This window comes from Fistularia commersonii, chromosome 8, assembly GCF_037954325.1.
Source record: "Fistularia commersonii isolate RoL2024-O1a breed Wild chromosome 8, RoL_Fcom_v1.0, whole genome shotgun sequence".
NCBI classification, from domain to species: Eukaryota; Metazoa; Chordata; class Actinopteri; order Syngnathiformes; family Fistulariidae; genus Fistularia; species Fistularia commersonii.
The window spans coordinates 1,064,835-1,209,013 of NC_141291.1; the positions used below are offsets into that span (position 1 = coordinate 1,064,835).

Below are 144,179 nucleotides of genomic sequence, written 5' to 3' on the forward strand. Positions count from 1 at the left end.
CGAGCGGCGTCGGACGAGGCGGCGAGCGCGGGGGGGAACTTCACGTACGCGTTGTTATTTTCCGCACGGAGGAAATCATGAGCTTTCTCGAGCTAGAAACCCCGTTTTCGTAAAGTGAGAATTATACTTTTAATGATTACCGGCGTGACGGCGATGGCGCTACGGTTTGTGCGTGTCGGGCTTTCTTTGATAATAGTCATTTTCTTGATCTTTTGTAATTATAAAACTAACGCGCACCTCTGGTTGCCCACGTCTCAATCCTCCGATCGACTTCTTAGTCCCTCAAAGTTCTGATGGCTTTCCCACGCGTCGGTCTTCTAACGCGCCGCGGATGAAATGACCCCCTAATTTTCTCCGCGGCGTGACGGGATGTTGTTCCACCTCGGCCGCTGCGGATAATTAGTGGCCTTTCATCGAAGTCTGCCGGCGCACAGCTACATATTAGAAAAATGTAGGGAAAAAAAACGGTTTTATTTCTCAGAAAACAGCAATTACAGATCAATACCCGAATCACTTTATTGCCTGAGCTTTGTGAGTCACCTACGGAGAAACTCTACTGCGTCATAGCGCCGAGATTATTCTTTAAAATTTTAACACGAGCTGAATCTCGAGATATTTTCTCAGCTTGCGCTGGCGGTTTCATGCCGGACACAACGGGGAAATGCGATAATTAAAGCGACGCCCCAGTGGGGCAATTCCTCATTACGCAGCCTTTCAGCGCTATCTTGATGAAAATGCGGTTGTGACTCGTGCAGAAACCTTAATTCTCTATTCTGTCAACTGCTCTTGATCGCGTGGGTTAGTGGCAATTCTTAAAAACATACCAAAAGGAAACAAAACAAAAAAAAAAAAACTGAATTAAAAGGAAAATCACCCGCGTTGTGGTTATGAGACTCGAACAATCGCATCACACCGATTCTATCGTCAGTTGAGACGTATTTCCAGGATGAATCATCGCTCTGGTTTTACAATTCGCTCAGAGCTTCGGCCGACAACGAACGCTGAAAAAGCACCTCGATTCGATGCTATGCTATGCTATGCTATCGGAACAAGAGCCTCGACGCTTACCTGCACACGCTGCCGGTTCTTTTCAGCCTTTTCAGACCGACGAGTGTTTGCTTGACCGGCCTGAAGACCTCTGCCGCCTCATCCGTTGTTCGGCAGGAAACACCGAGATCGGGACTTCTTAGGAGCCACGGTGGATTCCAGAGCGGACCTTCAAGTCCATGATTGCTCAGGTGTTGGTGGAGAAAGAGCTGAGGACAGGAGCTCCAGGTGCAGAGGGACTGGATCTGCAGAGGGCCGGCCTCCACCGAGGCAATCATGACATCAACAAACAGCTGTGAGAGTCTGACGGGAGAAGAAAAGAAAAACAACAAAAACCCAAACATGTTCAGTATTTTCATTTTTAAATCACTTCCAAAGGCTGAAAGGCTGTTTATGCCAAAAAATAAAAAATAAAATTAAAAAATAAAAAAAAATCAGTGGAAGTATAACTGTTGTTGGTCTTTATTTATTTGCTTTGAAATTAAATTTATATTTTAATCACCAAAAAATAAATTTAAAAAATCTGTTATATGACTGTGCTTCACATAAGCTCAGATTATTATTATTATTTTTTTTTTTTAAGATTTAACATCAATTCTTCTTCACCAAACACCTGCCTCCATCCAACCCTCTCCTCTAACACCAACTCACTTCCTGTCCTCCTCCATTCATGAACCTCCTCTCTGGTCTTCCTCTGGCAGCATCCTTCTGCCCAGACCTTCACCGTGGCTCCTCCGTCCATTTCCAAACCATCTCAGAACATCTAACTTGCCCCCTTCCTCCACTAGATTCATTTTCTGTCGTATATTTGTAGCCATTAAAATTAAAAACCGGTTGCTGAAGGTGAAGTACCTCCTCCGTCACCACTGTTGTGTCTTTAGCTTTTTACATCTTTCTGAATCGGAATAAAGTTCTACCAACCGTCCTGGTCCTGGTGAATTCTTGTCAAAAACTTGTCTTGGGACTGGACTTTGTTCACTTCAGAAACTTCCCTCAAGTCACTGGAACTGAAGGGGTGAAACATCTTGAAGTGAGTTAGATGCCAAGACAAGAAGATTTTGACAAGAAGTGTCCCTCACAAATTTTGCTCCAGGATGTAACCTTCTCCAGGGGAACCTTCTCGAGCAGAGGTGGACAAACTACGGCCCGCGGGCCACAACCGGCCCGTTGGTCTTTTTAATCCGTCCCGCCAAAGATCTTTACCGAATTCATACTTGATGTGAATGATTGAATGATCGGATCCATGAATGTTGAAGCTCAAACTGGAGATTATTTCATTTTTGGAGCTATTTTTCCTGAGCTGATTGGTTTTGTGATTTAGCCTTTACCGTGGACATCCTGACACACATGAATGAGCTGCAGGTGAAGCTACAAGGGAAAAAAACAGTTTGTCCATGAAATGCAAGCAAACGTCAGAGCCTTCAAAACCATCCTGGTTTTATTTACAAAGCAAATATCAGACAAGTCTGATACGAACTGTTGACAATTGTATCTTGCATTGTATCTTGTGGTGATCCGGCCCGTCAATGCGGCCGTTGAGCCAAAAGTTTGCCCACCCCTTTCCAAGACACAAGCGTCTGAGATGCTCACCTGAAGCTCCAGACTCAAGAACGAACCACTGAAGAGGTGAAGCCGCCACAGCTTTTCATGACAACCATGGACTATCAGATGCTTGGAGTGTTTTTCTCTTCTCCCTGCACCGCTTCATGCGAAGAACCCCGTTAGCCGTTAGCTATCTCCGCACTTATTCTGGTCCAAAGTGACCAGGGTAGCTTTTAAAAGGCGCTTTCTCCACAAGAGGTATCGGGTGATAATTGCGCCTGATGAGTTTCACCAAGCACCTACATCATTTTAAACACGGTGCTCCGAAGCAACCAAAGGAACCGAATAAACCAAAATGGTGCTCAGAGCTGAGCATCCATGGCTCCCCTGCCGTCTGAAAGCACCGAGAAAAGGTTTCTAGGAGCTGCAAATAGTTCCTGTCGTGGACGATGTGAAGGCTAGCATGCGTGTGCACGTGTCGCAAACAGCAACGTGTTGAAGCGACGAAATGGATTTTTAAAAACGAGTGCGGTTGAAGTTGAGTGCGCGTCCCTTAAAGCGAACGACAAAACGCCGTGGCGGCTTGTTTCCAGGTTAAGAGCGTCGCATTAAAATAACGTCATCACGTGTTTCGACCACGTCTGCAAGCAGGACGGAAACAAAGTGTAAATCTGCATCACAGCTGTGGACTTTGATTTATTCGGCGTCCGTTTGTGGAATCAAGAAGACCATCAATCATCCGGGAGAAAATTAATGGTCTTTATGGAGCATCCAGGCGGATATTTGAAATAAGCCGTATTAAAGAAAAATATCAACTGTGATTGATTAACACAACAAATGTCAAAATTGAGAATTCATCAAGGAGATAAAAAGTAACAAGTAAAGCTGAATAAAAAAGGCTGCATATAACTGTAATAATAATCATAATTCATTCATAATCATTCCATAATGCTCGTCGTGTGTTCAGGGTGGCTGGAGCCAATCACGGCTCACATTGGATGGACGGCGGGTTCACCTTCGACCAATCACAGAGCAGCATGTAAAGACATACAACCATTCACTCATTCACACAAACAACAGCAACAATAATAATAATAATAATAATAATAATAATAATAATAATAATAATAATAATAATAATAATAATAATAATAACAATAATAATAATAATAATAATAATAATAATAATAATTGAGAATAATAAAGAGAACAATTTTATTTATCCTGAAGGAAATTGTTGTGCCAGAGTTACAAGTAAAATATAACAATAATAAATAATAGTAGAAAATTGTATAAACAGTAAAAAAAAATTAAAAAATTAAAAAATAAATAAAATTCAATTCAAGTTAAAAAAATATTTATTTTGCATTAAATTATTATTGTTATTATTATTATTAATAATATTAGTATTATCAAAGGTCAAAGTTGATTACATGATGAATGATGATGATTATTATTATACACTTTGACTAGGATAAGTATTTAATTTCAAAAAAACCTACATAATATCAGGTTATAGAACTACTGCAAACATGATTGGTGCCAATTTAACCCCTGAGCTGGCTGACCGTGAGGAACTGCTGGATGAGGTTTTATTCATGCATAAGCATTTACACAATACGATTTTGTTTCAATGACTGAATGGTATTTTAATTCACCCTGCAACTATCCATGTGTGTGTGTGTGTGTTTATATAAAAATAAACCCCCGGTATAAGACAAAGACGCTCCCGTTCACCTGCCGCACTACCTGCTCAACCGGGCACAAAAAGACGGCGTCAGCAACAAGCTGCCGGAGAAAGATAATGCAATAAAGACTCGCAGACAAAGACGAGCCACGGGGAGATGGATTAAACCGGATGGGTTTTAATTGGTGCCCAAGTAGGCGATTGTCCGCTAAGAGATTAACAACACTTATTAAGGAGATAATGTATCAGGGTCGTCAGCTTATTTCAGATGACCAGCGCTTGCCTGTGACCAAAATCAGGGGACGGCGGATATCTGAAGACAAACATTTCGTAGAGCCGCGAGAGGAGCTAAATTGAATCGGGTGTTTTTTTGTTTTTTTTTTTTATCTGGAGTCACCGTCAGAGAGGATCAGAAGGCTGAATTTACCAGCGCCAGGGATTCAGGAGGAAAAGCAGGCCTCCTAAAAACACACAAAAAGAAGAATACGAGGCGATAAAGTATAAATAACTCAGTGTTAGAGAAGAAATAGAATTGCTAACTAGAAGCAGCAACTGGAAACCGCCTCCGTCCCTCCGACCGGCATCTCCTCCTGACGAGTGGAATCCTGGATGAACTCAACACATAATGAAGTGGAGGAGAAAGAAACTCGCCTCGCCCTTTTTAGCCACCAGAAATACGATATCGATCATGTTCGGCCGGCGGCCGGCGGTCAGACGGGGCTCTGCGTTCGCCAAATGGCAGCGGCTGTTTGGCTAAAGACAGAAAATCTTCTTTGAAAAGTTCAGATGTGATCAGGCTTTGGGAGATGTTTTAATTCTCCAGGTTGGCAGAGAGAAGACAGGGTTCGTTGGAAACCCAAACCTCACTGGCAGTTGGATCAGCTTGCGGACAGAAATCAGCGTCTCCGCCACCAGAAGGTGCACCTTTAGCTTCTTAGCTTCTTACCTTAGCTTCTTACCTTTAGCTTAGCAAAGAAGGCTTTGGTACTTTTCTTTCTCTGCTCTCTTGCAGCTTCTGGAACCTTCTCGGGAACTGGAACATTCTTATCGTGCATTCAGACGGCAGAGGAACCAGGGACCGCCGTTTCTTGAACCTTGATGGTTCCATAGGGACACCTGATGCTTGGTGATTGGTGGAACTCATAAGCCACGCCCATTGCCAGATGCTTCTTGCAGACTGTGGTCAGATGGAGGTGGAGGTTCTCAGTCATCCAGGTTAATCTGGTGGATTCTCATAAGTATCTTCTTGCAGTGGCAACGTTTCACCCCAAGCTACTCCACATGGGTGGAGATCAAGAGGAATGAGGTGGAAGCGTTCACCGCTCACCTCAGCAAGATCCAGGGAGGACATCACTGCTGACCAGCTCCCCTTCTTGGACTGTTTGTTCACATCCAACAGGACGAAAGCGTGGACATCAAGATGTGCAGAAAACCAAGACATGGACCAGGATTTACGTTTCGACTCCTTGAGCACAAACTGGAGGTCATCAGAACTCCACATCACCGGGCCAAGAACATGCCATCAACCGCTCGAGGCAGCGAGATCGAGGAGCAGCACAATAGGAAAGTACTGAGATCCAATGGCTTCTCTGATTGGGCCTTCGCCCAATCGGAAACCACCTGACGCAGGAACGTAGAACAGGAGGATGACAAGAACAAACGAAGGAACATGTTCATACCGAAAGTTGCTGGTGTTGCGGAGAAACTGCGATGGGTGTTCAACAAACACCATATACCGGTATGTTTCAAACCCCACGAGACCCTGAGACAAAGATCGCTGCTCCATGAGGACAAAACACCCGGGCAGAAGATGGAGGACGGGGTATTTGCCGTTTCCTGCGCTGAGGATCGGGACGACGTCTACATCGGAGAGACCGAACAACCTCTGCACAGACGGAGAGACACCACTCTGAGGTCCAGCTACGCCTGAAGGTCAAGAGCCGCTCGCTTGAAGACACCGACGTCTGTATTCTGGTCAGAGAAGCCAGATGGTTGGAGAGACGATTCGAAGAAGCCATCTTTGTCAAAACAGGAAAAGGAAGGGTCTCAGAAACAAACGTCTAACGGCGAACTGGATCAATACCGAGACAGACCAGGACCTTCTGGAGCCTCCAAACAACCAGGAAAGATCAACCACCAGATCCAGTCCAGATAACTTGAACCTGAGCCTCAGTGATCATGTGATCCAACAGGTTTCACCGCTTTGTTGAGCTTCAACTTTTCACATTCCAACCCGGGTCATCCGCAAAAGTTGCTCTTTAGCCCCAACGAACGACACCCCATTAGCATAGCAACCTTCTTAGACCTAGCTTCTGACCATCTCCAGAACAAGCCGCCATAACCCAGACCTGCCCAAAACCCTGACGGTGAAATTGGGGAACTCCCCACAGGTGATTGGACCTGAGGAACCCCCGGGGTGAAGGCTGGAACATCTGCAAGTGAAGAAGTCCAGTCACCACGACAAGAAGATTTCGACAAGAACTCCTGGTCAGATGTTTGTTGTTCAGCTCTTCTGTCCTGCTTCGCCTCACAGGGTTTCCAGGGCTCACAGAGGAACATCAACATTTTGGCCAGAAAAGGTCTGTCGTCAGCGAACAGCTAGAAGGTTCTAGAAGGAGATAAAAATGCTCCAACCGTCTGATAGTCCATTGTTATTATTCTAAGGCTTTGGCAGCTTCCACCTCCGTGGCGTCTTCCTCTTCTTCTTCAGTGGTTTGTTGTGGAGCATGTAGGAATGCAAAACTCCAGAGTTCCCAGGAGGCGACTTCCTGGAATCCAACACCAACAGGATACATTTTTCTGTCTGAAAAGCAAATTGTTTTCCTTTTTTTTTTTGATTTTCCCCGTCCATCCATCCATCCATCCATCCATCCATCCATCCATCCGATCATCCACTCATCCATCAGTTTTCTGTCATTTCCCGGCAGCGAAGGAGGTCCAGACCCCCCTCTCTTCGCCCACTTGGTGCAGCTCTTCATCAGGGACCTTCTGAACCGTACTTTGTCTGGACTTGTCGGCGAGGAGAGGCTGCTATTATTTTCTTTTATTCTCCTTTTTTTGTGTAACCCCGTACCGACCGTGCCATTTTTGAACATTTCTCATTTGGTTTTGCGGCTGATTTGCGGGTAATTATTCCGACAAATCATCTGCAAGCGTGCGTTCCTTCTTGAATGCGCCACCAAGCAAACGCAACGGGGGTTTCGCCCGTTCACCCGTTCACCCGTTCACCCGTTCACGCAAGGCGCTAACCAGGTAATGGAACCGCCGACCTCCCGATAAAGCCTCCCCGCCGTTCGACTTATCGAAACAAAATGTGGATTTTAAAGTGTAAAAACATGGAGCGCGTCATTCTTCAGGATGTTCTTTCCTTGACGTCCTCCTGTCACCGATTGTTGTGTTTCTGGGTTTTATGTTTTTTGGACTGGAGCGAATAATTGGAAGGAGCGGGTCCCTGAGTGCTGACACGCAATGATGGCAAACATCAGTGATTTGGACTCCTTGTGTGAGCGCGCTGACATGTTTGGCCAAATGATCTGACAGGAGAGGAAACATCTCGCCGTTCCTGCCTTTCATTAGGGCACCTGTCAGATGATGCTTCGCTACCTGTTATGTATGTCGATGGCTGGCGCCTAATGTTTGGGGTTCCATGTCACCTTTGAAAAATTAAAGCGTTTCTTCCCCGTCTGCTCGCGCGCCATCATTTAATTAGCGGCGCCGCGGCGCGCTAACCCAATTACTCTCCCATGCCTTCATGCAAACCGGTCATCAGCGGCGGCGTAATGTTGTGCGCGGCGTACGGGCGAAATGCATATCTGCACAATGGACGTGCACATTCCTCATCGGAATTGGATGGAGGGCATTTGCTAATTACGACCGGGGAGATGTTTTCTGGCGAGGGAGCGTCCGCGCCCTCCCCCCCCGCTCGGTCCGGCCAAATCCGAACTATTTTGCGTGGCGACGCCTGACCTCCGCGGCGGCGTGGAGGGCTTCGGCCGGGGCGTGTTCGCAGGTTCGGCGTAATTGAAAACACGCCGGGACTCTCCCCCGCGGGGTGACCTTCGCGGGGCCGAGCTAAACGGTTAGCCTGAGTCACTTCGCCGCGCTGCTTTTGAAAAACGGCCAAAAAGAAAAACAGGAAGCTTTTCTCCTTAGCTGCCGTCTCGCTCCGATGACAGATCCGGGCGTTAGGTGGTGTGAATGCTGTGGTGTTTCAAAACAAAAAAAAGAAATGTTACAAGAGCTGTGTGGATAATTTGCAGCGGTCAAGGTGCGCCGCTGTTGCTACAGTGAATTTGCATAGATATTTTCCGCACTTTTGGTTTTTCACAAGGGTGGAAAAAGCCTTCAAGTAGTTTGCTCCTGCCAGCCGCCGAGCCGCCGGTTCACACATTAGCAGGAGCTTTTTGCTTTTTTTTTCTATTTTTTTCAATTGGGGGGGGGTTTAGGGATTGAAGCTCGTGTAAAAGCTAAAATAATAACCAGTTTGGGTTACTTGAATAACATCCTCCTCCGATTCCGCTGACAGTATCCTTCCACTTTTTTTGTTTGTTTAATAAATATGCCTCACAACGAGGAGGTTCCTGGTCGGATCTCCAGGGGTCTTGCTGGTTGGAGCCTCCGTGTTCTTCACATGGGGTTCCTCCAAGAACATGCAGGAGTTCATGATGCATGAATGAGAGGGTTGCATGTGAATAAAGGAGTGAAGGGTTCTTTAGAGACCTTAAATTAACCAGATGTTGGAAAAAGAGGGCGATTGTCTCCAAGTGACTCGTGAACCTGTTTACTGCCTGTTTATATATTGTATAGTTATTTTATTGCCTATCTGTATATTTTATATATATTGTCTATTTTGTGCAGTTTTATATTAGGATTGTCCAGGACTACAGATGGAAATTAGCTTCGAGCTACAATCTGGTACAAACATCTCTGCCTCTGTGCTTGATGGAATTGTACACTGTCCGAATAAACTTCTAAACCAGGGCTGTCAAACTCGTTTCTCATGGCGCCACATTCGGCCTCGGTAGATGTCAAGTGGGCCGGACCATTAAAATAATAGCATACTCAACAATAAATAACCAAAATATCATGTCTTTCCTCTGTTTTGGTGTAAAAAAGTACAAGTACATGAGGAAAATCTTGGAATTTAATGACCAATCCCTTTACAAAACATTTCATGAAACACCTCATATTTCCTTCAACAAAAGTGCAGTTTACTTCTATCATTCACATGTTTGCATTGCAATCATGTGATCATGTGATCCCACTGATCTTGCAAAGGCACAAAACTCTAACAAGTAATTGGTATTGAAAAATAAAGTAATGCACTTTAAGATTAAATGAGACTTATAAAGAAAGGGATTTTTAAAGCATTTACACATGTGCATATAAAATCTATATTGAATCCCTGCCTACACCTGACAAACTAAAAAAGTTTAAAAAGGTTTCCCGTACGTCTCTGTAAATAAACAGGACGTGGTCCATTTTTCTTTGAAAATTCTACACTCTTTAAATACTTTTCTCTGTTTTGATAACGACATTTTGGCTGGTGAATGAGTAGCAGGGAGACGGCGAACAGGGAAGAAACAACATCATAACAAGCAGCAGGTGGTGCATTGATACCGTCTGCTGATTGGTCCGTCTCAGTGATGCGGATTGTCTTCTACTCTGACCAAAACAGTACGCCCCCTAGTGGAAAATCCTCGAATTGCATTTAATTACAAAAAAAAAAAAAAATCCTTGTCTTTTATGCATTTTTTCATTTTCAAATGATCCAGCGGGCCTGGTTGAAACCCCTTGCGGGCCGGTTCGGGCCCGCGGGCCGTACGTTTGACACCCCTGTTCTAAACAAACAAACAAACAAAGACTAGTCGTGCATCCCTGTGACGACTGGCTGACATGTGGATGGTCGTATGTCTCCAGGTGACTCGTGAAAGCCTGTTTAGTGCCTGTTTATATAATGTATAGTTATTTTATTGCCTATCTATATATTTTATATATATTATCTATTTTGTACAGTTTTATATTGGTATTGTCCAGGACTACAGATGGAAATTAGCGATGAGCTACAATCTGGTACAAACATCTCTGCCTCTGTGCTTGATGGAATTGTAAACTCTCATAATAAACTTCTAAACAAACAAACAAAGACTAGTGGTGCATCCCTGTGACGACTGGCTGACATGCGGACGGTCGTATGTCTCCGTGTGACTTGCAGAGGTGGATCTCCACGTCTCCAAGGACAGCTGGGATTAGCTCCTGACAGCAGATCATGAATGAATGAATGAATGAATGAATGAACAAACATGAAAGCGTCTGCTGTGGATTTTCCAGATAATTACCCGCCTTAATCCCACACGGCTCAGGTGGGAAAACCGTCGGACAGGTGCTCGCCTTTGTTCGCCGGCTAATTCACAGATTTGAGACTTCCTTATTCCAGGATTTAATTGCGGCGGAGGGGCGAACACGGCCAGGAAGGACGTGATATGGGGTTTTGCCGTCGCATGAGCGGATGAACGAAAACACCTCCAGGTGGTGTTTAAAATAGGGATTTGCGACGAGGCGCCGCCTCTTCGGGGAATCCTCTAAGAGAAGAGCAGGTGCCGGCACCGCTCTGTTTCTCCAATAACCCAAACTGATTCCGTGAAAGGCTAATAGATGGCATCCCATTTGCATATAAATTATCGGGAAGGTCTCTGGTGATCTATGACTCACTATTTGATTTAGTTGCGACGGAGCAGCGGGGAGGAGCCGGGGATTCAAGAAGGGGGGTCTGAGCGGAAAGATCATCCTGACAGGGAGGCAGGACGCCTCCAGGGACGGATTTATTTCATTAAAACCATGCACTTTTTACCCATTCAGTTCGGAAAGGTTGTGTGAGAGGGAGGAATATATGTTTTTGTTTTGTTTTTTTGAGGGGGGGGGGGTGCATTGTCTCTTTCAATTAAATAGGACAAGACAAACAATACTTGACATCGAATATTAGATCAGAAAGAATATGGTGCACCAATTGCAATACATTTTGTTAGATTTTCTTCATTTCATTGTTCATATTATTGTGATATTAATACTAATACTACAAATAATAACAACAATAATAGTAATAATAATAATTCTTATATAATAGTAAGTATTGTTATTGTTATTGTTATTGTTATTGTTGTTATTGTTATACCAAATGTCAAAATGAATGTTTCATTTTTCATATATATTATATATATTTATATTTTTTAATTTAATATTGGCTCAGTGGTCAATGTTTTTTCCCCACAGCATAAAGATCCATGGTTCAGTGTGGGGTCTTTATGACCCTGAATTGTGAATCATTACATGCAGCCCTGTTAAGGATCAAGGATGAACCCCACCTCCCATCCAATGTCACCCCTGTGTATGGATTATTAATGAATTTTATTTTATTTTATTTTATTTTATTTTATTTTATTTTATTTTATTTTATTTTATTTTATTTTATTTTATTTTATTTTATTTTATGTTATTAGGTTCCTTGAAATTAGCTGTGTTTCAACCAAAAAAAAAAAGCCAGTTCTGGCAGTTCCAGGATTGTAATCTGCATTTGGATGCTTTCCATTACAGATGGGAAAGTAGCACAAAATAACGGTGTGGTACAGTTTTTAGCCGGCGTTGGCTCGGCCCGTGACAGACATGCAGTGTTTGATCGAGCAAACACGATCTGAGCATCGGCCAGCCTGGGGTTGTGGAAAGGGGCTCCACGCCGCGGCCCCGAGTCAATCTAGATAACTGGGCTTTCAGACTCATTTTCATTTCTTTTTTTTTTTTTTTTTTTTTTTTTTTCGGGGGAGATGTTTAAAATTTCATGCAAAAGATGGAAGGAAGCCTCGCAGACTGAGGAGAAGCAGGAAAGGGACCTCCGACCAGCGGACCGGTTGGAAACCTCTCTATTTAATGTCTCCGCGTGATGAACAATGTATATGGAGATGAATATTTCATAGCGGGAGCTTACAAAGTTCATGCGTGATCAAAACGGGATTCAAACCGTTTTTTCCGTGTTGACAGTGTTTCCGGTTTGAGATTTTTTTTTTTTTTTTGTGTGTGATAAAGGTGAAATTATCATTCACTCCCTGTTGTCCTCATAGCTCATCTAGTGGCGGCGTAATAGGAGCTATAATGGAGGTAATCCTGTGAAAATGATGAGGAGCGGCTGCGCGGCCGCCTCTCTGCGCGAGCTTCCGCCCGGCTGCTGTAATCAGCCGCCAGACGCCGGCCTGTCGGCGGCGAATCCAGAGGCGGGAGGAGAAGATATTGAAAACACGGACACAAAATTGTGCTTTGCATTAAAACCCCCTCCGCCTGTAATTGTAGGATTCCTTGTTTCTTGTTAAAACACGGATTCGTTTCTACTGCTTTCCACGATTGGATCACAATTAGCAACCCTGATATCAGCCTCGTTGCAGAAGTGAATGATTGAGGAAAACGTTCATCCGTTCATGATCTAAAGCTGCCGGCAGGGTCACATGGGTGCCCATCCCGGCTGTGATTGGCTGAGAGGCCGAACCTTCCAGAGACGACCAAAAGACAGGAGGCAGAGCTGAAGGTCGCAGAGATGAAGATGCTGAGGTTCTCTTTGGGAGCGACCAGGATGGAGAGGATCAGGAACGAGTCCATCAGAGGGACGACACATGGTAGATGTTCTGGAGAGAAGGTCGGAGATGGTTGGGTGATGGACAGAGGAGGGAGAGTCAATATATTGGTAGATGGATGCTGGTATTGGAGGTCTAGAGGAAGATCAGAGAAGATCGATGGACATAGTGAGAGAGGAGGATCCAGAGAACAGGGTTAGATGGAGAAGATGGATTTACCGTGGAGACCCTTGAAGGGAAAAAGCCCAAAGGAGAAGAAGCAGGAGTCACATAACTGAGTCCAAATGTTTCCTTTGTTTTAGTGTGAAGAAGAACACGTAAAAGAGAAAAATGAACGGTTCCTTTCAAAAATACATGACCAACAACCTGAGATTCATGAAGAAAAGTACAACCCTCTGTCTCAGTTCTTTGTTTCTCAGTTCTCCGTGCATCTCGTTGTATTTTTCACCACGGCGAGTCTCATGGTGGCAGCCAAACTTGCTGCATCCACGCCGAGCTTGCAGGTTTCTGATTAACCTCAACCAACAAACAAGATGTGGTCCATTTTTTGACGACAACATCTTGCTGATGACGGTGTCGGTCCAAAGGAAAAGCGGCTCCATTTTTAACAAGAAGTAAAAAAGCGATTTTCCAGATCCGGAAGCCGCCTTGCTGCCACCTGAGTCGCATGGTGTTGTGCCGTGTTGCTAACGCTGGCTAAAACACTGCAGCCCAAGCAGACAATATGGGAAAAAGTAGTTGATAATTTGATGTATTTTTTCAAATAGTAAATTAATTCCACAGGCCGTACTGGATTCGTACGGCGAGCCGGTGTCGGCCCGCGGGCCGTACGTTTCACGCCCCTGATCTAACGCCCGCTGTCCCTCTGAAGGCCTCATTCCTGATCTACCTGGCTTCCAAGGAGTCTCAGACGTCCTCAGTCCGATGCAGAGGTTCGGCCCATTCGCCCTCTCATTCACAGGACCGGGTGTTTTTTGGGGTCTCCATTGCATCATCCAACCAGGGACCTCCTTGTTGTGATGCAGAGGCGCTAACGGCTACAACACTTAGCGCGTTGACACGGGAGAACATGGAGGCATAGACCTTCTCGCCGTGAGGTGGAAGCTCACCATCTGAGAAGAAAACTGCGTAAAATGTTCTCTACAATATTTGTTCTTGTACCGGTAATCACCTCGTGTCACCGCTTTGCAAAAAAAAAAAAAAAGTAAATTGCTTCTTATTTTTCTCATTCTCTTTTTCAAGGTTAGTAAAACGACGCATTCGGTCGCCACATTAATTGCACTTTAATGCACCACGACTCCAATAAACTCAAGCCACATCTTAATCACAATGAAAACATGAAGTCATCCATCTCCAGTAATGGCAATTACATCCCTAAAAGTGCTGATCGGGTTATTTGGGAAGTGATGGACTGTTACTTGCGGGGCTATAATGGCTTCCCATAGTGTCCCTATTCATTTTGGCGCAGAATTTCAGCATATTATTACATTTTAAGTTGCGCGGTATCGATTTTCTCCCGGCAGCCCCTCATTTATGTTGATTTCAAAATTGAGGATCTTTCAGCCAAAGGATACGTTGAGTGCTGAATGCCGTTCTACCGGGAGTTTGATGGCGATTATAATGCTGACTGGCATTTTTTTAGCCGTAGCCCATTAAACGAGGTTCTGAAACAAAATCAATCATTTCTCTTTGAATCAACCGTGTCTTCCTGACAACATCGATAGCGGAGGGCGCTAACGGAGGCGTTCACGTGTCGCGCGGAACGAGAAACAAAATAAAAACGGAGAGAAAAATGATGTATTAAATAGCTTAAAATAAGTGCAATACATCCACGTTTGTCCTTCTGCCTCACAGGGAAGAGGTCGCCGGACGTGGCGTCCACGAGTTCTCCTGCTTCCTGGAGACTTCAGACACTGGCGAGACGTCAATGAGAGGGTGAATTATTGGATGTCGCTATAAGATGTGTGAATGACGGGTGAATAGGTGTATAAATAGACTGCTCAAAAGAATAAAGGGAACACTTGAACAACACAATGTAACTCCAAGTCAATCCCACTTGTGTGAAATCATAGTGTCCACTCAGGAAGCAACACACATTCATTTGGACTTGTTTTAAGGACATTACATCAAAGTTGGATCAGCCTGGAGTTTGTTTTTACACTTTAATTTGGAGTGTGATTCCTAATCCAGACCTCCATGGGTTGATACAATTGATTTCCATTGATCATTTTTGTGTGATTTTGTTGTCGGCACATTCAACTGTGTAAAGAGCAAAGTATTTCATAAGAATATTTCATTCATTTAGATCTAGGATGTGTTTTTTAAGTGTTCCCTTTATTTTTTTGAGCAGTGTACATGAGGTTTGGATAAGAGAGTGAATAATTGTGTGTTTCTATAAGACGTGTGAATGTTTCTTTGTTCCCATGAGAGGGTGAATGGTTGGACGTCTCTATGTTATGTCTGAATTAAAGTGCGGAAGGTTGTATAAACTCTATATGATATGTGAATGGAATATGTATCTCTATGACATACAATTCATATAACATGCATTTTTTTATTGTATTGCGGGAAAGTCCTCTCTGCGTTGAACCCATCATCAAAACTGCAATATGTCCAAAACTCTGCAGCCCGATTTCTCACCTCCGCTGGCCGCCCATCAAACCACGCATTCACTTCAAGATTCTCCTCACCACCTCCAAAGCCCTCAACAACCTCACGCCTCCCCAAATCTCACCGATCTCCAACATCTCCACTCGTCGGATGCAAACCTCCTCACTCCGATCTTCAAGATCTTCACCCTGGAGGACGGAGCCTTCGCCATCGCCGCCCTCGGCCGCAGGGAATGTTCAAATCTTTGTAGTTAACAGTTAACAGTTAAGACAATTTATATTTCATTGTATTTCTTATTCTTCCTCCTTCCTACTATTATCTATTACTGTTTATGTTTTTACTTGAAACTCTGGCACAACAATTTCCTTCGGGATAAATAAAGTTCTTCTTATCTCATCTCAAACAAAACATCCCAGAGTCCAATTCAGTGTCAACCTTTAAACAAAACCTGAAGACCCACTTCTTCCAAACCACTTGCAACGCCTACAGCCTTTCCCAAAAATGATGTGTCTTCTGTCTTTCACTTGTAAAGCGTCTTTGAGTACCATGAAAAGCGCTACACAAATCCTATGTATTATTATTATTATTATCAATATCATGGGTGAACAATGAACGGTCGGCTACCATCTCACAGTTTGAAGGAGCCGATGGTTCAATTCTTCTCATAATGTTTGGAGATCCGGCCAGTCCAGGCTGGATTTGCGTGACATGTAACGCGAGCGGGAAAATGGTTTTAAATAGAGAATGTACTTCCAGCGTTCCGGTACATCCCGTGTTTTTCACTTTTCCCGTGTTGCGTGAGGCCGCGGAGCTCTTTAAGCCCCGCCCCCTGTTTATTTTTCCCACCGGCGTCCGTCGACGCACGTTAAATTGAAATTAATGTCTTTACTTAAGGGTTTGAACAGAAAAACATCATTTTTGTCAATACACTCTCCACACCATTAATTCATGCAATTCATTTTCTAATGAGTCAATTAGGCCTCGATTGCAAAGGGCTTGGCAAGTTTAATTAAACTATCATGGGTAATTGCTCCGCATCGTTTGAAACTTTCCCCCCACCAAACACACTCAGACCTAATGATACGAACACGGGGCGTCCGATTTTTTTTCTTTTTTTTATTGTTAAATAAACAACATGTTCTTAAAAGTCTGTTCGGGGGGGGAAAAAAAGGAGTAAACAAGTGTCAGCCTTGATTCTGAGTTGAACTTCAGCAGCTGCGCAAATTCAATAACAGAATCTGCCTTCTGTCATCTGGGAAACATTGGCAGGACGGGAGACCCGACGTCTCGGCTCCAGCTGGAGAAGCTCCTTCAGAGCTTTTATTCCCAAGGTTCCCGCTAGATTCCTTCCTGAGTGGAGCCTCCATGTTCTCAGGGTTCCTCAGGGTTCCTCAGGGTTCTCCAGGTTCCTCCCACGGTCCAAACGCATGCAGGAGCTTCACTGGAGAACCTGATGTGTGAATGAGGCGGTGAATGGATGAATGCATTGACGGAGTGAGTGAGTGAATTTATACGCTGTGTTAGATTTTCTTCATTTCATTGTTCATATTATTGTGATATTAATACTAATACTAGAAATAATAACAATAATAATAGTAATAATAATAAATCTTATATAATAATAAGTATTATTGTTATTGTTATTGTTATTGTTATTGTTATTGTTATTGTTATTGTTATTGTTGTTGTTGTTGTTGTTGTTGTTATACCAAATGTCAAAATGAATGTTTCATTTTTTTATTACATTACATTACATTTGGCAGACACTTTTATCCAAAGCGACTTACAATAGAGGACATAAGGACTGCAAATAACACTTGCAAATACAAGATGCACAGGAAATATACAGAACAGTAAGCTGGGGTTAGTGAGTTGTTTTTTTTTTTGTTTTTTTTTTCACAAAGACATACACAAACACACACACACACACTGCATAGCCCAACTTGCTGCCTAACCTGATCTGGGGCATCAGCGCAGTAAAAAGTCCTGAAAAAAGAGAAAATTTTATACCTGTTTCTTGAAGGTTGAGAGAGATGAAGCTAGTCTTGTTGCTTCCGGAAGTTTGTTCCACCACCGAGGTAGTAGAACTGAGAACAGTTTTTCCTGAGATCGCTTCGAGCGAGCAGAAGGTACCGCTAGTAGGTTTGTATTAGAGGAACGCAGCTCTCTGCCGGGAACATAAGGTCTTATCATTTGGTTCAGATATGCTGGACCTGATCTCCAACCTTCAGCCCCACCGCACCCTTGGTAGATATTGAATGAACGAGTGAATGTTCTATCAGGGTCCTCTCGCTGTCCTGTCTCTGTTTGTAACAAGGACGGAAAAAAAAAAAAGGCCTTGGTTCGGCAAACGTTTTCTTTTAAAATGGAAATCGGTGTCGAAGCTGCAAACGGCCGAGCGGCTTCGGCGCGAACCTTCCCCGGGATCCGGCGATCGGGAAAGAATCGCTCCCTTTGTCCGGGCAGAATATGGCGAGGCTGTTAATGACCGAGCGGCGGCCGGACCGGGATGGGAAGCGCTGGTATTCAAAACGCAGCCGCCGCTACCTGGAGTTATTTTCTCTTTTCCAAGGTTGTGTTTTCATTCTGGAGGCCCGGCGTGGGGAGCGGAGCGGGCGGCCGAACACCAGCTGCAATTAGCATCGCTGTCTTCAATCCCGCGCGGCTTGTTTTTTTTTCTCTTTCGCTTGCGCCTCCCGTGTGCGCGGCGGGGGCGCGCTAGTCTGAAAAAAAAAAAAAAAAAAAAAGTGTGTTGTTATTGTTTTTTTTTGTTTTTTTTTTTTGCTTATATGCTAATTCCTCGGGCGGCGCGTTCGGCACAGATGCTCACTTTTAAACTAAAAATGGCTGGCGGTTCACGTGTCGGCAGAGGTGGCGGAGAAGCTAAACCCCGGCGCGTCCTGGTCGCTCTCAGGTCATGTGATGACGGGACGCTGCCGCGGTGTCCTCACGCGTCGCTTATCAACGCTGACAGCGGCGGCGAGGGTGTCCTCAGGTCTCCCGACGTCACTTCACGTTAGCCGTGTTGCCGTGGCGGCCGAGACCCGGAGTCACCCTCTCACGTTTTGTGCGGCGGTGAAGCGAGAACGTTCAGGCCAGAGCCACCGGCCAGGATGTTATGACCAATATTGGAATTCTTAAAAAACAAAAAAATCTGGGAAGCGTTCCTGTCATGGTTTTCGGAAGGTGACGCCTGACCCAGAAGGTAAAGATGCTCAGGAGGGAAAGCGTCTCAAAGCAGTGGTACCTAACCTTTTTTACGATAAATCCACATTTCAAGTAGAACTCCTGGTATTGTTCTTTTTCCTGGAAGTTTTAGGCTCTTCTTCTGTCTCTTCACTTGACTTTTTCCCCTTCGAAGGGCGACTTTCCATCTGACGTCTTCAAGTCACTCATCTTCCTAGCTTGTGGGTTACATTCTTGGCGCTGAAGTGACTGAGATGCAACCCAGCGATTCTGGTCATTTTTCAAAATAAAGATTGTTCGGATTTAAATCCAACGGATAATTGATTATTCCTTGGGCGGCCCGGTATCGATTGATCCACGGACCGGTTCCGGCCCCCAGCCCGGGGGTTGGTGACCACCGTCTTAACACATGACCCCGGATCCCAACAGACCCGTCCAGAATCTTCCATTTCTCAGTCCCTTTCCCCCCCAAACTAAACTAAAATGCATGAATTTTAGTTTGATCGGTGAGGCCGCCGCCGGGGGGAAGCACCGCGTCTCCCAAACAACAAAAAGTCTTCTGGAAATCCACGCTGCTGTGCGCTTTGGACGCCTCAAACTGTCAAAACAGAGACCCGGAGCTCCCCGGATCCCGCCGTCAGCTACATTCGCCTCCATCTCGCCCGTTTATGAAATGCGACAGCCGCCTTGCGATGGCCGGCGCCGAGGGGCCGCACACGGCCCGGCATGAGGAGCAGCATTCATTCATTCATCGCTTCTGCTCAAACAAAATTCAGCAGCCAGACCGCGACATTTCATCCTCTATCGTAAGGTGGTATTTTCCGTATATTCATTAAGTCGTCCAAACGCGGCCGGTCTCGGACGTCCTTCTCATCTCGGAGAAACGGCGGCTTCACTCTGCAAGTCACGGCAAGGTTTATCTTTCAAAGCCTGTCGTGAGTCTAGTTGTTTCTCAGGGGATTTTATCTCCATACTGGACGGACGATTTCCTGTATTTGGTGCTTCATCCTTACGAGGAGGACTACGGATGGAAATTAGCTATGAGCTATAATCTGGTACAAACATCTCTGCCTCTGTGCTTAAGCAAAGTGATGATTGAGATGGTTTGGACATAAACACTCCTTTGTTCATGTCCAAACCATCTCAATCATCACTTTGCTCGGTCATACATGTCCTGCCCCCCTATGACAGATTCTTCTTCTTCTTTCGGCCTTTCCCTTCAGGTGTCGCCACAGTGAGTCAACTTTCTCCATCTAACCCTGATCTCTGGATCCTCCTCTCTCACACCAACTACCTTCATATCTTCTCTCACGACGTCCATAAATCTTCTCTTTGGTCTTCCTCCAGACCTCCTGCCTGGCAGCTCCAATTCCAGCATCCGTCTACCAATATATTCTCTATCCCTCCTCTGTCCATGACCCAACCATCTCAGTCTGGCTTCTCTGACCTTCTCTCTAAAACATCTAACATGTGCTGTTCCTCTGATGGACTCATTCCTGATCCTCTCCATCCTGGTCACTCCCAAAGAGAACCTCACCATCTTCATCTCTGCAACCTCTAGTTGGGCCTGCTGTCTTTTGGTCATTGGAACAGTTTCTAGTCCAAACATCATGGCTGGTCTCACCACTGTCTTGTACACCTTTCTTTTTATAACCTGCTTACACAGACATTAAAACCCCTTTTTTCAGCTCGCTGCTGGAAAACTGCAGTCATTTTTTTCCCTTTTTTTTTTTTTTTTTTGCAATGCAAATCACTTTCTACTAAAAATGAAGCAAGGGAAGCGGCAACAGGTCGGTGTGTGTGTGTGTGTGTGTGTGTGTGTGCAGAGACCACCAGTCAATGACCTTTACGCCTTCATCCCGTACAGTAGCATTAGCAGCATCGGTTACTGCGGTGGAAAATCTCCACCGTTCACGTTGGTTCAAGGACATCGGCGATTAATAGGAAAGGATCCAGGAGAAGCAGCGCTTCAGGCTCCGCCTCCTGCCGGCGCCCGGCTCGCCGCATCAGCGCAGAGAGCTCCTGCTGACTGTTTTTATTTTCTGACAGATGCTCTTTGGATTAATGAACTTTCCATGACAGAAAACATACGGGGCGGTAGCTGCAGCCTCCCTGGACTCGATACCCCGACAGAATGCAGATCACGGCAAAATGAGATGGATGGCGATCCATCGGCTGTTCGACGCTCAGCTCTGCTCTAAACAGACTTCATTCATTCGCTCATTCATTCATTCATTTATTTATTTATTCATTTATTCATCCATTCATTCAGTTTTCCTCACATCCAGTCGCTCAGACACCACAGGTGTGATTGCTGTTGTTAGCTGCTAACTGTTGCACATGTTGATACTGTTTATAGATTATAAACATATTATTTAGGTGCAACTTGTAAAACAAGTCCCACTTGTTTCTGTATCCTGTTAACACTGTTTATTGTTTATTTTTAGTTTTCCATTCTTGATCACTTTTTTCTTGCACTGTCCATTTTCTGCCAAGAGTGGTTGAATTTTTTTTTTTCTTCCTGCTCAGTGACCGGTTGGCTGTGCTAATATGTGCATTATATTTGATATGTGTCTTGTGTATTTGAGATCGGTAAAGTATCTCACCTCTGCTGCTCTGAATCTCCCCACTGTGGGACGATGACGGGAATTCTGTTGTTTTCTACTGTATGATCTACGTGTGATGCTCTTAAGCATCCTTATTAGGTTTAAAGCTGTTTTTCTTATTCCTCTCCACAAATAATGGACATTATTATTTGACAAAAAAAAAAAAATGAAATTGTTTTTTTTATATTCATTCATGCATTAAGGATACTGCTTATCCTGCAGTAAGACATCTATAACATATAACATACGACCATTCGCCCTCTCATTCACACTTAATAATAATATTAATACATCCATCCATCTTCTGCTGCTTATCCTGCACTCGAGGTCGCAGCAGATGCTGGAGTTTGAACCGGGGGACTTTATGCTGTGAGGACGAAGCATTTACCAGTGAACCAATATTAAATAAAAAAAATAAATAGATAAATAAATAAAGGAAAAAAAAAACAAGAATTGTGAAATTAGGGATAATAATAATAATTATTATTATTACAATAATAATATTATAAAAATTACAAGAATTACAACAACAGCAACAATAATAATAACAATAATGACAATAATAATAATAATAATAATAATAATAATAATAATAATGATAATAATAATAATTACAACAACAACAACAACCACAACAACAACGGCAACGACAACGACAATAATAATAATAATAATAATAATAACAAAAAAAATAATAATAATAATAATAATAATAATATAATGATAATAATGACAATAATAATAATAATAACAACAATAATAAATTATATGTTTTTATTATTATCATTATATATAATAGTGACATAATGTCAGAGTTTATTGCAATTGTTGCACCATATTCTTTCTGATCTAATATTCTACATCGAGTGTTGTTTGAAAGAAAAGGTCCCTTTGTCAGAATCCTTCCGAGGTCTGTGAGGCTGAGGTTTAACCACTGCCAAATTATTATTGATCCCTGGTGGGGAAATTTCTTCTGCGCATTCGACCCATCCTGGCTGAACCGCGAGCGTCCGGCTGCCGTCCATCCAACCTCGCGTCCATCGGCCGACTCGTCCACCGCGGCGGCTTAAATTAAAGGTTAACGTTTCTCTTTTCAAATAGCATATTAGTCGTAACGGGCCGAGCGTTTGGTCTGCGGGAGGAACCCGGAGAACCCTGAGGAACCCCACGCAGACACGGGGAGACTCCAAATAGAAAGACCCCTCATGGGAATCCAAGCAAGACCTTCTGGCTGAGATGCTGAGGAGCAACAAACCATCTTCTCTTCTACTTCCTCTCACTTTATGACCTTTATCTTGGAGCCAAACCTCTCAGCTTTGCAGCCATAATTATACACTGTATACACTTTTTCTTGTTTTTTTAGGTCATGTAAACATATCCTAACTACTTTACTGAGGTATTTGGGGATGAGTAAACACACACACACACACACACACACACACACACACACACTGAGCCATGACAGTGTTCTCTGAAGAAAAACAGATGAATTACCATGTACTGGTTGGTGTGATGTGCAGGAGGACGGTGGTGGAAGGATGCAGGAGGTCCAGAGGAAGACCAGAGATGAGGTCATGGAGGAGAAGGGAGGGTCAGATGGAGGCAGGTGATTGGCTGAGGCGAGAAGAAGGTCCGCCGGACGCAGGACTCGAACCCAAACCCTCCGCAGAAGATCTCCGAGCAAGATCACCCCTGCTTACTAAATAAAATGAGCATCCATAAATTATGCACGAACCCCGATAAGCCTTTTTTTTTGTATTTCTAGGCTCTTCTAAAATCTCCGACGTGTGACCTTTTCTTTTATTCCCACGCAGAAGCAAAGCAGGGAGCTGCTCGTCCGAGTTCCACCCCGAAAACCGTGGACTTTATCGCGCCGCGTGCTTTTTCCGTCGGTGAAAACGAGGGGATAAATCACTCGGTCTGGTCTCGGGTGAGATCCTCACGTATCTTTATCTGCATCTTCAGAGACTCCGCCGTCTGCGGCGTGTCTGCGCTCAGAATCCTTGCAGAATGGCGAGCATGTACGTTTGATAAATGGCCGGTGAGCAGCTTTGAACTCGATTAGAATAAATATAAAAATATAACAAAATAAAGCAGAAGCTGTTAAGTGTAGCGGCGTTTAATCCGCGCGATGTCAGATAGCGGTTTAATTGCTGATGAGGAAATGCGCTTGTGTTGTTTAATTCAAAACAGAACAAAACAAAAAAAAAAAAAAAAGAAAGGAAAAACAAGTGCCCGTTTTGCCTGTAGATCGGTAAATTCACTGAAACGGTAATTAGGAAATCTTTGCCGAAATCAGTTTTATTTTTTCTCTTTTTACAGCGCAGCCCCGACACGGCTCTGACCTCGAGGTCAGCTGGTGATAATCAGGAGCCCTCGTCAAAACCCAAGAACCGACAATTAAACTGGCGATTAGCGTGCAGAACTCTCCGTAACAACACAACGCTGCGAGGGTTTCGCCCGATATCAAATGTCCCGGTCGATCGCTTTACCGATTTCGAGGGAATTAAGAAGAAAAAAGGCAAACGGGAGCGGGGAAATTTGCGTTGTCCTGGAAACTATCTCCTGCAGACTCTCCCTCGCGCCGTCGCCATTTAATGGGGCGATTATGTGGTTGATCTTATTGTAGCTTCCTTTGCGCTTCATCCAGAAACACATCCCGGGAACAGGATCTTCCACAAGCGCCTTCCCTTCCCGCAAATATGTTATCAAAATAAGGTGTAAAATAATGTTTTATAAATCCTCCAGTTCAGGGGCGCCAAACGCGTTTTTACCGATGGTTTTTACCGATCGGCGAAATGGTTGCTCTCAAAGCGCAGACTTTAATGTAAAATGACTCTAACGACTCGGTGATGCTAAACAACTCTGAATTTATGGCTCGTTTATGACGAAAATAACTTGTTGACTAGTTGCTCTGTTATAACTTCAATGCTTTTATAACGTCAGGTCAATCAATGATCAAATGTCTAAGTGAAAAAAGAAAAATATCATTTTCTATCAAAATCAGTTGGTTGGTTTTCTGGCAGGCTAACTTTAGCATACTTAGCTCAGATGTAGATCCGATGTTCTCGCTGCCTTGGAACCAAAAAGACACTCTTCTTGAAGAGTTTTTTCTTCTTGAAGCTTTATTATCTCGACTTTATTATCACCTGAATGCAAAGCTAGAGGTTGTCAGACCAAGATGAGTTGGGATTTCATCTATTTATCCAAAAATTTGGTGCAGATAATGAACATTCTGGTGTTGTTCTTCAGCGGTTCACCTCCGCCCCGGGCAATAACCTCTAAACCAGAGCCCAACTTTTTGAAGCGTGGCTCGGCTCCGGATTGCCGGAAATGATGAAGGCTGAATAAATAAGAGGCCGATGACATTTGTAAGGAATTGAAAAGGACAAAAAAAATAAATAAATAACAGGAGATCAAATTATAACGACAAGGAAACTTCTTTTTCTTTCAGCTGTTCCCTTCAGGGGTCGCCAAGGTGAATCAATCTCCTCCGTCTAATCCTTTCCTAACAACTACCTTCATGTCATCTTTGATTGCATCCATCAATCTTCTCTTCGCTCTTCCTCTAGACCTCCAATTCCAGCGTCCGTCTACCAATATATCCTCCATCCCTCCTCTGTCCATGACCCGACCACCTCAGTCCGGCTCCTTCGACCTTCTCTCCAAAACATCTAACAGGTGCTGTTCCTCTGATGGACTCGTTCCTGATCCTCTCCAGAAGAGAACCTCAACATCCTCATCTCTGCCACCTCCAGCTCTGCCTTCTGTTTTTTCTTTAATGCCACTGTCTCTAAACCGTACAGCGTCGCCAGTCACAACCACTTCTCCACACTCTCCATCGTTCTGGACTGTTAACCGTAAGCACTTAAAATCCTCCGACTTCTTTATCTCCACTCCCTGTAGCCTCATGGTTCCACTTGGGTTCCTACAGACACATTCTGTCTTGCTATGGCTAAACATCATCGCTGTCCTTTCCAGGCCGTGACTCCACCTCTCGAGATTTTCCTCAACCTGCTCGCTGCTCTCACTACAGATCACAGTGCCGACAGCAAACATCTTGCTCCATTGAGATTCCTCGAGGGACTCGGAGGTGACCCCTGATGTAGCCCCACCTCTGCCTTGAACTCCTCTGCCCCACCTACAGCACACCTCACCGCTGTCTCACGTCTGGCATACATGTCCTGCACCCGTCTAGCATACTTCTCTGCCACCCCAGACTTCATCATACATACCAGAGTTCCTCTCTCAGCACCCTGTTGTATGCTTTTTCTGTGTCTACAAAAACACAATGCAGCTCCCTCTGACCTTTACTGTTCTTTTTACCAGCATTCATAAATCAAAAAACGCACATCTGTAGTACTCTTTCTAGGCATGAAACCATAATGTTGCTCAGAAATGCTGACTTCTGCTCTCAGTCTAGTTTCGACTACTCTTTCCCAGTAGTGCGAAAAGGAAACTCATTTGAAATTAATGTTTCTGATAGATTCGATGAGCAACTGGTGCTTAACCGTTGGCCCGATGAAAGCTACGGGGTGTAGCGATCCCATGTAAAGAAACCCCAATGCAGTCGCAGTCGGGTCTCAGAGGGCTGAAATTAACGCATTTAGCTTTGCCAAGTTAAGCCCCGGACCTTGATCCCATAACACCTCGGAAATGCGGTGCAAATACATACGATCAATAAATGACACGGAAGTATCTTATGTGCTCGTGTTGAGCGGCAGGAAATGCAAAAACACTTCCTGCGAGTCGAATGTTTTCAGATTCCATTTGGCTGAGCGGCTCATCTTGATGAAATCCATGGATTGAATTCAATAATTGAGGCTTTACCTCCAGAGGAGGAGTTAAAATGCTGCCAAAGTCAAAGCTGCCATCATATTAGTGTTGATCACGGCCGGTTGAACTGCAGCCCGCTGACCAAAGACGCTTTTCATCTTCTTCCCGCTCCCTGCACCATGAGAAGGACCCCGTTAGCCGTTAGCTACCTCCAGACCTTCTCTGGCCAAAATGTTGATGGTCCTCTGCCAGAACTGGAAACCCCTCTGATACGCAGCAGGACAGAAGAGCTGACAAACAAACATCTGACCAAGAATTCTGGTCGAAATCTTCCGGATTTGGATTTCTTCCCTTGAAGAGTGAGCACAGAGGTTCGATCAGGCCCGCAGAATAATTTGAAAGTGAAAAAATGCATAAAAGACGAGGATTTAATTTTCTTAATTCAATGCAATTCAAGAATTTCCCACTAGGGGGCGCATTGTTTTGGTCAGAATAGAAGACAATCCGCATCACTGAGACGGACCAATCAGCAGAAGTTATCAATGCACCACCTGCTGCTTGTTATAATGTTGTTTCTCTGTTCTCTACCTCCCGCTACTCCCTCATTAGCCAAAATGTCGTTATCAAAACAGAGAAAAGTAGAAAAAGAGTGTAGAATTTTTAAAGAAACATTGACTTCGTCCTATTTATTTACAGAGACGCACGGGAAACCTTTGTGCTCGGCGTGTTTGCGACAAGTTTCAGTATTCAAGGAATATAATATTCGGCGCCACGACGAGACTCAGAGTGAAAATATGACAGCTTGTAAGGAAACTGAGAAGAGATAAGATCGACCAATCGCTGGCAGGTCTGAGGAAACAGCGTCCACTTTCACCCAGAGCTGAGAAATCAGTGAAGCGGCGGTAAAACTCGCTAGCTAATTGCTAGCGAATATGTGCAATTTAAAGTTAAGTCACCAGCTTCACTACAAACGAGTGTGTTGGAATTCTACTGTTCATGCAACTCCATACATTTTCAGTGTGTATTTTTTGTGTTTGCATGTTTTATGGATGAAGTTTACACATTTACAGGACAGGTGAAGACTTTCTTCCTTACACATTTAATAGCACTTGCTTTAGTTTGTAAGGTGTAGGCAGGGATTCAATTTAGATTTTATATGCACATGTGTAAATGGTTTAAAAATCCCTTTCTTTAGAAGTCTCATTCCATCTTAAACCGCATTACTATATTTTTCAATACCAATTACTTGTTGAGGTTTTGTGCCTTTGTACGATCAGTGGGATCACATGATCACATGTTGGAAATTAGCTATGAGCTACAATCTGGTACAAACATCTCTGCCTCTGTGCTTAATGTGTTTGTACACTGTCCTATTAAACTTCTAAACAAACAAACATGATTGCAATGCAAACATGTGAATGATAGAAGTAAATTGCACTTTTGTCTGAGGAAATATGAGGTGTTTCATGAAATGTTTTGTAAAAGGATTGTTCATTAAATTCCAAGATTTTCCGAAAGTCCTTGTACTTTTTTACACCAAAACAGAGGAAACCTGACCTGAGGTCCACCCTGGTTCCAAAGATGTCTGAACGCACCAGGAAAACAGCCTCATTTCTAAAAAAAAAAAGTTCTAGCCACTGGAAAATGCTCCTGCGGCGCTAAAAGCAGCTTCATCGACCGGCTCTCTGGTCACCGCCGCGATTATCCACCGTTTATTAGACAGACATTTCTGGCAAACCTTGCGGCGGTCCGTGTTTTCCCCGCTGTAAAGTGGAGGCCGCGCTACAAATAATCTGAATGAAAGTGCTCAATGCTACAAGAAAGTGACTGCTAATGCGGCGGCGTCCAGGCCCAGCAGCTGCCCGCCGCCTCCTTGGCAGAAGAACAAGCCGCTTTCTCAAGCAGACACGCTTCGATCCTTAAATCAAAGTTTTAATTCCAGTTAAAGTTTCAAAACACTTATCAGTCTGAGCGGGTGGAGCGGGTTTTTTTGTTGTTTTTTTTTTTCTGAAATGCCCTTTTACGTCGGTTCTGGGTGGTAATGTTCCAAAGGTGTTGATATTGGGCGTTTTTTTTTTTTATTCGCCTCTAAAAGCAATGGATGGTTGAAAAAGTAACCGATATAAATGACCGACGTGAGTGAAGGTCGTCCGGAGCGCCGCTCTCGTCGCTCTCGTCGCACTTTAATTGCATCTGCGATGTTGCGTCGTGTATTCAACAAGAAACCGAACCGCCCCGAACACGACTCGGCCCGGGATCCGTGACCCCGCAGCGGACGGCAACATCTCAGCCCGGCTGAAATCGGACGCCGTCCCGCCGCCTCGCCTGCTCGGCTCAGAGGAATCGATGAAAAGAAATCCGACACTTTCCATTAGGGGTGAAATCCACGCCGCCGATCTCACCTGTGTTCGGGAAGCACCTGCAGGTCCGGACGCCGTGACGTGGGGGGCCGGAGAAAGTTGATGAACAAGAACAAAAAAAAAAAAAAAAGGACATAGATTGCAAATGGCAAACTGCTCGTTTAGCTAATTGATGTTTCATTAAATACCGAACGATGCCCTAAATGAGATTTGCTGTTCATCGTCATATAGCAGGAAAATACAATTAGCACCTGTAAACACATTTAGGCCGCCGCGCCATTTTGCAGGCTAATGGATCCAGACAGCGCCAATGAAGACAGATGGACCATCACACCAGGGCCTTACTGGGTTATTTCTTTGTTTAAAGTCACCTCACAAATTCATTATTTTATAACTTAGTTTTCCCTATAAGGTAGCCTAGCTTGAATCTTGGGACTGAAAGTGATAGCAAGCAAAAGCACCAGAGACAACAGTTTCTGATGGACGGGCCACATGGAGACCCTGCCCACCTTCAAAATAGGATGTGTTCTGCAGACCGTGCCTTCACAATTATTCACTGGTTCATCATTTATAGCAATTTTCCTGCGCTGGGTGGAGGGGCTGGAGGTGGAGTTCCCCCCGGATCCATCACAGGGCCTCATACAGAGACTCAAAACATCTCGTTCACCCGTCCGGACAACGGAGGGTCTCCAGTGAAGCTCCCGCATGTGTTCGGACCGTGGGAGGAACCCGGAGAACCCAGAGGAACCTCATGGGGAAGAACATGGGGACTCCACGCCGAGGGAATCCAACCGGGGACCTTCTGGCTGTGAGGCGGAGGCGCTAACACTGTGCCGCTCTGATTATTCTCCGACAATGAAAATAAAAAGAATGAAGAAAAATGGTAATTTCGGAGATAAACAGCGGCCAAATCCTTTGTTTACATCTGACATCAAACCCCCGACAACCAATAATGTGTGACGGAAACCAAGGCGACCGGTCCTTCAGACCGGGCGGGGATTTATGGGGAGATGATTTACCCTCAGCAGCCAAGAGGACACTACTGCATGCGGCGTCCTCATCTTTATAACACTCGCAGAGCAGGATGCATATTAGCCGGTGGTTGGTCCGCAGCCAATCACCTGCCTCCATCTGATCCTCCTCCTCTAACTTCCTGTCCTCTTTCCCTCCGTCCACAAACCTCCTCTGGACGTTTGCAACTCTCATTCACGTTTTTTTGGGACTCCGATGCATGTTTTTGGCCGTGCATTGGAGATCCGTGATTACATTATTACATTATTATTACATCGCATTTGGCAGACGCTTTTATCCAAAGCGACTTACAATAGCGGACATAAGGACTGCAAATACACTTACAAATACAAGATGCACAGGAAATATACAGAACAGTAAGTTTGGGGTTTTTTTTTGACAAAGACGTACACAAACGTACACACACACACACACACACACTGCATAGCCTAACTTGCTGCCTAACCTGATCTGGGGCATCAGCAGTAAAAAGTCCTGAAAGAGAAATGTTTTTACCTGTTTCTTGAAGGTTGAGAGAGATGATGCTCGTCTTGTTGCTTCCGGAAGTTTGTTCCACCACTGAGGTAGTAGAACTGAGAACAGTTTTGCCTGAGATCGCTTCGAGCGAGCAGAAGGTACTGCTAGTAGGTTTGTATTAGAGGAACGCAGCTCTCTGCCGGGAACATAAGGTCTTATCATTTGGTTCAGATATGCTGGACCTGCTCCTGAGGTGGTTTTGAAGGCCAGGGTCAGGACCTTGTGCTCGATCCTGGCAGCTACTGGATGAACAGAGGTGTAACATGAGCCCTTTTGGGTTGAGTGAATACCAACCGTGCCGCAGCATTCTGAACCATCTGCAGAGGTTTTATTGCACGAGCAGGTCGTCCAGCGAGGAGGGAATCGCAGTCGTCCAGGCGGGAGATGAACATGGCCTGAACCAATAGCTGTGCCGTGATGAACCCCACGCACAAACATGGAGACGCCACAAAGGAAGACCACCGGATTATACTATATCACATACACTGCTCAAAAAAATAAAGGGAACACTTAAAAAAACACATCCTAGATCTAAATGAATGAAATATTCTTATGAAATACTTTGCTCTTTACACAGTTGAATGTGCCGACAACAAAATCACACCAAAATGATCAATGGAAATCAATTGTATCAACCCATGGAGGTCTGGATTAGGAATCACACTCCAAATTAAAGTGTAAAAACAAACTCCAGGCTGATCCAACTTTGATGTAATGTCCTTAAAACAAGTCCAAATGAATCTGTGTTGCTTCCTGAGTGGACACTATGATTTCACACAAGTGGGATTGACTTGGAGTTACATTGTGTTGTTCAAGTGTTCCCTTTATTTTTTTGAGCAGTATATATTCTGTTAATTCCACAACAAAACTCAGCATCAGCAAAATTATGAGATTTACATATAATAATTCCAGTCACTTTATTCTCCCAGAAGCAACCGCAGCGCTTTTCTTCCACCGAGTGCAATTAATTTGCGGCGGCGTCCGATTGGCCGATGCCATCTCAGCCCCGTTCACTCCGCTACACCCAAATTAATTTCCAGCTCTCCTTAAAGGAAAGACTTGCAACGCGCCGGCGCGAACCGGGAGGTTGCGGCGCAGTCGCTCGTGCAACTGGGCCACGCGTGGATTACTCCGTCCGAGGTTATGTGCGATAAACTGGGTATGATGGATTAGAAGAAGCGGTTAGAAGAACAAGTCGTCGGCGGCGCCTCCCATCTGCGGGCTTGTTCAGAGGCCGTGAGGCCGAGCTTATGGGATTACAGTCAGGGTTCAGTGGCAGCTAATCAGAAACAACCAACAGATACTTTTAATATCCCGCTGCGCTTGTTAAAATATTGTTGCAAACTGCCACGGCCGGTGTGGATTAAGGAGCGAGGGGATGTTAAGTTCTGAGACAATAACTCCGATAGGCTCTTTATTTCTGTTTCACTTAAACATTTCCGCCGCTTTTTTTTATCAAACTGAGGAAAAAGAAAAGGAGGGTTGAGATTCATAGGTGTCGTTCGCGTCGCTGACGGGAACTTCGGCCCACCGATGGAGGGTTTTGAAGACGTTCACGAATGAAAGGTCGTCACGGCGACGCGGACGCGTGGCGGCTAAGACGCTACATCAAGGTTAGGCGAGCGACTCGGATCCAGGAAGCTAACAGGAAAAAACACACCCTCCTCTGATTCCGCCGAGGCCGGTCATTCAACTGTCATTTCAGAAACCGGCGCCGACAGGTGAGCCTTCCAAGGGGGGGAATTAACACATAAATCCATCTAACTGTGTGTGTGTGTGTGTGTGTGTGTGTGTGTTCATTACGTCAATGCAGCAAAGGATAGGACGGGATGTCAATCAGGAATGAAGGCTGTGCAGGAAGAACGGGAGAATCTAAGAAAACACACCTGTGCGAATTGTTGCTCATCGCAGACGAGCCGCCCAGAAACCCAACGGATTAAAAACGTCACCGTCGAAGAGAAGTTTCCGAGACCAGGAGGTCCTACATCCAAACACCAAGACCTGCAGGATCAGCCAGCACCTTCATGAGATCTTTATTCACATGCACGAGGGACGTTTTAAGTTAAGAGGCTTCCAGCGCCATCTTGGAAAGAACCATTAGCTTTAGCCGCTTTTTGCGCTTCCCAGAACTTTTTCCTGGACGAGGCTGTTCCAGGAACCCGTTGAGCTCCTGGGTCGGGTCTGACGTCGGTGATTGGTGGAACTCCTAAGCCCATTACCAGTTAGTTCTTGCAAACCCATTATTCTGAAAAACGAGCGTGGCCGCCGAGAAGACCGAGCCCTTGCGACGCCTCAAGAGGGAACGTCAGCATTTTGGCCAGAAGAAGCGCGGAGTTCGCTAATGGCACGTCGGCGCATCTGAGAGTTCATGGTTATTATTCACATCAGAACCAAAAGGAGGAGGCCAGTTCCTAAAAACTAAACCGAAGCTGGACAGTATCTCCTTATCTGGTCCAACTTCATCTTCAACTATCGTCCAGAACTGAAGGAAAGGCGTAGAAGACGGTGGTGAGACCAGTGAGGCTGTTGGACTGGAAACTGTTACAGCGACCAGGCGGAGCTGGAGGTCCCAGAGATGAAGATGCTGAGGTTCTCTTTGGGAGCGACCAGGATGGAGAGGATCAGGAAAGAGTCCATCAGGAGGACAACGGATGGTAGATGTTCTGGAGAGAAGGTCGGAGATGGTCGGGTGACGGACAGAGGAGGGAAGGTGGATATATTGGTAGACGGATGCTGGAATTGGAGGTCTAGAAGAAGACCAGAGAAGATGGATGGACGTCGTGAGAGAGGAGATGATGCTGAGAAAATCCCAAAGGAAAAGAAGATCCGCTGAAAGCTCCGTCTAAGAGAAGACATTATTTAACGTGAACAAATTGTCATGAAACCTTTTCGGATCTGCATTCAAAAGGGTGACGATGAAGTCCAGGAGATATTTTTAGAAGTACCTGTGGGAACAGGGTTTTTTTTTTTTTTTTTTTTGAAATTCTAATTGGACGTGCTCCAAAGGCCGCGAGTTTGAGGCATCAGTTGTGGGAGGATGGCGGCGGGTGACATCTGCCACATTGTGCACTTTACACACAACACACTCATATCCAATATAATAGCAATTAGCACGTCTGTATTTATTGCGTCTGATTTTGAATACGCAGCGTGGAGCGCCGCTGTGTTTGTTTGTGATGTTGATGTCGTCGCGTCGAAGGCCGACAGTTTATTAAGAGGAGACGTCGGGCCGCTGATGGATGGCGGTCTGGGAAGCCCAACGACAGGAAACCAGATTTGATATCGATGTTCTGGTCTATCGGAGCCGCCATCGGCTCGCGGCGCCGGTAAACTTTGAACCGTCGTCACACCCTCGCCGATACGATTCTTTTTTTTTTTTTTTTAATTTTGGTGCGAGACAATATGTCTTTATCTTTTTTTAATTATGAAAAAAAAAAGAAAGAAAAAAAAAAAGGTCCTCCGCACCAACTCATGAAAACTAATGAGGGTATTTTGCATTTTCCGTTGGCAGGTGTTTGCGCTGCCATGCAGGGCATCCTCTGCTTTATTTTCTGGTTTGTGATTTCATTTTAATGTAAATAAAAACAAATCAGTCCCTCAATGACAGCCGGTATATAAACGGCGCTGAGAGGAGAAGGCAGGAAATGATGTCATTAACATAAAAACAATACAGAAGAGTGATTGGAGGGGTTCGACCAGGAGCTCCGCGGGAGATTCTCATCAAACACGTCTTGGTTATCGTTGGGGAAAATTGTCAAAAAAAGTTGGTTTTTTTTTTTTGTCCAAAGGTGTTTGCAGCATTTGGATTTCGGGTCAGTTCGGTCATGGATGCGGAGCGAGACGCGAGCGTCCGGGCCGCGAATCCACCGGGAATCTGCAATCCAACGATTGAGCCAATCGCTTCAAACCATCTGGAATTGACGATGAAATTAACGGCGTTCCTCCCGGGTTCCTCCTTGGTTCCTCCTGGGTTCCTCCTTGGTTCCTCCTGGGTTCCTTGGGTTCTCCGGGTTCCTTCCACGGTCCTCATCACGCAGGAGGTTCACTGGAGACCCGGAATCTCCCAGACATGTGATGAGGAGGCGTCAAACTCATCTTCACCGAGGGCCAGGCTTGCCCTCAAAGGGCCACAGGGAACGATATCACCAGAAATGCAACCGAATGCAATTTAAAATAATGTTAAATAAGAAGTATTAAACAAATCTGTTTACTAGTTGCTCTGTTGCAACACAAATCCTTTCATGGTCAGCTTGAGAAAACCCACATAAAGAAAAATATCATCCGACTCCAGTCATGACATTAACTTTGTTCAAAACCATCAACTTTGATCGCTGACGGTTGATGGTTAATATGAATTGTGGGAAATGTAGTTTTATTTGTAGTTTATATGTAGTTTATTTTAAGACAATCAGAGCTTTTTGAGACGTTCTGGCGTCATGTGACCAATGACGTGTTAATGGAAGAGTGAATGTTTTATCTCCGTGTCAGCGTTTGTTATCGGCCCGCAGAGAAAGAATTAAGTTTCTTAAAGTTACATGCACCACATTTTGGGGACTATGAGTCCTGCCTCTTATACTCAGGTGCCACTTAAAATATATAATTTCACATGTTTGTTATTTTCACACCGACGGCAGCGAAAGTGGGCTCTTGTGTGCCAGAATCCTGTCACTCCTGAACCACTGAAAAGGAAAAAAAAAAAACAAAGACTGAACACAAACGCCCCCAAAAAGAAAATCATATTCTTCAGATTACAAGCTCCAAGAAGCGAAATATGCCGCCCAAAATGGTCATCGAGCAGCAGAAAGGAAGATCGGAGCGAGCGAGAAACGCAGAAAAGTGGAGGATACTCGAACTGCAGTGAAGAAAACAAGAAGAAGCTAATCGGGCGCTAAAAGCGAGCCGTGCACAAACGGTTGCTCGAACAACGTGCTGCCAGGAGAGGCTTCATGCTAGGCTACGCTACCGCTTCCTGACCAGAGCATGGACGACCACGTCCAGAAACAGCAGAAGAGCAAGTTGTGGGCCGTCTAAGTGGACGGAGTCCCTCAGAAGTGACACTGAAGATGAAGAATTCGATGGATTTAGTGATTTAGAGCGAGATGGGGAGTTTGCTAAACTTGTCATGCGATGTTGTTTATGCTAAGTAACTGTTAGCAGCGGCTGCGCTTCTCTATTGTTGTTACTTTTGCAGCGACTCTGCGGTACCGTGTAGAGGAATGTTCAGAGTTCTGCTATTTCCTGCCGGCTGTGAATGTGTTTTGGGATTGGAGGAGATTAAGATGAAGTGGCGCCGCTGTTGCTTCATTGTTCTAATTGTTCTGATAAAGATAAGGTTTGTTGAGCAGCACATGGTCACGGTCGGACACGTCGACACTGTAACTTTCAAGGTCAAATGTCCGTCGTTATCAAATAAATACCCCCCCAAAATTGCGACTTATTGTCTAGTACGACTTATATATGTTTTTTTTCTTCTTCATTATGCATTTTTCGGCCGGTGAGACTTAATACTCCGGAGCGAATTAACAGTCCGGAAAATACGGTATGTCATTTTCATTAGATGTCCGAGTATTTTATTTAGAAAATTTGCCACGTCTGCTGGTGTCTCACTCTTGCACTCGACTTCCTCACAGGGTTTTTCCACGCGTGGGTACGTCGCCGAGGTAACCTTCGCTAAAGCGGCCCGCGAACGAATCGCGAACGAGGAAACACCAGAAGGAAACACCGAGCAAACAGAGCTGCGTTTCAAAGTAAATACCGAGAGTCCTACTTACTCCGGGTTGATGGCGGGTGATTCATTACTCTGCATAAAATGTGCTGACCAGCTGACAATGAAGCTTCTGAAGTTCTTCGCCAGCCGTCCGACGTCAGACCTTTGGGAAGCAGGGTTTCCAACACTGACAGCGACAAAAACAAAGGTGATGGAGTTGCAAGGAAGTCGGTTCCAAGCTGATTCTGGATCATGCTGAGCAGATTCTGGGTCTCCACAGCAGATCCACCTTCTCCCAGATTTCTTCATAGTACCGTGTCATTTTAAAGTAAACAGAAATTAGTTTTGAAGATAAATTTCACGGGTCACCCGTCGGTCGGGTCGGGAACCGTCGGCTTCCGAGCACGTCCGGGTCGTTGTAAAGGTGAAGAAATTAATTTTATCAAATAGCCGAATAGTTTATCCGCATCAACCCTCGTAACGGAAAAGATGGCGACAAAGAAAAAAAAGGCGATGATTACCGTGCGTTCCAGGCTGCGAGGACGGAGGGATTTACATTTGGATCTGCGGTTTGTCTGACATGCTTCGATAAAATCGCGTCGATGAAACGGTCAAATATAAAGCGGCACTTCGAGCAAATCCATGCGGCACCAGAGGTCGGATTAAAAGTAAGACGTATTTCATTTTTTGTGCGTTAAAAATACTACATGGCTTTCGATGAAATATATCGAGAAATATTTGGCTTTTATGGCTCTCCCGGTCAAAAAGGTTCCCGACCCCTGATGTGGACCTCCGATTCCAGCTTCTGTCTGCCAACATATTGACTCTCCCTCTTCTGTCCAGGACCCAACCATCTCTGACCTTCTCTCCAAAACATCTAACATGTGCCGTCCCTCCGTTGGACTCATTCCTGATCCTCTCCATCCTGGTCACCCCCAAAGAGAACCTCAGCATCTTCATCTCTGGGACCTCCAGCTCTGCCTGGTTGCTGTAACAGTTTCCAGTCCAACAGCATCGCTGGTCTCACCACCGTCTTCTACGCCTTTCCTTTGGTTCTGGACGACAGTCCTCCATCTTTTTTGAGATACCTCCACCACTTACCACAGATAAGTGGTGGAGGTATGCTCTGGAAAGGAGAGGAATGAAAGTTAGTCGCAGCAAGACAGAATATATGTGTGTGAATGAGAGGAACTCAGGTGGAACGGTGAGGCTACAGGGAGTGGAGATCAAGAAGCTGGAGGATTTCAGGTACTTAGGGTCAACAGTCCAGAGCGTAGGAGAGTGTGGAAAAGAGGTGAAGAGACGGGTTCAAGCAGGTTGGAATGGGTGGAGAAAAGTGTCAGGGGTACGAAGAGATAGAAGAACATCAGCCAGAATGAAAGGAAAGGTGTACAAGACAGTGGTGAGACCAGCGATGATGTTTGGACTAGAAACTGTTCCAATGACCAAAAGACAGCAGGCAGAACTAGAGGTTGCAGAGATGAAGATGTTGAGGTTCTCTTTGGGAGTGACCAGGATGGAGAGGATCAGGAATGAGTCCAACGGAGGGATGGCACATGTTAGATGTTTTGGAGAGAAGGTCAGAGATGGTTGGGTCATGGACAGACCAGGGATAGAGAATATATTGGTGGACGGATGCTGGAATTGGAGCTGCCAGGCAAGAGGTCTGGAGGAAGACCAAAGAGAAGGTTTATGGACGTCGTGAGAGAAGATATGAAGGTAGTTGGTGTGAGAGAGGAGGATCCAGAGAACAGGGTTAGATGGAGAAAGTTGACTCGCTGTGGCGACACCTGAAGGGAAAAGCCCAAAGAAGAAGAAGAAGAAGAAGAAGAAGAAGAAGAAGAGGAAGAAGAAGAAGAAGAAGAAGAAGAAGAAGAAGAAGAAGATAAGTGGTGCCACCATCATCTAATAGCTATTAAAAATGCATCAGAGGTGTAATAGTTACATTTACCCTCCATTTTTTTGTGGCCGGTGAGCGACTGGAGATCGAGCGGTTCAGGGCGAACCCCGCTTTCTTCCGCCCGACATCAGTCCCTCCCGCAACCCCGATTGCAGTAAATAAACGGATGACTAAGAAGTATGACCTAAAGAGTCATGAACGTCTGGAACGTCACTCCTCCCGTCCCATCCCTCCGGCTGCTCGAGACGGCCGGCGGACCTGCAAACCATCAATCTGCGGCCCAGTGAGGTGGACCCGGGGATGACTGATGTGCTCCGAGCCGGGCAATAAGCGCCGCGACATCAATCATCATGTTTTTGTCTGAAAACACAGGCTGTAATTGGAAGGTCTTTACAGGTGAAAAAAAAAAAAAATGCAAGAACCAAAAAGCATCTGGGAGAAATTAGGCCTAAATCCCACCAAGTGGGGATGATCGCCCACCCTTCCACTGAGCGTCGATGACTCCAAAACACTAAATGTCGTACGCTGTCGTAAAGGGAGTTATTACAGAGTGTGGACGAAGTAGAAGCCAGAGTGATTCTTCATTTGCCCAGGAGATGTAAGGTGGCCTCCGTACATCGGACTCAAGTATGACTTCCTGGTTTTAAAGTCCTTGGAACTGCTCGACTTGATGATCTGCCCTCACAACAAGGCTGCTGTCCGACCCAAGAGCCCGATAGCTTTGGCCTTTTTGGGCAAAAAGCATTTGGTGACCCTTTCGACACCTCGGATTTCAAAAGTCCTCGGTGTTCAATATCGTCACTTCCGATCCTCCACCCTGGTATGTCAGCTGGCACGAACTCCTGCTAGAACCCTGACGGACAGGGGAAGTAGACAAAACCGTTTCCTTTCAGAGGTCACCGCCCGCCTCTTCTCACTTCCTGTCCTCTTGCTCTCCAGTCATAAACCTCATGTCTGGTGAATTCTTGTTGACTTCGTCTTGTCTTGGCAACTGGACTTGTATGACTTCACTTGAAGACGTTCAGCCCCGGAAGGAGCCCCTGTTCATGCGATCCAACAGGTTTCGCTCTTTTGTTTAGCTTTACCTTTTCACGTTCCAATCCAGGTCACCCCACTAGTCTTTTGCTCGAATGAACGAACGACACCCCGGTCGGCATGACAACCCCCTTGCACCTATTTTCTGCAGATCAACTCTTCCACTTACACAACAAGCCCCCATAACCTGGACGCGCCCGAAAACCTGCCAGTTCTATTCGGAAACTTCCCAAATGGTCATTAGAACTGAAGATTCTCCGGGATGAAACGTCTTCGAGTGAAGAAATTCGAATCCGGCTGCCGAGACAAGAAGATTTTGACAAGAATTCACCCCGGCCTGGATGACCGAGTACCTCGACAGATTCCTCTCTGGGCTTCCTCTTGCCTGGAAGCTCCAACCTCAGCTTGCTTCCACCCAGATCTTCATCATCCGTCCTCCGCACATGACGGTATGACATTATCTCCAGAAGGTCGAACAGGTTCCATCCCTCCCTCCCGATCCTCTCCATCTTCCTCGCTCCTAAAGAGAACCTCCACATCTTCATCTCTGCCTCCTGCCACTCCTTGGCTGCATACAGATGTAGAAGCTGCGGAGTAACGTCGTCGAATTGTCTCGGCTCTTCCCTTTGTCTCCTCAGACACTCCAACGTCTCGATACTCAAGTCAATCAATTCCTGGGACTGAATGTCTCCTTTCCGGAGTCATGAGCTGGAAAGCCTCATTGTGCGAACTGGCAGCGTCTGACAGGCGGATGATTGCGGCGCGTTTTGCCGGGAAGTAAATACTCTTTTTGTGATTGAAAATAAACAGAATGCAGATGGTGCGTTTGCAAAATGTCTTTTCTTAATGGACTTTGCGGACTTATTTTGACAGACCTCGCCCGTACCTCAGCCTGCTCCGTTGAGTTTAATGTCCTGCTGATTACGAATGAAGCTGGGTTAGCACGGCTCTAGCGTGATGCTAATTAGCATGGAATCCGTCCATGTTTTGAGAATGTACAGTGAACCCTCCACTTTTCCGCAAAAAGTGAATTTCTGCAAGACGTGATCTTTTTCATGGTATTTTCAGACATATCAACCCTCACTCGACCCTGTGCCGACATCCCGCAAACTGTTATCGACCCTCCGACTGGATTATATAATAATTGTAACGCGAAATAAGCATTAAAATACAATACAAAATGTACAGTAAATGAGTCAATTCAAAATCATATTAAATGTAAATAGAAATTATTTATAAGAATAAGAGCAACTTGATTTATCCTGAAGGAAATTGTTGTGCCAGAGTTTCAAGTATAACGTAACAATAATAAATAATAGTAGGAAAAGTATGAAATAGTAGGAATTTATGAAAGAAATCAAATTTTATATTTTTACTAAATCATTTTATAGGGTGCTATTTTTAACAATTAATTCATTTTGTCTGGTCATTACCTTGTCAAGTGTGAGGTCGCTGTCTTCCTCCTGTCAGCTTCGTCCTTCTTAATGTTACGAACGGTAGATTCTTTAACGCCGTAACTTCAGAGAAACTTCTGCCTTCCTTTAACATCTCGAGAAGTTCTATCTTCCCAGAAGTGGTCGGCATCTTCCTGCATGGCTTGGGATCTCCAGCAGACTTTTTGGTGGATGTTGGGCGTTTAGGAGGCACCGTAGAGCGCGTCGTTATTCCCTGTGAGATCTGGCGTTGGTGCGATGTTGGGTTTCTTTGTTTAGCAAAGGAGATCTTGTATTCTATTTATTCTATAAAATTATTTTTTTGTTTAATTTTACATTTTAATTTTTTTTTCTAAATTAATTAATTAATTGTGTTTTTTTTTTTGGGGGGGGGGGGCAGAATATGGCTTTTTCATCACCAAAAAAATCAAATACTGCAAAAAAAAAAAAAAAACGCAAAAGAACGACAAAATCACAAGAAATTAATTCGAAAAAAATCCACAAAGTAGCGAGCGTCCAGTGTATTCAGATAAAACATGGGTGAGTTGTAGTTTGTGAGACATACTTTCGGACTGACTTGTCAGATGATCATGCATTTATTTATTTGGGTTTGCTAGTTTGTTCTTAGAGGGACGCTCATGTTCCACTTTGAGAGCGAGAAGCTCCAACAAGGACGGGTCGACCTTCGTAATAAGACTTGGCATTTTATTAGCGCGGCCAGCTCTCGCGCCTAATTGCTGTTCTTAATGTCAGGAAGTCCTGAAAGTGAACTCATTTATGAAGTGATCAGTTCCAAGGCGGTGCAGCGGTCAGAGCTTCCACCTCCAGCAAGAAGGTCTCTGTTTTTCATTCCCAAAAACCTGATCATTTACAGTTTCCGAGGATCACACGCCACGGAAAGACACGCAACCGTTCTCTCGCTCGTTCACACGGCTGGAAAATAGAGGCTCCAATGAAGGTCCTGCAGGTTTTTGGACTGTGGGAGGAACCCGGAGAACCCTGAGGAACCCCGAGCAGACAAGATGGAGAGTCCACACAGAAAGACCTCCAGCGGGAACCCAACGTTGGAGGCGGAAGCGTGAATCACTGCACCTCCGAGTGCTTTTCACTCGCTTTGAATCGCTCAACAACATAAACGTCACGTTTGCGGTGATTTGTTTCCATGCCGTCTCTCTTTAAATATATCGTCTTCCGTTTGTGAAAAAAAAAAAAAAACGGCGGAAAATAGCTCAAGGATGACGTTTTCTGACCAGCTCAGGTGATTTAAAGTTTCCGCTGAAGCAAACACTGACCTGTGGTTGCCAAGGAGGCTCAAACATGGCTGATCTTTACAAGTTAATAAGGATTTCTCCTTATTAGCATCTACATTGTGGCTCCGAGGAGTTAAAAGAAGACGTTTTTCTTTCTTCAAATGCAACACGGTGACGGGTGTGTTTTCTGCTCGGATTAAACCACGCAGTTCTCGGTCTTCTCAGGTCGATTCGCTCGCAAACGACCATTTGTTGATCTTTGCATCGGTCCGGCTCTGGAGGTGCATGAAAATACTTTTGATTAATAACAATTTTTATCTGAGCATTCAGCAACCTACGCTGTCTCCTGCACCAAGCTCATAATAATAATGATACTAATAATAATAATAATAATAATAATAATGGTAATACTACTACTACTACTAATAATAATAATAAAACATCAATAATATTAATAATAATGATAATAATAATAAATAAGAAAATAATAATAATAAATGAATAAATAAATAAACACACAAATAAATAATATTATTGTATACTTTGAATACAAATAATAATGATAACAAAAACCATAATCTTCATCATCTCCTTATAATAATAACAATAATAATAATAATAATAATAAATAAATGAATAAATAAATAAATACATAAATAAATAATATTATAATGGTACACTTTGAATACAAAAAATAATGATAACAATAACCATAATCTTCATCATCTACTTATAATAATAATAACAACAATAATAATAATAATCATATTTTTTTTCATTATTATGAATATAATTAATAAATAAATACATAAATAAACAAACAAATAAATAAATACTATTATTGTACACTTTGAATTACAATGATAATACAAATAATAATGATAATAATAGCCATAATCTTCATCATCTACTTATTATAATGATAACAATAATAATAATAATTGTCAGCAAAGTGGTTAGGACTTCTGCATTTCTGCAAGAAGGTCCCAGGTTGGCTTCCCTCAGGAGATCTTTCTCCATGGAGTCTCCATGTTCTCCTTGTATCTGCGTGGAGTTCCTCAGGGTTCTCATGCAGGAGGTTCATCAGAAACCCTACATCGTCCAGAGTGAAGGCCACCTCTCGGCCAATGACGGGTTGGATGAGCCGCAGCCCCGCCTCCACCCACCCGTGCTCGATAAGCGACGTCGATAATGAACGAGTGAATAAAAATAACAAGGCGTACGAACCGCCTCTTAGAAAAGATTCAAAGTGCACTTACGATTTCTCCCCTCGATAGAAAAATAAACCTAATTCTGCCTCGCGCTGTTGAGTGTTTGTTTAAAAAGTAATGTGTCTTAAGATGCTTTTTCTCCCGCGCTTTCTCCGGTAATCATCTGCGTTTAGTAAATGAGGCGACATTTTAAGATCTCCAGGTTTTTAACACAAACAACCACACGAGAGGCTTTCACCGTTTTCCAACTCTGGAACCATTCGCCCTCCGCGATAAATTAAATATGTCTTACTTTTACTGCGACCTCTGGTGCTGCATGGATTTGTTCAAAGTGCCGCTTCATATTTGACGGTTTCGTCGATGCGTCGAAATCTTATCATCGTACAGGACTGTCTCAGAAAATTAGAATATTGTGGTTCTTTCAGTTCTTTATCTTCTGTGATGCAATTACAAAAACAAAAATGTCATACATTCTGGATTCATTGCAAACCAATTCAAATATTGGAAGCCTTTTATTGTTTTAATATTGCTGATTATGACTAGAATCTTTAGAAAACTCAAAAATCCTATCTCAAAATATTAGAATATCATGAAAAAGTAATTCTTTTTTTTTTTAATTGCTGTATCATAATCTTCTAATTTTCCGAGACAGTCTTGTATATTCCATTTATCAATGCGGATAAACTAGTTGGCTATCAGATAAAATTAATGTCTTGACCTTTACAATGACCCGGACGTGCTATTGGTTCCCGACCAACGGGTGACCCGTGAAATTTATCGTCAAAACAAATTTTTGTTTACTTTAAAATCACACCGAATTATGAAGAAATATCAAAAGTATTTTAAAATGCACCAAAAAAGCCATATAAGGCTGGCGAGCCACAGGTTCCTGACCGCTGCTCCGTACGTTGCTGACAGTTCCGAGCAGCTTCCAGCGTTTCGGTAATTGATCGCTGTCGATTTAATACCGATTTAACCGATTTAATACCGATTTAATACGGGACTTTACACGTTCTATCGTGGTTTTCACACTCAATAAATCCACGCTATGTCTCTGTAACTCACGTCTGCATATTTTCATTCCCAACTTTTTGTTTGGTCTCACGGCCCTAGATAAGGACCGAACAAAATCGGGGTCTGGTTCAAATCTTTTTCTCATTTTCCCGATTTTTGTCTTTGTCGTGCCGTCAACGCTTCCTCTCAGATCCGACGCATTCGTTAGGCGCTTGTGGCCCCCCATCTCTGGTGAGTTCGTGTTTTGCTTGTTTTTCAGTTTGGGAAGTTGGTTTGCTGAAGAAAACCCGGGGCGAGGTGTCTTGTACACCTTCAATGAAGACATTTGAGGTTTTTCTTAGTTTGGAGGACGTTAACCAGGGTCCAGAGTTCTTGCGGCTGCGGCGTTCGCTTCCGTGTTCGCAACGTTGGCACTTTAGTTTTTGCCTTACAGTTTTTTGTCTTCCGATGAAAGTCTGCAGACACGGCGTACGGAGATAAAGTGTGTATTTTTGAAGTGCAAAAACCACAACAGAAAGTGTAAAGTCAGTGAATGTATCTCTCTGGAATGACGTCATGGGCAGTATAAAAGGACCAAAAGGGGACGGCGATCAATAACCCAAACGCTCTCAGCTGCTCTGAACCACCAGCGAGAGGGAAAACAGTGACACAGAAGACGACACCCCAAACAAATAACCACCACTCGGGACGCAACAAGAGACCAACGATCATTCGAGCATCTGGGAAATTTAGGGTCTCCAATGAACCTCCTGCATGTGTTTGGACTGTGGGAGGAACACGGAGAACCTGGAGGAACCCCACGGGGAGAACATGGAGACACCACACAGAAAGACCTCCAGTGGGGATCCGACCAGGACCTCCGACGTACTTGTGGAAACATCACTTCTGATCGATGTGTAATTTCCATCTGGAAAATGCAATAATAACCAGTGAGCTAATGTTAACGTGACATTGTCATCTGTGTGTTTACGTTGCAAAGAAAATAAAAAGTTCTTCCAGTAAATCTCATTCTCCGTCCAGTCCTTTTCCTTTCTGCTCATTATTAAACCGCACACCTGATTGCTTTGACCTCCAGCCGTGACCTTCTCATTTCAGTGGCGAAGGTCCGTTTCAAAATAATCCCCCTTCGCCTCCGAGCAGCGTCACTCAACCCGTCCCGTCCCGAGACTAATTCCCCACTAATGGCCGACTGGGAAAAGTTGAGTTTGCGTAAAACGGGTCATTCGTAGCAATTACGCATCCCGAGCCGCGTGAAACATCTCCTGAAGGTTCACATTATTAAACTATTAATGGCAGCGTCAACAAATCCACTCGAGGAGCTCCTGGAATCACCAGGTATGAAGGAACTCCTGCCGTAGGGGGGGGGGGATTTTCATTTTTAATAATAAAAATTTTCATTTCAAATTGCATATTTTGGTTCTGATATTAAAATGACTTTTTCTACTTTTGAAATTTGTGCAGAAAAGTGCTTTGGATTCCGAGTGAATGCTTGCGATCGATGATTTGGAGAAGATAGGGATGAAGATGTGGAGGTTCCTCTTTGGGAGTGAGAAGGTCGGAGAGGATCAGGAGAAGGAGTCCAGCAGAGGGACGACATTGTGATCTGTAGTGAGAGCAGAGAAGAGGAGGAGGAACATCTAGAGAGGTGGAGGTATGCTCTGGATAAGGAGAGCAATGAAGGTTAGTCGCAGCGAGACAAAATATTTGTGTTTGAACGAGAGGAACTTGGGTGGAACGGAGTGAATACAGGGAGTGGAGATGAAGAAGGTGGAGGATTTCAAGGGTCAACAGTCCAGAAGAATGGAGAGTGCGGAGAAGTGGTTGGACCAGAGACGCCGTGTGGTTTGGAGACACTGACATTGAAGGAAACAGAGAACAGAAGGCAGAGCCGGAGGTCGCAGAGATGAAGAAGTCGAGGTTTTCCGACGAGAAGCAGGGAGAGACGGAGCCATCGAGAAGACCGAGGCCTTGCGACGCCTCGGAGGAGCTTCAGGGGCTCGCCGAGGAACCTCAGCATTTTGGCCATTTTGGCACGTCGACACATCTGAGAGTTCATGGTTATTATTCACATCAGAACCAAAAGGAGGAGGCCAGTTCCTAAAAACTAAACCCGGAGCTGGACGGCATCTCCTCATCTGGTCCAACTTCATCTTGCTTGAATGATGGAATGAATGGAAAGGAGAGGAATGAAGGTCGGTGGCAGCGAGACAGAATATGTGTGTGAAAGAGAGGGACCAGGCTGGAACGGTGAGGATTCAGAGAGTGGAGATCGAGAAGGTGGGAGTCTAGGAGAGGGTGGAAGAGAGCTGAAGAGACGGGGTCAACTAGTTGGAATGGGTGGAGGAAAGTGTCAGGGAGGAAAAAAGATGGAGGACTATCGTCCAGAACCGAAGGAAAGGCGTAGAAGGACTGGACACTGTTGGACTGGAAACTGTTGCAGCAACCAGGCAGAGCTGGAGGTCCCAGAGATGAAGATGCTGAGGTTCTCTTCGGGAGCGACCAGGATGGAGAGGATCAGGAAGGAGTCCGTCAGAGGGACGACACGTGGTAGATGTTCTGGAGAGAAGGTCAGAGATGGTTGGGTCATGGACAGAGGAGGGAGGGTGGATATATTGGTAGACGGATGCCGGAATTGGAGGTGTAGAGGAAGACCAGAGAAGATGGGTGGACGTCTTGAGAGGAGATGAAGGTCAATGGTGTGAGAGATGTTACAGAGAGCAGGGTTGGATGGAGAAGGTGGATCCGCTGTGGAGACCCAGAAGGGAAAAGCCAAAAGTAGAAGAAGAGGAGCGGTTCTGCAGTGACCCAGAAGGGAGCAGCCACTGCGACAAGAAGAACTCTTTCAAGCAAAGGTTGATCTGGGACCAGAAAATAAAAAGTTTCTGCATAACTGGTGTTTCTAAGCGTCTGAACCCAAACAGCTTTGAATCTCCGAGCAGCCGTAACAGCGTGCCGCCGTAACATTTCCACACCGGCGTTTCATGATGCGTTCCACCTTCGTGGCCTTTGGCTATTTGTGTCACCATTTCAGCAAAAAAAAAAAAAGCTTTTGAATCTGTATTTTCTCTGCTCACCTCCATTAATCGTTCCACCTGAGCTCTTCCCGCCGTACCACAAATAGATTGTATTTATTTCTTTTTGTCAAACGTGACTTTCCCACATCGTCACGCGCTGTGCACGGTGGAGATGCGGCACAAATACCACGGCCGGTTTCCTCTGGAGAATCCGCCACATCAGAGAGCAGATATTTGTACAAACAGCTGATTTAAGATCGACAGGCCCTGATAGTGTCTCATCAGTGTCTTCATGTTCAACTTCTTTATCATTTAAATTCCTGAATGAATCATCGATTCAATTATTACGTTGCTCATCGGCCCCTCGCTCTCCTGACCGGATGCTGTTTTGTACTAGTTTTTCGCGTTCGTCCCGTTTGTCTTTTGAGCCAAAATTGCAAGTGCAGTTGACTGGATTTGCTAAACATCTGCAGAAGCCTCGCGACACCACGGATCATCTACAAACCAAGGTAATCAAAGAGCTGCTCGGACTCCTCCGGCTGCATTGGACTGGACGGCATCCTCTCCCTCGGGAAGGAGGTGCCGCAAGGGGAGTGCGAGGAAGCAGAAGAGGGGGGAGCGAGGATATGTCCGAGCTAGGCTAGCAAATGCGGACCGTAAAATGGATCACGTAAGGCTGCTGAGGACAGCCAATCAAAACACGAGTAACTGCTGTGTGCTTGTCTTCACGGAAACTCGGCTAAAGGACAACATCCCGAACGCCGCTGTACAACTGGAGCAGCTAACACGCTAATGATCGGACGGAGCTCTCGTAAAGGGAGGGTGGACTCGCGGCGGTGGAATCTGTGTTTACATCTGTGACGCTGTGGTTGTATGCAAACACCTCTGGCAGAGTTTATGATCAGTAGGTGCCGTCCTTTCTCTCTGGCGAGGAAACTCACCGAGACTTGGCTAGTTGCTTTTTACAGGCCTCCCACGTACAACAACAGTGACAAGAATCTGGCTCTCAGTGAACTGTACCAGGTCATCAGTGAGCAACAGACAGCACATCTAGATGGATTCATCATCCTCGCCAGCCAGAGATTTTAATCATGCTGATCTCAAAGCTTTCCTCCCAAAACTTCACCAGCATGTTGATTTCCCGACAAGAGGGGACAACACCGAGGACCTCGTCTACACCCCCCACAAAGGAGCATACAAGGCTTGCCCCCTTCCCCGACTTGGACTCTGACCACACCGCTGCGATGCTAACGCCGGCCTCTAGACCCCGAGTGACATGAGAATGGCCAGATGGTGTCGCCTCTGCTTCGACACGACCGACTGGGAAATGTTCAAGCAGGCAGCCACCGAGAATGACCGCACAGACATTGAGGAGTACAAAGATGCGGACTTCTTATATCAGCAAATGCATTGAAACATCATCACCCGAGCAAACTGGGAGCCATTGCTGACAGGGGACGTCCGTGGCGGCTCAAGGTCAGAGACAAAGCCTTCAGAGCCAGAGATGAAACTGGCCTGAAGAGCAGCAAAGGGCAAACCTGTCGTGTGACATCGGGGAAGCCAAACGCAACTCCGCCAACAAGATAACCCAAGTACACCAGAGACGCATGCGGCAGGGCATGCAGATCATCAGGGACTACAAACCTGTGCCTTAGCTCGGGACAATATCTCTCTGCTAAACAACCTCAACAGCTTCTTTGCACGGTTCGAAGTACAAAACAACTTACATCCGCTGAAGATCCCATGACCCATCCCTACGCCTCTAAGATACCAGCATGAAGGGAACAGTCTACCCCATTAACAGGTCCAGACAACATCCTTGGTTGGGTGTTGAAGGACTAAGCAGAGGAGCCTAAGGACGTTTTTAACACTTCCTTGAGGCAGGCGGCCATTCTGTCATGCTTCGAATCCACCATCATGGGACCTGTGCCAAAGATACTTGTTCCATCCAGCTACAATGACCATGGCCTAATTGCATTGACCCCAGTCATCATGAAGTGCTTTGGACAACTAGTCATGGCACATATCAAATCCATCCTCCCCCTGACCCTGGACTAGCATACCTTGGATACCAAGTGAGCATACCAGGCAAAGGCTCAACAGAGGACCCAGTCTGCTCGGCTCTCCACAGAGCCCTCACCCACCAGGACACCAAAGACTTCTATGTGAGAAAGCTGTTCCTGGACGTCAGCTCAGCGTTCAACACCATAATCCCGAAACAGCTAGTCAACAAACTACAACGGCCGGAGGTCAAAGCCTCCCTCTGCAATTGGCTGCTAGAGTTCCACAAGTTTAGCAGCTACATCTTGGAGCAGCATCACACCCAGACCAGAGGCCTCCAGGACCCTTCACCCTGCTGACTCACGACTGTAGACCAACCTAGAGCAGCGAACACATGGTGAAGTTTGTTGTCGGCAAAATTCTGGTGGGTCTCATTGGCGAAGACGACGAGACCCGCTACCGGAAGGAGGACAGCCTCGGGATAACAACCTCCCGCTGAGCGCCAGCAAGACCAAGGAAACTGTTGTTGTCGTCCAGAGAGGCCACGTAAGGCACCCGTATCTGACCATCAACGGAGCTGCTGTCCAGAGAGGGAGCAGCACCTCATTCCTGCGAGGACCACATCAGCGAGGACCTCTCCTGGGCCACCAACACTACATCACTGGCCAAGAAGCGGCACCTCGACTTCCTTCTCAAACTCAAGCGAGCGAAAACCCCCGCACCATCAAAAAGCATCCAGACCAGCCGTATCACCAAGAGCTCCACAGACTGCAACGGAAAAGCTCTGCAGTGCATCGTGAAAACAGCTCCAAGGATCCAGCGCTCCACCCGCCTCATCCGCAAAGTGTCCTCCATCGTGAGCGAGTGTTATTTTGCAGAGTTACAGTGAAATCCATCATGCTGCTATTGTAGTGTACACTACATACTGGCTACTTTGAGCTGAACTCTACTTAAACCTATTCTATTCTCCCCAAATACACAATACATATACCGCGGCCCCTTAGGATACGAATCACTTGATTTTTGAAGATACGAAGGACGATTCCAGCAAATTTCGTCCTTCAAATGACAAATGACGCCGCCGCTTCTTCTGAATTGGCGCCGCTCGTCGCTCTCACCTTGAAGAACGCCTCGCAGCTTCCAGCATCACCTCGGACGCTTGCTGCAATGGTACTTGGGAGTTGCTACAGTGCGCAGATCTCATGTCGTGTTCCTGTCTTTGTAATGTTAATTTTAATTTAATAATCTTCAAGTTCATCATAACTGCGCTTTTCTGAGTCTGAGCTCAGGAGTTGTAAGTTTACGATAACCATGATTTTTCTTTTTGAGGTACCTTATATTATTAATATCCATCTTTTTTAGGGTTTTTCTATATTAATATCCATATTTTGTGAGTTTTTATTTATTTATTGTTATTTTAAATGAAGAAGTCATTAGAGATCCAAAAAAAATTAACACACAAACCCACTTCTGGAATGAATTAAATTTGTATCTTAAAGGAACCATCTTTTTGAGCATCTTTTTAATCTCATTAATACATAACTTCCTCACCTGCTCTCATCATGCTGTAATTGTACGGTTTTATTAAATGACACTGAACTGTAAACAAACCTCGACATTCAAATCATACACTTAAACATTTACGTTTTTATGCCGTTAAAATCCCGACATGCTTCCACCTCAGAACCGGTAGACTGTATCTGCGTGCACTTTATTCTTAATCGTTTTTTTAATTTCAATATTTAATGAGCGCTTTTCTATTCACTGTGCTTATTACTATTTAATTAATTTCATATCACGAGAAGAAGGCGAGAAACATGTATGTCTTGCACATGTGGAGAAACTGATAATAAAACCGACTGATTCGGGATTGCAAGGCGGTGGAGCCACTGGACATTCGATTCTATTTACATGCAAGAATTCCCTCTCGCACCGTCTCAAACACGCATGTGGACAATTTAGTGACGCCGTTGTTTGTATGTTTTGGTGTGCTGTAGGGGTAACAGAGAAGTTCAAGGTGGAGGTGGCAATGGTGATGAACAGGCTGACAGATGAGGTTAGACAGGAATCTCCATGGACCATGATGTTTGCGGATGACATTGTGATCTGCAGTGAGAGCAGACAACAGGTAGAGGAACATCTAGAGAGGTGGAGGTATGCTCTGGAAAGGAGAGGAATGAAAGTTAGTCGCAGCAAGACAGAATATATGTGTGTGAATGAGAGGAACTCGGGTGGAACGGTGAGGCTACAGGGAGTGGAGATCAAGAAGCTGGAGGATTTCAGGTACTTAGGGTCAACAGTCCAGAGCGTAGGAGAGTGTGGAGAAGAGGTGAAGAGACGGTCCAAGCAGGTTGGAATGGGTGGAGAAAAGTGTCAGGGGTACCAAGAGATAGAAGAACATCAGCCAGAAAGAGACCAGAGATGATGTTTGGACTAGAAACTGTTCCAATGACCAAAAGACAGCAGGCAGAACTAGAGGTTGCAGAGATGAAGATGTTGAGGTTCTCTTTGGGAGTGACCAGGATGGAGAGGATCAGGGATGAGTCCATCAGAGGAACAGCACATGTTGGATGTTTTGGAGAGAAGGTCAGAGAAGCCAGACGGAGATGGTTGGGTCATGGACAGAGGAGGGATAGAGACTATATTGGTAGACGGATGCTGGAATTGGAGCTGCCAGGCAGGAGGTCTGGAGGAAGACCAAAGAGAAGATTTATGGACGTCGTGAGAGAAGATATGAAGGTAGTTGGTGTGAGAGAGGAGGATCCAGAGAATAGGGTTAGATGGAGATGGTTGACTCGCTGTGGCGACACCTGAAGGGAAAAGCCCAAAGAAGAAGAAGATTGTTTGCATGTTTTAGGACCGAAGCTGGAGACACGTGGAGATCGCGGAGCCTCTCCAGGTTCAGAACCGAACCAGGAACCGTCTCGCCGCGTAGCCGATGCGCTAACAACCCCACCTCCATGCCGGATATCCGCTTTTAATTTTGTTTTAATCCCTCAACGGGTTAAATGCATGTCGCCCATAAATCATCCATGCTGGACGGATCGTTCGTTCAACTCCAGAAGCGTGACGTAGCGACTGCTTTTTAAAATATATAAACCCTTTCACGTGTCATCCATGGGTTAGAAAGCTGCAGCTCTTGGCCACAAATCCGCCTGTAAGAGGCAACGTGCACAAGTAATAACACTCTGTATGAAATATCTAAAGTTGTCTCCAGCGATGACAAAAAAAAAAAAAAAAATGGAGAGAACAGCGCCGTTCCATACGTCACATTTTGATTTCCCTGAATGTGGCAAGTTCCTACGAGAAGAAAAACCGAGACGGAGGAGAACGTAGGCAGCCCGGAGCGGTAGAATGTGAAACCTCCTCCTTAATGGGGGAGGAAAGATCGACAGTTACTGTGTCACGGCTTGTCAGGAGGAGGAGTGGAGGTATACCGCCGAGTCTGAGTTGCTCTGAAAGTTGTTTTACACCCGAGTGTCTGAGAGCTGTCTGAGAAACGCTGGGAGGAAGAAGGAGTTCAATAAAGGATGCAGTCTATTGGCCGGGGCTGCAGATTAAAAGCCGGGGCGCTCATTTGGAATAGGATGTATCAATCCTCTGCGCTAACCGGGGGGTTAAACGCTCAACCGGGGTCCGTGCACGGCGAAAACATAGCTCAACCCCGCGACGTGCAACTTCCCCTCGCGACGCTTTGTGTCGGCGCGGAATAAAAAATCTCCATTCGGCTCTCGCCCGAAGGCCCCGGGATGTCTTGCAAATACTGGAAAAAAACAAAAAAACACAACGACGACGGAAATACCCGATGTTTCTGCTTCGCTTTTGGAAGAAACGTCAACCGGATTCTGAAGAAGAAGAAATGTCGGACAAGAAACCGACGCCGTCTGACGACCAACTCCCCTATGAGGGATTAAAGAAGTCTAAATTATTAGTATTATCATAAATGCCTTTATTGTGCACTCCTTACCTCACTTGTTACTAAGACACTTTATAGTTTCACGGAGACACTTTATAGTTTATAGTTTATTTTATTTCTAATTCTGCCTTTTTTTTTTTTATTATTTATTACTGTTATATTTTCTGTAACTCAGGCACAACAATTTCCTTCGGGATTAATAAAGTTGTTCTTATCTTATCTTATCTTATCTTATTGTCACATAGAGTTTGGTGAAATTTCACCCATTCATGCTTTAACTCTGCTGCCTTTCTTATGTTTGTCAAAGCCCACACACATCCTGCATGTTTTTATTTATTCATTTTAATTCTTGTCATTGCTATTCTCTCTCTATTTATATTGTCGTTTAGTTCCGGTTGGGTATTTTTCACCCTCGCTGTTCCTCGATGTTGTCATCCCTGATGTTTTTGCTGCTGCTGTCTATTTATTCATGGATGCCTTGCTAGCTTCTGCCTTTTTATTTCTATTTCTTTTACTTTTTTTTTTGACATTATAACTGTTACGCTGCTGTGACAAAGGAATTTCCCCTCTGGGGATCAATAAAATTGATCTTATGAACCACAAGCTCAACAACACTTGGACAAGCTAGGCCGGGGGTCGGCGACCAAAGAAAACACTTTTTGACATTTAAAATAAAGGTACCACTGTATATATTGCTTTTTGTTACCTTTACACTTTGTATAAACAAGTGTGTAGTGTGTTGCTTCTGAAATCCACAAAGTGCTACAGAGAAAATTAAAATTTATGTAATGAACATTTTGGGCTTTCGGAGCGTGAAGCCGAGCCTTGACCTGAATTTTAAAAATAAATGGGGAAAAAAAAATCGCTGTGTCAGTAAACAATAAAAAATAATTATTTGCAAAATATCTTCATAAATATTTATTTCACCCGGTTAATGGGACTTCTGCTCCTGAACTTCTGCGCAGTGTGACGTTATTTTGAGCGTGGAAAAATAATAAATTTAATTTTATTTTAATATTTCGAGAGGAACTAACGCAAATAAAATACACTTCGATTAAAAAAGCTCCGACGTCATACTTCAGGGAAGAGACGCTCTGATTGGTTCCCTGCCATGAGACGCCCGAGAGGAGGAAGTACAAGGAGACGCTCTTCAATCACTCCGTGATCTATCGCCCAAACTCCCTCCTGAGCAAATCAGCCAGAAAGGTTAGATTAGACCTTTATGCCGAAGGAGCAACATTCCTGCGGGATCGCGACACGTGCATTTCAGCAGGACACGTGCGCTCGGGACGACTGGCGTTCAAATGCACGAGCCGAGGCTCCGGCCGGGGTTCCGGATGTCCCGCCGAAGTGGCAGAGTTCCAGATTTTCGTGGCATTTTGCTGCGAAAATATATTGGTGAGGCGAAGCGGCAGAAGCAAAGCTACGTGAAATCATTCGACATAAAACTATTCGCCCTCTCGGTCATACGATTGGACGATTTAGAGTCTTAAATCAATCTCTCACGTGTTGCTACGAGACCTGCATATATAAATATGTATATATTCTGCTCCGAAAAATAAAGGGAACACTTTAACAACACAATGTGACTCCAAGTCAGTCACACTTGTGTGAAATCAAAGTGTCCACTTTGGAAGCAACACGGATTCGTTTGGACGTCAACGTCGGATCGGATAAAGAACTTTATCACGGTATTCTAATTTTGTGAGACGGTCCTGTATACTGCTCACATAAATAAATGGAATAATTAAACAACACAAGTCATTCACGCTTGTGTGAAATCAAAGTGTCCACTTTGGAAGCAACACGGATTCATTTGGATTTGTTTTAAGGACGTTACATCGACGTTGTGTGTTTTTAAACTTTCATTTTGAGTGTGACCCCACGTCCAGATCTCTGTGGGTTCATACGTTTGATTTCCACTGATCATTTTTGTGTGATTTTATAACCAGCATATTCAACTATGTCAAGAACAAAGTATTTAATCAGAATATTTTCATTTATTCACATCCCTTTATTTTTTTGAGCAGTATATATATAAATATATATACAGGACTGTCTCAGAAAATTAGAATATTGTGATAAATTACTAAAACAAAAATGTCATACATTCTGGATTCATCACAAATCAACTGAAATATTGCAAACCTTTCATTATTATAATATTGCTGATTATGGCTCACATCTTAAGAAAACTCAAAAATCCTATCTCAAAATATTAGAATATCATGGAAAAGTAATTTTTGTTTATTTAATTGCATTGCAGAAGATAAAGAACTTTATCACAATATTTTAATTTTCTGAGACAGTCCTGTAGATATATATATATATCTGTTCTATTTTACCGATTGTTTATGATTTGAGAAAGAGCATCTTATTCCGTTTTGACCTTTTACGGTATTTCAAAGTGTCATCGTCTCCACCGAGGCTTTCCCGAGTGAAATGTACGATTATCCCGGCTACGACGGCGGAGTCGATCTGAGCTAATATCACGGTCATCACCTACGGCTTTATTGATAATTACCAAATTTAAAAGGTAATTTTAGCCATCTGGCAGCCACCGGCTCCCGCTTTATCCCCACTGGGAACTAATGATGCTACCGTGGCGTGGAGATAATTCCAAAAATTGTCCCGTTACGATTGTTTCGTTTCTTCGCGCCTGCGTGATGAAGGTAGAATTCGACGAATCGCGTTCGGGATGATCTTGGAAATCCACCTTTGATAGCGTTCCGTACAAATAGCCGCGTCACCGTCTCGACCTTACGTCGGTGTCCCCTTTTTATTCCGCTTTATGCCTTGCGTCATAACTTATCTTCGGTGTTTTGGGTCACCGCGGGTTCCCGATGACTTTACGCGAGCAGAGATGACACTAATGGCCGAGGGTGAAACGTTTCGCTTTAACATTATCCGGCGAGATGCGATGGTAAATCAGAAATGCGCCGCCTCTTACGACCGCGAGCGCCTTCAATTACCGCCGAGCGCCCAAGTAATTTATCAGCGTTTCAAGCGATGATAGCATGGCTGGACGACAGAATTATCTGTTTTCTCTTCCTGTCTCGGTCGGGGGGCGAGGTGACGCCGGGAAGAAATATCTAAAAAAGACAGGAGTTCTTGAGTGTTTGTCGAAAAGGTCATCACGAGTGAATAGCGTGAGCCATTACTCTTGTCCGCGTCCAATCGCCGGATACCCGGCCTTCGTCGCAAAGCCTTCCGTCGGTGCGCTTTTATTTCCGTCGTTTTTAACAATTGAAAAAAAAACGACGCTGTATGAAGGGACCTCATGTATTGTTTAACGACAATAAACTTACGTCAGTGTTTCTCATTCAGTTCTGTTTATTATTTTTTGAAGGTCAGATTGGGAAATCCAATATGAGCCTCAATGTGCGGTTTTGTCGTGCGATAAGACGGCCTCTCGTGAACAGATATATAAAACAAAAAAATAAAAAAAAAAAGGCCTCTGAATTCACAAGAATTTGATTTGGTGTCCTCTGACCTCTGACCTCTATAAAGTCCTGCCATGGCGACGCGTTTACGACGTGACGCTGTAAACAACGGACGGGAACAGATGGCGTTGTGGATGTGCAGCAACAGCACGGGTGCGGCCAGAAGGTCCGATTCCGACGGGCTACCTTTCCGTGTGGCGTCTCCGTGTTCCTCCTGTGTCTGCTTGGGGTTCCTCACGGTTCCTCTCACAGTCCAAACACCTGCAGGAGCTTCACCGGAGGCCCTACATTGCTGAGAAGCGGAGATGAGAGGATGAATAGTTGTGTTTATTTGTCGAGTCAGGGTTCACCTGGGTCACATCTACTGACGGCCAACCATTCACTCGCTCATTCGGGGCCAATTTTCCCATTTTTGGACTGTGGGAGGAGACCCGAGAAAACCCACGCAGACACGGGGAGAACATGCAAACTCCCCACACAAAGGTCGTCATGTTCATTTTAATTTAATAATCATCATGAGATTATCGCACTGTTAAGTTCAGGGGTCAGCGCTTCGGCCTCACAGAAGAACCCTGGTTGGATCCTTGCATCTTCTGGGTTTTCTCCTGGTTCTCCGGTTTCCTCCCGCAGTCCAAATATAGCAGGTTAATTGGAAAAAAATGGAAAAATTGCCCCGAATGAATGGTTGTTTGTCTATATATGTGGCTCTGTGACTGACTGGAGATCAGTCCAAGGTGAAGCCTCTCGCCGATGACAGCCGGGACGGACTCGAGCATCTCTCTGCAACCCTGATGCAGGACAAGCAGCAGAAGATGGATGGATGGATGGATGGATGGATGGATGGATGGATGGATGGATGGATGGATGGATGGATGTTCTTTATATGTGTGTGTTTTTGAGAACCCGGAGTAAATCCACGCCGACATGGGAAGAAAGAACCAGGGTCTTTTTTTCTGTGAGGCCGAAGCGCAACGTGCCGCTTGTTAGTCTTTATACGACAAGCAAATGATGTCGCTTTGTGACATGAATGAAAGGGTGACGGATTGCGTGTCTGCCTATGACGTTTGAATGAGAGGGTGAACGGTTGTTTATCTTTCCATGTGACCGGCGAGCCGTCCAAGGTCGACCCTCTCGCCCCATGACGGTCGTACCGGGTGCACGGTGAGCGGCGCAGATAATGAATGAATGAGTAACAACGTGTGTTTTACCTTCAACATCAAAATGCCTGTTCTGTGATCGCAGGGTGATCAACAACCATTCATTCATTAATTAAAAAGATGATTGACCCGCAGGGAGAGGACAGCGTCCGTCACCCGTCGCGGCTACGAATTTACCAACCCGGAAGGTTCCATTCCGGCGAGGATAAACCAAATCACAAGGTGGGGGGGTTTGCAAGTGATTACTTGCAAAATTGGGATGCTAGAATATCAAAGTCCCCTAAGAGTGCTTGATGCAAGGGTCGCCGCTGCAGTTTCACATCATCGAGTCAAACCAAATCATATTAAGATTGGAGATGAATCACTTTTGATGCAAAAGTCATAAAAAGCAGATTCAACAGCAAAAGCAAGCAAAAAAAGCAAAACTCCAGATTAGCTCAATTCTTTCACGTGAACACGGTTGGTAAACACAGATCCAGGGATCTGAAATACGACTAAAAAAAGAAGGATGGGATCGCGAGGTTATCTTAAGGATACTAGTAGAACAGGGTTAAATAAGCGACATTTCGACAAACTTTAAATTGCGTTTCACAATCTAAACACGGCCATCATCGATGGAGCAGCGTCCCGTCCCGGGTCGAGGCGGGGCGTCTTAAAGAACCACCGGGGTAATCTGTTGGACGCCGCTGGATAGCAATTTAATAACTCCACATAACAGATTGAACATCCCTATCCTGGATTTCTCCTCGGAGAATGAATTGCTGTGAAATAAAAGGTGGAGGACGACTGGATTCCTCTCATCTGCCACGTACGCTCCCTTTAAATTAGATGTGCGCCCCCATATCCTGGGGTTTGACCTTCAGCGTAAATGATAGGCTTTACCATCGGCCGTCAATAAATACATGCCGCGGCAGCACAGGAGCGTCACCGCCGCAGTTGTGACTCTTCCATAGGTGCAATTTTATCAGTTTTTTTTTTTTTTTAACGCGTTATTATACGCAGGTGAATACCTGCGTTCCGGCAGGTCAACCGCCAACCGTACGCATTTATATACGGGGACTTTCACTTCCTAGAAACGCGGTCGTGTTGGTGCAACACCGTGCACGAAAAGGTGGAAACGACATCCCGGAACCGCATGATGTCTCGGAGACGTGTCGGGTTTTAACCGCGACCTGAAAGTGTTTCTGACTTTCAGGCGCCCTCGATGGAAACGCCTGGACCTCCCGTGTCCAAGGTTACTGGTGGTAGCGCCGCCACACAGTGTGCGACCGTGACACCTTAAAATCCTCAGCTTGTGACCAGCTGGTGGGTGTATAATATGTGAAGACCTGAGGTCGCCCGGCCTGTCATCTCGACCGCCGACGCTCCCGTTCACCTATCTCGCGCCGCCGGCGTGGAAGAGGGGGAAACGACACGCTCCTCCTCCGGTAGGTCCCCGTTGTAATCGACCTCTCGCTCAGCACGTCCTCCGCTCCGTTTGTCACCCCGTGTTCTTTTGCCAAATGAGATACTCGCCTCCAAGTTCATCGGAGCTCGGAGGATAAGTTCCCGACGGCAGCGGTTGTCGGGTCGCCGGCGGATAGAACTCGTCGGCCTTATCTTAGTCACCTAAACGGTTCAAACCCCTGTTTTTTCTTTCCAAACGCCTCTTGTGCCGGCCTTCCAAGCGGCCAACTTGCTCGGAAAACCACCGCATGATGTCCCCCTGATTTCCCGCGATGTTTCGTCGGACGTGCATCCGTACCGCTCGCCGTCCTCGCCTTCTGACAGAAACACGATCGTTCGGTGACTATTTCGGTTTTATCGGCGGTGCGACTGCAGGCGGTTTTGCCGCTCGGCTGTAACGCGGCGTGAAGCCTCGCCGGCATCGACCGGGAGGAGCTGGTCGAAGCTGTTCTCAACACGGACGACACGCTTTCGCATTTTCCGGTTGTCTTATCCCGCAGGAGATACGACGGCGATGACCGACTCATAAATCGTACGCTACGTTCGGGAGACCTCGACGATTTGGACTCTAATTAGCCAAAGGGAGAAACGCGGGCTTTCCTTTGCTTTTCAACTTGGACCGTACGTTATTTACCTTAGACATTTTGACAGTTGGTCCGTTTTTTTCTTTTCACCGGTGCAAGCAATGTTCACTTTATCTAGCCGCGGCTCATTTTTATGAGTTTGTTTACTCGGGTTTAGGCCGTAGGTCACTTTTAATATTGTCAGACCGCAGGCCGGTCGGAGCGGCGAGCGGACTGGACCGGTGCCGAGTCATATTTCAGGCTTGACTTAGCCTCCTTTGAATCAGAGGATTTTCTGTAACAGGTACACGGTCTCTGTGGGGAAATTCTGCGGCGTCTCTGTTTTACTGCGAACCCGAGGTTTGCTACTCGTGTAAGTCGGAGCCACTTCTCCTCGGGTAATGAGCCCCGAGGATTCTCTTAAGGGCAGACGGTGTGAGACTTTGTTTTTTTTCTCGAGAATAGAAGTAAATACTCCCGACTCACGCACCGACTGTACCGGAAGACGGAGACGGTTGCTCACGAACGTGCCCGCCGTCTCATTATTCAGGAAGGCCGACCACCTGAGCGCTCCAGGTTTAGGGACGAGGCTTTCGGCATCGGGTCGTCGCGCGACGCTTTCCTGCTAAAACGTCAAGGCGTCCGCTTTTCCTACGATGCTGTTTTGCGGCTTCTGAGCCGTGACTTTGGCCGGCGGCTGGGAAGTCGCCCGATCTACGGAGCCAGATAATGAGTTGACGAGAGCGGGATCGTGCTATTCCTCTACCGATGATTAGCGCGCTAATGCGGGTATGACTCTGCATTTCTAATCTGGCCGACGGGCGCTGTGGTCGCTTATTCTACAGAGAAACAACTTCAAAATGTAACTAAAATAATGGAACTTTCATATTACTACAGGGCTTGAATCGGAAAGGAATCAAACTGTATTTGTCTGACGGTGTTATTGTTTCATCTATTTCCTAGACCTGCCGAACCCTTTGGAAATAAAAACAAAGACCTAAAGCGCGGCGAGCGCCACAGAGAGAAAGCTGTTCTGAAAAGACAGATAATTCATTTTATAGACTTTTATAGACACGTCAATATGACACAGTCCAGAGATAATAACTCTCCAACGAAAGCCACCGTAGCTTAAATGCATCCACACGGTCGGGTCAGCGCTTCCCCCCCCTGCATGCTAATCTTGTTCTTTTTAAGAGAATTGATCCGTCAACTGCGTCGTCACACGTTACAATATCTTATCTCGGCGGGTCCAGAGCAGGAGGGGAGCGAAGCGTACGTGGAAATGATCTGGATGCGACACAAGACTGAAAGTTACTACCAGCCGGCTTTGTAGCAAAAGGCCGAGATCTGAGGAGGAGATATATATATATGTATATACAGATATATACATATATATATATATATACTGCTATACACACTTAAAAAACAAACTTTCATTTGGAGTGTGACTCCTGACCTCCATGGGCTCATACATTTGATTTCCATTTTGATTTTGTTGTCAACTTTGTAAAGAACAAAATATTTAATCAGAATATTTTATTCATTCGCATCTAGGATGTGTTATTTTAGAGTTCCCTTTATTTTTTGAACAGTGTCTATCTATCTATCTATCTATCTATCTATCTATCTATCTATCTATCTATCTATCTATCTATCTATCTATCTATCTATCTACCTATCCATCTATCCATCCATCCATCCATCCGCGAGGTGCAGTCAGGGGAGGCAGGAGAGGCCGTGCCTCACTTGCCAATCTTGGAAAGAAAAAAATGTAAAATGCGAAAAAGAATTAAATGGTTTTATATTAATTTGCACAATAAAGGTATTTATACACACTTCAACAACACACTTTCATTTGGAGTGTGACTCCAGACCTCCATGGGCTCATACATTTGATTTCCATTGATCATTTTTGAATGATTTTACTGTCAACTAAGTAAAGAACAAACTATTTAATCAGATTCACATCTAGGATGTGTTATTTTAGAGTTCCCTTTATTGTTTTGAGCAGTGTCCGTCCGTCCGTCCGTCCGTCCGTCCATCCATCCATCCATCCATCCATCCATCCATCCATCCATCCATCCATCCAGGGGAGGCAGGAGAGGCCGTGCCTCACTTGCCAATCTTGGAAAGAAAAAAATGTAAAATGCGAAAAAGAATTAAATGGTTTTATATTAATTTGCACAATAAAGGTATTTTTCATTGTTTATTATTCAAAAATGGCTCAATTGAGATGAGAACAACTTTATTCATCCCGAAGGAAATTGTTGTGCCAGAGTTTCAAGTAAAAAACATAACAGTAATAGATAATAGTAGAAAGGAGGAAGAATAAGAATACAATGAATACAATTTTCACATTGACTGTTCAAATACGAAGAATACTACGTGCTGTGAGGCCGCCGACTGCCGAGCCTCAACTTAAGATTCTGCAATAACGACCGACTGCTGGCGTGCTCTGCACGAACACCGTACTGTTGCTGTCTATGTATGACGCTATAAAAACGTTTCAACAATTTTGCCATATCCACTATATTTCCAATGTACAGAGTTTTTTGTCAACAACCGTATGCGTGTTACTCGCTTCTTGTGCCGAGCAATCTATTTATGTGGCATCGGTGAGGCATTAGAGCTGCATGCCTCACTTAGTGGCTCTTTGCAGCCATTTGATGAATATATATATAGATATATATCTATTTATCTGTATATATATATATATATATATAGTTAAATATATATTTATTGATCGGCAAAGCCAATTCTAACAGGGAAATAAAAGATGACAACGGTTTTAGTGATGTGTTAAAGTGCCACTTCACCGAGAGCGACATCCAAGACACCGCAAACAGAACCCGTATTATTCCGACCGAGCAGGATGTCGGCCCGCGAGTCTCGCTCACGCTCGGAATGAAAAGACAAAAGGGAGATATCAGTTACTGTATATGTTTTTATGTCTGCCGGATGACAAGTACGGATGCTCAGGCAACACACTGCATCTATCGTGTCTCCGTCTAGCGCAAAATGACAAAGATGTTTATTGGCGCTTGAGGGTTTTGCTGCAGCGACGGCGCCGATATTTCTCTGTGATTTTACCGGATTATTGGCTGAGCTCTCATCCACAATGTGGGGGAAAAATATTGAGGAAAAAAAAGAAAAAAAAAAAAAAGAAGAAAACAACAGCTTCCTAGAGCTCCCGGATCCATCAAATCATGGACACCCCCCACCTGGCAGTTAAGACTGATCAATGAGAGGGGAAAAAAAAAAAAAAAAAGAAAATTGTAAATCCAATACAGCCTCGGCTAAGGTTCGTCAGGTTCTGCGGTTTCTTTAAAATCCCGACGGGGGTATCATTCACAATTTTCGCCCTTGTCGTAATTAGCATCTCCCCTCGGATAATTTGGAGTAACTCATCGGCGAGGTTCAATCTGCCCGATCAGGAATCACCACGGCCATGCTGAGCTGATAATGCTTGCGTACGCGACTGATGGCGTGTTCCATGCTACGCCTGCAGCCAGTCCGCTGCTAGGCGGACCTTCCACCAGAACCAGTTCCAGCTCAACCTCCTCAATATTCTTGGTAGTGGAGCAAAACCGCAAACTGCGATGCCCCGCGTTCGCCATGTTCTGGCCCCGAGAACGAAATATTAAAGAAAACAGGCTGGTGGATTTGCATAATCCTGCTTTCAGACAGCCAAACTAAACCAAACCAAAGCAATAAAAAGTGAAGTTGACGAGAGGGTAATCAAATCAACATCAGGTTATTTCACTTCTACAAAATGTAACAACCAAACCCGCGATTCATTAATTCCCACGCTTTCCTCCCGTTGGGGAACCTAAAGTGCCCGGCGGGGACAGACTCCAGCAACTCGTGCAACCCGAGTGTGGGAGGAGCAGCAAAGACAACAGGAGAATGGAAAAAATACAGACAAATGTGTGTGTGCCGTATTTTCCGGACTATACGTCGCTCCGGAGTACAAGTCGCACCAGCCATAAAATGCGTAATAAAGAAGGAACAAACATCTATAAGTCGCACTGGAGTATAAGTCGCATTTTTTTGGGGGGGGAAATTTATTTGATAAAATCCAACACCAAGAATAGACATTTCCTCTTGAAAGGCAATTTAAGATAAAAATAGAGAACAACAGGCTGAACAGGTATAGCTTATATGACGCATAAACAATGAAGGCTATGCTAACGTAACATATTACGGTAAGAGTCATTCAAATAACGATGGCATATAGCACATGCTACGACCAAACAATCTGTGTCACTCTTAATCACTAAATCCGACGAAATCTTCTTCTTCGGTGTCACTTCTGAACAACTTCGCCAACTTCGAAGGTAGACAACGCGCCACTTCCTCATCTACCGGTACGTTTCTTACGTCAGAGTCATTGTCACTTGCAGTTCCAATTATTCCAGCCTTTCTGGATCCTGACAGGACGGCGTCCTTGTTTTGATAGAGAGGCGATGGCGTCGCATGAAGCGGTAACACCAGGAAGCTCCTCCCGCAAACTCATTTCTATTCATCTCCTTGGCAACTACCTGGGTGTGAAGACGCAACCGTCCTGTTGACAAGCCTCTCCCGGCAGCACCTTGTTCAAGCACCAAGTGTGAACTCGTTCCTTTAGCCACGGCCAGCTAGCTTTTAGCCCGCGATTAGCTTTCGTAGCTTTCTTCATTTCAGTAAGAGTAACCTCTGCTTTTCGCCAGTCCCTTACAAGTTTCTCACTAACTTCAAACTTTCTCTCTGCTGCTCGATCGCCGTTTTCGGCTGCAGATTTCACTCCTTCCAGCTTGTAACCTGCAGAATATGATTTTCTTTTCGGTGCCATGTTTGTTCAGCCCTTCTCAGCTGTTTTTAGAAGTTACCGCCAATGTTGAATTTTCATAGGTACAGAAGTCGCTAGTAGCTTCTTTTCTCACAAAACACTTCTGCCATGACCCGCCCCACGCTGAATTTTGATTGGTTGGCGTGTGTGTGTGACAATCGCTGTTATATTAAAGACACGCACGCAGACACACACACACACACACACACACACACACACACACACACACATCAGAACGAGAGAGCTCAATTATTTCACACATATGTCACTCCAGAGTATAAGTCGCACCCCCGGCAGAACTATGAAAAAAAGGCGACTTACAGTCCGGAAAATACGGCATGTATGTATTTATGTATGCATATACCGCTATGTTCAGACTATAAGCCGCTACTTTTTTCACACGCTTTGAACACTGCGGCTTTTATGGATTTTTGTGCGCTAACGAGCTTCACGCCGCCAACACGTTTAGCCTCGTCACGTCGGACCGACGAGATGAGCCTGAAATACTGAGGCCGTTCAATTCCGACAGCGAGGAAGACGACCGAGACAGGCATCAGCCGGAGGAGGACAAAGAACATGGACGCACGGGTGGATGGACTTTTCCTCGGATTATTTATTATTCATCTCTTTCAGAAGCCGTGTTACAGGCAATATTTGGGAAAAAGCATTTCCACTACATATTTGTGGATGTTACCGCTATGGATTTATTGATGTTAAAAAAAAAAAAAATCGGTGTAAATATGTCAATAGTCCGGAAACTACGGTATGTGCATATTTTATGTGTGTGTGAATGCATTTACCCTATTTTTCGCACTATAAGGCACACTTAAAATCTTTAGATTATCTCAAAAATCGTCCGTGCGCCTTATAATCCAGTGCGCCTTATATATGAATTCTTGTTGTGGTAAGAATAATAAGAATAAGAACAACTTTATTCATCCCGAAGGAAATTGTTGTGCCAGAGTTACAAGAAAAATACAGTGTCGTGCTGGAATACAACGCTGTTCCAACCTCACAGTAACTCCAGGTGTCCACCGTCGCTGGCAACCATGAACCAATCAGAGAACGGAACATAGTACGTAATACTGCGCTTCAACACAATATTACTGAGGACCCCCAAACATGGCAGCTGTTCAGAAACATGCTGACGAAGCTGGACTCAAACTCAACGCTATCCGTCACGCAGGAGAAGACGGAACAGAGCAGCCGCCAAACAATTCCACATGAATGAATCAATGCGAGCAGGTGACGGGCGCCGAGTAAAGAAGACCAAACGGTTTCTGAGGGAACAAAAGCGAGACGTAAACAGGTAGAGGACAAAATTAAACATCGGGTTATTGAATGACTTGAATAAAGTTCAACTAAACTGACTGTTTTGTTTGGCTTTATATACCGTACGTCTTATCGTGCACCTTAAAGCCCCTTATGGTCTGTGTTATAAGGTATGTGTGCTGAATGGGAGCATTTCCCAAACCGCTGCTCTTGTCCTGCTCGGTGGTTGTTACCTTGTAGAATTAAAAAAAAAAAAGGGATACGGGATGGTTTGAGGATCACATGACAAAATTGAGCTTTTAAACGGCCTTTAAATTCTCCTTATCTCAGTCGCATTCAGCTATTTTGTCCCCATTTTTCTAGACAAGCTAGTCTGATCCACGGGGCTCCATCAAAACCACCTCCAGGACATGGCGATCAGCAGTGAACGCCAGATATTAAAGATATTCCTCAGCACCCTCAGAGTCCGTGCCTCAATGGCCCCGTGATTGTTTGGTTACAAGATAAACAGCAGGAACCAATCAGAACTGCAAGATTGCAGGATGTCATGTGTCTAAAGATGCGTTACAAGCAAAAAGATGGTCGCAGATCAGTCCCACATCCTACACGAGGCTTTCACCTCTCTCGCAACCTTCGACCCCAGAGCGGTCCGACTCCGGTATGCCCGGTAACGCCACGCCGGCGCCCCCCGACCTCGCTGAGTCTAAGTCATACCGCTCGTTTTATTATAAAGGGCAACCCGGCTTCCATATCCTGGCCTCGCTGTCGCTTTCCAGACGGCCATAACTGGCGAGACCGCGGCCATTTTTGTGTGGCTTTGCGCTCCGAAGACCTCCGCCCTGCATCTAGATTCCGCTCGACAACAGTTGAGACGGCTCAGATGAAAGTTTCGAGCAAACAATAGGGGTGGTAGCCATTTTGTCTTCCAGCCCGGGCGCGGATCTGAGAAAACCCACCGCCTGGCCTTTATTATACAAATAATCAAAGATGGTGCAGAAATCTTTCTTGGCTGGGTCAGAGGTATTAGGACTGTTTGTTATCAAACACTCGATGACAAAACCCGACCCGTTCTGTTCCGGAAGCCAGAATGTCGAGTCTGCCGCTTCCAAGCCGGTCAGATCCTTCTGTGATATATGTCAAGGACAGATGAACCAAAATCAGACAGCAGGCAGATGATCGACTAATCAGGTTTATTTATTCGGGGGGAGCGGGGCAAAGAGGCTGGATAGGCAGACTAAGGCTCAAGAGATTTACAGATGGGCTGAATAAACAAGCAGGCAGAAAGCGCCGAGACCGAGACCGAAATGTAGAATCCGACTAATTACGAAACAAAAGACAGTGAACATGAGGGCCAACAGACGTGAATTAAGTCGACACAAAGAGTTGTGTAAACATCAGCTGACGGAGAGATCAGTCCTCAACCAGGACTCCTTCGAATTCTGGAATCCAGGAATAATCAAACCCCTGTTGATGTCAACGGCTCGTTATTCCAATTGTTGTGATTTAACTTACACTAAAATCCCCATTCTAAATGACTTCTATGTACCAAATTTTACACGCATCTGTTTATCACACATTCAAAGTGAATCGCTTGTACATTTGTTTTTTTTTTTTAAATTCCTGACAAAGATATTCGCTTCCAATGACTGACATGGATGAACACCACGCATGGAAACACACTGGGGGGACAAAAGAATATTCACATTATAATACATCTTGCTTTTTCTTAATTTGCGGAAAATTAAGGTCGGCGTCGTCGATCTACTCGAGTCAACAGTGAATCCCGGTATTCGTGTGAAAAGTGTTTAAATGCACTCCAAAGGTCTCACAAGAGAAAACGACTGATGAACCTCCGAGTGGATTGTTAATCCTAACAATGAATACGATTCCTCGCCGAACGACGATAACCTGTTCAACACGGACTGTGATAAAAATGTTTCATAAATAGCCGGAGGCATGGCAACGATTGAAAAATGAACCAATGCGTCGTTGGTTTCGTAACATTTGGTTTCTACCAAACTTTCTAGCTGATAGAAAGCGCAACAATAGACCGCGTGATGTTTTCCTGCTCCGTGCTGTTTATTGTTGCTTACAGCGGCGCGCTATCAAAAATACAAATCTCCACCTAGCGGGCCGCAAAAAAAAAACAAACTGTTTTGTCCGTGTGGGCCGCGAGGCCGCGAGACGCAATAACAACTCCCGACCATGTAGCGGCGCTGATGCATCAGTCACTTGTTACTTTAACCAGCTCCATAAATAAGGAGAAGACGCTCAGCGAGCTGGAAACAAACAAGATGGAGAAATATTTAAAATGAAAAAATGAAGACGACCCCCCCCCCCCGCCAAAAAGGAAATTTTTGCGCAAGTACAATCCCGACTTCATTAAGTACGGCTTTGTAAACGGAGGTAGCGAGAGCCCAGTGTGTGGAGTGTGTGTTAACGCTGTCTGACGAAGCACTTGAGCCGTCAAAACTACAGCGGCACCCGGAGACCGAGCATCCGACGCTTGTGGGAAAGCCGGTGGAATTTTTCAAGAGAAAAGAAGATGCAGATGCAGAAAAGATCCATCGTGTCGCTGACTGGCAACTCTAAAAGTGCACTGAAAGCTAGCTAGCTCGTCGCAAGGCGTGTGGCACAAAGTAAGAAACCATTTTATTTTATTTGACAAGGTTTTTGCTTGGTAAACTGTAAGTGGATTTGGTTTATTGAATTGAATTGAATACAAATCAAACCAAGAGTGAGATAATTATACACCTATACAGTGTATATATGTATTGAATAATACATATTAAATAATATTTAATATAATGTAATTAATAATAATTACCAGGACCAGACCCGTTGGGAGAATACGATCTCAGACCAGGCAGAGACGGCGGCGAAAGACTCCGCTGAGTTTTGAGAAAGTGCGGAAAGCGCCGTCGCCTTTCAGGAGCAAAAATGCCTTTTTAAGAAAGGGTAATAAGCCACGCCAGGTCTGAGTCTCCCTGACTCCAAATCAGCTCAACAAAGAGCGACGCCCGTTGTTTGTTTAGCGGCCGTGATTCACTTACAGAGGGTTTTTCCGGTGGATCTACCACTTCCACATTTCCGTGTCGGTCGTGCGTCGCAGGTTAACCGACGGATCGGCACGGGTGAGTGAACACCTGGCCCACGATGAACCGGCGAGCCTCCTCCGGTGGAAAGTCATCGGGGGCGGCCGCCGGCCTCCAGCCTGTGATGGGGGATAAAAGGTACATGAGTGGTTTACCAACAACAACTGAGCCGCGGATGAAGGGTGATTTAAATCCGCTAAACTAAGGTGGTGGCAGCGGCTGAGAGCCCGGTTTGAAAAATTTACCAACATTTCTCCTCATCCTGTTGAAAAAGTCATGTTGCGTATTAATCCGCATTAGCATTCAATGTGCCAGACCAATTATAGCGCAGTATTTTTATGTGATGTAACACTAACTTGGCCCTGACGATGGGAGCTCCGCACGCAGAACTCCAACGCCGGCTTACAGAACAGCTCTGGGTTTTTTAGTAAACTGCAGAGGAAGCCTGACTTCCGAAGGCATCAACTCAGGAGTTCTCCCAGATCCCAGCCGTCAATCGGTGGATTTTTCGCTTTGTGATCGGAGGCCGGATCTGAGCTGGGAGCGAGTGGGATGAGTGTTTAAAGTGGGACGCACCGCCCGCCGCTAGCTAGCCCTCTTTTATTCCCTATTTTTATACAGTATTTGATATACCGATATTTCCGGACTATGAAGCGCAGCCAAATATTAGCCGCAGCGGCTAAAAATAAGTCAATAAATCTATGATTACATATAAAAGCCGCAGGTGTCCATGTTGTAACATGAGATATTTCAGTACACGTAAATGCGTACACACTCATAAATACACATGGGTACATGAATACACACAGACCGTAATTTCCGGACCCACACCGGCTAAAAAGGAATAAATAGATGTCTATAATTATATTTACGCATTTGTCTTTAAGCCGCAGGTGCCCACGTTGTAACATAAGATATGGATACCGTTTTTTTTTTTTTTTTTCCGTTAAATTAAATCCATCCCAGTAACATCTGCAAATACGAACTGGAAATGCTTTTTTCCGATCAGTGTACAAATAAGGAAAAGTCCATCCATTTCTCCAGCTGGTCACCATCTTGGTCTTCCTCCTGCGCACTGCAACCATCGAGGTCGTCTTTCTTCGGCGTCGGAATCGAGCGGCCTCAGAATTTCCCGGTCATCTCATCGGTCCGACGCGACGAGGCCAAACGTTTCGGCGGCGTGAAGCTCGTTAGCCCGAAAAAATCCATAAATTAGCCGCAGGGTTGTTTAAGCCCGAGCGTTCAAAGCGTGGGGAAAAAGTAGCGGCTTAGTGTCGGGATATGACAGTATATGAAGTACATTTTTCTTATTTTAAAACATGTACCAAGGGATCTGGAACAAATGATGAACGTTTCAACGCCTTTCAACGGGGAAATTGAATTTAATGTACGAGCAAACGGAGTTCTGAGCGCGGCAACATTCGACTCCTAAGTCAAAGTATTGCCGTACGACACCAAAAAATGCAATAAAGACCCGTGAGAACAAATGAAGTGTACTTGTGACAAGTTATCCTCCAAATGTCCCATTTTAAGAACCCACTTGCAAAGTGGGTTATTGTGTGGTCTTTTTATCATCCCCGAAGACCCATTCATCATATTCAAGTCTGGGAAAATCAGATGTCTGCGGTAGGAGGTAGGAGGCAAACATATTATTTCTCAGCGTTGCCCAGCGCTGCCCGGTGACAATGCGTTTTTTCTTTTTTTTTTTTTTTTTTCTCTCAATGCCTTCGAAGCGGTTGTGATTTCCAGTACCTGTATTACTGCAGCACTCTGTCAGAACAGATCTGTTCTCCTCCTCTGACAGCACGACTAGACACATGCCTGCATGGGGCCATTACGGTGTCTGGTGTCGGCTCTAAAAACGGATAAAATAAAACAAAAAAAAAAAAAGAGTTAGAAACTTCTGAGGGATAGGAAAAGACTTAAGACACATTAGATGAAAACAAATGGAATCGCGCTAACATTTGGTAACATTAATCAACAGTTAATCGACTATCTTCTGGAAAGTGCGTGAATGTGGCCGTGAGGGTTGTGGGGGAAAAAAAAAAAAAAAAAAAACAGCAAAAGAAGAGGAGGAAAAACTAATCTCAGAAAATTAGAAATAAATTATATAATTTAAAAAAATAATAGGAGCAGTAGAGGTTTTTTTTTTTTTTTTAATAACCATAATTACGTTTTAAAAATAGCGGTGATAAAAAATGTGTTCCCTGTTGGGAAAAATAAAAGTATGAGGAAGAGAGAGACAATTACTTGTATTTATGTTGACGGCGCGGAAACAAATAAAAGGTGCATCCCACTTCATTTATTTTGCTTTATCATTAATCATTTCTCTATTAAAGCACAAAACATTCTCATTATTTTCAATTAAACTATGAAATCAAGCTGCCCCGTCAGTAACGGCGGTCTATCTGGGGCAGTTGTTGTGAAAGCGTTGTGTTGATGCACAGTGTTCTTTTAACCTAGCCCTTTTTACACATATTTGATGCCAACCCGCATTTTACAGAAAACCATGATGATGAGGGTGGGTTTTATTGCGGTCCTCCCCGATTTTGAGGGAACTTTGGCGAGAGTCCACCGCATATCGGAGAAAAATGTGTTATCGGGGTTACAGGGGCTGTAAACTAGGCTAAAATGATTAGAAACTACATTACATTAAATCGTGTTGGACACAGATAACACATTTAAGGCTCCTAAAATCTATGGGCCAACAAACACAATTTAATATTGGGAAGGCAAAGAGCCAGACACAGACATAAATATAATAAAACAACTGGTGCCGGGGTCCACTGACAGTTTGATAAGCATCCGCGGGCTCGGCTCACATTAACAGAGGACGCGGCGTCCACGGCCCGGACGATGCATCGCCTCTCACGCACAAACACCTGACTCGACACGCAATCTCCGGTTTTACATTCAAGGTCTCCTTCCGTGTCGGAAAGACCTGGATTTACATGGAGAACATTAAACGCGATAAATAATGAAACATTTCTGCGGTTTTCAAGATTGCGAGGGGGTTGCGAGCCAGAGTCCATCCAGGATATATCAATGCTTTTACAATCAGGACCGGAGAGAACGGGAAGAAACGTCGATGCAATCATTCATAAGTGCCGTTATGACTAATTAAATATTTATCGCTAATGACTATCTCAACCTTTCGTTCCGTTTACATCCGCGTCATTTGTTTTCTGCTTTATGTCGTTTCTGGCCGAGCGTTTCTTTTACCCGGCCCTTCATTTCTCTGCGGTGTCGGTGTCGTCGTGTGAGCGGAAACCTCTAAATACCGCAGTTTGAGACCACACGAGATGAGATTGTGTTTAATCTACAATTTTGTGTGCTTGTATCTCGAAGGCCTGTTGTCTAACGGCGTTGACGTTACCGCCTCTTCTTTCGCTCTCTCCCTCGCACACTTATGAGCTTTCGGTCGGTAAAGTGTGCGGTCGAAAGCATCCGACCTGGACGCCGTCCCTCGTCAGCGTTGGCTCATCCAGCAAACCGAAAAAAAAAAAAAAAAAAAATCAAAAGGGGTTTTTGGTTTTTTAATCACTGCCCCCTGGTCACACTTTAATAATAACAGACTTGAACAGAAACTGCGATTCCCACATTCCCAAATGGGTTGTAAGAACACACAGATTGAGCACACACACACATTTATATATATATATATATATATATATAAAAGATTGCCCCACTGTATTTTCCAGACGACTGAGCGCATGTGAATAGAAGCCGCACCGGTTAAAAATATCTAAATAAATCTATGTGTACTTGTCTATAAGCCGCAGGTGTCCATGTTGTAACATGAGAAATTTACACCGAAAATTTTAATTAAATCCATAGCGGTAACATCCAGGAATAGGTGCTGGAAATGCTTTTTTTGATGAAAAAGATGAATAAAATAAGGAAAAGTCCATTCATTTCCATCCCTGCTTTGTCCGACTCCAGCTGACGTCTGTCTCGGTCTTTCTTCTGCAAACTAAAACCGTTAAAGTCGTCGTCTTCTGTGCCTCATAAATTCCACGGCCGTTTCATTGGTCTGACGAGGCTCAATGTTTTGGCGGCGTGAAGCTTGTAAGCCCGCCAAAAAATCAATAAATTAGCTACATGTTGGTTTAGGACGCAGCGTTCAAAGCGCGGGGGGAAAAAGTAGCGTCTTTTCGTCCGGAAATGACGGGATTCTTTTCACCTCTTAACATCTGCAAACTGTCACAACCCAAACTTTGTGGAAGCAGTGACACAGAACTGTAAAAGTAAAACTATAACGGCCACTTTTTAAATGCTATAAGGTCGACTTTCTGCTTCGGCTTGCAAGAAGCAAATGGAGGCGGGTTCAAATCCAGGCGTTTGGGAAAAGAGAGGCGTCGGTAGCTGCTGCTTTCAAACCGCGGTCGTTTCGGTCTCTTCGGTTTACTGAAAGGGAGTTGGGTTGTAATAAATGAGTCCGTTCACAGACGTAAACAAAGATATCAGCGCTATTTTAGAGCCGTGTGGAAGTTTTGTTAAAGGAAAGAAATCTTATTAGCGGCACACGGGCGAATAATATCAATGCAAAATCTGAAAAATAAATCAATTCAAAATTGAATTTGAGAAAGTACGTTCATAAAATACGCAACTTAACCTAATTTCTTTTTTCTCTTGAGTTTATGATCATTTAAATGGTGTACTTCTCTATTTAATCAAAAACATACTCATTCATCAATTTTTAAACATGTTTATGTATTAAGATAAAACGATGTTCCCGTCTTTCTAATTACCATATCCTAATAGATTACTTTCACATTAACAGATAATATAATTATCCCGCTGGCTCAATGATGCTCCATAAAGCTTAATTTAAAATATCAGTTAATATACAACGTACAACGAAAAACGTACGTCATATTTACAGAGCAAAGTTTCAGAATTTCCGCATAATTCATTCACCTCTATTTTCATTTCTTTTATTCTGCGTCATGTAAAATAACTCCATAAATAAGTGATTCATAATTACATTAAATCATCCATCGCTGTCAACTTTTATGAATTTGTCGGAAATGCGTTTAACATAAATGTCCATTTTATTTCAAGCTGCCTCACCCAACCACTCAGCATAATTATTTATCTAGTAATAAATGTATTATTCAGTCACATGAGTGCTGCATTACAGAATACGGCCCATGTCTCTGAGGTTGGAGTAAAAAAAAAAAATTTTTCTTTCTATTATAGCACCAATTTAGTCAATAAAAGCAGATGTGGCGCCTGCCAAGCACTCCCATAAGTAAGTGTCCACAGACTGAGTAAAGTGTTATCACTTGAGCCGGGACAGGAGCCTCCTCGGGGCTTTTCTTGTGAAACCATCATCCGGCACTTTTTTCCTACGCACCACCTCACTGCACACAAATGTCACCGTGTACCGGCGGGGATTTGTATTCCAACAGGCATTGAAAGTTTTTATTTTTTCCAAATACCTCGTGCCGTGAAGTCGAATCAATGGTTGTGAGTGAGGCAAGCTTATTTTTTTTTGTTCCACTCACTCGGTTTACATCTATTGATATACAGTCATTTCCCGACTATAAGCCGCTACGTTTTTCCATGCGGCTAATTTATGGATTTTTTTTTTTTTTTTGTGCTAAGGAGCTTCACGCCGCCGAAACATTTCGCCTCGTCACATCGAAATTCTGCCGCGCGGAAGAAAACGACTAACGGTTTTAATGCGCAGGAGGAAGAACAAGTTCGCCATCGGCTGGAGGAGGACAAAGAAAATGGATACATAGATGAACTTTTCCTGGTCTTTTTTATTATTCATCTTTTTCGTCAGCTGTGTTACAGCCACTGTTTGGAAAAAATGCATTTCCGGTATGTATTTGTAAATGTACACGTATGTATTTAATTCAAAGTTCCTGTGTAAATATCTCATTTTAAAACGTAGACACCTGCAGCTTGTAGACAAGTGTGACCTTTCTATGGACACAGATTTATTTGATTATTCCCGACTATTGTGGCTTATATTCAGGTGCGCTCAATAGTCCGGAAAATAAGGTACATATACGCCGTATCATAAAATATATTGCACATTCTTCTTAGAGGCCTCGGTTGGATAATATCTGACTAATCATCAGCAAAGTATATTTTTGAAATCATCTGAAACCCAGAGCCTCGCTGGGTTTTTCTATCTATTCCGATCACGACGCTGTGGATTGCGCGGATCAAGGCCGCTCAACAATAACCGTCCTTCCCCGGGAAACAATGCAACACGTTTTAGCGGCTGCTCTTTGCTATTCTCTTTAAAAAAAATAAGGATTTTCAGGACAAGAGGTGCCTATTTCACGGGAGCAATTAGACTGGGTCAGGAGGGTCACGAAACAAGAACGTCATCCGGTCTGGTTTACAAAACGCTCCGACAAACACGGAGCTACGTGGAAGCGCGACGGCGATGCGTTAGCCACTTGCATCGGGTTGAACATTCTTTGTCACTACTAACTCATTTTGACACCTTGAGTTGTTTTGCCAGCATGTCGTATTGATTTTGGTTTTAAGAAAGAGAAAAGAAAAGAGACAGGATTAATTTTCATCATCCACCGACTGGTTTTCATGGCGTTCTGCTGAGAATACGCTTCGGCCGGGTTCTTCTCGGACGCCGATGTCGACGAATACCACGGCGTCGTATCTGGACCGCGACTTCTAAAACTCAAGGTTGGATATTCTGTCGATATTTCATACGATTTTGTCGATTCTCTCCACAAAACTCGGTTTCTGATGAGAATATGTGGCGGCTCAAAGATGGGAATTAGAGAGCTGAACAAGGTAAAAATGACTTCCTCTTCATGGACAAATGCGTTTTGTAAATCTAATAAGGAAATTAAATCTATTATCCGGCTATCCCTGACAGCATCGGCCCGTCATGTCCAAAACATGACTGCATTGTTTGACCCGCTCATGTAACTTAATGAGACGTTCTGGCTTTGTGCAGATGTCATCTAAATTGCCTCGGTCACGAGCCAGGCAAGGCAGGCTATGTCTCTCATTTCATCCGGTTTTCCCAGGGGGTAAAAAGACAACAACCAGACATTAATCTCCAGACTGGAGACCAGAAGGACTCTGGTCCATTGGGACTCAGAAGGTCGCGGGTTCAAGGCTTCTTTAGGCCGTGAAATACGGAGCGCGGAGCTACGTCTTGAATAAGAACCCCTGCTCTGCTCACCGTCGCCTTTCCATTGAAGCACGTTTATTGTTTGCGCGTATTCACAAGTAAATTTCAGACCCGCTACGAAGCGTCATTTTCCTTGCGAGGGATCCGTAGAGAATGCAACTTCCGGATAGGAATGTGCGATGTCGTGCAGAGCCTGAAGAAAAGAAATTAACCGACTCCGTGCTGCTCATCAAATCCCATTGGAAGTACAGCTAGCTTATCTGTGATCTCGGCCAAAGCTTAATGTCTTGTTTTTGTTCATCCTTTAAAGTCAAGGTCGCTCGGTCTCCGTAAGCCAGCAGCTGCTACGTTGCGTTGAGGAAAAAATTCTTCAAATGGCTCGCGTTCCTCGGCCGGTCCGACCGCGCGCCTTCAAGGTTAACCCGCTTGAATAAGTTAGCGCGCTCATACGGCAAGGGCGCGCGCGTGGCGCTTGCAGGCCCGGAACTGTCGGGTTAAAATAATAATTCTGATCAAATAAATAAAGGTAATAAAAGAAGTGCCAATTTCAAGCAGTTCACAGTGTCAGAAACATGTAAAGATATTCACCCTTGGCCAGACACACAAACACGCGCAAGCTATTAATCATACTAACCAGGTGAGGTCTGAACCCATTCGTAATAATAAGTTCATCGTAACAAATATGAAAAATGTTACTGCTAATTGAAAATATCCCACATTTGCCCGGTGACACAGACATTTATTGTTAAGGTTGTCCATTCAGTTTCTTTTCAAAACATTTGTGTGTGTGTTTGTAAACCTTGGCATTAAAACACGCATGCACACACAGTCAAAAGAAACCGAACAGGCTCAACAGTGGCAGAGCGTCGTGGAAAAAAAAAAAAAAAAAAAAAAGACGATTATGTTACACTCTTTCTTCCACAAATTGACAGTGACTCGCTTAGAAAACACATCAATATTTGAAATCATGTGTATGCAAATACGGCGGTGTTACTCACCTCCAGCCGAGGGGGGAACCTGCGCCGGGAGCGCTTTCTGCTGCACGCTTTCCAGCCTGTTCGGGGCGGTTAGGAACATTTTAATTTATTTTGGGTACCACTCCCCCCCCCTCGGGTGCTCTATTCATCCTATGATACCACATCGAAATGCTCTTATGTGCAACATTATCGCCATTTCGTTCAACCGCCGCCCTCCGTCATTGTTTGTCACGTTTTGTTCTCACGCGCCAGCCGCAGATTCACATCAAATCACACTTCAGTCACAAATGCAGATAACTGACAAAAGCCGCTTTAGCTTATGACAGGGGTGTCAAACTCATTTTCACAGAGGAGCACATCAGCATAACACTCGCTCTCAAAGGGCCACATGTAACGGTAACAGTACAAATGTAACTAAATATAACCTGATGTAATGTTAAATAATCCAAAGTGTTACATATGCATTTGCAAAGATGTAAAAAACTTCAATACTTTTATATTGCCAGCTTAAGAAACCCACATTTCCCCATCAATCAATGATCAAACTATCCAGGTGAATGAAAACAAATATCATTTTATATCAATATCAATTTGTTTTTCTAGAAGCCCATACAGTGTATGGGCTCTCTGTCCTTGAAGCAGACCCCAAACTCCATGTTTGGTGTCCAAATGCCGATGTAGCTTGTACTCTTTATTAAGCGACGCTGCCTCGTAACACAAAAGACATACCGCTCTTTCTCCTTGAAGCACAAACATGTATCTTCCCTCTCATCTTTCCTGAAACAGCCTTCCATCTGCATCAACTTTTCTCATCCTGGACATTTAGGGATCATTGGTATTTCTCAATTCCACTTGTTGAAAAGGGCATCGATGTCAATGCACTGCGATCTGATGGCGGGACGCCGTCACTTGGCGGGTAACGTGACCGGGATGAATTGTGGGGAATGTAGTGTACGGTTAATGCACGTGGTTGACTTATTCATTTGAAGACAATCAGACCTTTTAAGATGCTGTCGCAGGCCACATAAAAAGACGCGCCTTGAGTTCGACAATTGCGGCCAAATTTGTATTCAAATTTGTATTTGCATCGACTTGAAAGACAAAAAAAGAAAGAGACAATATTTGTATGATTCACTCTTTTTATCTATGAACATTTAGCGACTATCACTCAACAATGATTCTCACCTAAGTACTTAAGCAGGCCTATGCTAGCATCACAGCTTAACCAACCGCTAGCTCTGCGGAAGATGCTTAAAAGATCGGTAAACAATCAAGCAAAATGACCACTCGAGTACTTATTTCACACATTAATAAACCAGATGACAACTTAAACTGCGACACTGAACACGAATTTCACGTATTTTTTCACATACCTGCCGGCTTTCGGCCGGAGTCGGGTCCACAGCGACACCTAGTGGTGAGGGATGTTATCGCACGATTATTCAGACTCGCTATGAAGGCAGTGATTTGTAACAAGAGTGGATGTTCGGGCGGGCGGTGGTGGCGGTGGTGTGTGTTTGGGCAGTCACTTTTTATTTTACGACTGGTAAAGGCTATTTTTCCATGCCTCTACACACACCTGGTGTGTGGAGCTGTCACTGAATATTTATATCTAAAAATAAGCAATACATCAGAGAGCCGACTTCAAGGGCAAATGCAACTAAGAAAATAGTTCTTCAGTGTAATATGGAAAAATAAATAGGTGTCAATTACAGCTATGTCTGTTGCTCTTCTCTTCACAAATATCCGTTCGTGATTCAATGACTTTGATGACTGTCTACCTGAGTAGTGATAAATAATAACGATAAATACATCTATATAGTGCTTTTCATCCAAGAGCTGCACAAAAGAGATTAGGAAAGAAAGGAACACTAACTGGAAAATCATTCATTCATGCATTCATTGTGGATTCTGGAGGCCAGGAAGCACCGGAATTGTTGATTTGCAGTGAAGATACAGGGTGTCTGCTACATCCATCCATCGATCGATCGATCGATCGATCCATCCATCCATCCATCCATCCATCCATCCATCCATCCATCTATCTATCTACCCATCTATCTATCTATCTACCCATCTATCTATCTACCTATCGATCGATCCATTGATCCATCCATCTATATATCTATCTATCTGTCCGTCCAGCCATCCAACAATCTATCTATCTAGCCATCAATTCATCTATATTTCTGTCCGTACGTCTATCTATCTATCTATCTATCTATCTATCTTTCTACCCATCTATCTATCTACCTATCGATCGATCCATTGATCCATCCATCTATATATCTATCTATCTGTCCGTCCAGCCATCCAACAATCTATCCATCCATCCATCTATCCATCCATCCATCCATCCATCCATCCATCCATCCATCCATCCATCCATCGGCCCGAGTTTTGTGTCTGGACTTTGGAGTTTTTCGGCACCTCCATCTTGGAGCTCAGAGGTTTTAGAAACCAAACGTCACTGTTTCTGCACTCTGTGGTTTTTAATGGCCATTTGCGATACAACATCCTGTCACTCGCCACAGCGTACGGTTCTCCAAATGCTAGATTTCTGTCAAACGCATGGCTTCATTATTAATGGACTGCCTTGCAATTGGGATGATATCGCGGTGTTTAACAAAGAGGTTATATGGGTGCTAACGGGGGTGAAATGCATCTAGATTGAAATAACAAGCAGATCTGACAATTCTGCTTTACGTCTGATGCTTTATCGGCGTCGGATGTCACTCATGTTCCACGGCGCCGTCTCTTACACCCTCAGTTCGGCCTTGACAAAAAGAATTTTCTGCCGACAGTCAGTCTTGTTGATGTTTCTGCTCTTCAAGCGATATGTTTTTTAGTTTGTTTCTTTCTTTCTCTACCTTACTGGCACACGGAGTTGTCAAACACGAAGCCGCCTCGAACACGACCACGTCTGCCGGAGCCGCACAGCAGCACTGAGTCATTCTCTACGCTTTCACTGCTTTTTTTTTTTTTCTCCTTATTCATACGAGTCCTGCAGGAAGACGAGCCCCAACCCAACAGATGTAGATGTGCTTCGTGCACAGCAAAGCGCTCATTTGCAGTGTATATAAATGATGGCAATCGTTTACTCTGCCCCCGAGCGACGTCTGAAAAAACACCAAAATAAGCTCACGAGCACGAGAAGCCGCTCCGAGGGTTAATTCGGCGCCCGTCTCAATTTCCAAAGTGAGCGACGCCGCCGTCCCGGGCCGGGTCAGCGTTAATCCAGGTGTTCTACGGACGACCGGCTCACACTCATTATCCTTTTGTTGTTCATTTTCTGAAATGGGAAATTGAATTAATGTAAAAAATAATTAGAGGTTATTTGTGGCTTGTAAACATTTCTTCGGTTCTGCACAATCTTGAAAAATAATTGAATTTGTTTTATTCATTAATTTATCTTTTCATTATTTACAGAGCCATCTATATTAATATACAGCTCTTTCTTGCTCGCAGTGATGATTCCCTTCATTCATTTGCAATCATTACGTATAGAGACATTTTCCAGGCAACGTGGGGTCTCCACTGAACCTCCTGCATGTGGGAGGAACCCGGAGAACCCTGAGGAACCCCATGCAGACATGTGGAGAACATGGAGACTCCACATGGAAAGACCTCCTGAGGGAATCCAACCGGGGACCTTCTGCTGTGAGGCAGAAGTACCGAACCACAATGTGGTCGCCACAATAATGAAGCACTTTTAAGTTAATTGATCAATCTATTCATCCAATTTATTTAATCGATCAATCTACCTGTATTTATCAAATTTATTTTGCTCGAGAAGTGAAGAGTCCCTTCAAGTTCACGTCTTTATTTCTTTGTTTGACGCTGAGCACAATGAGGTCAAAGTCTTCTGCGATGCTGTTGTATTTTTTGAAAATAAATTTTTCAAGCGAGCTACAAATCCAGCCCCCCAATTAGAAAACAAACAAGCAAATACCGTTTCTTTTTTTCTTTTTAGCTTCAGTTAGACAAAGGATTTGGAACAATAATTAGTACTCGGAATCTCTTTTATAGGAAAAAAGATAAAATAATCGGAAATCGTTGTTTCCGGCACGAGACATTCAGAGCTTAAAAGTTCAAACAGGCTCAGAAATGAGGTTCCCGGTAACAAACACCTGAGGGTGGAGCAGCGGCAGGAGGAAAAACAGAAGCTCCATTCGGCGCCCAAATATAACAAAGAACCATTGCTTTGGTATCAAGGAAGAACGTGGAGAAACGTGGAACGCCGTGAGGAGCAACCTGCCGTACATGAGCTAGCGCAGGGACGCTCGATCACAAAAGCGACGAGGGTCGATGGCGGAGCCCTGCCTTTACAAAATAAACTCCACCGCATGAAAACTCCACCGCCACCTACAAAATACACTTCAGTACAGGTAGTGTGGGAAGAACGCATGTCATCAAAAATAGCTGTTAGCCTAGCATCCATCCCCACGGCAACACTGACGCCCTTGACTGACATACAGTGAAGCCATAACCAGATCTTGATCCGAAAACCGTTCCACCATGACTGACGGACATACATGCTCAAGCTGTTAGGCAAGAGAAACAATACATATTTGGAATATTAAGCATACTTGGCTTATATTTATATAAATGCATGTAAATGTGTGTGTGTGAATGAGAGGAGCCCAGCTGAAACGGTGAGGCTACAAGGAGATCAAGAAGTTGGGAGGATTTCAAGTACTTTGGGTCAACAGTCCAGAACAACGGAGAATGTGGAAAAGGACTGAAGAAACAGGTTCAAGCAGGTTGCAATGGGCGGAGATAAATGTCAGGCGTACGAAAAGATAGAAGACCATCAGCCAGAATGAAAGGAAAGGTGGAGGAGAAGGTGGTGAGATGATCTACAAACAGTGAGGATGATCAAAAGACAGCAGGCAGAGCTGGAGGTTGCAGAGATGAAGATGCTGAGGTTCTCTTTGGGAGTGACCAGGATGGAGAGGATCAGGAATGAGTCCATTAGAGGGACGACACATGCTAGATGTTCTGGAGAGAAGGTCAGAGAAGCCAGACTGAGATGGTTGGGTGATGGACAGAGGAGGGATAGAGAATATATTGGAAGATCGATGCTGGAATTGGAGGTCTATCAGTAGATCAGAGAAGATCAATGGACGTAGTGAGAGAGGATATGATGTTAGTTGGTGTAAGAGAGGAAGATCCAGAGAATAGGGTTTGATGGAGAAGGTGGATTCGCTGTGGAGACCCTGAAGGGAGAAGTCCAAAGGAGAAGATGGTATCTATATATATAGATAAATATATATGTATATATATGTATATATGCCTCTCAGCATGAAGGACCCTGGTTGGAGTCCAACCAGGGTCCTTCATGTGTGGAGTTTGCAATTTCTCCCCGTGTCTACAAGGTTTCCTTCAGGTTCTCCGGTTTCCTCCCAGAGCCCAAAACATGCAGGTTCATGTGAAAAAAATTGGTAAAATTGCCCCGAATGACAGAGTGAGTGAAAGGTTGTGTGTCTATAAATGTGCCCAGCCATTGAGTGGAGACCAGAACAGGGTGAACCCCACTTCTGTCCCTGCCTTACGACAGCCGGGATGGACTCCAGCGTACCCCACGACCCTTAGTGCAGGATAAGCGGCAGAAGATGTATATATTTATACATATATATATATATTTTGACTTGGTCATCTTGCGAGCAGAGTTAATGTATGTCTCTAGATGTGTCCAGTGATAATCCAGGGTGAACCCCACCTCTCGCCCAACGATAGCCGGGACTCCACCTCCAACCCTGAGTGGCTGAGCGGTGTAGATAATGAATGGAAGAATTATGGAAACTGAAATTTATGTGGCAACAAGACAAGAAAGTAAAAGTATAATTGAGAAAGATAGCCGTGTCAGCGTCTGCAGTCGAATCCTTCTTCATCCCCCAAAGTGATCTGCATCTGCAAGCAGGTGTGGCGAACAATATATTGTCTCAGCCGTCAAACTTTCTGTTTCACTTTAGTTTATATTCTGTTAGAAGTCCGCAAACAAATATTCGTCACTTTTTTGCCACGCAATAATATAAAAGGTCAGAATATGCCTTTATTGCCATGTTATTCCCAGTGACCAATCAGCACACGGCGTGCGTGCAAACGTCATAGAGCTGCAGGCAATCGTCGAACTTTCATGCAAATGGCCTTTTTGTAAATCCCTTATTTATTCCTTAGCCACATTGTGTGTGTGTATATATATATATATATACACACACACACACACACACACAAATATATATATATAAATACAGTTGGGCTCTGACGAGACATGAAAGAAGGTAATCTATTTTAAATCGCGTGGGAATAAAGAGGTATTAATTACACTGGAAGCGGCAGGCAGTCATTCAGTGAAACTTCTCATTTGTAAAATAATAAGCGCGGGCTCATAATCGCTTGTCTATAAATAAGACACGCATACACACACACACACACACACACACACCAGAGGGACGCCAACCCCACTCAATGGAAATATTTACAGAGTTAGAATGAGCCTCGTTCTTCAGTTGACCATCAGATTTGACGAGGAGAGGGTTTGAGTCCGCGGAGGTCCGGCAGCCCACCACCTGAAAAAAAAAAAAAAAAACAACTGGAGTCCAAAGGTGGCTGGTTTTTTTTCCGAAGCGGAGGACGCCTACCTCACGGCTCGTCTGATGTTATCCAAAACCTCTGAAAAACTGAGCCGAATCGAAAAAAAAAAAAAAAAAAAATGAACAGCGTGTTGGAAGCAGGGACGAGCAGCGCGGAGGTCCGCAGATATTACGGGGGTCTTGCTGATCTTATTATCGCTCCGGCTGTTTCTACAGCGGGAGCTCGTGTTTCTGCGGTCAGAAATCAGGGTATCTGCAAGTTTGCAAACAAACGGCTCAGGGCTGAGAGGCTTCCAGTACAGATTCCTCTTAAAAAAAAAAAAAATCCACTTTTTTTCTCATCCACTCGACACGGCTGGGCTCCCAGGGACCCGGACGCGTATAGCCGACTTATGTTTTAAGATTGTTCAAATTAATGTACATTGCAATGAGAATTAAGCTGTGAAATTGTATTTAAATAGTATGGAATTAAACTGAAACAGTGTTTTGATCCAGGGGTTATTTTGTTAAGTTTTGTCCACTGCTTAATTCAATATAATTTTATAAGAGGCTGGGAGGGCGAGGGGGGTAAACGGGAAATTACATTTTGTTTGTGGTGAAACTACGGACTCCCTTAACAGTGTAACACCTGATGGCTTTTCTACCGGACAAGATCTGATTTGGGCGGCGCCACCCTGTCACAGCCAGAGGGTCGCTGGTTGAGCGTCTCCACGGTCCAAACACCTGCAGGAGGTTCATTGGGAGCCCTTAGATGATCTAAATGAGTGACTGACGGGTTAAATGTCGCTATAAAAAGCGTGAATCGGTGGGCCTGTGATGGATCCAGGGGGAACCCCACCTCTCGGCCAATAACAGCTGGGGAAAGTCACCACCTCCATCGCCACAATGACTGCAGGACAAGCAGTATAAATAATGAATAAACCGATGAAAGATTTATAAAATTATAACACAATTATAACAATTCACTGATGATGTTTTCAGTAATATGAAAACCGTTTACCAATGGGAAGTCAAAGTAAATCAATGACTCGCATGACTCAAAATTAAGATATTAAAAGAAAGCATTTCTTGTTCAAAAAAAATATACATATAAAATCAAATAAATTCTGAAAAGTGCATTGCCTGACGGGGCGTTTGTGGTCTGCCGGGCTCGAGCATCACATGGATGAAATCAGCGAGAACTTTGTTTTTTTTTTTATCGTAGCTATCGGGGACAAAGGCCGAGGTGGAAGTGATACCTCTGCAGCCCCCGATGGAGGAAAAGGAAAGGCTCGCGCCGCCACGACTTCGTCATCACTCGTTCATCATGTGCAAAATTCTGGAGGGGCCCGATACGCACCGGTGTGGTCTTGTCGCCGTCCTATCAATAACCCCCCCGCCCGCGGCTGCAGCAGCGATAGAGGAGCTGGAAAAGAGTGTGCAGGCGTCGGCGTCGGAGGGCTCCTCTGGGCGCGCGAGGGGAGGCGGGGGGGAATCAGCGAGCTAATCAGCGGCGAGCGGGAGCGGCGAGGTGAATGCAAGTGCAGCGGGCAAAGTGACGCTGATAGAAGCTGACACTGGGAATTGGGAGAAGATCAGGAGACGTCCTTACTTAAGGAAGCTGTTTCCTCAGCCTGGAAAACTTTGATTTTATTTAATGGAGTCCTCATCAGGAGTGGAGGGGAAGAAAAATATATGTTAAAAAAAAAAAAACAACAGCTATCCAGATATCTTCTGAGATGAGAAAACGAGAAAGATGGATTTGCGTTTGTAGTAACCGGGAGTCTTGTTGTGAGAAATGAGTTCCTGGAAAACGCCGGCGATCACGGCTCGCTCTCTGATGTTTGCAGAGGGTTGTTTGCGCCGGGTAACAGCAGCGTAATTAACGTCGCAGGGGTGTAAATAGCAAGGAAATTAATACTAATTCTACGCAGAGGTATACAAAATAGCCCCCTTTTTTTTCCTCAGCCGCTTGTTAGCTAGGCACACCAAACACACGCGAATGTCAACGCGACACACGTGAGTAAACACGCCGTCGAGCAGGAGATATCGCAGTCTTGCGGCTTAATCTCAATGCAAACTGTCAAATGCGAGGACGCGCCGAGGTTCGGGACGGAGGTTTTTTGTTTTTTGTTTTTCTTCCGCCGTTAATCCACTCGCGCTTACGACCGGGAGATAAAAACTTCGGCTCAGATGAGAGGTCGGCCTGCCAATTCGCCGCTGCTCCTTAATTATTCATGGCCGACGCGGCATCGGAGTGGCGTCCCCTGCATTTAAAAGGAGTTCGTCTTTTTAAAGGTGCACAAACTCTCTCGGAATCGCCCGTTCGTTCGCGGGCCGCGTCCGGATGCCGTTGGCGAGGAGCGAGTAACGACATTAAAATGACGGAGTGCTGGTGAGCACCTTCCGGATGGAGCCGGCTGAGTCTACGAGACAAAAGATGAAGATGGACCGGCCCCTCGCCCCTTCATGCACTGTTGATTTACACATGATGGCCTTTTTCTCCTTCAGACCACCGTCATTGAGAGGAGATTAGATGGGGGGGGCGGTTGGTTTGAACATTAAATATCGCGCAGTCGATCCGGGTGGAGGATGCATTCAGAACGAGAGAGAGAGAGAGAGAGAGAGAGAGAGAGAGAGGGGGGAAAATAAAAAAAAGGCTCTTTTCGCCTTCCCACAAGTCCACCCTCTTCCTTCCTCAGCCTCCAGCCTACCCGCCTCCTGCATTCTACAGTCAACTGATGCTCACTGGAATGTAAGGGCACAACCCCCCCCCCCCCCCCCCCCACACACACACACACACACACACACGCACACACTCCCTCTGCCTTCCTACTCTTTTTCTTTATTTTTTCCACCCCCCCCCCCCTCCTCTTCCTCCCCCTCTTTTCTTCCCTCTTTATCGGCAACTTGTGAATGGCAGCCAATCAGGGGCAGAGTCGCCTCTGCTTCAGCCTGGGTGACATCCACCGCCAGAAGTGATGCACTGCTAGAGAAGGGGGGGGCGGGGTGGGCGGTGGGGAGATAGAGAAAGACGGAGACAGAGAGAAGATGATAGAAAGAAAGTGTAGGGGAGTAAAAAAGGGAGAGAAGCCAGAGAGCTGGGAGCGAAAAAAAAAAAACGTAGCGAGGGAGGGCAGAGAGGAATAGAGGAGCATAGAGCGAGGGAGGGAGGCAGGCAGGAGACTCTCTCACTCTCCTCACACACACACACACACACATATACACACACTTGGATACACAGTCACACCAGCTGTGCTGTTGTCAGTCTTGGAATGTAAGCACTGCCGTGAGGAGTCAGATTCTCCGCCGCCGAGCGCTGCTGAGGAGCGGCGGCGCAGCACCGCACACTCCCCGACACAGATGGATGCTAAGCTGTGAGAACCAGAGGTAAGGGCTTTTTCACGTTAACGTTTTAAGGACGTGTTGGTGTTTTCCTCCGCCACGATCGCCGCCTTGCACGGCGGTGCGGCAACTCGTGCAGCACTGAGCCTCGTGCGGGGGGGGGGGGGGGGGGGAGAGGGGAAAAAAAAAAAAAAAAAAAGTGATTCAACTTCAAAGGGATTGATAAATGTCAGGAAATAAGGAGGCGGGAGGTGGGAAACGAAACTAACTTCAATAAGTTCTCATTAAAATGCATTTTTTTTCCAACGCTGACACTTTGCAACTTTGATGCGGGTAACACCCGCACTGGGATTTGAACGCGAAATGCATCACTCCTTTCGACGGCTGCTTGATGACACCTGTCACACCGTGCACGTATAACTCGCGGTGAGCGAGAGGGGTGACCGCTCGGGGTCACGCCGCAAATTCATAAGCATTAACTTCACCCGTTCATCTCGAGTGCTTCATCACGCCGAGAGCCGGTCCCTGGACCGGCGGGAGAGGGCTGGAACGCACGTATGAGCGCTGTTTTTTGTACGTGCACTTTATATCAGACCTCTGCAGCGTGCATCTGCTGGCTGACAAGCACTGAGGGGATACTTGTGATGTGCAGCAGGGAGAGGAGATAGAGAGGCATTGTAGCGTTCATATCTCAAAAAATTCTGCACGGGGAAGGGAGGGGGGCTGTTTATTGCAGGGTTTTGATAAAAAATAAAAAAAATAAATAATAAAGCAACTCCCAACTCCACCCCCCCCCCCCCCCCTCCACCTCCACCACCCCCACCCTCTCAAATTGACCAGGCAGCTTCGCCGTCACCCGAGTGATACATTGAGATGTTGCGGCGTACGTCAGGTCACACGCGTGCAACGCCGTTATTGTTTAGCGCGAATTAGCCGCTAACAAGCTCCCTGAATTATTGTCAGCTATATGAGGGTGACCTTTCCGGCTGGAATGAAAAGAGGTGAAAATCTGCTCTCCCACGCGAGCACACAGGCTCTCAGGGGCATCCACACCAAGCCGGGCTAAAAGGATTAAACATGAATATTTATTTAGGGGCGGAAAAAGGAAAAATAACAAGTGAGGAAATAATACAGTAAAAAGGCCAAAGCAATGAGACTAACAATCATTTTCATGGGTTTTGTGTTTCCTCCTTAGAAAATGCATTCCTCTGTGGATTTTTATCTTATGTTATCAAAATTCTCCTCTGAGAGAGAGAGAGGGAGAGAGGGAGAGACCCCCCCTTTCCTTTTCAACAAGGAAGTGTGCATTGTATCACAAAATTGCTTAGAGGATTTCAGAACATGAGTTAAAGCTTGCTGAGGTTCGCCGGTCCAGGCTGCTGCTGCGGCTGCGGCGGCGGCGGCGGCGGCGGCGGCTCAGCTCGGCGGCAACGGCTGCAGACTCGGGAAGGTCTAGGGCTCCACCAAGTGGAGGTTCGCTCAGAGACGCCTCTCCTCGGCGCGTCGATACCCCTCATGTTGGATTTATACCCCGTCCGCGGTGGGCTGTCAATATCAGCAAGCAATCACTGCAGCTACTCAAAGTGCCAATCACAATGCGGCCGTACGGCCCAGACCTGTCACCGGGCCTCCTCGCCAGCATCTCCCATCTCTGAACAAGTTTACCCGCACCTCCACACACACACGCACGCACATATGTAAACAGTGTACATTGTAGTCGGATTCCAAGGAGGTGCGTCCACTACCGGGGGGAGTTTATAACACACACCTTGCGGCCGGGATTGGCGTCTATTTACACCCCGTGTCCATTATGGAGCTGAAACAGTGCTTTTTACGTCTCGTCTCGATGTAGCAAAACTTCACCCGCAGCAACGGTTCCTTCAAGACTGCCCTGCGGCCGATTCAATCTGTGAATTTCTATTCGCCGCGCACAGCCAACTTTCAATGTTTATTTATTTATTTTACATGGAGAATTCAATCTGGAGGCCGAAACCGCGCTCTCTGAAAATGAAGCGGTGGAAACTATAATGTCCCTTGGATCCTCCTCGGAAGCATTTATCTGATTTAATATCTCCATATTTGGGGGGAAAAAAAAAAAAAAAACACACACACCTTTAATGACCAAATAAATGAGAATGATTCATGTTATCTGGGTGATTTGAGCGAGCACCCCTCTGGGCGCTTTACACACAACGCACACAGACAAGTGTAACGCACTTTCTTCCTGGAAACGAACGCCGCAATCAAATACGTGCCCACTAACAATGATAAGATATTCATATTTGGTTTGAAGCGATCTTGCAACATATTAATTTCCTCACGGCAGGTTACGACGGTCGATATGCATTCATTGAACAGTTTTTTGGTTTGCGCAGCAATTTGTGGCCTCACAGCAAATATATTATGATGCACTCCAGAGCCGCTGCACACGTTTCTGATGGTTTATAACGGACTAGTTTTTTGTTGGGCACTACAATGTTACGCTAAAATGCAGTGTTTTTGAGGTTTTGATTTACGAGCATTGTCATGATTTGACCTCTACATATACACACATATATATATAAATGTATATATATATATATATATATATGTGTGTGTGTGTGTGTATATATATACACACATATTCATATGGGTGCATTATGAGTGAGGCCTTTTCTCAGTGGCATCAGTTGTTATTTGTAGAGGTTTTAGTGGCCAATGATTGATTATATCTTGCAACGCTGTCGGTCCATTAGAGTGTTTTTTCTTCGTCGTTTGACTCGTTTCGTGTGAATAAAATATTTGATGATAAACACTGGTTTTCCGGTGAACTTTCAGCTTTGACATTTCAAAGTATCTCATCATCTCGATGAGTTTAAACATCCTCAGAAAGAGAGAATGCCTCTGCAGCACACGGAAAGCATTGTCATATACAAGAACATGTCTTCATTTTTCCACAATATGATCAGCAGAGTTGTGTATATGGATTTATGACACATGCGGGTCTGCTGCATTTTCCGATCTCGTCCCGCTGGAGTCAAAAGAAACCATTAAAGTGTCGTACAGACACACACACTTCTAGAAAACCAATGTGCAACACCGTACTTTGCTAGGAAGCGTGGTCTGATGAGCCGCTCTTGTATATCTGATCAAAGACGGTCTTATTCAGCAAAACAAGAATGTATAATTTTGCAGATTACAGAAATGGGAGCAGGGCCCGGCTCCTGCCAGAGAGTCTCTCGGCCAAGATTAAGGATAACAACCCCAGACAACACTGTAAGAGCAAATTTAACAATTTTGCCCCTTCGCATCCGGGCTTCCGAGCCATGCAGGGCCGCCTACAACTTAATCTGATCACGCTGTAAACAACTTTTTAATACACCCCACAATTTAATAGGCCGGATGGGTTAAAATAATTCAGCGGCAGTCTATAGGATCTGGCTGGGATTCAGCGCGCTCGCTCATCCCTTAATGGAGTGTTTGGAGGAAATTCTGAGAAGACACACTGGCCAGTCGCTTAATAGGCGCACAACATCAAAGATTAATATCCAGAATGCTATTAAAACTCAAGGACAGGCTGGAATGATAATTAGAAAATGCAATAACAAGCATCAGACCAGATTAATTGCAAAGCGGCGCTTCACCATTCTGGGAATGCACGTGTCACGGTGCATCATTGGCATGCACAAGGAAAAAAAACATGAATTAAAGTGAAATGCAATTAGAGATGTAGAGTGTTAAGCCGTTTACATCTTTTCCCAACGTAGTCGAAACTATTTATGGACCTGAAGGCCACAAGTATCTCCCTCCCTCACAAGGAGGTCTTGAATTGTGGATTATTCACGGGCTGGCCATTGGTAGCGGACCATCTCGCAGGCTCAAGCGACCTCAAGAACCACCCTAACGCGGAGGAGGAGGAGGACCTCTAGCATGACACGAGTTATTTAAATTTAAAAAATAATTCATTAATCCGTGATCCATATGGCTTATCTTCCAGTGCGGGGTTCACCATGGTCACCAGCCAATCACAGACAAACAACCATCATTCTTATTGAAAGGCCAGTTTAGCCTCCAATGAACCTTCTGCATGTTTTCGGCCTGCAGAAGAACTCTGTCGTGGTCGAAACCAGTGACCTTTTTGCACCGAGGCATCAGCGCTAGCCACTGCGTCAACATGTTTCCACTCAAAAATGATATAAAGCACACACACACACACACTCTCACAAAGACCAATAGTGATGGACTGGTTGTTGAGATTTGCAGCGTTGAGGTCATATTTCCCGGTAAGAAGACGTTTATTCATTTCCTTGATTGTCCCGAAGCCTTTGCCAGATGGCTGTAGTTCAGACGGGATCTCCCTCGAAATACCGCTAGTCCCCTTCCTTATCTTGGCGGTGTCGATGTAATCCAGGGTTTGATAGCTCCATCTGGGGTCATCCTTATGTTCCCCCGACTGTATGTAATCGGAGTTATGGGTACACGGATTGTAAAGGAACATAAACACAAACCCCTGCCTTTAGATGCTATACGCTGAGCCGCCTTTGTCGCTCGGTGCAAATCTTTTGTGTTCGGCAGCTCTGCGGCTCGTATGCCGCGGCTGTGCGATGCGATTCGTGTAAAGATGCCGCTTAAGTTCACGACAAGTACCATCGGAAGTTCAAATCTGAAAAGTTTAACCGGGGGTTCAGACTTTGGAGATCCATCTGCTGTTGTGATGAACTTCCTGAAAGGAATTCACAGCTCTGCCCGATCCCAGGGTACGACACCTTGGCCAGACAAGACACAATGCTACGCTAGACAAAACTCAAAGTGGATTGTAAATCTGGGGCTGTTTCCCATCTTGCATCCAATTTAGTATAATACAAGTATTACATGTGACATTAACGTCATTCCCAGACTGTTTAGCGCACCTGAACGTAAGCCGCATTGGCTAAAAAATAACTAAATAAATCTTGTGTACTTGTCCACAAGCCGCAGGTGTCCCTGTTGTAACAGGAGATATTTGCACAAAAACTTTTAATTAAATCCATAGGGTAACATCCACAAATACATATTTGAAAAGCTTTTTTCCAAACAGCGCCTGGAACACAGCTGATGAAAAAGATGAATAATAAATGGTACAAGGAAAAGTCCATCTATCCATCCACTTTCTATCCCTGTTTTGTCCTACTCTAGCTGACGGCGTTCCCGGTCTTCCTTCTGCGCACTAAAACCGTTAAAGTCGTCGTCTTCGGTGTCGGAACTGAACGGCCTCAGAATTTCGCGGTCATTTCGTCGGTCCGATGTGACGAGGCTAAATGTTTTGGCGGCGTGAAGCTCGTTAGCCCAAAAAAATCTGGAAATGGCGAGATATGTTCATCGTGAACCCTTTGTGAGGCAGTTTTTTTTTTTTTATTTCTCACCGCTTTGCCATTTCAGCTTTTGCGTTTAAACTCTTTCTCACTCTACATTGATAAATGCTGTTTTTTTTTTTCCTTAAGTGTTGAACTATTGACCAAAACGGTCGCGGTTGGATCGTTACCATCTTCCTGTGAATGACTCAGCCGTGCCCGGGCACCACTTCTGTGCTCAAGTCATAATACCGCCAAGATACTGCGATAAACCGCGCGACAGTTACGTGAGGATTTAATGGAAGTGTTGAAGGGTAAGAACGGGGGATGGTTGTGGGTGAAGAGCCAGCGACTCAGCACGAAACCCTACAGGGTCGCTCGTGCCGACCGGCCGTCCGGGAACTCGGTGACCCGCGAGACCGGCCGTCCGGGAACTTGGTGACCCGCGAGCGCCGCCCCGATTCCGAGGCCAAGCTTTTCTTTCGGTGCTGCGACCGTTTGCTATTTGACGGGAGCTATCGGGAGATACTGTAAGCGCTTCGGTGGTCGGAGAATTTGAAAAGGAACGCCGGTTTTACAGTCTCAGCAGTCTGCGCGCGGACGAGCCCAAACAGCGGCGGCGCGGCTTCAGATCCCATTAGTGACATGATTGCCTGTTCAAAGGATTACGTTCATTTACATTCCCAACTCCTCTTTCCCCACAACATGATACTAAATTAATGTAGACAGTAACGGGCTCATTGTTTTAATTCCTGTATTGACATTTTAGACCTTCTGAAGAGGTTTGAATGGAGACAGAGTATCCCGCCCGCGCTAATGTGTCTTTACATGGCATTCCCCCGGGTGCACAATGAACGCTTGCCACGATAAGGCTGGGAGTCCAGCCTTTAGTAGGAGACCGTGCTAAATAAGCAGTAAGAAAAAAAAAAAAAAGAAGCGCAGGCAAGATTTATTAGGATTAACTTCCTAAAGAGCATAAATTATGCATGTGTGGCCAAATTACCTATCAGGACCATTCCTGTTGGGAACATTGAACTATCAGAAAAGAGACCGCTCGTATTACATAACGCTTTATGGACGCACAGAACCCGACATAACCACGTGTCTCTTTGGATTATCGTCATTTAGACTGCGGGGTGGGTTTGTGCGGTTATTGGATGCAGTGACTAATTAAAGTTAAATTCGGGGCAGGACGGGTGAATGGGCGGAGTGATCTCCCGATGGCTAAAGGATGAGTATGTTCTCGGTATAGCCGAGTCCTGTCGAGAGGGATTCGCATTACCTGCGCGTACTCGTGATTATGGCGGTGACAGTTTGAGGTGAGCAACCGGAGATGCCCTTGAATCATTTGTGGACGTTCATCATTTGCTACCACGCGAGCCCGAGTCGCTGTTAAATTCAATTTATAAAACAAATTGGAAAAGAGAAAAAAAAAAGAATAAGCGACTCACTTTGTGAAGACGGCGCGTGTCAGGGACGGATGCCACGGCCACGTGACGTCAGATCCGATGTTGGACAAATGATGGCGCCTCGGCTTGAACCCAATGTCGGGAACCGTCACGGTGCTCATCGGGGGGAAAAAGAAGGCATGGAGTTGTTAATCATGGAGAGAAGTTTAATTTATCGGAGGATGTGGGGGGAAAAAAGAAGAGAAAAAAAAAAAAAAAATCCAATACGGGTCTAATGTCAAACATTGACGTTTGATGTAAAACCAATCAATCTGTGTCAAAACATTTTAAAATTCATAGTGTCGGCGCCATTGCAACGGTGGATGTGGCTCCATCAATTGGCAATTAGTGGCATAATTATATAAGGTTGTGCTGTCTGTGTGTGTGAGTCTGTGTTTGTGTGTGTGTGTGTGTGCGCGTGTGGCGCGCTATTTGGCAAACAAAGAATATTGATTTCTTTTTTTTTTCCCTCTGTCCAATTGTTGTTTACTTACATAAAGCACACAGAAGAATCCCTTTGGCCCGATGGTATCATTAGCCGAAAACGGGCAGAGCAGATTCCTATTGAGCCTCCATATGTGTCGGTGCAGTCATTAGTGCACGTGGTGGTTTAGTGCCTGCCAGGATTTAAGGTTCACAATTAGATACGTGTCACGACTTTGGCGATCTCTTGACTGGAGGAATCTTCTTTTCTTTTTTTTTTTTTCTTTTCGCAGGGACTCAAAAAGGCGTCGGTGTGAGGAATACAATGCCTGCTGTGGTGTCAAACCATCAAACCAGAAGCTCATTACAATAAATCACCAGTCGCCCGGGACGTTTCACAGCTGATTGGATACCATGTTTACCAGCCAGGCTCTGCTCCTCCTGATGCTCTACATCCCGTGGCCCGGCATCGCCCTGCCTTTCACACCTGGGAGTTTGGGTGCTCTGTTTGGGTCAGAGAGCGACAGGGGGGTCCTTCAGCGCTCCAAGCGAGGGTGGATGTGGAACCAGTTTTTTCTGCTGGAGGAATACACAGGAAACGATCATCAGTATGTTGGCAAGGTAACGTGCGCCTGCAGACGAATTACACCGGGCCCGGGCTGTTGAAAGTAGTGATGTAATTGGCCGAAGAGAAATGGTCTGACAGAAAAGTGCAGGTTTCTCCACGGGCTGAGTTAATTGACGCGTTCAGACGCGGCACATAAAGCGCTGCCTCCGCTCGGAGTGCCTCCTCAGATCTATAGGTTCTATCGCTTCTTATCGGACTCGCCGGGCTGGGATATTTATAACCTGCTGCCAATGAGGTGCAACATTTACATGGAGAGTTTATTATACGGAAAATGCAGCGATTTCTATTGATGCATTAAACAAATTGAGTCATCATACATATATACACGTGTGTGTGTGTGTATGTATATATATATATATATATATATATATATATATATATATATATATATATATATATATATATATATAAGAACATAAACATGTATATAAAATCTAAACACTCTTATGTATACAATTCAACAACAGACATTTGCGCGACATATTTTGCAATTATTTAAGCTGGCATGCCATTTTCACAAAGTACTAAAAATTCACCGGGCCGTTTCACGTCTGGCCTGTTTGTACATGAAGACACGTCATCAAATAGAGTTGTATGGGAGCTGTTTCTGCAATGACAGGTGTTTTATCTACGTGAATCTTCAGAAAGCTCCATTGGTTATAAAAGAAATTCAATCAATCAACGTCAGGTCAAGGCCCAGACAAGTCGGTCGCGGTCACAGAAATATGACCAAACGGGCCCCGCCGGCTGACAGAGAAACGGCTCTGGGGATAAATTGTGCAGCCGCGTGCGGCGCGCGTGACGCACTTTACCAAATAATCTTCAACAGAATGAGGAGATTTGTTAAGACCCACCTTCCCCCTACCCTCCACGATCACAGGTTCTTGTCAGCTCACCTCTGCCGGCACTGTAAAGACAGGTGTGATGAGAAAGAAACGCTACAGTTATCAACTCGAGGGAAGGAAACGTGGTGACTGTCGACAGCCAATTTTCTCAGAGGAAGCCGGCTTTCATCACGCACTTCATTCTCCGTAGTAAACAAGTGTCTCGCGTGAGGTGGAGTAGGGGGGAAATGACAACTTCCTCTGCAGAAACCATCATCCCGACGCGGTGAGGAGAAAGGAACATCAAAAATAAATGGAATAGGGAGATAAGCAGGAGATAGAGGGAAAACATATCAATCAGGAAAAGGCCAATGCAATGCACCTGCTGCTATGTGATGAAGCAGCAAAGAAAATGCTAACTGTAAACGGGGTTATCGGCTGACGTGCCGCAGCCGCCGCCGACGGTTGCCATGTGGCTTTTTCTCTCTTGGCTCTTTGATGCCCGACTCCTGCAGCCTGTCAGCAATTGCGTTCGCCGGTTCTCCGCTTTTCCGCCGTCCAATATCATTCATTATTAAACTGTCCACACACAAAAAAAAAAAAAAAAAAAAAAAGGCAAACAAACACGAAAACCCGAGGCTGTGATGAATTACCGAGGGCGGCAGAAACAGGGCGGCCACACGCTGACACTCTTGCTTTACAGAGGAAGCCGTGGCGATCCGTATCGCTAATTCCATCAATTTTACTTTGGCGTTTAGGACTCAGAGGAAGACTGCGGCGGGGACACGCAGAGGGACGGGAAACAGAGAGCCGAGGCAAAATAATGCAAGAAAAACAAAAGAAAAACAAAAAAAAAAAAAAGGCACTTTAATGCCCACCACAGAGCCATCAAACCCTCGACGTTCTTCCTCATAAAGATCATTTAATGGCATTTGCGGTGCACTGTGGGAGGCCTTGTTTATTTCACATTCAATCAAACCTTTTTCAATCGGCCCACACACACACACACACACACACACACACACTGTCACTCACTGTTTGCTTCCCGACGACGGCAATCGCACACAATGTAAAGCACGACTCTCTTGTGCTGCTTAGCCGTTGTGCGGGGAGGGAGTGCGTGCACGGCTGAGCTGCGTGACACACCGGCTTCTCACTGCTTCTAGAAGGTGTTCAGACGGTGCAGTGAGGCTTACATACTAAGTGCTGCAGACTGACACCTCTCAAAATGATTAGTAAGGAAAAATAACTGCATTAGCGGTTTTTATTGCCACTTACTCTTTTTTTTTTTTCGGATGGCCGAGAAAGGTGCTTATATTTTTACGGCTGTAAACGTAAAGCGCACGGATCAAGCCCGAACCCATCAAATCCCAATTGAAATGACTTTCTCAGGGCCATTAATACGTGCGAGCACTCGGCGTGCAGCTGCGGCGCCCTACTTCTTCAGAAGGGGCTGTGAGCACTCGCAACGCTGAGCAATACATGTACAAACTTTGCATCCCGGAGCGTGAGCGGACGGTTTGAAACCAAACAAAATCCCATTTCGGTCCCTGTGCCTAATAAACAAAACATATTGCCCTCAATGCCAGAATTCCAATTATTTCGATTTGGAACATGTTAATGGGTTCCACTAAAACCAAGGATTTCGCAGGGGTCGTGCCCACATTTTTTTTTTTTTTTGCATTAAACTTGTAGGGCTAATAAAAACACAAAGCGCCCTACAGATACAGTAAGGTATTACTTTAACCTGCATAAAACACATTATACGGGGATTTAGCGGTTAAAAAAATCTGTTTAAGAGACAGAGTGAGAGAGGATGGAAGAGTAATTATTCTGTATCCATCCAGAGCTCTATTTTGCTATCTCCTCTTTGCAGCACCGAGCAATGCTCACCAGAAACCTGACAAGAATTGCCAATGATTTCCTTGCCTTACTGACAATTCCTCAGTGTTTGTGCAAGGCGATTTAACTCATCAAGGCCCTCTTCTGTGCTGCTGTTGTAAGGCCTTGAAAAGGCTGTTTTTGTGCAGCGAGGCCTTGAAAGGAGAGCCACTAAATCTCAGCAAATACATTGTGGTAGTGCATACTTTTTGATTTTTTTCTTTAAGGTTGTGTTGAGGTAACAATGCTGTTTACGTCTACCTTCCCTTTTCTTTCCTACGAATTCCGGAAACTGAGTTCCGCGCACATATCTTTAACGTTGTTACCCCCGGTGTCCACGAAGGTGTTACCCTGGGTAAAACACTGTGGGCGTTACAGAACGTTACACCAGGAAGTTACCAGGGGATTTTCTTTTCTGAGCTAAAATTGCACTCTGTGATTTTCATTTGTAAAAAAAGCAGAATTTGGGGGATTTAGAGTTGAAAAAGGGGGATTTCAAACGGATCGTTTTTTCAGGTTGGTGTTGGAATAGACTGAATTTAATGTGAATACTTGCATTCATTCATTCTAGCGCCGATATATTGGACAGTGATTGCCTCCATGGTGTACGGCTGAAGAATTCATAATCACATACTTTCAAAGGACCGGTTTACCTTGCAGGAATCCATAAAGCAGCCCTTCGCTCATCATTATTACAAAGTACAAAGGTTGGCCAATGGATGGCGACTGGGGAAAAAGAAAAGTCTTTCCCCAAACTTTATAGGGGTGAGAAATATAAGCCAGCAATAATTTAGAGGAACGCATATCTTCCGATAACTGCAAAAACAATATTTGTCAGACGGAAACCAAACGTAAGAATCACGGAAAAATAGCAACTGAATAATCCCTGAATCCAAAGCGCAAAGGAAACCAGGCACAATAAGAGTCACCGACAAGGCTCAGATGAAACGCAATTCAAAACACAATTCCACTTCCCTTGTCAGTTTATGATGCTAACTTCTGAAATGACTATGACTGAATCGGGGTTGTGTGGTAGCAAGAGGCCAAAACTTGTCCTGATAATATAGGGGTTGACAAAATAGCATCCCTGCGCTTTACGCCGTCATCTGAGGAGCATCTATAAGCACCGTTTTTCTTACATTAGAGATGTAGAGCCGAGCAAAGGTATTGTGACGACGCGTCGCATTTCGTCTCAGGGGAATAATAGCCGCCGCAAAATATGAGCCCATTTGAATGCAAAAAATTCATACAAACACACTCCGCTGTGCCAACATTAGCCTGTCATTCATGGTAAATAGCGAGAGCAGCCTTCACATCTGTAACACGTCATGAATTCACGGTTCACCGGTCTACGGCTCGGGAGTTAATTCATATTCACAAACAATGAATAGACCATTCCTGAGCACAAATACATGTGGAAATTCGAGCGGAGTGATATTCCCCTTTAATCGACTCGGAATAATGGAGTTCATCTGCATGAAAATATTTTCAAACACATCGGCAAATGCTGTGCATATTTTTCATTTGAACTTGTCAGAATCTTGTTTTTTCACGTGCCCCCATTTTTTTTTTTTTTTTTTTCATTTTAATTCTACAGAATAGCTGTAGCTTCCCCGCAATCCCTTTCCGAGCGCCATCCGAAATTATACTGTTGACACGACTCTCCCGACTGTAAGAAAAATAAAAAAAAAAGAGTTTCCACACAGCATGCAGACATTAATATTAATAAGCCGCTGACGTACATTATGTGTCCCTAACTACTTGTCATTTAAAAACGTGAACCCATGAGATAGTGCTCTAAATATATCTGGTGACAGATCCAGCTCCGTAATGAGCTTGAATCAAGTGTCTGTCACGGAGCGCGGCCATTATTTCTCCGTGACACTAAGAGCTGCTTCAAGGTGATGGATAGGTCAGAAGTGACTAATTTTAGCAATTGTTGCTGCAGGTCAAATTTTTTTATCATTTTTCAGAGCCGCAATTTGGAAGACAAATTTTACGGCTAAGACGGGTGGTCTTTTGTGAGGAGACGACAGGATCTCCGGGGGCATTTTTGTGAGGGGTGAAATCAGCGCCTGCTCCGGGGAGGTACTTTTCAGCCGCCCTAAAATACTGCCGGTCCAATCCAAATCAGGAGAGGCATTAATAACTTGGGAGCACAATGTGGCTCCGGACGCAGCTGCCAAACTCACGCGTCCATCTCGTACCACCTTTGTGGTTTAATTAATTCCACTCATCTTTGTTTAAGACTCATCGCTGACAGCAGCTTCTTAGGATCCCATTCACTTCAGAACAATGATTTATTATGTGTTGTGGTACAGGGAGGCACACACACACACACACACGGACAGGTATTAATCTATAATTAAGCCAAATTTAGAGCAGCAATTTAACAATCTATTTATGTATGTATGTATGTATGTATCTATCTATCTATCTATCTATCTATCTATCTATCTATCTATCTATCTATCTATCTATCTATCTATCTATCTATCTATCTATCTATCTATCTATCTATCTATCTATCTATCTATCTATCTATCTATAGTGTTATTCACTACTATTCACTAGTGTTATTCCTACTACTATTTATTATTGTTATGTTTTACTTGAAACTCTGGCACAACAATTTCCTTCGGGATAAATAAAGTTGCTCGTATTCTTATTTTTATATTTCCTATCTGTATGGTGGAAGACAGATGTTCATCCACAATTAAGCCAAATTTATAGCAACATTTTAAATATATTTAGAGTGCTATATAGACAGCCAGATAGGTAGAAATACAGATATATACACAGGACTGTCTCAGAAAATTAGAATATTGTGATAAAGTTCTTTATTTTCTGTAATGCAATAAGAAAAAATAAAAAAAACTTTCATGATTTTCTAATATTTTGAGATAGGATTTTTGAGTTTTCTTAAGATGTAAGCCATAATCAGCAATATTAAAATAATAAAAGGCTTGCAATGGTTCAGTTGATTTGTAATAAGTCCAGAATGTATGACATTTTTGTTTTTGTAATTGCATTACAGAAGATAAAGAACTGTATCACAAAATTCTAATTTTCTGAGACAGCCCTGTGTGTGTGTGTGTGTGTATATATATATATATATATACTTATATGTGAATATATATAAACATATGTGTGTGTGAGTGAGTGTGTGCGTGTGTGTGTGTAGTCAGTCGTGCTCAATAAAGATCTACCACGTGTCTTCCAGCATACAGTTCGGCTTTGTATTTGCAAACACCAAACCAAAAAACATGCATTGTGCATTGTGATGCGAAGTTGAAAGTACCAATTTGCTAGAAATCACCACGGTAACAGTACCTCTCACAATACTTTACAAAATCTACTGAACAGCTTAAGATGTCAATTCTCTGAAACATCACGAATCTCTTTTTTTTTTAAAAGAGCATTCAAACACCAGCTTTGAAAACAAGGGTGCTACTTGAACAAAGCCGCGGTTGAAATGAGAGCTTTTTGCAGAGGCAGTATGGCGAAGGCTCCCACCGCCTTCATGGATTGGGTAATAATCACGTGGCAACATTGTGATTTGTCGCGTCGTTTGTCGGAAACTCTTTGCTTTCGAACGGGCGGGGAGACGGCCGACGCGGGGTTGTTTTTACTGACGCAGCCGTTCATCCAGGTCACCTCCCTACACCAAGCGTGTTGCTTAATGGAAGATATTGAATTCCCCTCTTTCTTCTTTCATATTTACTACAGCCACAGCAAGGCTTCTGCCACTCAAAAAATTCAAGTTGCTGTTGTTTTTGCGAGACGTATTTACTGCCTATCCATCACTCTCAAAATACACCGACAAGGTAACTGAAGCAATTTGTTGATAACGGCAGTCGTGCACGGGGGCCTGCAAGTCAAGGCAATTAAATATTTTTGGTACCCGACATAAATCAAAAAGAGCCAGGCTGTCGCCCCTATCGGTTCTCTGAGGGCAGAGAGGAGCTAAGAGTTCACGCTCATTACCTTATATCAGCTGGAGGAAGAGAGAGGACCTTAAATTAAGGCTACCGCACCAATAGAAGCCTGGCTCTATGATTATACATTACACTTAAGAATGCCTTAACGTCACCTTAAGAGGAAAGGTTAATTTCACCCATTCCGGTAATGAGACGTTTATTTATGAAAGGATGCGTCTGCGGTAAAAGTCTATGAATAAAAATTAGGTCTCAACACATTTGATGGCTCCTTGAAAATGACGCTGAGATTTGGGGAAAATAAAAGTAGCCGTTTGTTTTTTTTCTTCCTTCCCACCAAACTCTCAATTTTAATTTTGAAATAGCGATTAGTGTGCCAACGAAATTAAACACTTATTCTTTCCGTCATCTATCTGCACTCGGGAGTCGCTGGAGCTGATCCCAGCTGTCACTGTGGCCGAAGGAGGGAGGGGTTCAGCCTGGATCGATCGCAGGGGCCTCATTACGTCATAAAAAGATATACAACTATTCACTCTCTCATTCACACGTCATAGGCAGACCAGCGACCATTAACTCTCATTCACATTGTCAAATGGATATAGAAGTATCAACACTCCCATTCACACATTTAGGGTCTTCAAGAACCCTGAGGAACGCCACGCAAACTCGGGGAACACATGGACACCCCAAACAGAAAGGCTGGAATCCAACCAGGGACCTTCTGGCTGTGTGGCAGAAGCTGGAACCACCTGCTCCCATATATTCTCTACCACGGCACTGATAAGACCCAACTGAATTTTGCTGCCGCTGTCAGATTAGTCATAAAACGGTAACAATGCCAAAGTGACAGGACAGATAAGAAGCCTTGCGTAACTCTACTTCTTACATTCTAACTCCCATCACACGTCATTCCTGCGCTTTCCGGAAGCTCTCATGGACCGAGTCTGCACACAAGATATCCAAAATCTACTTGTAATTGTGGACTTGAAGGTAAAACGTGCTGGGTGGCTATGTTTCATCCGGTTTGTGAGTGGGGGGAGAATTGTCTTGTGCTTTGTTTTCTACCTGTTCTTTAAGATCACCATCCTAACACGGCAAGTATGTTCTCAAGATCTCCCAACATTGGCTTTTGGAGGAAAAAAATAACCAATAAGTAAATAAATAAAAAAATAGAAGCCCTCTGGAATTAACAGAAGCAAGTATTGATTTTCTTTTTTTTCCTTTTTGCCAGGAATAGAACCACCTACAACCTCAGAAAAATAAAGGCCATCCGACATAATGGCTACTTGTAATTCTCCCCGGGTATTCTGAGAAGACTGGCACTTGATTTAGTATTGGCACTGAGACAATCATGCCATTTCATCTCATTAAGCATCACAATGGATTGACATTCCTCAAGTTTTATAATTATTAGGTCTCCAATCAGTTCTTTTCTGGGGCTGCCACTTGTTCTCTTACCTGTATTGATGCGACGCGTCTCTCGACTTCCAGTTGCACTCCAACATCGACAAAGGCGAAGGCAACGTGAAGTACATCCTGACGGGGGACGGGGCCGGCACCCTGTTCTTGATCGACGAGAAGTCGGGGGACATTCACGCCACCAAGAGGCTGGACAGGGAGGAGAAGGCCATGTACACGCTGCACGCCAAGGTCGTGGACAGGAACACCAACGCCGAACTGGAGCCCGACACGGAGTTCAACATAAAGATTCATGACATCAATGACAACGCGCCTAGATTCGCCAAGGAGATCTACTTCGCCAACGTGCCGGAAATGTCTGAAGTTGGTGAGTTTTCTGTTTGTTTGTTTTTTAAGTGGGCAAAGAAATTGGGTTCTAACACAGCCTGACATTGATAAACTGAAAAAAAAAAACAGTAAAAAGGAGCTGCTGCACTAAAAAAGGCTAAATTTAAAATACCAAACAATTCTAGATTTAATTCTGATTCATAATTAATCAGCTTCTGTCAAATAGCACCTCAGGTTGTCTGCTGCCTTGTTTTTGGCAGAGAAATTAAAGCTTGCTTTAATCATTTTATGTTACCGTGAGAAATCCCGACTGCCTCCATCCACAAAACAAACAAAGAAAAAACAACAACAAAAAAAAAAAAATCAGTAATGAGTCTGGTATTGATTTCAAAATCAAACAAATGACATTGCAGTCCTTCAAGATGGCAACTTTATGAAATCTGACCGAAAAGGTGCAAGTGTTTTGTTTTTTTTTTTTGCAGGTAATGACTGCTCTGAAAAGCAAAGTTGTTCCTGTTAAAGTTGCACTTTAGTCAATTGAAAGATTCAGACTCAATTGGAAGATGCCAAACATTCACAGGGCTTTAGCTTTTTAAGACGTAATGATTTCTAGGCTTTCTGCTTTAAACCATTTTGCAGTCGCATGGGAAAAAAAAAAACTTTAACTGTTCACCTACATTTTCCTCATTTAGACAAGGTGTCTCATAGTCTGGTTCTCTTTCCCCCGGCGTGGATTGATCTACGCTACCATGGTACTTCCATGGGAGACTGAAACGTGAACCTTCACAAAACTCTGGACCAAATTAGCGGCTTCAATGTTCATCCTAAGCTGTCGCCTCTCCAAATAGATCAAGGCAAAACTATTTCTTTTAGGAAAACACGAGGAGGGTCTTTTTTCGAGAGCCAATCATGGCAATTTGGAGGTTGGAGTGTGTCGAGAGTGCGACGCAAGTGACGACAGAAAAGATGGCAAACCCAATAATGCATTTATGCTAAAATCCCAAGGTTTCCCCCCTTCCAAGCCACACCTTCAGGATTCCTGACTCCTGCACATTTCAGTTGATTTGCATGCTAATCTCAAGCAATGATAACCTTGCGTTTGCGCGGCACTCCGCAAACACCTGAGTAGCACACGTTCGTGCATCGGACTAACATCACTTTATCCTGCCGGAGTGCTAATTGGACAGTGATGATGATTTCTGAAGCAAATTGAGCTATTAATATTATACAGTTTACTTTCTTTTTAAACTTTTAAGGGAAAAAAAAATGGTGTGTCCAGAAATGCTAATTGTCTTATTCGATACTGAATATATTGAGCTGTGGTTTGCTTGAATTGGTTTGATGAGTGAATTATTAATGACACCATCAGGAATCATGGCGAACATCTTTCCTGTTCAAAAAACAGAGCGCGAGAGATGTATGAAACAGTAATAAACAGCCTTTAGAGTTATATGTTATTTTTCTGATTTGTTTGTCAGGCTTATTGGGCATTCATAATCCACCGTACAATTTTCCATTTTTTAATGGGCAGTAAAATGTCGTATGTTTAGGCCGTCACATTTTTTTTGGTTCCCAATTAAGGATTTGCTTCATTGCACTCCTATCCAAGTCGTATAAATGTACCGAACGCGGTGAACGAAAACAAAGCTCAACAAAAAGCGACGCCCGAAACTTCAAATCAATTCTCAATTACCGCCCTGCAAATTAATACATGTGAGCAGTCAGAGGTCATTCAAAACCCAATTATCTAAATGACAAATAACAATATCCCATTTGAAATTCATAATGCGCCTCTCTTAGGTTTTCTCGGCGGCAGGGACGGAGGTAAAAGGTGGGCCGGGGAGGGGTCACCGCGGCTCATCTCTGGACTAATAAACCGCCTCGCGTGTCGAGAACCGAACACGGCGGTTAATCAAGTCAGCCGGGCATGAAGAATCAGCGGCCCCCCTTTCATGCTATCAGTTCTGGGACTAAGTGGGACAGATGTTCGGGGCGGTCATTAGTATGCATGGAGACAGTGGGACCCGAACAGGACACGGCAGAGGTCCCCTTAATGCCAAGGACAGTATTTGTTATGTGGCGCGAGTGATGACCCCCGTCGGGTACATAAAGGCGAGCCGTATCATTCGCTGATGGAAATAAAAAATAAACAAGACACTCGCATGCGTAAAAATATGACATATGAATTATTTCAAAGAAAATTCACTGCAGTTGAGCCATTGGAGAATTACATGAGAGTCCTAATAAGGCATATTTGATGCATAATAAAATCACACCCTCCTCTTCTGGGATGAGAACCACACGTCGCTTCCATGTGCGCCGGAACCCACGGGTTTGAATTTTACCACAACCTTCTATGTGCATCTAACATTTGTGAGCAGGCTTTTAATGTCTCACACCGGCGTGTATGCTTTCAGAGACTGGAGGGTTTGTTTTTTTTTTAACGCAGAACCTGAAATTAAATAACCATTTTTACTCTCTGAGGGAAAAAAAAAAAAAATGATACATCTAATTTACGTGGTTAGACAGCTCAGAGAGCAAATACTCTCTTGTTTTATGACACGGCTTCAAGCCCTATTAACGTAAAGTGTAACTGGATTACACAGCGTGTTCAACAACCGCTCAGCCCTTTGAGTCAGATGGATAAAATGGTGATTTTTAATAATTATCTGGTATGGTTCCTCCCCTTCTTACAGGTGAGACATGCACACTGAGCTCCTCACAGCTATTAACAAATACATTTATGATTTACATTTAGTTAACCTAATACTTATTACTTCTGTAAATAAAGAAATAAATGAAGTGGAGCAATCATGGTTTTTCTTTTTTTTTGCGACCCTATACCAGTTTCATTGTTCAAATCGAGCAGAGAATGGGTTAATGATTCGACTAAATCCTGCTTTTGTACAAACACATCAGAGCTAATTAACTCATGAGACGCGTCCTCGGCGTGTGAGAGCACTTCACAGCGCCGAACTGGCATATTATATCGGGCCAAATGAAAGGAGAGCTAAGAGGAACGTGTCACGTAAATAATCTCGCATCTCCCCGGCAATGACTCTGCACGTTTTCCCTCACAGGTACATCCGTTGTCACCGTGACTGCCACCGACGCGGATGATCAAACATACGGGAACAGCGCCAAGCTTGTATATAGCATTCTGCAGGGACAGCCGTATTTCTCTGTGGACTCCGAGAACGGTAAGCCGGCACCCGTTTCCAGCCTCTGAGTCGCCGAGAAACAGACCTTGACGGGTGGCGGGTAACTGAACATTAAATAAGCAGAATGAGGCCGCTCGTCGCGATTTGTAAATACTGCTGTAAATATTACATTTTACATCATTAAAACTGTTAAGGGCCGTGTAAACGTCCGGGGGGAAATCTGTGAAAACAGGAAGGTCCTTTAAGGGAAAAGGCTCTGGGGAAGTCACCCAGTGCGCTTGACAGTAAAAGATTAATTTAGGAGGGAAAAAATAAAATAAAATAATCCGAGTGTCCAAATAAATTAAACGTCAATTACTCTCGGCCCTACGAAGGAGAACGTGGACACGATCGAAGCGATTCTTTTGCAGGCACCATCAAAACAGCCCTGCCCGGCATGGACAGGGAGATAAAGGAGAACTACCAGGTTGTGATCCAGGCCAAAGACATGGCCGGACAGATGGGCGGCCTTTCGGGGACCACCACCATCAGCATCACCCTCTCCGACGTCAACGACAGCCCGCCACGCTTTGCCAACCGTAAGATTGTTTTCTCTTTACCCGTGTACGTCCTTTAAATGTACTCCTGACATTTTCTTTTTTCCACATCACTCTCACGTGCAGACTCCTTCCGCGTGACGGCCGTGGAATCCACGGTCATCGGAGGCGCCATCGGCCGCATCAAAGCGGACGACCCGGACACGGGACGCAACGCCGAGATGGAGTACAGCATCGTCAACGACCACGACATCTTCAACATAATAACGGATCAAACCACGCAGGAGGGCGTCATCGTCATCAAAAAGGTGACTCGTGCGGCGGGATCTCTTTCTAGGAAGGGTTATTATATTTAGAAAGATTCAGTGGACATTCCTGTTCCTAAGGTCACTCTTTAAATGTTACGGACGCCACTTGGCATTTTCATAGCCCCGCAATTTAACGAGTCCAAAAAACACTGGCACCGTAACAGGGTGGTACAAAGCAAAGCGGCCCGTGGATAAACATTTAATATCTCCTAAAAGTTCAATTCTAATTAATGTTATAATGTAATTTTTGTCTCAGTGACAGGCAGGGTGTCAACATCACTGGAGCTTTAACTTAAAATGTTCCCAAAACCTCAGATAATGTCCTTGTTTGCTGTTGACTGCACGCTGCATGAAAGCGACGGTCTGACATAATCTGCATCTTATAGAGCGTGTTTTTCAGCCGAATTTAAGACGTTCTTAAAAAGGAATATACAATGTTTTGGTCAGCTCACCCGAGGAGCGGAGTTTTCTCTCGGCATCAGAGTTCTCAACTTCAGCATCTCTGAACGTGTTCGTCCACCTGTCAAAAGTAATGAGACGCAAATTCCATCAATTCCGAAATGCTCTTAATTTCACGCAATTCATGCATTCGTGTCTTAAGGAATAAAGAAAAGACACGACAAAACACTGTAATGTTGAAAGAAAATGCAGGGTTTGACACGACCAAGGGATGGGACACATCCCTCCGGGGTGAAGCTTTGGTTGTTTATAAGGACGTGAGAAGAAAACAAATGATTGAATGTGATATCGAACTGAAATTATGTTGACATTTTACAAAAAAAGCACCAGCTTTTTCTCGGTGTTGAGCAGGTATCCTTGCACATGCATTTCGGTGATCACCCAGAGTTTCAACAAATGCTGCAGATGCTTCTCGCCTTTAGCAAAGCAGTGTGGTAAAGGTTGAAAATCAAGCTGCACTTTTCGCTTTAATATCACTGCTCGCACCGAGTCGTTCCACCTTAATATTATTTTCTCCCACATCTAACACAGGGCATTTAGGCAAAGAACCGCTTTGGATTAGAAACAGCTCGCTGAAAACGTTGACTCACATAAGAATGGATATGTAACAGAATTTACTCAACAGCTGCAGTATAAAATCAGATACCTTAAGCCTTTGAAATGAATAATTCCAAACGGCATTTGCAAGAAACTCTTTTTTTTTTTTTTTTTTTTTTTTTAGTTTTCCCAGAAGACCTTACGAGATCAGTCACTCACTTTGAATTATACCCCCCTAATTTAAAATACGGATAAGATAACGACAGACAAATGAAACCGGAAAAAAAAACCTATCGAAATCCTGGAGGCGGACTGTTTCCTTTTTTTATGGAAAAGTTTAATCCTTGACTTGTGATACCCTTTCATCTCCAGGCACTGGATTATGAAAGCAAGAGGGACTATGAGTTCAGAGTGGAGGTGACAAACACATACTTGGATGCAAGGTTTACCCACGGCCTGCAATTCAAAGACTTCGCCACGGTCAAAGTAACGGTGGAGGATGTGGACGAGCCTCCGGTCTTCTCCAGGAACCCTTACATCATCGAGGTGCACGAGGATACAGCCGCTGGCAGCTTCGTCGGCGTGGTGTCCGCCAAGGACCCCGACGCCGACAACAACCTAGTCAAGTAAGACGCAGTCAGAAGCAAAATTATTCAGTGTGGAAATATTTACAATTTGGTATCCCGCAGCGGCTGGATAAAGCAAAGGTTCCCTCGCTCGAGTGGTAGTAAATCCTTTATTGTGCAAATTTGATTGCTATAAAACTCACTGTTCCAGATTTAATCATTCCGGTTATAAAATCAATAGACAAACAAGCAACACATGGTGGAAATACAGTCTCCTCTAATCAGTTTTTCATTGTGAGAATGAAAATATGCCCATTTGGTTGAATCTAATCCATCATCTGAGCCATGTGTCAGTGCAGAGGACGGGGGAAAAGGATATTATTCACGGGTCCCCATGATTTCCCAGTGGAAGATGGCAGTTGCCCTGTGAAGTGAATACAGACACTGTTTATTTCCCAGAATTATGTAAGCCCTCTGTGGAAATGCAAAGTCAAAGTGGCCTAATACGCTGTATAGATTCACATGGCTAAGTGATGCCAGTCTGCACATATGGTGCCCTGCGACGCTCTGTCCGTGCACGCCGCTTTGCATATACAAATTCCAGCAGAACAGAAATGGCATGAATTAATAAAAAGTGCAAACGGCACCATGTTTTCATGGGAGCTTACATATGTTCACTTATTTACAAGTGAAAAAAACATTTTTTTATATGATATAGTTCATATTCATGACTTAAACCTGAAATAAATGGCCATTTTTTCTAAATACACTGCACATCTGTTATCAACTACATCCCTGCTTAAAATGAAAATAACCTGCTGACAGGCAGAATACTTTTAAATGAGTCATTTTTACAGTCTTCTATAAACGCAGCTTGTTTGCCCCTCTGTACATGTTCATCATTCATTCTGTATGTGTTCATCATTCATTTTCGCTGGTAACGATGATGATGTTTTTTGCAGATACTCTATTGATCGGCACACAGATCTAGAGAGGCTTTTTAATATTGACTCTGTCAATGGCACCATTACAACCCTGAAAGCCCTGGACAGAGAAATGTCCAAGTGGCATAACATATCTGTGGTGGCGACTGAAATAAGTAAGCTTTTCTCAAAGTTGCAGTCGATGAATCAGTGGCCTTTTATGTCAACATCCACGCTCAAATCAACCTCTTAATTCCTTTTGTTTGTTTTCAGACAATCCCCGACAGACAACACGTGTGCCCATCTTCATCAAGGTCTTGGATGTAAATGACAATGCCCCAGAGTTTGCAATGTCCTACGATACATTTGTCTGTGAAAACGTTAAAGCGGGACAGGTAATTACCTTTTCTTTGAAACTAAATACATTTAGAGACATTGCTGTTCTATCACTCAAGGGATTAATACAATTAAACAAACTATGTTGACACTCTCTAGGAAATACCAGAAATGATCTACTGTGGTGGCTCTGTTTGGAAGTGACTTAACAGTAAATATCAAAACAATGTTCCAGTAAAAGTTTTTTTTTAAATCAACATTTGTTTCATTTTATGGTGAATTTAACACCGACCTAATACAGACACTGCTCTGAGGTTAATGTGCAAATGTTGTACAGATAGTGACAAATATGGAAAGGGAGAGCAGGCCCAGTCTTTGGGGTCGAGCCCACGGCAAAACATAATGTGTTGCTGCGACGGGTCAAAGGTGGGAAGCCCATTAACGGACCAGATCCTGCAAACCGGGGGAAAGACCAGGATTCACGTCTCCGTTCACCCTAGCTTGTTTAGTTTCATTAAAAAGGCCATTTCTGTCCAACAAAACAACTCCTCCATATGCCGTATCCCTATAACATTCCAAAGGGCAAAAATGAGATTACAAAACTGAATACCCTGAGCATATGACAGTGTTTTTTGTATTAATATAAAAAAAAAACACACACACATTTAATGTGTAAAGCAGATTGTTGTTGACAAAAAAAAAGAAAAGAAAGCAGGGCATGACAATGCCTACCAAACCCATCAGCTTAGCGAACACGGCTGATAAATGGTGTTGCAGTGCATTACTGCTGATTAACACAATTACAACCAGCATTTAAATAATAATATAGAAACATGCTGTTGACAAAAGCTATAACCCAGACTTGACCTTGACAATAACGTTTAGCTAGCGCCATTTTGAGCTAATGTGACCCGGGAGACTAACATTAGGCTAGCGCCATCTTGAGCTAGCGTCGACACCGGTGATTAAACCCCATTTATCTCTCTCAATCCAACCAAAGAAATACAGCGATGACATTCTCGGGGTTTGATTTTATTTACGTTTCATATCAAATCGAGTGCGTTTGTTGTTGTGTGAGTTTTAAGCCTTCACAAACCTGAGGAGGAAGGAGAGAGAGAGCAGCTAGGCTAGCGGGAGCTCCCGGTCATCGCGGGCCAACAGCCGAACCAGGAAGTAGAGACTGGCTTCGAAGAGTGGGAGCGGAAGGAGCGCGCCGCCCCCTAGTGGCGAAACGTGGAACTGCAACTGAAAAACCTTGCAGAACATCACTTTTCCAGAAATCACAAATTTAAATAAAATACAAGAAAAAGTAAATAAAGGAATAAATAAAGGTCAAAATAAATTGAAATTGATTAAATTAAAAGAGTGGTTATGTATAATTAAATGCATGCATACACACACACACAAATACACATAAATACACACACACACACACACACACACACACACACATACATATATATATATATATATGTGAAATGAAAAATGAAAAAGTAATTTTTGTTTTTTAATTGCATTACAGATGATAAAGAACTGTATCACAATATTCTAATTTTCTGAGACAGACATATACATATATATATATATATATATATATACATATATATATATATATATATATATATACATTCTTCTTTTTTGGGGCTTTTCCCTTCAGAGGTCTCCACAGTGAATCCACCTTCTCCATCTAACCCTATTATCTGGATCCTCATCTCTCACAACAACTTTCTGTGACTGAGATCTTCTTTTTGGTCTTCCTCTAGACCTCCAATTCCAGCATCTGTCTACCAATATATATACTCTCCCTCCTCTGTACATGACCCAAACATCTCAGTCTTGCTTCTCTGACTTTCTCTCCAAAACATCTGCCATGTGTCGTTCCTCTGCTGGACTCATTCCTGATCCTTTCCATCCTGGTCACTCCCAAAAAGAACCTCAGCATCTTCATCTCTGCTACCTCCAACTGTGCCTCCTGTCTTTTGGCCGTTGTCAGTGTTGAAGATAATCTCACCACCTTCTCTGCCACCTTTCCTTTCCTTCTGGCTGATAGTCTTCTATCTTTTTGTACACCTGACATTTATCTCCACCCATTCCAACCTGCTCGAACCCTTTTCTTGACCTCTTTTTCACAATCACAGTTGCTATGGACTGACCCTAAGTACTTCACACACACACACACACACACACACACACACATTTCAACTCGCACATCCTGCTAATAACATTTACATTTCTCTCCCCTTTACACTTCGCATTGTTTACATCACAATGAAATAATAAAGCTCCTATTTGTTTTTTGTTGCTCCCTATCCGGCCTCAATGTGGACAATAAAAAGAAGAATTTCATTTTACAGGGAAACACGTTTCCAGACTGAACACTTTCAAATTTGAATTTGAATTTTACATTTTGTGTATATCGCGATGGGAATACATCCATGGAGAGGATATTTTGACACAGCAAGTTTCCCACTCCACAGTTATCACTCCCTCTGAGCTTCTGAGCACAGATACATACCTTGCAGCGAGACGTTTAGCAATTCATGATTGTACTTACTGACATTTTGTGTCCCTTTTTCCCCTCAGTTAATTCAGACGATAAGTGCCGTCGACACGGACGAACCTCTAGTTGGACACAAGTTTGTCTTTAGCATAAGTGCAGACAATCCAAACTTCACCATCGCTGACAAAGAAGGTAAGATGAATCTGGAACGTCCGGCGATGTCTTTCACGCGAATGAGGAGTTTGCACACGATGCACCGATTCCGTGGGCCGCTTGTGGCCAGATGTGCATAAAAAATTCATTAACAAACATTAACATTGATGTGTTAATGTTGTATTCCTGTGTACGCAACCCAAGGTCAGGGAGGAGCCACCTGGTTTATGTCTATATTTAAAGCGCTGGAATTAAACGTCACGCCGGCCGCTTTTCCAGGCAATTGTAGAGTTGGATTTTAAAGTCTGTTTCTCTAAAACCCGGTGACCGGGGAGACAAGAACAGAGCGTTTACCGGGCCTGACGGTGAAAAACACCCAGCCGAGGCTCGCTTTAAACAACCCGATTGTGTGTCGTACTTTGAATTGATTTGTCACACTGGTGTCGCGCCCTGCGTTGAAATGTGATGATGCGCGACATTATGCCGTGTATCCGTATGAATCTGTACACGATCGATGCGAGGGGGCTTTTTATACGATCAATAAAAAACGATAACATTCATTTTAAATCCCTTGTGTGAAAAAATTGCAATTAACAAATGAGACACGGCATCTGGTTGTCATCACAATTCAATTTATGCACTATTTAAAGAAGGTGATTGCTTATTTAAGATAAGATAAGATAAGATAAGATAAGATAAGATAAGATAAGATAAGATAAGATAAGATAAGATAAGATAAGATAAGATAAGATTGCATTACATTACATTGCATTTGGCAGACGCTTTTATCCAAAGCGACTTATAATAGATGAGCGACTTACAATAGCGATTTACAATAAAGATAAGATAAGATAAGATAAGATAAGATAAGATAAGATAAGATAAGATAAGATAAGATAAGATAAGATAAGATAAGATAAGATAAGATAACATAAGATAACATAAGATAACATAACATAAGATAAACTTCATTAATCCCCATTGGGAGAAATTGCTTTGTCACAGCAGTTAAAATGTGAAAAAAAAACGGAAAATAAATATGAATATCAATATAAATAGAAAGGCAGAAGACAGAAAATAGCAACAACAACAACATCAGGGATACCAATTGGTAACATCAAGGAACAGTCGGGGTGAAAAACACACAACCAACTAAACAAACACGTGACGTAAATAAAATAACATGTGAAATAAATTGCACTGAATAAAATGAATAAGCAAAAATTTTTGCTTGATTTGTTGCAGATTCACTTGTTATTTAGCAAATCTCTTGGTGAATGTATCCGTTTTTTTTTTTTGAACAGCTTTGGGTGTCACGCTACGCTACGTGCCGAGGACCTCTGCGCTCGGACCGTCTCGGCCCGCCATCTGTCGCCGGAGCGAAGATCCTCCCGTTATTAAACTTTTTCTTTTTTGTCAGATTGTTGAGGATCATCCGGTCGACCGGGCCGACGTCGAGTCTGAATAGCCGGTCGCGAGGCGCCGGAAAGAGGCGATGATATATGAGGTTCTTCACTGCCGTCTCGTAGCTCACCAGCTTCTCCCGTTTACCTCCCTTCGCAGATAACACTGCCAATATCCTGACGCGAAGGGGAGGTTTCAGCCGGCGTGAGATGAGCATGTACTTCCTGCCGGTAGTGATCTCAGACAATGACTACCCCATTCAGAGCAGCACTAGTACACTGACTGTGCGTGTGTGTGCTTGTGACAGCCGTGGAAACATGCAGTCATGTAACCCCGAGGTCCTGCCCTTCTCAGATGGTCTCACAACCGGAGCCCTGGTGGCCATCCTGCTCTGTGTTATCATCCTCCTCAGTAAGTTCTCTGTTTACGGTTGATCCTAACCTTCAACTGCAAGCGTTTTAATATCCTCTCTTTACATACTGCTCAAAAAAATAAAAGGAACACTTGAACAACACAATGTAACTCCAAGTCAATCACACTTGTGTGAAATCATAGTGTCCACTCAGGAAGCAACACAGATTCATTTGGACTTGTTTTAAGGACATTACATCAAAGTTGGATCAGCCTGGAGTTTGTTTTTACACTTTAATTTTGAGTGTGATTCCTAATCCAGACCTCCATGGGTTGATACGATTGATTTCCATCGATCATTTTTGTGTGATTTTGTTGTCAGCACATTCAACTGTGTAAAGAGCAAAGTATTTCATAAGAATATTCCATTCAGTTAGATCTAGGATGTGTTTTTTAAGTGTTCCCTTTATTTTTTTTTGAGCAGTGTAGAAAAAAACAAAAAAAAGGGGGGGGGGATCTGTTTTTAAGTGTCGAGAAGTAGCGTCAGTGCAGACTTTGCAGCACGAATCACCCGAATACACCCAGGACATGAAGTATATTTCCCGTAAAGTTCATAATTGGCAGTTTGGTTTTTTTTTCCCCTTTCAACAAACAGATTTTCAAGTCGTAAAAAGTGACGATAAACGCCGTCGAGCCTACGGCGTTTACAGAGTCACGGGAGCCATTGACTCTCGTCCCTCATTGAGCAACGGCGATGTTTTTTTAAGGAGAAACGGCGGGCGCGCCGAGCGTTACGAACGGCGCGGAGTTAAGAAAGGAATTTCCTCGAAGTCGTCAAAAAAGCGGCGTGCGTAAACGTAAACTCCCGAAGCGAGCGGTCGCCAGGCCCAGAACTGATCACAGCTGCTTCGGGTGGCTGCATTGCGAAACGTCCGACACAATCCGGCGCTGCGCTCTCTGCGGCGACAGCAGATTTGTCAAAATAAGATATTTGCTTGAGCGTGGATCCACGCCGGTGCACGAGCGCCGGGGGAGCGTCCATCCATCTAATCCTCGCCGACCTCCAGGATCTGCCGCGTCGACCGCAACGATTTCCACACGGCTCGCGGGACGCGGATGCACGCGGTTACGTGTTCCGCTTTTCGGCGCGAAACCGCCAGATCTGAAAAAACACCTCCAGTCGGGTGCGAAGTCAGCGATGCAGAATGAGCGCGTCTCCCCGAGGACACGTGGGGTTGAAATGCGGAATACCTGCTATTGCAGGATGTTGTATCACGAGCAGCCGGAAGGAATTCCAGGCTTGAAGTAGTCAAACGGCTCCGTTGTATGAAATGGCGCTTGAAAGATGAACAAAAAAGAAATATAATATTGGGCAGGAATAAACATAATAAATAGAAAAAAATTGCAAAAATGAATGCATTGTCAGTAAGTGAATGTTGAATATTCTTGTTTGACATGTGAACGGTGAAATATCCGGCGTGTAAATGAAAGGGCGTGTTTCCAAACGGCGTGTTGATAACAGGCCGAACGCTCGTACATCTTTATTTGCCGCGTGAAACGAAAGGGTGAACGTACGATTGTCTCGGCGGCGGGATGTCGTCAGAAGGTATTCCCGGGGCCTCGGTGTACGTACAGTATCATTAGCCAGAGCGAGAGGCTACAAATTACGTTGTCTGTAAAACCCCAGCTGTTATTTTGTTGGAGCTCCTGGACCGAGACCCCCGTGCGCGTTCATCCCGGCCCTCCCCTCCCGTGACACCCTTATTTGTATCTATTATTTGCGATTATCATTCATCATCGGATCCCCGGCCCTCGCGGAGGAACGACTAAATCGTCTCGCTGATGAGATCGTCTTCAATCTGCTCGCTTTTCCGTCTGAATTTGAAACGCGGCGCCCGGTCGCCGGGTAGATCTTCTCCCTCACGTCGCGCGTGCTGAAGGTTAAACCCTAATGATCTCCTCTTGAGCGAAATATCGTGACATCTGCTCATTATCCGACGCTTTTTTTTTTTTTGTTTTTTTGTTTTTTTTTGCGCTCGAACACCCGAGACGGATCGTCTCATTCACCTCTGCTTGACTCTGACAGACAGCCGCTGAGTTGGAACAGGTTCCGCTCGCGCCGTCCCCCTCCACGGCGGCGGTGAACTCGGAAAACGCTCATGTCTTGGTCGTATAATCCGTGTTGAAGGAATTGTAATTAGCACTCGGGCGGGAGGCGGGCGCCCGGCCGCGTCGCCCGCCGAGAAGACAATAAGCGCGAGAGGTAGAAGACCGCGGGTGAAGAAGTGCTGCTTGTCGTAAATTAAAGAACCAGAAGAGTTATCACTTCATCCCGAGCCTCGCTCTTTAACCTCTGCTCGTCCTTTACCTCCAGTCGGCGCCGCGATCCGGCGTTTCACACGGGAGAACGGGAGTCCTTTCTCACCGAGCCGTACTAACAGGAGGCGAACGCCGGAGGCGATGTCGGGGGTTTATCAACGGCGGCGAACGCTCTTCCCCTCTCGGCTCCTCGGCGCTCTTTAATGCGTGACACATGTTAAGAGGCAAACATCTCGCGCTAAGCCTTCGCTCTCTGTTTCCCACTGTTTCTTCCCCCCCTTGCAGTGATCGTGGTTCTGTTTGCCGCCCTGAGGAGGCAGAGGAAGAAAGAGCCTCTGATCATCTCCAAAGAGGATGTCAGAGACAACGTTGTCAGCTACAACGACGAAGGGGGCGGCGAGGAGGACACTCAGGCCTTTGATATCGGCACGCTGCGCAACCCGGAGGTGATGGACGCTAACAAGCTGCGCAGGGACATCATTCCCGAAATGCTGTTTCCCTTTCGGAGGACGTCGCCCATAAAGGATAACACGGACGTCAGGGACTTCATCAACGGGCGGCTGCAGGACAACGATTCGGACCCCACGGCGCCCCCGTACGACTCGCTGGCCACGTACGCCTACGAGGGCAGCGGGTCGCTGGCCGAGTCCCTCAGCTCCCTGGAGTCGGCCGCCACCGAAGGGGACCAGGATTACGACTACCTCGGCAGCTGGGGGCCGCAGTTCAAGAAGCTGGCCGAGATGTACATAGGGAAGAGCCCCGACCGGGAGGCCTAGGGCCCTCGCTCGCTAGCTCGCTCGCCCCCCCCCGCCCGCCCGCCGCCATTTTCCTCTCTGTGTGTTTATCTAGCTAGCTCGCCAGACGGCTACCTGTCCAGTTAGCTAGCGCCCGCGGCTAGCCGACCGTCCGCCTACCTATCTATCAAGCTATCTTATCTGTTTATCTCTAGTTTGCTAGCTAGTTCGCCGGTCGACTCGTCGTCTCGCCTCCGACGAGCGCGGGATCGAGACGTTGTCGGTCGTAATAAGGAGTACAGATGCCTTTGACATTTTTTCGTGAACAAATGTGTGGAAAACGTGTTTTTTTTTTTTTTTTTCTTTTTTTTTTGTAATTGATCGGAGAGACAGTAGTACCGTACACTATCAATGTTTATCGGGTTTTCGGGTGGTGGGGGGTCGGGGTGGAGTCGGGTGGGTTGTTTTTTTTTTCCCGGCGACTTCGTTATACTCTAAATGTATAAATTGTTTTTAATAATGGACAACCTATATAATATTTGCTATCTTCGTCCAGCGATGTTCATGTGAATGGTTGGTGCAGTTTACTCGTCGAACTGGATTCATCTCATCATCTAGGTGTAACGATATGTAATGACAAGTGTATGTTGTAGGAAAAGAGAAAACCGTCATACACTGAATTCATGCTGCTTGAACGCTGAGTCATATTGTTTTATATTTATATTTTTATACTTATTTTATTAATAAAATTACAGGAAAAACAAAATAGAGGCCAATAGTATCTTCAGTCCCTCACCCCCGTTGCTTTTGTGGTAAATGACAGCGGCGTGTTTGTACACTTTAAGATAAAACGAACGTTTGAAAACCTACTTGAAGACCCACAAAAGAAGACATGCACTTTTGTGTATTTACCGGCAGTGCCGTCATTTCCGGGCTATCGAACGCACACGAATAGAAGCCGCTCCGGCTAAAAATAACTAAATAAATGTATGTGTATATTTATTGTACTTGTCTATAAGCCGCAGGTGTCCACGAGATATTTACACATAAAATTTTTCTTAACTTTTAATGAAATACATACCGGTGACGTCCACAAATACGTACTCGAAACACTTTTTTTCCGAACAGTGCCTGTAACGCGGCTGGTGAAAAACATTCGTAATAATGTGACGAGGCAAAAGGTTTTAGCGTCATGTAGCTTGTTAGCTCCCCCCCCCCCAAAAAAAAATCAATAAATCCGGAAATGACGGCAGTGCTTATTTCGCTTTTATGAACAGACACTATGAGTCAATAAACAGGAAAAGCACAAGATTACTTTTGCATAATCAAGTTATTTAAAGTAAATTAAGAAAAACAAAAAGCAAATAGAACTTGGGAGGCCTTTCCGTGTGGAGCCTCCAGGTTCTCTGGCTTTCGGAGGTTCGCTGGAGACCCTCCGCGGTCCAGAGGCGTGAAAGACTAAATGTTTCTTAATACCGTGAGGGTGTGAGAAGGAACGCTTCCACGTTTTTTTTAACAAAAATCCGCACACCGAGAGCACTCCAAAAATAAAGATCATTTATTTTAGCATGACGTTTCCAGCAACAATCTGCTCCTCTTCAGAAGTTTCCCAAATATGTTTAACCATGTGTAAGCATCTGAAGAAGAGCAGATTGTTGCTAAAATAAATTACTTTTACTCCGTGGAAAATAAATTGTATTTTTGGAACACTTCGAACCTTTGTTTCGTCCATATTTTTGACGCGGCGCCTCGTCCCTAACCGGGTTGCAGGGTTGCGTGTTTTTCTTTTTTCTCAACTTCTTTATACGACATGTGAAAGAGAGGATGGACGTTGGCGATGGTTGTGTGTCTCTTTGTGACGTGTTGATGAGAAGGTAAATGACCTTCCAATGCAAGAGTGAAGAGTCGTACGCGTCCAGATCGCTGGTTCTTCCCCTTGTTGGTCACCCAACCCTTCTTTATTGGAAATATATAAAATGCTTTTTTTCAAATTCAAGACATAGACAATATTTTACTAGTGCGCGAAATGAACCGTGCATCAACATCATCGTGTTCAAAGAAGAAAAGCAGTAAAACCTGAACAAAAACATAATGATGAATACTTACTGCACGACTTCTGCTGTTGCCTTTGAGCGACCGGCTCAGAAATGCACGGCTTCACCTCGGCAAGTGACTAGAATTACTCAACTTGGCGTTGCAAATCACGCAGTTAGCACGCCGACCCCCGTCACGTTCGACCTCCATATTGGTCCGACCGCTTTCTTCGCGTGCTCGGATATAATTATTATGAAGGGATTCAAATGTTAAGAAAGAAATCACCCTACAGTCACAAGTTGATTAGCGAGCGCACCAAGTGAGCGCTTCTGTCGCGCGATCCTCTAATAATAATAATAATAATAATACATACGATTTGTATAGCGCTTTTCAAGGTACGCAAAGACGCTTGCAGCCACAATGTCCGAGCGGGGCGCGTCATCCCCGATTCTACCATTCTACCATTCTACATGTCTCGATGAGGTCTTAATGTGTCCATATGAGGCCCCACGGTTCGGGGTGAACCTCGCGCACGAACCGCACGAACAAATACAACTTCTATTGGTATTTTTGTTTATCTTCACGATGTCCGGCGGACGTTCAAAATAAACACGCTAACGCAGAGAAACACGGACACGCCGAGACTTTATCACGGAGAATCGTCGGAGCCCGAACCGCAAGAGAGAGAGAGCAGATGCGCCGACATGAAAGCGTGCGCTGTATAAATAAATTAAAGTAACTCACGGCACAAAAGATGCATGTCGGACGGTGACGACAGACTGGAAAGCAGCGGGGAGGTTGAGACCGCGGACGGGAAGGTGCGGCGTAGTTTCGGTGCTAACAGCGCCGAGTGCTAATTAACTATTTCAGAAAAATTGCTGCAAACGAAACCGCACGACGAAGACGCGTCCTTTCACGCGTTAAATAGAACATGAAGTCTGGAGGATCACCAGCCGAAGGATTCTGGTTCAAAGGCTCCGTCTGATCAAAACAAGTCAACAAAATAGCGAACGTCCCACGTTCTGCCGGTGAAAACTCCATGAGGTGTTTTTTGAACAGCCCTCTGCAAATTTCCCATTATTCCGCTGATTATTAGGTGGCTGCGAAAAATGACAAGAGCAGAAATCAAAGCTCCATTCACTTTGCTTTTTGCTTGATTTTAAATATTAACACGGCATCACACGAAGCGGTGCCACACGAAGCCCCCCGTCCCAGTTTTTGATTTCTGAAGAGGCGTCTTAGATGTTCCCCTTTTTTGCAGCATGTTCACTTTGCATGCAATACCGCGCCGCTCAGACGTCTTCTTTTTTGGATGCATCACACACACTGATGATAGAATTACTTGAAGGGACTCTGAGTTTCCCCCCCCCCCAAAAAAATAAATCAAAAGACGTCCGTCGCTGGAATTAAAAGAATAAAAAAAGAAGGACGCCGAGTCAATTGTCACCCTCTGCAAACATCATGGCGGTAGATATCACCGTAATAGAGCCTTCTCCTGCATGTGGATCACGAGGATCGTTCCCGGAGTGAAGTGCACGTTCCAAGGGCGGACGTTCAACTTGTTCTGTTCCCTCTCCGCGACGCATGGAAGACGGAAACGACTAATAGAGTTTCAGAGGAGAACGTTGCAGGGTTTGTTGAAGAAAGAGACGCAAGCGGGGTTGAAGATGCAACAACTGCCATACGTGCGGTTGTATTTTGTTGCATTTCATATCGGCGGCGCTCAGGACTGGAGTCTCTGCGTGGGGTTCCTCAGGGTTCCTCAGAGTTCCTCAGGGTTCCCCAGGGTTCCTCAGGGTTCCTTCCACAATCCAACCTCAGGAGACCCGAAAGCAGGGGCGTCAAACTCAAATACACGCTGGGCCAAAATTCAAAACCGGGGCAAAGTCGTGGGCCAACATTGATATTTATTGACAGAAAATCCCAAACAAATTTAGCTTAAAAAGCAAATATGAAACTATATAATATACACTGCTCAAAGAAATAAAGGGAACACCAAAATCACACATTCTGGATGTGAATAAATGAAATATTCTAATGAAATACTTTATCCTTTACGTAGTTGAATGTGTTGACAACAAAATGATTTAAAACTGATCGGCGGAACTTTAATGTGTGAACCCGTGGAGGTCTGGACTCCAAATATAAGTGTAAAAACACACTCCGGGATGATCAACATTCATGTTATGTGTCTTTAAAACAAGTCCAAATGAATCCTTGTTGCTTCTCAAGTGGACACTTGGATTTCACACAACTTCCATTGTGTTGTTTAAGTGTTCCTTTTACTTTTCGGAGAAGTACATAACCATGAAACCAAACCTCTTTTCATCTCTTCTCCTTCCCGGCGCCTTTGAGTCACAGCCGTGTCCTTGCGCTCGTCTCGGTGTTTGGTTTCATGGCGTGGGCCGATGTGGTAGCGCTTCGGTTCGAGCCTCATCGGCTCCACGTACGAGACAAACTGGTCCGTCTTTAAAACATGGAAACAGATATTCTGCCTCCTGTCTGTCCAAAAAGATCGTGTTTTCTCTTTGGACGGTGGCACGTGCAGCGTTAGCATCGGATCGCTATGACTGCTACGATTTTGGCACCAAACCGCTAGAAGAGCGTTGTGGGATTTGTAGTCTTTAGCTGTAGGCTAGAATCCTGGTGGTCCGGCTCTAAAGGTCATTTGGTATTCGGGCCAAATATAAGTAGCTGCGGGCCGGGGTTTGACACCTGTGCACTAAACCGGGGGTGGGCAATCATTGTTATATGTGGGCCAACTAGGAATCCGGTAAATTGAACAAAATGACAACAGCGAATTGAATATTTACATTTTTTGGCATTTTATTTCAACTTTAAGATAATTAATTATCATATAATTTTATAATTATCATATAATAACTATATATATATATAAAATATAATTTTAATTTTCATATAATATTTTAAATTCCTTTCCCTTCAGCCGCAGGGAATCTCAAAATCTTTGTACTTAATACATTTATAGCCTTGACTTTGACACTATAGTTTTATTTTTATTTCTTATTTCTTATTCTCCACCCTTTTTTTACTTTTTATACAATTTCCTACTATTATTTATTATTATTGTTATTATTATTATTATTATTATTATGTTTTACTTGAAACTCTGGCAAAACAAATTTCTTCGGGATAAATAAAGTTGCTCTTATTCTTATTCTTATTCTTATTCTTATTCTTATTCTTATTCTTATTCTTATTCTTATTCTTATTCTTATTCTTATTCTTATTCTTATTCTTATTCTTATTCTTATTCTTATTATGCCCAGGTGTGGTCTTTATCTTCTGTAATGCAATTACAAAAACAAAAATGTCATACATTCTGGATTCATTAAAAATCAACTGAAATGCAAGCCGTTTATTATTTTAATATTACTGATTATAGCTTACATCTTAAAAAAAAACTCAAAAATCCTATCTCAAAACGTTAGAATATCATGAAAAAGTAATGTTTGTTTTTTTAATCGCATTACAGAAGATAAAGAACTTTATCACAATATTCCAATTTTCTGAGACAGCTGATTTTTTTGTCGCTAAATAACGTGAAAAGATGGAGAGCGGTTGTTTCCGTAAGACGTGCGATGAAAGAGTGAATGTTTCTCTCGGCTGAGATCGTCTCCCGACCTTGAGCGCAGGATAAACGGTAGAATAATGAATGAACGAATGATCGAATTTGTTCCAATGCCGTCCAAATACATAGCAGATGTTATTCCGTCAAGGATGTTTTGATTGTGATAGCATTTTTATCATACAGAGGAATTTTATGAGAGTTGCAGGGGAAAATAAATGGAAGTTGTGCCTGGTGTGCAGGCTAAAGATGGCGGTCCATGTGAGTGTATAAGGGACAGAATAGGAATAAACCAAACAAGTCGCTGAGGGCCAGATGATGCATTTTCCGCTACATTGCCTGCTGGGCCATAAAGCCAGAGAGAAAAGTTGTACAAAAACACATTGCAGAAACTCGCTTAAAAGTTCATGTTTATCCTGTGATGAAACATTTCCAGCGCGTTATGAGTCATCTCTCCCGCTCCACCGGGGAAAACGCTTTGCCGAGAATAAGAAAGGATATGTGACGTTTCCTGCTTCATACCTGAATGAAGAACAGTGGATTCTCAAAGAAAGTGAAATTAAAGGGAAATTATCATTATTATTATTATTATTATTATTATTATTATTACTATATCATTATTACTATTTGTATTATTATTAGCATTATTATTACTATCATTATTTTTACTATATTATTATTATTATTATTATTATTATTATTATTATTATTGTAGCGCTTATTATTATTATTATTATTAGTATCATTATTACTATTATTATTTTTACCATTCTTCTACTTATTATTATTATTATAATCATTATTATTGTAGTGCTTATTATCATTATTATTATTATTATTATTATTATTCTAATCATTATTATTGTAGTGCTTATTATCATTATTATTATTATTATTATTATTATTCTAATCATTATTATTGTAGTGCTTATTATCATTATTATTATTATTATTATTATAATTATAATCATTATTATTGTAGTGCTTATTATCATTATTATTATTATTATTATTATTATTATTATTATTGTAGTGGTTATTATCGTTATTATTATTATTGCTATAATTATTATTATTATAAAAATACTATTGTAATTGTAGCAGTTTTATTATTATTATTATTGTTGTAATTGTAGCGGTTATTATTATTATATTATCATTGTAATTGTAGCGTTTTATTATTATTATCATTATAATTGTAGAGGTTATTATTATTATTATTATTATTGCTATTATTATTATTATTATGGCGATTCTGATTATTATTCATTATGAAGTCCAAACGTTTCTTTTTGTTTTAGTGTAAAGAAGAACAGGTAAATGATAACAATCTTTCTATCTACTGAAATGTTCCGTTAAAAAATACCTGACAAACAACCTGAAGAAAATAAGTGCAATTTCAGCAACACTCTGCCTCACTTCTTTCTTCTCACTTCTCCGTGCACTTTGTTGTATTTTTCGCCAAGGCGAGTCTCAAAGCGGCACCCAAACTTGCAGCATCCGGACCGAGCATACCGGTTTCATATTAACCGACAAACAAGGAGCGGTCAATTTTTCCTGGCAAACCCTTCACTCCGCATCCACTTTTCTCTGTTCTGACAACAACATCTCGCCGACGAGGGTGTCGATCCAACGGAAAAACGGGAAAAACAAGAAGAAAAAACGCTATTTTAAAGACCTGGAAGTCGCATTGCTGCCATCTGCTGAAAGTTCTGAGTCGCCCCCATTAGACAATATAGGAACTGCATTTTCATTTTAACCTTCATATTATGTTAAAGGTCAAATTGACCCTTAACATAATATGAGGGTTATAGAAATAGATCATTATTTTGATGTATGTCTCAAATTGTAGATTTAGTCCACGGTCCAAATTGGATCCCCCTGGCGGGCCGCTGCCGGCCCGCGGGCCGTACGTTTGACGCCAAGGAACCTCCTGCATGTTTTTGGACGGTGAGAAGAACCCGAAGAACCCGGAGAACATTCACCCAGGAAGGGAATCCGACTGCGGACCTTCTGGATGTGATGTGGACTCTGTGCCGCCGTCACCATCGTCATCATTATCATGAGTCGTGGCGTTAGAATGAGTGGGCGTATTAACACGGGTTGTATTCTGGGCGCGTTAATTTCCCACCGCCTTTAAATCACCGTCGAGACGGGCTGATGAAATTAAGACGGGGCCGAGGTGATTTACAACACATTTTATTAATGTACCACAAATCATGCAAAACAGGACCGTGACCCAGAAGGAGCGGGGTTGTCTGAATCACTCACGCCCTTTGACCCTCTGGGCAGTAATATATTTTCTCATTTGAGAGGTGATTATTATGTCACGGCGTTAATAATGAAGCGGCGCTATCTTTCATGTTTTCGGCCGCGGAGGTGACCTCGGTGACCCGCCGTGAGCCGTGAGCGCGGAGGACGAGGCGGCGCTCCTCGGGGTATCTCCGAAGTTTCTTCTGGGCGTCCACACGTGACCGCATGGTCAGAAGATTAAGTAGAACGTGTCTGGTTTGATGTGAGAAGAGCATTTGCATGTCACATGGAATAAAACATGACAGAATAGCTGCTGATGGGAAACCAAGAGGCGGCTTCTGAAACTGGACGAGTTCATGTGATGTCCATCGTGACAAGAACCGCCGGGCGTCTGCAACGCTGCTTGGGAGGTTGGATGCTCGTCTTTGATTTATTTTTTTTTGTTTGTTTTGTTTTTTTAACATTCTCTTTTTTTATCCCTGTTCTTATTCTTATTAATATTCATAATTCCACTCCCATTCATATTTGTATTCAGATTTGCGTTTGCACTTTAATTGTTGGTTATTCTTATTCTTATTCTTATTCTTATTCTTATTCTTATTCTTATTCTTATTCTTATTCTTATTCTTATTCTTATTCTTATTCTTATTCTTATTCTTATTCTTATTCTTATTCTTATTCTTATAAATGTACAGACATTATTTTGTATGTAATCATCTATACAAAATTAAGCCACAAATAAAAATAAGGAGTTTCTAAATTCAATATTGATTGAAAATACTTATTCTTATTCTTAGTCTTAGTCTTAGTCTTAGTCTTATTCTTATTCTTATTCTTATTCTTATTCTTATTCTTATTCTTATTCTTATTCTTATTCTTATTCTTATTCTTATTCTTATTCTTATCATTGTACAGACATTATTTTGTATGTAATCATCCATACAAAATTAAACGAAAAGGAAAAAATAAGTAATAAGTAAAAAAGAGTTTCTAAATTCAATATTGATTGAAAATACTTATTCTTATTCTCATTCTTACTCTTCATATTCTTATTCTTATTTTCATTCCTATTCTTATTCTTATTCTTATTCTTATTCTTATTCTTATTCTTATTCTTATTCTTATTCTTATTCTTATTCTTATTCTTATTCTTATTCTTATAAATGTACAGACATTATTTTGTATGTAATCATCTATACAAAATTAAGCCACAAATAAAAATAAGGAGTTTCTAAATTCAATATTGATTGAAAATACTTATTCTTATTCTTATTCTTATTCTTAGTCTTATTCTTATTCTTATTCTTATTCTTATTCTTATTCTTATTCTTATTCTTATTCTTATTCTTATTCTTATTCTTATTCTTATCATTGTACAGACATTATTTTGTATGTAATCATCCATACAAAATTAAACGAAAAGGAAAAAATAAGTAATAAGTAAATAAGAGTTTCTAAATTCAATATTGATTGAAAATACTTATTCTTATTCTCATTCTTACTCTTCATATTCTTATTCTTATTTTTATTCCTATTCTTATTCTTATTCTTATTCTTATTCTTATTCTTATTCTTATTCTTATTCTTATTCTTATTCTTATTCTTCTGCTCTATTTCATCCTCTTCCCAACTCCACTCTCATTCTCATTCCTGCTCCAAATTTTATTGTCATTGCCATTGCAATGATTTATTGTTGTTATTCTTATTCATTTTATTTATTATTATCATAATCCGCGGGCGGAAATGCTTCTCAGGACTTTTGCGTTTGAGCCTCGACTAAACGAATATCCATTTCAGGGGGCCGATATCGCGACGGCACGAAAAGAATAGCCTCGGAAATATCACTTTCTAGCGCAGGACTAGTTTCAAGTGCTACAGATTTCAAAAAGTAGCCCGATGAATCTGCCAGCTCCCGGTCCGGTCCAAACTCGCCAAATGTTTGTCCAGGATTGTGCACAGCAGCTGTAAGATGATCACAGACAGACGGCTGGCAGCAGGTCGGTGCTATATCTTCTCGACTTAACGTTTGAAATTGTTTTTTTTCTTCGTTTTTTTTCTTTTCTCGCGTGTATTCCCCCCCGCAGTCGGCGGGCATCGCGTCATGATTTATGACGCGTAATTTATTTTTATTATGGGTCCGCTGCGGCGGGGCGATAACAAAAGATGCAAAGTACGGCAATCAATACGGCAGGTGAAATAATTGGTGTGCGGAGAGGATTTGACAGCGGCGGCGAACGTCTGAAAAGCATCGGCTCGTCGGGCCAAAACACAAATACACCTGCTTGATAGGCCTCCATCATGCCGCCGAAACACTTCATTTCCTGTGAGACGCAGACTCAGATGGAGGCTCCGGATGAATGATGCTCCATAATCTCCGAGGTTCATCAAAACTGTTTCCCCAGCATATCCCGCAGATGTTCTTTCAGACGGAGATCCGGGGGAATTTTCGGATCACCGTTATTCCTTTTCTTTTTTACTCTTTTTCCCCCATTCATGATGAAATTTCCAGCCATCTGCATTTTTGCTGGTATAGTTTTAGTGTGTGTGTGTGTGTGTGTGTGTGTGTGTGTGTGTGGTTGTTGGGTGGGGGTTTACAAAGCAACTTAAAGAAATAGGTCAGGTTTGTAAAAAACTTGTGCCAGCTTGGTAACTTTTTGAAAAATGCAACCCAGGAAAAAGATAATTAGGTCCATTTCATGCATTTCTTTGGCCTTTTTCTTCCAACCTTGCAACCGTTTATTGATTCATTCATTCTTTCACCGACTCCATCACGAGAAAAGCGTTCATTCAAACCTCCCATTCACACACCATATAGAGACTTACAACAATTCAGTCCTTTAGCATCTCCGCCGAACCTCCTGCATGCTTTTGGGGTGCCGGAGGAACCCGGAGAACCCCGGAGGAAAACATGGAGACTCCACACAGAATCCGACCGACAACGGGAATCCCCGAAACGACACCGAGAGATTTTGGTAAAGCGAACGCGTCCGAGGCGGCCGGAGTGGATTAAGCGACGGGGTAAAGCGTCCCCTGGGAAGACGTGATGAGTTTGCCGGTCGGGTAAGAACCCGGGTCGTGTTTAGTTTCTTCCAATCCTCTTGTGCGATCAGCCTTTCCTTCACCCTAATTAATGGTACGCCTCGATATTTGCATCCGGCGGTGTTTGCGCGGCGGTCTTTGCAAATGCCCCCTTGAAATCTGAAATGAAATGAGATAAATTAGATCGAATTGCCCGAAGCGAGCCGGCGCAGCAGAGCCGGGCTACTTTCTCATCGCTTGATTAAAGATCTCCGATAGTTTCATCTAATCCTACGGTTCTAATGACAAGCGAGAAGTTCTGGGTTGTGGGATGCCAGCTCTCCGGGTAGGTGGACCAGGAAGACCTGGATGTCAACGGATCGTGTGTCCGACCACCTCGCCGGACCCGAGCGGCCGCAATTGGAACCACGATGACGACTCCTGCCCGAGGCCTTGTTGACACGGCAACAAGTGTGCGATGAAAACGCCAAACTTCAGATACGTTCTGACCGTCCACGTCGGAATGGCCGGAAAACAGAACGGCGTGGAAACGGGCTCCGAAGATTTGCGTCCGTCTTTGTCTCCATGGAGACGGGGAAAAGACAACACTTTCCAAAATGGACAATCGCCGCACGAGGGTGGGCGGTGACGACAACGGCGTTTTCCAGAGTTCTGTGAAGTAATGAGAACGGTATGACTTCCGATCCGCAACCTCTCGGAACAAACCCTCCTTGTAGAAGAAGAAACAAAGAGCTACATAGAGAACAACATCAGCCAAATTTACATTTAACCTATTGAGGAAGAACCGAGAGCAGAAGACCGCTGAGAACACCTCAGATAGACTCCGACAGGGGAGGAGGAATCGGGAATCGAACCGGGAATGTCGGTTTCCAAGGACGACCGCTGTAACCCCCCCCTGCTCCAAGTAGCTCCAAGGTCCAAGACGTAGTTCAGGGTCGATTCAAGCAGGAACTCCGGCGCTCGCCATCGTGGACGTTTCCACCCGCTGTGTTTGTTATGGCTCCCCGACAGGAAATGCCTCTAAGCTTGTGTTTTAGCTCATCACAAAAATCACAGCGCCATCTAGTGGCCCGGCATGTGAAGCGCAGCGTCTCAAGCGCGCCCTGCTGTCGGACGCTTTGACCGATTGAAAACCGCGAGCGGAAACAAACCAGAACGTTATCGGTGCTCTCAGATCTTCCGATCCTCATCTGCTTGGTGGATCATTCCGTGGCTCGGACTCCTCCTCTGCTGTCCACTCCCTCCCGCTAGTCCACCGGTAGAAGACGTTGTCGGAGGGACCCTGAGAAAGCGACGTTGCGAACTTTAAATCCGTTAAAATAGTTCATTTATCATTATTTTAGGGTTTGATGGAGCAGGTGGATTCGCTGTGGCGACCCCTGAAGGGAAAAGCCCAAAGGAACAGAAGAAGAAGAAGTTCATTTATCATTATTTTACGGCGTAGCTGAAATAATGGTTGAGCGCGAGTGCCTGCAAATAAAATCTGTGTTTGTGAAGTTTATCCAGAAATATTCTCCGGGTGTTGCAACAACTCTAAACGTGCGATTCTTTGCAGAATCCCGTCTTTGTAACGTTCTGTTTGCTCTCGCTCGTTCTTGTGAGCGCGGTCGGCGACGGCGCTTCAGTTTTAGCCAGGTTGCTCTCCTCAGGACAGACTGTCACATATTTAGGAGTCCGGCAGCTCCCAGCAGGGCTTCGGGCGGGGGGTCCGGCCAGCCGGGGCGAACACGGAGGAACCCGTGGTTTTCGCATGTGGTGACATATTTGAGCTCGCACACCTTCTTCTTCTTCTCCTGCCCTTCCACGCTTCCCGGGTCGGTCGCGGTCGACGTTGCCACAGATACCTATTTGTATGACTGAAATTCTTAAAATTGAAAAACGAGCTCAGATGGAAAACGCAGGACCGAAAGGATCGAGGTCGTTCGTCTTGTTTTTCAGTTTTTCCTTTATTCGGTTTCGGCTCCAAGGTTTTTCGGGATCGATTTCTCCATTAAACCCGCTTCGGTGCCGGTGATTCGGGATTCGTTTTGATGGACGGAGATGCGACCGGGCGCCAGGGAGGAGGGTGGGGTCAAGACATCGTCCATTCTACTTTGGGCGGACCGGCGACGTCGAAGCGATCGCTCCGCTCGGATCGATCCCAAAATATATAAACGGGAATTACGGCGACGGCGGATCAATGCGGAAAACCCGCAGCTACGTCTCTAGCGGCGATGGTCCAGTAATTACACTTGCGCATTTAATTACCCCCTCCTTCCGGTCTGTCGCCAACCTCCAAAGGTTTGGGCGAAGGCTGGGACGCTTCCAGACCTTCTCTCGGGCCGGCTGAGTTTGACAGATGGGCCGGTCGGCGGCCACTCGGGGAATCGGAGGCGTTTGTAAACAAGGAACCTGTTCTGGATATTTGACTTCCTGTAAAAATACAGCCTTTACGGTCTGAGCTAAAACGCGTTCGCTACGATTGCGCGAACGGTTGGGTCACGCCGACTTCCTGACAATCGTTGGTTTACCTGCACGAAAGCGCAAAGGCGCCGATGAGACGCCATCGGACGGGACGGGAATAACCTGAGGACGTTATTCCACTTCTGTGACGAAACAAGACGCAGATACCGACGGAGCCTCAGTGCGACCGACGCTCGGAAACGCAACGTTCTGATTGGACGATTTGCGTCATTTTCGTAACCCACGCAATTCATATCATGTGATTTTCATTGTTTTATGGGTCCTTGCGTAGCTTCAGGCTGCTCACAGATGTTATTAATTGTATGTTTTTTTTCCTCCTCCCATCAGCCCATCTATAATTGATGGAAACTGTATTGTATCCAGGATATTGTATTGGGTAAAATATACCCAATGAGATGAGATGAGAGATGAGAACAACTTTATTTATCCCGAAGGAAATTGTTTTGCCAGAGTTTCAAGTAAAAAAAACATAACAGTAATAGATAATAGTAGAAAGGAGGAAGAATAAGAAATACAATGAAATATGAATTGTCTTAACTGTCAACTGTAACTACAAAGATTGAAGATGTTAGTGACGGTGTGACTTATTTAAACGTTAGTGTTCCAGGGTTAGATAGACACCATTGGCTCTTCCATCAACCAATCGTAACGTTTCACCCCGTCATCAACACGTCGAGGTGGTTTAGAGTCTCCAGCATGTCGGAGGAACCTGGAGAACCCTGAGGATCCGACCAGAAACCTTCTCGCTGCGAGGCGGAAGCACCAACTGTGCTAGCGTCCTGCCCACATAATGGATCTATTTACCCGCTTACTTTTAGCCATGTCTGCTATTTTGCGAAATTAGTGACAAAGAAAAACAAACGGGAGAAAACTCCGACGCCATCGTTCATCACTTTTTTTTTTTTTTCTTTTAACCTTAATGGCCTTTCGCCGTTAAGATAAATGACCGCCGTCCTTCCATTTGTCATGATGTTCTGCAAACCTCCGGGGGAATCCCGCGCCCGCAGAACCGCCGCTCACTAACTATTTTTTATTTTTGCGGCAGGAAAATGATCTTCGGGACGGCGTTCCAGGTTTAAAGTGATTCCCGCGCTTTGCCGGCTCGGACGTGGGTTGAACATTAAAAGCGCAAGCGATCTTTCTCTCTTTTTTTTTTTCCGTCTCCCCCCCTTAGGAAAGTAAAATGACTTCAAAACACAAAGGGAATGCATCAACGGCGTGGCGTGCTGCCTAGTTTGTTATAATTACAAGCAAAAGCAATTCTGAATAGGCATCTTAATGACCAAACAAATTGTCGCATATTTCAAACCCATCTGGATAATTTTCTTTGGGGAAATGTAATTGCCGTGCAGAAACGGAGGCGAGGGTTTGTGGGGGGTGTCGGCTGTCAGCGCCGGCGTGACGGTAAGCGTGCCGGGCGGCGGCGTCGCACCTGAGATGATGTAGAATGTCGCTCCTTTCAACGCCAATTAAGTATTATTCTGTCAAACGGAAGCACGGGAAAGTAAACATGTTTTTTTTTGCGGAGTGTCAGTCAATTAAAGTGCAATATCTGGTAAACCTCTCCTCTTCTGTGATATCTGGGACGGTCCGACGAGAACCAGGTGTGACCCAGCAGAGCAGATGTCGCACAGAACGTGGAACCATGGAGAACCATGTGATGGATTCCTTTTATGGCTATCTGGCGCCTCCTGATGGAGGATAAAAAACACAACACATAGATGCTAGAAATCAATTTTTTATTTTACCCATTGATTTTTCAATTCTATTATTATTATTATTATTATTATTATTATTAGTATTCATTTATTATTTTTGTTATTGTATTGTTTATTCTAATTTTGTTATGAATGGATCAATGTTATCACAATTTGACCTTGCATGATATTACTTTAGGCTTGTAACTATATGAAACATTTCTCTGAACACAATAATTCATTGGACTTTGGTCCTCCAGTAAACATCTGAACTGTGGGAGGAACCCCACGCAGATACGGGGTGAACATGGACACTCCACGCAGGAATCCAGCCAGGGATCTTCTGGCTGCGAGGAGGAGGCAACAGCACACAACCCAATTATTATTATAATTATTATTATTATTATTATTATTATTATTATTATTATTATTATTATTATTGCTGTTGTTGTTGTTGTTATAATAATATATTATATATTACATTATAATATTACATATGATAATAATAATAATAATAATAATGATGATAATAATATTGCATTATTATTATTATTATTATTATTATTTTTATCATCATCATTATTATTGTTGTTGTTGTTGTTGTTGTTGTTGTCGTTGTCATTCTTATTATTAATACAAGTAATACTCACAATAATATTCAATTTTTATTATTATTATCAATAATAATAATAATAATAATAATAGTTATTATTATTATTATTTTTTATAATGACAATAAGAATGATATAGAAGAAAAAATTATTTGCACCCGTCCACATAATTTTTATTGATATTTATATTGATATTGATATTGATATTGATCAGTAGAATCATTGTTATAGAAGTTGCATCTTGCAGAATGTGCAGGTGATGAAGCAGCTTTCCTTAAACTTAATGAAATGGATACGTAAATAAATCATCATTTGTTGTTTTTTCCAACATTCATGTTTGTATTCAGGAAGGTGATAATGAAGAGAATCAAGATGGAGTTTGGTTAAGTCTGTTTATTTCCCTCCTTTTCAAGCAAAGCAAAACAACAATATCCACGCATAAAATGTAAAAAAAACAAATAAACAGTAATTCAGTTTAAAAAAAATCCCCCCAAAACTTGACATTCATCCTTTCTAGAAATAAAAGGATTTATCACTTGAACATATTGAATTTAACTAATGAGCAAGGCTCATCATACAAGAGAGAAGGAGGCACTGAAAACACATGAACTGGAAATTACGGATAATTTAACCAACTTAAATTTGAAATAAATCACATGTATGTTGGAGCTTTTGAATCAATACCAGTTTTCACCAACAGAGAGCAGCAGAGGTTTTTAAACCATGATTTTATTTCTATTTCAAGCAGAACAGCGCCCTCCCAGGATCAGCCCTCTCACCAGCCGAAGGTGTGTTTTTACTCCAATAAACTGTCAATATCACTTCAGTTTCGGAAGATGAAAAAGTCAAGTGGATGATTTTCCTTTTCTCTGCTGAACCTCTCCACCTCTCTGTGAAGAGAATTCAAAGAGACCAGAAACGATGCTCACTTGATTCAGCTTCTTTCTGCGCCTCGGACGCAATGTGGTAAAATGGAGGCTATTTCTTGTGTTTTAAATGATATGATTCCTCGCAGAAGCAGCGGAACGGCGATCTGCTGAGCGGCGTCCAAACACACCTGCACAAACCACCGCCGCCCCTCGGAGATTATTCTGATGTTGCTGAAATGATTTGACGGTGAAAATAAAAACAAACATATTCTGTTATCTACCGCCCGCAGACAACTTATTGCAACTGCAGCTGATGGTTGTTTGTGCACCTTAAGAGCATTTCATTGGAGTAATATAACTTTCTGCGTATATTCAGGTTTAATAAATCTATCTGAGCTGTGTGCGTGCTAAGATGCATAATAATTTCATTGAATTGTTCATAACAATGACAGAGAAAGCGTTTCTATTCTTAGCGAATTACGTGTCAAGGCTTTAAAACATGGTCGACCTCGGAAGACAAATTTAATCAAGGTTAACGTACAAAAAAATTAAAAATGATATCAATTCGTGGAAATCCAGATGTCTTCTGAGCTGACAGACATGAACATGGCATATATATTTGTGTATATATATACACTGCTCAAAAAAAATAAAGGGAACACTTAAAAAACACATCCTAGATCTAAATGAATGAAATATTCTTATGAAATACTTTGCTCTTTACACAGTTGAATGTGCTGACAACAAAATCACACAAAAATGATCAATGGAAATCAATTGTATCAACCCATGGAGGTCTGGATTAGGAATCACACTCCAAATTAAAGTGTAAAAACAAACTCCAGGCTGATCCAACTTTGATGTAATGTCCTTAAAACAAGTCCAAATGAATCTGTGTTGCTTCCTGAGTGGACACTATGATTTCACACAAGTGGGATTGACTTGGAGTTACATTGTGTTGTTCAAGTGTTCCCTTTATTTTTTTGAGCAGTATATATATGTGTATATGTATATGTGTATATATATATATGTATCAGTGGTGGGCCTTCTGGGCCTGCAGGGCCTTTTCTGCTGGCCTCAAAAAAAAAACAAAAAAAACGAATAAGACTGATTTTCATAATATTTTGTCCATGAATACTTATTAAACAAATGGTCTATCTGCTTGCTGTCATAGCTTCTTGTGTGCTGCTGCCACACATCACACATATTTTTTCATATTAAAGCATTTAACCAACCACATTTCCACCATTATTTGTGGCCAGACAGGGTCAGAATCAGATTACCAGACGCTCTAGCAAAAAAGTGTTGATGAAACCGTTGCTTCGACCAATTAGATTTTGAGTTGCGACACCAAGGCCTTCTAGAAGGCTACGCTAATGTCGGCGTGGATCGTCATCGAGCCTACCGGCCAGAGTTCGCTGACTGCATTTGTTGGAAGCGAAGAAACTGATGCGGTTGCAGATTTATTCTCAAAGCAGTTTTCAAGACCGACTTCTCAAGAAAAGCCGGACATTTTAAGGAAAGGTCGGACAATCCCGAAACTAACGGGTCTGTTAAAGCGAGGACAAGGATTTACCCGTCACTTTCAGTCCACTAACTGCATAATAAGATGCTTTTTACAGCCATGAAACGGTTTTTTAGGGGTGGCTTGTCAAATGGAGCTCCACTGAAGGCCTACGTGGGAAATGCACAGCTCACCTCTGATATAAATACATATATATATATACATATATATACTTCCTGAATGTGAGCAGGTGGATACAATCCGGGTCATGAGGAGGGGAAACAGGTGCAGACAATTGACAGAATTACAGGGGTCCTCCACCCACGTTGTCCTCTGCCTGCAGAGTTTTGACTTTCCCTGACTTTACTTCGGTGAATAATTTGAAAAAATAAACCTGGACTTTAAGCAGCAGCGGTGAAACATAAACATCGAGGAAGAGTTTGTTGTTTGTTTTTGCAGTTGCACCTGCAGCTTCTTCTGCAGGTTCCCATCCTGCCTCCTCCTGCCATAAGTCAGTGACTCCCTCCTTCGACAGCATTAAAGGTAAAGAAATGTTTTTTTTTTTTTTTTTCATTAACTCCACAGAACTTCTAGTTTTATTTGTCACTTTTGGGGATTTTTCTTTTTTGTTTTAAATTTTTTATCATTTTTTTTTCTGCACTATAATGATGTTCTCCCTTTCGTTTGCCCGCATCCTGGTTCTGTTTCTTGATATATATGTATGACCACGGGCCTTTGAGGCAGCGCGTCAAAAATGCCTTACACCCGCGGTACGTCCGTGAAAAGGAATGGCTTTTGGACTTTAGGTGAACATCTAACCTGGGCATCTGGTAAAAGAAGGTTCTAGGTCAGTGGTTCTTAACCTGGGTTCGATGGAACCCCAGGGGTTCGGTGAGTCATTCTCAGGGGTTCGGCGGAGGTCAAGACACACATCGGTGATGACATCACCGGCCGCAGGTGATCACGCTACATGGCTCGGCCTATCCGTGCTGCGGGGATTTTGGCGCGCTCAGTTGTAGTAACTTGTGACTGTCGTGATGGTACGTCATGTGATTTCTTTCTTAATATTTTAATCCCTTCATACTAATTATGTCGCGCAAAAAAAGAAAGCGGTCGGAAGAACACGTACAATACGGATTCACACGTATGACGGAACGCGATTGGAATCGATGTCCTAACTGCATGATTTGGAAAGACAAGATGAGCAATTCTAGTCCGGCACCGGCAAAACTAAGGGAAGGCTTCCTTCAGCTGCATGGAGATGGGAACTACAAGAACATAGCGCTTGCTGGATTCAAGGTGAAGGGAGCCAGATTCCATGAAAAGGCTCCTCCGCCTGTTCTTTGCACCCATCGACGAACCGATCCTCCATCCAATAAAGAAGGGTTCGGTGAATGCGCGTGTAAAACAGGTGGGGTTCAGAACCTCCGACAAGGTTAAGAACCGCTGGGCTAGGTGAATGCATGTGAGAGAAGAAGAAGTCAGAAGGAGTCAGGAAGTGTCCGACCGCAGCCTTTTCCTCGTCTCGGCGTCTCGGCCGTTGGTCATCGCGAGCCGGGCCGCCGCCGGGCCGCCGTTCCCTTCGCCGGCGTGACAAATGAACGCGTTCTCACGGCGAGCTGTGTTGGGAGGCCGGCTCCTCCGTCCGGCCTTCAACCGTCCCTCGCTGGGATTGTTTACCCCTCTGGCTCGCGCTCACGCCGAAACAGAAATGACGGGTTTCCCCCGCGATGCTATCAAATGTTACATAACGCAGCGGAGGACGACCCGGAGCTCGATGACCAGCTCCGGGTCGGGACGATAAATTCATCCTCTTTGCGACGGCGTTGGTCGTCGGGTGGTTGGATGCTGCTCGCCATCGGGAGCGGATCCGGAGCGGAGCAGGAAGGCGCCGCCGGCTCCTGCCGTGTCTGAAAACGCTGCTTTCGGACAGAAACGTTCTTAGAGATGAATCCGGGCGACGCGCTGGAGCCGGAGCTTCTGCATCGGAGCCAGAAGGTCCTGGTTGGATCCCCACAGGAGGACTTTCTCTGTGGAGTCTCCATGTTCTCACAGCGTGGGGCTCCTCAGGGTTCCTCAATGGTTGGATGTCTCTTTACCAGGGGTCGGAGACCTTTAACACCCAAAGAGCCATTTGGACCTCGGAAAAGAAAACACTGGGAGCCGCAATTACTTTTTGACGTCTAAAATAAAGGTACCGCTGTATATATTGCTTTTTATTACCTTTACACTTTGTATAAACAAGTGTGAAGTGTGTTGCTTCTGAAATTCACAAAGTATTGCGGAAAAAAAATTCGAAAATTTTGACCTGAATTTTAAAAATAAATCGGAAAAAAAACACTGTGTCAGTAAACAATAAAAAATAAATATTTGCAAAATATCTTCATTAATATCTATTTTACCTGGTTTACGGGACTTCTGCTCCTGAACTTCTGCGCACAGCATCTGCAAATCTGGACTTTACCGGCTTCCGCGAGTATGACGTTATTTTGAGCGTCGAAAAATAATAAGTGTAATTTTATTTAATATTTCAAGATCACAATAATCTTCCAACTTAGAACTAAAAGTTTAAAAAAGGAATTAACACAAATGAAATACACTTCAATTAAATATTATCAATATTTAAATATATTCAAATATTTTTGAACTCCTCTCTGGGCTCATTTCCAGTTAGTTTGAGGGAATTCATCTTTTTCCGTTGTCCTATTTGTGATTTTTGTTTCAGACGCATTGAAAAGAAAACATTGAATATCTTTAAGATGTGTCACAGTTTTCATGCTAACCTGTGGGTCGCGTTCTAGCACAAGTCAGGTTTTATCTCCAGATATCCAATCATTTGGTTTCCATCGGTCGAAGCACTGCTGAAAAACGCTGAAAAATGAGAATCTAAAAAACAGATAAATGACCGTGTTGAGTCTCTTAAACAGTGAGGCTCGGAAAGCGGCGAGCGGCGGGTTCCTCATCTCGTCTCCGCTAATCTGTTGTTGACCTGAATCGCTAAAAAATTTAAGAAAATAAATAAATAACAACAACCGGGCCGGAGTCGCTCGGTCGGGAAGAAGAAATAAGGAAAACGGACGGAATTCTAAATCTATTTTGTCGCGGCGTCCACAAACATCCCCCCGGCGTTTATTCCCGAACCGCAACCCGCCGAAAAAACCTCACGGCACGACACGTCGGACGGCGTCCGTCGGCTTTATCCGGGCGCGCATTGGCGCTGCCGTCGTTTGACAGATTACAGAATGTTCATGCGGCGGCGCTCGGATAATCCCCGGCGCCGCGGCTCCTGGCGGTGCGTTCCAGAGGTCAGCTCCGATCCCCATCTCCTATTTTCCCGTGTTCGTTAAGCTCCGTTCTGCCCGGCGTGTCCAAATAGGGTAATTCCGTGTTCAATTAAGCAGGGCAGACACAGGACGTTCAACACAATGTCAATGAGATGCCGCTCGGATTGCGCTATCAGTTTGATAGACTGTCAAAGTAAGCGCTCGCGTGTCCCCTGATTCCGCGGCGGCCAAGGCCGTCCCCGCCATCGAATGGCGCCGGTGAGTCACAGCCGATGGAGCCCTGTTGAGACGCATTTTGTAAGAACGGTGCATTTTGTTATAAACGTCCAAAATGTAATAACTTTTTCATTTCATTTTGTAACAAAGCCGCATTCTGTAATAAACTGACGCATTTTGTAATAAATTTTGCCGCATTATGTAATAAATTATTACATTTTGAGAAGATTTTTACAAAATGCATTTGCAACTTTTTTATTCTCTAGGAAATGTAATAACATGGAATTTATAGAATATTCTCTGTTAATGCAACCTTTGAATCGTGTACTGATCGTAATTGCTAAGTACTGCTACTAGGCTAATACAGTGATACTAATAATAGGCCTAGCTTTTACAAATACTTTTAAGAAAAATTAAATATAATGAACAAACTTATGCTTTAGAATTGTTATTACATAATGCACCATGTTATTACATTTCCTGGAGAATAAAAAAGTTGCGAGTGCATTTTGTAATAATCTTCTCAATATGTAATAACTTATTACATAATGCGGCAAAATTTCTTACAAAATGCCTTGGGGCAGTTTATTACAAAATGCGGCTTTATTACAAAACGAAATGAAAAAGTTATTACATTTTGGACGTTTATTACAAAATGCACCGTTATTACAAAATGCGGCTCAACACGCCCGGATACGTCGCGGAGCTGAAGCGGCGCCGTCTTCCGCGGTGAAAAAGGTCCGAGCGCGGCGGGCAGGAAGCCGGGAGGGGTTGATACTCGGAGATGCAAGAGGGGAGGGAAGAAGCCAGAGGGCTGGATGGAGAGGAGGGAAGTAAAGTAGGGAATACGGGGGGCGGCGGCGGCGGCGGCGGCGGCCAAGCATCCCGGGCCGCGGGCCAAGCGGCCGGTCACGCACGCTAAAAAAAAAAATCACCGGCCGAGAGGCTTCCATCCGGCCAGGTTGCACGGCCAGATAAAAAGCTCCACGGGTCGCCGTCGGCGCCTGGACGTCCCAGAATGCGACGCTCTCTGGAACTGATTTTTTTTTTTTATGATACTCACGATAATATAGAAACGCAGCCTGGAAGAGCTTATCCCGAGGTTATCAAAGAGACGCGCAACATTCCAAAGCTCTGATTTTGTTTGGGACACAAAGCCGGCGGAGGATTTACCGACACGGCTCCGGCCGGCTGCGCGCGGCGGTCCGTGTCGCCCCGCCGGATTGGCAAAGACGGGCCGTTCGGATGAAGCGCCGGGGATGAAAGTTTGAGCGGCTCTGGGGGTTCGGCGTCGTCACGGACGGCGGTCGGACGATCCGGGTCCGACGGGCGACGACGACGACCAGAATGGATTTGTCGTGTTTCGTCTATTCCTTTTTTTTTTCACGCGCAGCGAACCCTCGCTTTTCACGGGAGTTTCATTCTGAGACCCCTTGGGAAAAGTGAATGTGCAAAGTAAAGACTTGGTCATTTTCATGGTATTTAAAGATTATATTAACCATCAACCGACCTCACTTGACCTTTTACCAACGCGAACGCCCGCGCCAGGGGTCGGCAACCCGCGGCTCCTCTTTCATTTTTACTCTGCGGCTCCGAGCGGCTTGGGAAAATAAATTATAAATATTTAATTGAAGTATATTTCATTTGTGTTAATTCCTTTTTTTAGCTTTATTTATTTATTTAACTATTTATTATTTTTCGCCGCTGAAATTAACGTCACACTCGCGGAAGCCGGTAAAGTCCAGATTTGCAGATGCAGAAGTCCCGTAAACCAGGTAAAATAAATATTTATGAAGATATTTTGCAAATATTTATTTTTTATTGTTTACTGACACAGTGATTTTTTTCCCGATTTATTTTTAAAATTCAGGTCAAGGCTCCGCTACACGCTCTGAGAGCCCAAAGCTCAAAATGAGTTCAAAACATAAATAAAATTAAATTTTCTCCGTAATACTTTGTGAATTTCAGAAGCAACACACGATACACTTGTTTGTACAAAATGTAAAGGTAATAAAAAGCAATATATACAGTGGTACCTTTATTTTAGACGTCAGAAAGTAATAGCGGCTCCCAGTGTTTTCTTTTCCGATGAAACCGGGTCCAAATGGCTCTTTGGCTGTTCCGGGTTGTCGACCCCTGACCTCCACCTTCTGCTCTACTGACGTTTTTTGTTTTTTTTTTAAATCGAAAACATGGTTCCAGGCAGTTGCTGCCCATCAACCATCAACTTCCAAAAGTAGACCAATCGTACGGCATCGTCGTTCCGATCCGGCGCCATATTTTGCAGCTTTTTGCGGCGTTCGTCGTCGTCGCGGTTGGAACGCGAGTCCGGTCTTTTGCATTTCTTCCTCTTCCTGTCGCTTCCCTTCCTCTTCCTCGCCTTCCTTGATGTCGTCGGAGAAACCGTCTCAAAGGAGATCTATTTATTTTACAAAAATGATGTTTAATTTTACCGTTGCTTTCTTTTAGGTTAGATTTTTCATCACGAAAAAAAAAATTCAAATCCACTCTGACCTGTGCAGATGAATGGAAGCTGGATGGTTGTGTTTCTGCAAAGCAGAAGAAGAATGAAGCTTTGAAAAGCTGCTCCGTCCATTTTCTGGACACGTGAATGAGTGAATAGCTGATGTTCATGCTTGTAAAAGCTGCAGATGAAGAGTCTGCACAAAAAAAAAAAAAGGCTTGTTCCAGGGCGTGGGTGGAGATCCATGTCCGCCTCTGACCCTGTGGACTCCTGCTTCTGAGGAGGGTGAAGTTCCGGTCCTCCTTCGCCCCGGACAGGTGGCCGGTCGGCCGGGGAGATGCTATAATGTGCGACTCCGACGCGAGCGCCCCTGTTCGGGTCGGGCAAACAGCTGGTATCCTAAATCCAGGAGCAGAGCGGCAATTCCGCTCCGGCGGCGTGCAAGAAAAAAAAATAATAATAATAAAAAAAAATTAAAAAAAACACGCGAGCAGCTGCTGATCTCGTTTCCGTCGGATGATTTGCTGCAGACGGCGTGTCGGCGTTCATACTGAGTAGGAGCTTCGGATGAAGATGTGGAGAGAGCGGGAAAAGCGCTTGTTGATGTCGGTTCATCCATCAGCCAAGATTTTTGGTTTTATTCAGAAGATTCGTTAAACCAGGTGTGTCCAAATTTTTTGCAAAGAGGGCCGTATTTGGTGAGGCGGAAACGTGTTCAGCCTGACGTTCTTTGAACCGTTAACATGAAATGCAACTATTCCGTGATTTTGTGTTCTCAACACAGAACACAAAGCTAACGTTTTCACCCAAATTCACTCCGTATTTGAAAACCACATGATATGAGGAAAAAAAATCTGCCTGAAAAAGAAAAAAAAAACAAAAAAACAGAAAGATATGAGACATCAGATATTATTCACTATTAAATTCTCAGGATAAGCTTCTAAATTTAAAATTGAAAATAACACTAACAATGATACTATTTGTTAAGGGACACATGAATCCTCAAAAAGGAGACATGCTTTTCGTGATTTCAATTTTAGACTCAGGTCAAAAAAATAAACAAAAAAAAAAATAGAAAAATAAAAAAACAGGCTTGCTGACCCAATCAGATTTTATTATTGATTTTTATGACAGAGACTGCGGGCCGTTGTAAATTTGAACATGGGCCTCACTTTGCCCGCGGGCCGGACGTTGCCCACATCTGCATTAAACCTTTTGGCCAAAAATCTCCAAAGCACAACAAAGTGCTGCTACTATTTATCTTTATTCAGATTTTCTCTGAAGAGGTTGTGTGTTTACAGTAACACAGAGGAGTGCTTCATGCATATAAACCCCTTTTTTCGGCAACGGTATCCAAGAAAAACACTTCCCTTGACCCCAAACTCTCCCTGGAAGATCTACCTGCTCCAGGACTCTTCAGGTTACCCAGAGTTCTTGTCACGAGTGTGTTCCACCAATCGGGAATCAGATTGGTGGAAAGTTTCAAGGCTTTTATTTTCATGGTGGAACGACGTAGCGTTTCCTCCTCGCAGCCAGAAGGTCCCCGGTTGGATTCCCTCGGACGGACCTCGCTGTGTGGAGTCTCCATGTTCTCTCGCCTCTGCCTGGATCCACTGTCGATGGGTCCAGGATGGACTGTCGGGGAAGCCTCAAGAACATACGAGAAGCAGATGGACTCATTTTTTGAGCGTGTTGGAAGAAAAAAATATTAAGGTCGTCCATGGGAAATGGCGGCGTGAGCGGCGGAGGTGAAGTTAGTGTCACCGCCTCGCCAAACATCACCGGCTTGGATTTGATTTGCATGAATTCTCCTGGACTTCAAGGTGCAGCAGAGCGTGGAGGTCGCCGGGAAGTCTTTTTCCTTTTACCTCGAGTAAATTGGCTCTTGGTCGCATTCGTTTCTGGGATGTCTTTGGAAAAGTCGGGCTCTTATTTTATCTGCTTGTTTCCATTTTGCTCTTTGAAAAAAACCTCGCGCCGGGAAATGAGAGCGAACGATCCGAGCTCGGGGGGGAAAAAAAACGTTATTTGTGCAAACGCTGTGCAAGGGATAGCATTCACATGCTAACACGCGAGATGCTAACCGTGCTTTGGAGGAACCGGTTCCTGAACCTGCGACCTTGGAATCGTCCAACCGCCTGCAGACAAACATCAAATCCCATTTTTTTTGGACCTTTTCCATTTAGAGCTCCTCATATCCGTGAATATTTCATAGAATAAAGAGCAAATACGCCGGGCTTTGCGCCCGTTTTTTGGAAATACCGACAAAGAGGACCGGGGTATTTTTTCGAGGAAGCGCGTACGGCGCGGCGTGGCGGCAGATGGAAGAAGATAGTTGCATTGTGATCCGGAGGGAACAAAGAGGATTGGATGAGTAAATATAGACAGACGAGCCATATGTCAAAAGTTTTTGGTGCCACTGTAGAAGAGAGAGCTCTAATGGAGTGTGGAGGAAGACGCTCGCCATCCTCTGCTCGCATGCCCCCGGCGCTCGGCCCGTCTGAAAATCCTCCTATTCTCTCCAGAGCGCACTGAGCCCGGTAACTCGCTGGCAATTTGTCAGCTCTCCGGGCCAGTATTAGAGAGGTGATAGACAGCGGCGCTCGGCGGGGAATCCTTCGGCGCCGCCGCTGCTCTACTTGTGAACATAACAAGCGTCTTGCTTTATGTAACGTTGTATTTACGCGGCTGGAAGGTAAAGAAAAAAAGAGCTTGAATCCATAATTAAATGCACGTTTGCATGCGATTCATTCCTTCGTCAGCGGAAGCTTTTTTGGCGGGACGGCTAAATTATAGAGACGAAACAATCGTCGATTCGCCCTGTCGTTCACGCGTCTGGACAATTTGTGGGCTCTGAAGAACCTCGTGCAGAGAACATGGAGACTCCACCTCAGTGAATCTACAAACAGCGCTCAGAAAAATGCATGAATGGTTAAATCGTGGTAGATGTTTGGTTGTATCTTGCAACTCCGGTGGACGCATGTTGGAGACGGTTTGAAACCTCGGCATCTTTTCCGTCCCAAAAAACGTCGACGTCCACGACAATCGGCACCGTTTCAAGGCGGCGCCGTTGTCTTTAATGCTTTAATGTTTTTAATTTTCCCTTTTTCCCGCAATTTACCGCAAAAAATGGCGTGCGATACGAGGTAAAGCGCAAAATAAAATTGATTCTGGCCACGAGGACTGGCGGAGCCGAAGCAGAGCGCCAGGTTTGTAGTACATGAATGTATCTTCTCTGGCACCTAATAAGCGGAGGAAATCTTTGCTAATGCGATCAGCGGTTATCTCCTGGCCGGAAAACAAAAGCCGATCGATTCGGGGCCACGGCGATCCCCGTGCACGAGACACGGAATCCAGTTTACTCGGTTCAAAAAGTCCCGGGCCTTT

At 44.1% G+C, this 144,179-nt stretch overlaps 1 protein-coding gene and 2 long non-coding RNA genes across 4 annotated transcripts; 1 reads left to right on the forward strand and 2 right to left on the reverse strand.

Moving 5' to 3' along the window:
• Positions 1 to 60,867: 60,867 nt before the first annotated feature.
• On the reverse strand, positions 60,868 to 71,742 carry LOC147231577 (uncharacterized). Its single transcript, XR_015106468.1, has 4 exons — positions 71,639 to 71,742; positions 70,015 to 70,117; positions 68,221 to 68,381; positions 60,868 to 61,191 (listed from the first exon to the last, which is right to left on the reverse strand). It is a non-coding gene; the product is annotated as an uncharacterized LOC147231577 (long non-coding RNA).
• Positions 71,743 to 82,628: 10,886 nt separating this feature from the next.
• Positions 82,629 to 108,055, reverse strand: LOC147231578 (uncharacterized). The gene is made up of 8 exons (XR_015106467.1): positions 107,937 to 108,055; positions 106,940 to 107,007; positions 102,195 to 102,344; positions 94,948 to 95,000; positions 93,888 to 94,044; positions 93,537 to 93,659; positions 93,046 to 93,159; positions 82,629 to 82,937 (listed from the first exon to the last, which is right to left on the reverse strand). It is a non-coding gene; the product is annotated as an uncharacterized LOC147231578 (long non-coding RNA).
• Positions 83,515 to 118,485, forward strand: LOC147231579 (cadherin-10-like). 2 transcript variants are annotated; one of them, XM_086150467.1, is made up of 13 exons: positions 83,515 to 86,330; positions 93,759 to 94,086; positions 102,228 to 102,522; positions 105,563 to 105,682; positions 106,054 to 106,221; positions 106,306 to 106,487; positions 107,856 to 108,109; positions 109,012 to 109,148; positions 109,246 to 109,367; positions 111,892 to 112,000; positions 113,525 to 113,582; positions 113,673 to 113,776; positions 116,321 to 118,485. In XM_086150467.1, the coding sequence occupies exons 2-13, from the start codon at positions 93,880 to 93,882 to the stop codon at positions 116,809 to 116,811; spliced, it is 2,247 nt and encodes a 748-aa protein (XP_086006593.1). In that variant the 5' UTR covers positions 83,515 to 86,330; positions 93,759 to 93,879; the 3' UTR covers positions 116,812 to 118,485. The 2 variants fall into 2 exon arrangements, with proteins under 2 accessions (XP_086006593.1, XP_086006592.1); XM_086150466.1 differs by having other exon boundaries at positions 113,525 to 113,776.
• The last annotated feature ends 25,694 nt before the right edge of the window (positions 118,486 to 144,179 follow it).

Coding starts and splice junctions, on each gene's coding strand:
- LOC147231579 (XM_086150466.1), top strand. CDS start 93,880: ATGTTTACCAGCCAGGCTCTGCTCCTCCTGATGCTCTACATCCCGTGG. Junction 109,368..111,891: donor AAAACGTTAAAGCGGGACAG/GTAATTACCTTT, acceptor TTTTCCCCTCAG/TTAATTCAGACGATAAGTGC. Junction 113,777..116,320: donor CTGTGTTATCATCCTCCTCA/GTAAGTTCTCTG, acceptor CCCCCCTTGCAG/TGATCGTGGTTCTGTTTGCC.